The 117940-nt window shown below is 42.3% G+C and overlaps 2 protein-coding genes across 3 annotated transcripts; one reads left to right on the top strand and one right to left on the bottom strand.

The window, feature by feature from the left end:
• Positions 1 to 5149: 5149 nt before the first annotated feature.
• Positions 5150 to 59620, top strand: LOC145347637 (ferric reductase 1-like). 2 transcript variants are annotated; one of them, XM_080195291.1, is made up of 16 exons: positions 5150 to 5246; positions 13621 to 13817; positions 19232 to 19377; positions 21094 to 21188; positions 24274 to 24418; positions 28441 to 28623; positions 30990 to 31088; positions 32367 to 32517; positions 36296 to 36409; positions 40920 to 41035; positions 45480 to 45566; positions 48716 to 48813; positions 48986 to 49044; positions 51029 to 51172; positions 57046 to 57107; positions 57269 to 59620. In XM_080195291.1, exons 2-16 carry the CDS (start codon positions 13622 to 13624, stop codon positions 57359 to 57361), a joined length of 1788 nt encoding a protein of 595 aa, XP_080051417.1. In that variant the 5' UTR covers positions 5150 to 5246; position 13621; the 3' UTR covers positions 57362 to 59620. The 2 variants fall into 2 exon arrangements, with proteins under 2 accessions (XP_080051417.1, XP_080051416.1); XM_080195290.1 differs by having other exon boundaries at positions 5160 to 5246; positions 13618 to 13817.
• Positions 59621 to 59676: 56 nt separating this feature from the next.
• LOC145347636 (uncharacterized) lies at positions 59677 to 111843 on the bottom strand. The gene is made up of 3 exons (XM_080195289.1): positions 111556 to 111843; positions 66440 to 68873; positions 59677 to 61675 (listed from the first exon to the last, which is right to left on the bottom strand). The coding sequence occupies exons 1-3, from the start codon at positions 111841 to 111843 to the stop codon at positions 61608 to 61610; spliced, it is 2790 nt and encodes a 929-aa protein (XP_080051415.1). The 3' UTR covers positions 59677 to 61607.
• Between the last annotated feature and the right edge of the window lie 6097 nt (positions 111844 to 117940).

Raw genomic sequence — 117940 nt, 5'->3', positions numbered from 1 at the left:
GAGTGCAGAATGTAGTGTTAAAATCATAGCTAGGGTATAGAGAAAGATCAGCTTAATGTGTGAGGTAGGTTCATTCAAAAGTTTGGTGGCAGAAGGGAAGATTCTTCTGAGTCAGTTGGTACGTGATTTCAGACTTTCATATCTTTTTCTCAATGGAAGAACAAGAGTGTATGTTCAGGGTGTGTGGACTTCTTAATTATACTGGCTGCTTTTCCGAGACAATAGGAAATGTAGACAGAGTCGATAGATGGGAGGCTGGTTTGCGTGATGGAATGGGCTTCGTTCACAATCCTTTGTAGTTTATTGTGGCCGTGGACAGAGCAGGAGCCATACTAAACTGTGATACATAAGAACATAAGAAATAGGAGCAGGAGTAGGCCATCTAGCCCTTCGAGCCTGCCCCGCCATTCAATAAGATCATGGCTGATCTGTTGTGGCTCAGTTCCACATTCCCGCCCTCTCCCCATAACCCTTAATCCCCTCGCTTATCAAAAACCCATCAACCCGTGTCTTAAAAATATTTAGCGAGGTAGCCTCCACCACTTCAACAGGCAGAGAATTCCAGAGATTCACCACCCTTTGAGTGAAGAAGTTCTTCCTCAACTCCGTTCTAAACCGCCCCCCCCTTTATCTTGAGGCTGTGCCCCCTAGTCCTACTGTCCTTTCTGAGCGGGAAGAATCTCTCCACCTCTATCCTATCCATCCCATTCATCATCTTATATGTCTCAATGAGATCTCCCCTCATTCTTCTAAACTCTAATGAGTACAAGCCTAGTTTATTCAGCCTCTCCTCATAGCTCAACCCCCTCAACTCCGGCATCAGCCTAGTAAACCTCCTCTGCACTCCCTCCAAGGCCAAAATATCCTTGCAAGGATGCTTTCTATTGTGCATCCATAAAAATTAGTGAGCGGACATGCCAAATTTCCTTCGCCTCCTGAGACCATAGAGGCATTGGTGAGCTTTCTTAACTATCTCATCGGCATGGAGGGATCAAGACAGGCTGTTGGTGATCTGGACACCTAAAAACTTATCAACCACTTCATCACCATTGATATAGACAGGGGCATTTCCTCCACTATGCTTTCTGAAGTCGATGACTGTCTTCATTTTATTGGCATTGAGGGAGAGATTATTGTCACTGCACCAGATTCTCTCTCTTTCCTGTACTTCGTCTCATCATATTTGAGATCTGACCCACCACTGTGGTGTCATCAGCAAATTGAAAATTGAGTTGGAGGGGAATTTGGCCATACAGTCACAGCTGTATAAGGAGTATAGTGAAAGGCTGAGGACACGGCCTTGTGGGAAACTGGTGTTCAGGATGATCGTGGAGAAGGTGTTTTTGCCTTCTTTATTGATTGTGGTTTGTGGTTAGAAAGTCTAGGATTCAGCCACAGAGGGAGGAACCTTAAGCCATGGAGTTTGGAGATAAATTTTGTAGGAATGATGGTGTTGAAGGCTGACCTGTAGTTAATAAATAGGAGTGTGACACAAGTGTCTTTGTTATCCAAGTTTCCAGGGTTGAGTGTAGAGCCAGGGAGCTGGCTTCTAATTCATGCAGTAAGCAGCACTGTGTGGAATGACATCTAAAGTCCCAATAGTGCATTCCACAGCCTCAGAACACTATAAGCTGGTGTCTTCATAGAATCCCTACAGTGCAAAAGGAAGCCATCTGGCCCATTGAGTCTGCACTAACTCTTAACCAGGCTTATCCCATAATCCCACATATTTCCTAGCCAGGCCAATATTTTGCCATCAATTTCATGATCTTCCACTTCTGCTAGCAATCTCTAATGTGGGGCTTTATCAAATGCCTCCTTAGAAGACCTTAAAAGTAATCTCTATGGACATTCCCATACCCAGAAATCTAGTCAACTCTTCAATCAGATTCATCAAGCATGACTTACTCCTAAAAAATCAATGTTGACTCTCTGATCAACTGTAAGTTTTCAAGGTGTTCAGTCACACTCTGCTAAGTAAATGCCAGTTTTCAAACAGTAGATGTTGGTCTACAATAACCTTGATTCCTTCTCTAAATCCTCTAAAATAACATGCAATTTTCCAATGTAAAAGAATAATTTTTGAGCCAAGAGAACTTTGGAGGATTATAGTTGGAGCATTTGTAATTTTATTAACTTTTTTCTATTCATTCACAAGATGTGGGTATCGCTGGCTAGGCCAGCATTTGGTGCCCATCCCTAATTGCTTCTGAAAAGGTGGTGGTGAGTCAACGTTTTGAACTGCTGCAGTCCATGTAGTATAGATGATTGTACTTGATAAGATGGTGCCGAGCCACTGTATTGAAATGCAGTCTTGTGTAGACATATCCACAGTGCTGCGAGAAAGGGAGTTCCAGGATTTTGACCTAATGACTGTGAAGGAATAATGATATAGTTCCAAGTCAGGGCAGTATGTGGCTTGGAAGGGAATTTGCAGCTGGTGAATTTCCCAAGCATCTGCTTCCCTTGTCCTTCTAGGTGGTAGAGACCACAGATTTGGAAGATGCTTTTGAAGGAGCTTTGGTGAATTGCTGCAGTGTATCTAATTCCTTTAAAGCAGTGAAATATAAACCATAAGATATAGGAGCAGAATTAGGCCATTCAGCCCATCAAGTCTGATCTGCCATTCAATCATGCCTGATGTTTTTCTCATCCCCATTCTACTGCCTTTTCCCCATAACCCCTGATCCTCTTATTAATCAAGAACCTATCTATCCATCTGGTCCTGGGGATTTATCACATTTTAGAGCCATTATTTTCTTTATTGATGTTTATTTTGGTGAGTCCTGACCCCTGATTCAGTATTAATTTGCTTGAAATGCTGACAAGATTATCATAGCCAGGTAATGTGACAATGAATGGATTGGATCAAAGCACAACAGTCCTGTAACATGTTGCCCCTTGGCAAAATCATTTGAGGACCTAGAGTGCATGACCAGTGCAAAATCTAGTCATAGATTCATCATCTAGAGATATTTCATCCTTGTCCACTTTGAAAAGCAAAGGTTTATTTCAAAAAGCTTTTTGGATAAGACTATGCAGCAATGCTTAGTGTGCACCTTATTTCATTTGCGTGTTTGACTTGAAAATACTACATTTTAGAGAATGGAAAAAATATATATTTTAATGCATAAAGAGCAATTACCAGAGAGCTCACCTCAGGGGCAAGAAGATGTGATTATGTGTCTGAGCAGATCACTCATTGTGGAATCCAATGATGTACATTTGATTTATTCATTCATAGGAGTTGGATGTCACTGGAAATGCCAGCATTTATTACCCATTCCTATTGCAACTGAGTGGCTTGCTAGGCATTTCAGAGGACAGTTAAGGGTCAACCATATCTCTGCAGGTCTAGAGTCACATGTAGACCAGACCAGGTAATGGAAGCAGATTTTCTTCCTTTAAGGACATTAATGAACTAGATGAGACTTTGTGACGATCTAGTAGGTTAGAGGAGACCATTACTGATATGAGCTGTTTATTCCAAATGTATTTATTTAACTGAATTTAAATATCCTAAATACTGTGGCAGGGTTTTATCTTATTTCTGGTATTATTAACATCTCTAACGTGCTCCAAAAGTACAAGATGACCAATTATAGAAAATGAAAATAATCTAGGCAGCCACCTTCTGCTCAAAATCTTAAAAGCCTTTTGATAATTACTACAAAGAAGAGCCAGTTTAATTAAAATCATTAACTGTTCATTTTGAGTCTACAAATTACTTGACAGATGAATGATGAACACATTTGTCCAGTACTTCGAGAGAGGTGTAAATCAATTTAAAATTATTGATTTACTGGCTCCTTTGACATAGATTGTAGAATATTATATCAATAATAGAGATTATTTGAGGCTAAAAGTGTATTTGTAAAATAGAAAGTGAGTATTTTATTCTCTTAATAGATCATCATCATGCAGATAACTCACCTTATAATTTTTGTTTCAGTATATTGGGGTGCATTGCCCCCCATTAAGTATATACTTGTACGTGCAGAGTCAAAAATACTAGAGGATACACCAAACAAAATAGTCAAAAATAACATTTTCTTCAGGAAGTATGTCCCTAGAAAATGAATACCCTAAACAGTTACCAATAAATCCATTTTTGGAATTCTCATTAAACTACTGTTGTTAGTGGGATGTGGATAAGAAATTGATTAAGGATAGAAAACAATGGTAATGACTGGAGGATTAACATTAAAGTGGACAGATGTTCTGGCTGGGATGTCCAGGGTTCAGGTTATTTATTTTGTTAGTGTCACAAGTAGGCTTACATTAACACTGCAATGAGTGTTGGTACCACAGTCCCTTCTGATTGACAGCAATGATTCACAAATTCAGTGCAAACCAGTCAGCTTTGGCGGGGGTGGCGGGGGGAGGAGAGAGAATGGAATTGAAGAAAGCTGATCACTAAAATGAGTTTAGACTAATGACACGAGTAGCTCTCTCCACAGATGCTGCCAGACCTGCTGAGATTATCCAACATTCTTTGCTTTTATATTATGTGAGTAGCTGCCCAAAGCACTTTTAGGGAAAGATTGGAGAAACATGGTATTTTAAACCAGGGGGAGTGATGATTATATAGTTTTATATCAAATAGTTAAAATGAGTAGATACAATTAACCCAGAATAGAATTTTAAATTAAACTTCAGAAACAGCACAATGGGAACGTGGGTTAGAGCTAGTGATAGGTAACTTTATAATTACTATGGGGTTCTTCCGTTGCTTGATAAAATGCTGGAGACAAAATCCCTGGAATCAGTTCAGAAAGGATGAGATACCATAAGGGGAAGTGAAGTCAGAGAGGCCAGAAAGCCTTTCACATCAAAAGCATCATTGATTAATTCATTTATTATTGTCACGTGTATTGTTACACACATAACATACCGTTCATAGAGTAGATAGGGGAGAAGGAAAGGAGAAAGTGCAGAATATATTGCTGCAGTTATCGGTAGGGTGAAGAGAAAGATCAGCTTAATGTATGATAAGATCATTTAAAAGTCTGATGGCAGCAGAGAAGAAGCTTGAGTTGGTTTGTGGGTGTTTTCAGACTTTTAAAGCTATTTGCCGACGGAAGAGGGTGGAAGGCACGATAATTTTGTGAGCCTAACTCACCAGGATGAAGTTTACTTCTCGAGGTTGGATAGTGTTGTTACAAAGCCAGAGAGCCCCGCCTCAATAGTGAAACCTGACTCGAAGTTTCGCTCAGGTGGAAGGCACGGCGGTTCCAACTCCACAGGTAAGTGTGAGTAGAGTAACCTCCTTGTATTTTAAGCCATAATATGCAACTTACTTTAGTTTTGATCAGCGCCTTTCTGTGATCCTTCATGCAGACCCGATGTACGGGGCAAAAGCAAACCAGATAGAGGAAGTGTTTGGCAATGGATCGGAGATCCGCCTTGAGGTAATGCAGAGTGTTCACTAAAAACATGATGTGAACAGAATAAGAGTGATCAATTCCTGCGAGTAGATTATCCAGGAATTATCAGTATGTGGCACGTCAATAGACTATTTGGAGTACAGTTTTTTTAAAAAACGCTTAGCAACTTAAAACAGAATCATTTTGTCGTGGAGGCAAATAGTCTGAAGACTTCTTCGCTTTCATGTGTCAACCCAACCGTAAAAGCTCCAGTATACCTGGCAGGCACTGCATTATTTATGAAAGGTGCAGCAGTGCTCCGATCTGTACCAATCAACCACACTTGTCAGATTCTGTGTCACATAGGAAGATTTTTTAAAATTATGCTAATATCACCCCCGATCAAAGTTTCTATGCTGTTATCATAATCATGCAATCACAAATACAGAATCACGGCTAATCCTTCCACTGGTCAGTTGGTCAGTAACATACCTGAGGGTAATTAATCTTGCAGTGTGTAATAATCTGAAAGCACTAGGAGCTGGGGTCGGCACTGACGCACATGTCAAACAGTTCTCAAGCGGACAAACCGGTTTATAAAAGCACGTAGTATAAATGTTTCAAATATACAATGTTTAAATAATAATAGCCAATGTTTCCCAGATTGTAACCCTGGGATTCAGAGGATAACTATTTCCGTTTTGTAACACTATTTAAGTTTGATCATGACTGTTTGTTTGTCATTGACACTATTATTCTCGATAGTTTTAAAATTCTGCAGTATACATCAGCTTCTGTATAGAAACATAGAAGATAGGAGTAGGAGGAGGCAACTTGGCCCTTCGAGCTTGCAACGCCATTCATTACAATCATGGGTGATCGTCCAATTCAATAGCCTAATCCTGCTTTCTCCCCATAACCTTTTGATCCATTCATCCCAACTGCTATATCTAGCCGCTTTTTGAATGCATTCAATGTTTTGGCATCAACTACTTCCAATGGTAATGAATTCCACAGGCTCACCATTCTCTGGGTGAAGAAATGTCTCCTCATCTCCGACCTAAATGGCCTACCCTGAATCCTCAAGCTGTAACCCCAATGTTTGTGTAAAAATTGTGTAACCATTTGAATGAGGGGATAAATCCATTTAAACCAGACCATATAATTTCAGGAATTTGTGGGACATGGACACCGCTGGCTGTCCAACATTTATTGCCCATCCCTAATTGCCCTTGGAAGGCAGTTGAAAGTCAACCATATTGCTGTGGCTCTGGAGTCACATATAGGCCAGACCAGGTCAGGACGGCAGATTCCCTTCCCTAAAGGACATTAGCGGAGCAGATGGATTTTTCTGACAGTCGACAATGGTTTCATCAGTAGATTCTTAATTCCAGATATTTTTATTGAATTTAAATTCCACCATCTGTCCTGGCAGGATTCGAACACGGGTCTCCAGAATATTAGCTGGGTTTCTGGATTAATAGTTTAGCAATAATACAGCCAGGCCATCACCTCAGCGCTATTGTTTCAAAATTCTAGTAACAATTTCTGCAAGAACAAAATGTCTTCATACTTTTAATGGATTATCAAATAATCTTAAAGTCCCCTTGTAACATGGCAAAACACCATGTTCTTGTTTCTCAGTGGAAAGATGCCGTGATGTTTACTGCACATGTGCTGTATTTGAGTACAGCATCCACACCTCATTAATCCAACTCAATGTTTCATCAATGACTGTCAATGTGATGGTGATAATGCCTCATACACAGGAGAAATCAATACCACCTCATATATAATTTATGCCCAGTATTCAAGCTGGCTACATCCTGTTTCCTGAAACCAGCCTGCCATACTACAGATTAATCCCAAGGACTAGGAATCGCAATAAAATAATTAACTGTGCCTCCTAATGACTACCAACTTCATAAGTGGCACAGTGGTTAGCACTGCTGCCTCACAGTGCCAGGGACCTGGGTTCAATTCCAGGCTTGGGTCACTGTCTATGCCATGCCTGCATGTTCTCTCCATGTCTGTGTGAGTTACCTCCAGCATATTTTTCTTTTTATTCATCCAGAAGATGTCGGTGTCATTGGTGTTTATTTGCCAGCCCTATTCCCTTGTGAGAACCAGCTTTTTGATTTGTTGCAGTCCATGTGGTGCAGGTACTCCCACAGTGGTATAAAGGAGGGAGTTCCTGTATTGTGGTCCAGTGACTGTAAAGGAAAAGAACTATACCTCCAGGTCAGGATGATATGTGATTTGGAGAAGAGTTTGGAGGTGGTAATGTTCACTTGTGTCTGCTGTTTTTGTCCTCCTGGTGATAAAAGTGATTGGTTTGGGAGATGCTATCAAAGAAGCTTTGGCAGGTTGCTGCACTGTACCTTGTAGATGGTTCACTGCAGCCACATTGAGCAGGCGATGTATGCTTAAGATGGTGGGTCAGGTGCCAATCAAACAGGATATTTTTTTCTTGAATGGTGTCAAGCTTCTTGAGTGTTGTTGGAACTGCGGGGGTTGAGGGGTGGGGTGCATACCAAGATAAGTTAGCAGTCTCTGCAAGAGGTGCAAAGGTAAATATGTGACTAATACAAGACATGTCTTTGGTAAAACCTATACGTACTGTTGGATCAAAAATTAAAACTGTGCTGGTGATTTTCCTATCCCACTGCACCAGCAGACTCATGGGATCTGTACTGGGCATCCGGCCCTGAGCATGTCTCCAAGTGCCGGATATCCAGCTCCATCAGTTCCATTGGAAGTAGGTGTGGAGCTGCATTAGGCATGCAAAAATTCATTTTAATATAATTTGTATATGACTAGGTGGCCTGGGACTGAAATCTCCCCCTCCCCCCACCCACAAGGAGTATTTCACTTTGGTGGGAATGACTGTAGCTTCCCATTTGTGGGGATCTGGCGGCCAATCCACTGGAGTGAAGGGAGGGAAATCAGGCCCCCCTCCCCCACCAGTGTGTTGGGTGGTGAGGGGGCATGCCCCTGGGCATTGGCACCTTGGCAGTGCCCAAGGGGCAAAGTGCCAATGCCCAGGGAGCACTTTGGCATAGGGCAGTGCCAAGCTGGCAGGGCCTAATGGGGGCAGAGCCTGATGGGGGAGGGGCCGATCAATGGGGATGTGATGTCCTGCTGAGACTCTGTGCTTCAGGATCACAAGCAGAGACAGGTGAGCGATCAAGCTGGCCAGTGCTGACAGACTGGCGCATGCACAGTGGCTTGTTCAGCACTATGCTGCTGGCCTCTCTGGCAGGAATAGGCCCCTCCTACATAAAAATATTTACACTAGTTCTCAGAGTGTAGGGGATTCTTCTCTGAACTCTTACTGAAAAAAACCAACATGATTTACTCCAGTTTTCAAGCAAATTTGATACTTAGACATCGCCCCCGTCTGTGTACATGCAAGGCATGGTATCAATATGTGCAGGTATCTTGTGAACATCAGAGCCTGTCTCAGATGTATTCCTCTGAGGTAGTGTTCTCTCCCTGCATATGTTTGAATAAAGCGATTGTAACCTGTTCTGATTCTCCCGTGGTTTGTTCATAAGAAATCAGTGATAAAAATCCCTTTAATACTCTTGACTTGTGCATTCTAGATGGTGGAATGGCTTTGGGGTGCAGTCAGGAGGTGAATCAGTTGCTGTAGAATATCCAGCTTCTGACCCTTTCCTGTAATCTCCATATTTATGTAATTAGTCCAGTTAAGTTTCTGGTCAATAGTAACCCTCTCCATTCTACTGACGAAATTGACAATGGAAGTGCTGTTGAGTGTTAAGGGGAGGTGTTTAGACTCCCCCTTGTTAGAGATGGTCATCAACTGGCACTAGTATATTGTGCATGTTATTTTGCATCAATAACATCCTCACTTCATGCCTTTATGATGGAGAAGAGGTCACGGATGAAGTAGCTAAAGATGGTTGGGCCTAGAACACTATCCTGAGGAACTTCTGCAGCGATGTCCTGGGATGAGCTAATTGACATGTAATAACCACCATCATGTTCCATTTTGCTCGGCATGACTCTAATCAGTGACATTTTCCTTCTGATTTCTATTGCCTTTGCTTTTGCTGGACACACACTTGATCAAATGTTTGATGTCAAGGACAATCTCTCCTCTCACCTCACCTCTTGAACTCAACTATTTTGTTCATGTTTGGAGCAAAGATTAATGATGTCTGATAACGTCAGCACAGAGTTACAGAGCTGTGGCGCTTGCTGCAGTACATATCTCCCACATGGAGCAGGCATTGTCAGTCACTACTGCTGTCAATTTTTTTTTGCCTTTGGTTGCTTCCAGAGCACCACAGGCAATATAAATCAACTTGAAGTGTACTGTCAAATGCTTCGTTGAGGAATCTATAGAATCCCTACAGTGCAGAAGAAAGCCATTGGCCCATCAAGTCTGCACCAACCACAATCCCACTGCGTAACCCCATATATTTACCCCGCTGATCCCCTGACACTAGAGTCAATTTTAGCATGGCCAATCAACCTAACCCACATGTTTTTGGACTGTGGGAGGAAACCAGGCCACCGGGAGGTAATGCACGCAGACATGGGAAGAATGTGTAAACTCCACGAAGACTGACCCAAGGCCGAATTGAATCTGGAGGCCCTGGCGCTGTAAAGGAGCAGTGCTAACCACTGTGCCACCGTGCTGTTCAGCAAGGCCAACCTATTGATTGCGCTGCTCAGTGCAGAAAACAATCAAAGTGTAGGAGGATGTTGCCCTCTGAGCCCTTGAAATGATTTCTTTGTGTGCGCATGTGTGCATGTGTATGTGAAAAAGGGCTCCACTCCAATAATGTGTGGCGGCTTAATTGATGATCAACATTTGATCCATTAGGCCAGTGCCGATTGCCTAAGTAGCAACAAAAATGCTTCAATTTTAAGACTGCCACCTATGTGACAGGAAGGGCAATCTATAAGGATGGCTGTTCAGATCCCAAGCAACCCACTTCAGACATGATTAGTTGTCTGCTTATGCCAGTTATAGATGCAAGTGGAGCACAGCTACATTGAGACTAAGGTTTATTAAAGATTATTTATTAGTGTCACAAGTAGGCTTACATTAACACTGCAATGGAGTTACTGTGAAAATCCCCTAGTCACCAAACACTGGCGACTGTTCACGTACAATGAGGGAGAATTTAGTACAGTCAGCGCGTCTAACCAACACACCTTTCAGAGCGTGGGAGGAAACAGCAGCACCCAGAGGAAACCCATGCAGACACAGGGAAAACGTGTAGATGCCCACACAGACAGTGACCAAAGGCTGAAATTAAACCCAGGCCCCTGGCACTATGAGGCAGCTGTGCTAACTACTCTGCCACCATGCTGCCCTATTATCAGGACCATAGGGGAGACTGTGCACAATCTGGAGAGAGATCTCCAATTTCATCTTGCCATGATTCTTCCATGCACTTATTGCTGATTCAGTCCAACATAGAATCAAATGACAACATCTTCTGCTAGTGTAGGTTTGTTCCTACAGTTGTCAGCAAATATGGCAAACAGAAAAGTGTCTGAGATGTGGGTTTGAGGGACACAATGACACCCAAGTGGCATTGCACTGTATTTGTGAGCCAACAGACAAGCATTTTGCGTACATGTTTGTTAAATTTCTTTTATCAATTGTGTGCCAATAGTAAGTATAGTGAGCTGCAACTTTATTTACTAGTCAGAAGTAAGGTTTACATTAACGCTTCAATGAAGTTACTTTGAAATTCCCCTAGTCGCCACAATCTGGCATCTGTTTGGGTAAATGTATCTAACCAGCATGTCTTTAAGACTGTGGGAGGAAACCGGAGCACCAGGAGGAAACCCATGCAGACATGGGGAGAACGTACAAACTCCACACATACCGTGACCCAAGCTGGGAATCAAACCTGGGTTCCTGGTGCTGTGAGGCAGCAGTGCTAACCACTGTGCCGCCCTTGGAGTGCCCTGCAATTGCTTGACCATATCAGATCAGTTATCTGGGTGCCGAGTGAGATTTATTGACCTAGCTATTTCTATTACACCTTTTTGGATCACCTTGTCTTCATAGTATGCACAGATTTTTGTTGCAAAAAAACACCCTGAATCTCTTTTTGCCAGCCTTAGAATTTAGAATTGATGCCTGAAATGTCCTTTGCATCTCCCATTCAGACAAAGGGAAATATCAGAGGGCATATTTCCTCTGTTTGCATTTCATTGTAACACCCTGCCCAAAAAGAGGAGGTAAATTCTTCACTGTTGAACCAACACTGGGAAGTTGTGAGTGCAGGAACTGCCTATGCAGCAGAGCTCATCCCAAACAATTTTCTGTCATTGTGTGCCCTTGCATGGTTGACTGAAATATTGACAAGGAAATTTTAAGCTGCAGTATTAAACTAGCTAAAGATGTGACTAAGAGCAGAAAATACTTGAAATACTCAGCAGACTGGTCAGCATATGTAGAGAGAGAATTAGAGGCAATGGGCCCAATTTTACCATCATGCATGCCTGTTTTCGGGTGTGAAAACTTGGTAAAGTCGGGCGTGTGGCCGTTAACGCGATCTGCGTCCGCCCAAATGTCCACTTTACCAAGGCCCGAAAATGGCCGTGATTCGAACCATGCCCAAAGTGGGCACAACAGCGATTTAAACGCATTAATTGAATTAATAAGCTGCCCGCCCAACTTTACCAGCATTTACCCCTTTACCATCGTGTTCGCCCGTCCAGATTTAGCGCAAAACAGACATGCTCGGCAAAGGCCTGCTTTGGGCGGTCCGGCTTCTGACGAGGTAAGTTCAGAGTTTTGAATGGCTCACTAACTCAGGTTGGTGGTGGAGGGGAGGGATGCGGGTCAGATCATTCTCTGGTGAGGGCGGGGGGGAATAGGAGGGAGGAGGATGCGGGTTAGATGTATTTTTGATGGCGGGGAGGAGGGAGGTCCGTTCATTCTCTGGTGGTGGGGGGGTGCGCAGGGAATGGGAGGCTAGATCATTTTCTGGTGGTGGCAGGAGGAGGAGGCCAGATTGTTCTGAGTGGGGAGGAGGAGGAGAGAGAGATAGAGGAGGAGGGAGGCCAGATCATTGTCAGGTGGGAGGTGGGCCAGATCATTCTCTGGTGAGGCAGGGGCAGGGAGGGGAGAGGGAGGCCAGATAGATCTCTGGTGAGGGTGCAGGAGGGGTCCACTGCCACTCTGTGGGCAATCGGTGGGGGGGAAGGGGGGCTTGGGTTGCGATCAGTCTGGGTAGTGCAGGTGGAGTGGTGGATAAGGGGGACAGCTATGAAATGGGGGTGGGGCAATGTCTGTGGAGACCATCGCTCCTGGGCCGCTTTATCCATTTTTAAGACCCGAGAGTGATGTGACAGGGGCACGTTTTTCAATTTTTTTCTCACTGCGCATGTGCACTTGAAAGCTCCAATCGGACCAGTAGCGTTTCAGGTGCAATAAGCCCTGCCCACAGCGCGATTCAGACCCATGATTTTTTTTCAGGCTAAGTGTGTATGGGGGCCCCTGAGAACAGATTTCCAAGTTGGATCTGAATTATGCCCAGATTCAGCACTTGGAATCAAAAAGGTAAAATTGGGCTCAATGTTTCAGGTTAATGACCATTCATCAAAATTGGAAAATGTTGTCAATATAATAGATTTTAAGCTATGAACAAGACAGGGAAGATGGAAGAGGGGTGTTTCTTTTGGCATTACATTTCTAGATGATGTTTTGAGGGGCAACATGAATCTTTGGAGCCAATAGATGAAAATCTCAGTCGGTCTGGCGGCATCTGGAAGGAGAAAAAAAAGCTGATGTTTCATGTCCAGATGACCCTTTGTCAAAGCCCTTGAATCTTTGAAGGACACCTGAGGTAATAGTGCAGGAATGGGTTATGTAATCAAGTTTCTGGAGAAGGGCGCAAACTCTTCTGACTCAGAGCTGAGAGTGAGCCAACTGAGCCCATTCCAACACCTAAGTAATGAAACCAAAAGAGAAAATGCTGGAAAATCTCAGCAGATCTGGCAGCATCTATAAGGAGAGAAAAGCGCTGACATTACGAGTCCAGATGACCCTTGTCAAAGCTGGCATCTGCAGATTCCAGCATCTGCAGTAATTTGCTTTTAACATACATAATTAATATTTCTTTTTAATCATAACTATGAATTCCTTAATTATCATTTACCACACAAATATTACTTTTTGCTGGATGTTAAATTAACTTCTGGCAAACTAACAGAAATCAGTACCAATTGAAACAATTCTTTTCTGATTCCGCAGTAGAATGGGACTGTGTATTCCTGGTTTGTTTGCTGTACTAAGCATCCTAATAGAACCAGTAGCAGCCTATGCAAATGGTCAGGTGAGCGTTGCCTGTGACACCATGTCTCCGAACCATGGGAGTTTTCCTCAGAAAACATCGAGCCCGGCCATTATCACAGTGGACAAAGAGATTTTCAACTCAAAGGATCAAATAAAAGGTGTGGATATTTTTCAACATCCAAAATGATATTTTCAAATTTGATGTTACAACTGTTAATGCGCTATTATGTTAATTTCATTTCTGCTAATCTGTTTATCAGTGTAAAAACAGAGTGCGTCAAAGTGTAGGTTATTCAATGTAATATTCAGTAATATTTGTAGTTTGATGCAATGGAATAGTTTATTTAGGTGTTAGGGACCAGATCAGAAATATCGAAATATAGTATGAAGTTAGACAAGATCCCAACTATTTTATTAATTTGGCATTAGTGTGAGGGTAAGGTGTTTCACTCTAGATGTGAGACACAATGGGAAGCTCTGATCAAAACAACTTTATTTTAACAACACAGTCTAAAGACATGTGGGTTAGGTTGATTGGCCAAACTAAATTGACCACAGTGTCAGGAGGAGTAGCAGTTTAAATATGTGGGGTATTGGGAATAGGGTCTGGATGGAATTGTGGTCGGTGCAGACTTGATGGGCTGAATGGCCTCCTTTTGCACTGTAGGGATTCTATAACTATTGAATTAGCTTGACTTATACCATTTGAAATCTTTAAGCATGACAAGATACAATTTTTAACTGCTAAACTATCTCCATTGGTTCCAATTTAAGCATTATTCCTCACAGACTTAAAATACTCCTCAAAAGTTAGCAAACAACAGACACTTACATACTGGTACGTGGGCTGCCAGTCCTCAAGTGTTTGAATACTTCTGGTAGATAGAGACAGAGACTCCTGTCTTTTACCTTTTTAGGTAGTGAAATGATCGGCGCAACTTGTGGGCCGAAGGGCCTGTTTGTGCTGTAGTTTTTCTATGTTCTTTGTTCTATGTCATTTCCTTAACTTGACAGCTGGCCTGATGGCAACCAATTAGGTGGCCGCCTCCATGAAGGTTGTATTAGCCTTGCAGAAAAAAACCCAGATACTATCTAAGCTTTCCATCTTGCACTCATCAGGACTGCAAGAAATAACCAAACTGTAATGGGGGAGCAACAATTTATACTCTTGAGAATAGAGTGCTAGTTGATTGGTAAGTGGATTCTGATTGGTGGAGGAATATTGGTTCCCCCGATCAGATCATCAGTTGCTGTTTCACGCAAACTTATGAATGGGCCTGAGGCTGCCACTTTCAGTCCTATAAAATATCTACCTTGGGTTACACTGGAAGGGTAAGGTTGTCAAAATTTTGAGCAAAAGGTGAAGCTAACCATTGAAAACCGTTCCTATGAGGAAATGACGTGAGTGGTATTCTCCGTTTACAGGATTCTGTCCTGAAACAAAAAGATGTTCTGCCTATCATGCAAATAAATAATGTGGTACATGAATTTTAGAGCCAGTGTGATGCCAGGTATATAGGCTGTACAGCCTAATGATTTCAAACAGCAAGTCCCTTTAGCTGTTTGCAACAGGCAAAGTACCGACATCACCCAATAAGCATGTGCTTGCAAAACTCCATGAAGTGTCCAAAATTAGATGTGCTCCCATGATTGGATATCACCTGCTGAACAATCCCAATAATGCTAAAAATTACATGGAAAACCAATTTAAGATTGTCAGTTGAGCCTGCAGAATGGCTCAGTCATGCATGCTAGAAGCTACGTACATTCATGCACTGGGCTATGCCTCCTAGCAGGCAGAAGGAACATGTGCACCATTTGAATCTTTTTCTCCGAAACAAAAGTTTAGGAAGCAGTACATGCTCTGGTTCATACCACAAGGCAATGCCTTAACCCATCAATCTCATTTAGAAATTAACCAAGCTGGGCAGCTTGCTGTTCCATGCTGCATTTTCCATGGCAACACCTCCACCAATCAGGGTCTACTTGCCAACCAATTCTGTTGATTGGTAATTTCTTGTGAGCTATCCTGATGAGTGCAAGTCAAAGTGCTTAGATAATAATACTCCAGTTCCATACTACTGAATGACTAATTGCTGAAGTCCCACTGCCTTTTCAACTTTCATTTGGTCCTGATGCCTGGACTTGTCCTGCTCCCCAAGGAAATCCTGGCTGCAACTTCCCATGTATTTTTTATTTACTTTGCTGCCATCGCCATTCAACAGCTGGTGTTACAGGCATATTTGCAGCCCATAAGGCAAAAAGCATTTGGACCAGCATTCTTATTTTCATTTTATTTGTGCTCCATTTTAAAGTATCTAAGTCCAATAAAGACTAGTATTCTTATTTCCTGTTTTTCCCTTCTGCGAGTGTGTTGTTGATGCTGCTCTTGGTCTATTCTTAAAGAGGAGACCTGTGCAGATGGTTAGCACTGCTGCTTCACAGTGCCAGGGACCTGGGTTTGATTACTGGCTTCGTCACTGTCTGTGTGGAGTCTGCACATTCTCCCCAAGTCAAAGAACAAAGAAAAGTATAGCACAAGAACAGGCCTTTTGGCCCTCTAAGCCTGTACTGGAGGTGATAATGCCCTAAATAAACTTCTGTCCATGCTCGGTCCGTATCCCTCTATTCCCTCCCTATTCATGTATCGATCTAGACACCTCTTAAATGTTACTAATGTGCCTGCTTCCTCCACCTCCAATGGCAATCTGTTCCAGGCACCCGTAACTCTGTGTGAAAAACGTCCCCCGCACATCTCCCTTAAACTTTCCCCTACCACCTTGAACCTGTGCCCCTTGTAATTGACACTTCCATCCTGGGAAAAAGCTTCTGACAATCTGCATTGTCTATGCCTCTCATCATTTTGTAGATCTCTATCAGGTCTCTCCTCAGCCTCCGCCTTTCCAGTGAGAACAATCTTAGTTTATTCAATCTCTTTTCATACTCAACATTTTCAAGACCAGGCAATGTCCTGGTGAACCTTCTTTGCACTGTCTTCAAAGCTTCCACGTCCTTCTAGTAATATGGTAACCAGAACTGCACTAATACTCCAAATGCTGCCTAACCCAATTTTCATATAGCTGCAACATGATTTTGCAACTCTTGTACTCAATGCCCCGTCAGATGAAGCAAGAATGCCAAATGCCTTCTTAATCACTTTGACCACCTGAGTTGCCACTTTTAGGGAACTGCGGATCTGTACGCCCAGATCCCTCTATGTTAATGTTCCTAAGGGTTCTGCCATTTACAGTAATTCACACGTAAATTTGATCCTCCAAAATCTATCCCCTCGTATTTGTCTGGATTAAACTCCATCTGCCATTTCTGTGCCCAAGTCTCCAATCTATCTGTATCCTACTATATCCTCTGACAATCCCTAGCACGATTAGCAACTCCACTAACCTTAGTCTTAACCTCAAATTTACTAATCAGACCACCCACATTTTCCTCCAGATCATTTACAAACAACAGAGGTCCCAGCATTGCTCCTTGTGGAACACCACTAACTACTGATGTCCATTCTGAAAAACACCCTTCCACTGTTACTACAGTCATAAGGTCATAGAGGGTTACAGCATGGAAACAGGCCCTCTGGCCCAAATTGTCCATGCCGCACCTTTTTTAACCACTAAGCAATTCTAATTGCCTGTGTTTGGCCCATATCCCTCTATACCCATTTTACCCATGTAACTGTTTAAATGCTTTTTAAAAACAAAACTGTACCCATTTCTACCACTACCTCTGCCAGCTTGTTCCAGACACTCACTACCCTCTGTGTGAAAAAATTGCCCCTTTTGGATCCTTTCGTATCTCTCCCCTCTTATCTTTTTATGCCCTCTAGTTTTAGACTCCCCTACCTTTTGGGAAAAGATGTTGACTATCTTGTTGATCTATGCCCCTCATTATTTTATAGACCTTTGGCCCAATTGATCAACCCCCTAAGCTCCAGGGGAAAAAAAAAGTCCTGGTCTATCTAGACTCGCCTTATAACTCAAATCACAAGTCCCAGTAGCATCTCAGTAAATCTTTTCTGCACTCTTTCTAGTTTATTAATATCATTTCTATAATAGGGTGACCAGAACTGTACACAATGTTCCAAGTGTGGTCTTACCAATGTCTTGTACAACTTCAACAAGGCATCTCAACTCCTGTATTCAGTGTTCTGACCAATGAAACCAAACATGCCGAATACTTTCTTCACCTCTCTGTCCACCTGTGACTCCACTTTCAAGGAGCTATGAACCTATACCCCTCAATCATTTTGTTCTATAACTCTCCCCAATGCCCTACCATTAACTGAGCAAGTCCTGCCCTAGTTTAATCTACCAAAATCACCTCGCATTTATCTAAATTAAACTCCATCTGCCATTAGTCAGCTCACTGGCCCAATTGATCAAGGTTCCGTTGCAATCCTAGATAACCACCTTCACTGTCCACTATGTCATCAATCTTGGTGTCATCTGCAAACTTACTAATGATGCCTCCTAAATTCTCATCCAAATCATTAATAAAAATGGCAAATAACAGTGGACCCAGCACTGATCCCTGAGGCACACCGCTGGTCACAGGCCTCCAGTTTGAAAAACAACCCTGTACAACTGCCCTCTCCTGTCATCAAGCCAATTTTGTATCCATTTTGCTACCTCACCCTGGATCTTGTAAGATTTAACCTTATGCAACAAATTACTGTGCCATACCTTGTCAAAGGCCTTGCTAAAGTCCATGTGGATAAATCAACTGCACTGCCCTCATCTACCTTCTTGGTTGCCCTTTCAAAAAACTCAATCAAATTTGTGAGACATGATTTTCCACTCACAAAGTCATGCTGACTCTCCCTGATCAGTCCTTGCATTTCTAAATGCCTGTAGAGCCTGTCTCTCAGAATACCTTCCAACAACCTACCCACTGCAGATGTGAGGCTCACTGGCCTGTATTGCTTTGTTTAAAAAGGGCTTTTCCCTGCAGTCTTTTTAAAACAAAGGCACAACATTTGCCACCCACCAATCTTGAGACACTCACCTGTGGCTGTCAATGATTCAAATGTCTCTGCTAGGGGACCCACAATCTCCCCCCTAGCCTCCCACAATGTCCTGGGGTACACTTCTTCAGGTCCCAATTGCTCATGTTTGGCCTATATCTCTGTCTTTTATGACTGACTCAGTTCTGTATTCATGTAGCCATCCCACCCCGAATCTCATGTGATTTTAGTTTTGGTACCAGTCTACCATGTGTCTGCGTGGGTTTCCTCCGGGTGCTCTGGGGTTTCTTCCCACTGTCCAAAAGACACACTGGTTATGTGCATTAGCCATGCTAAATTCTCCCTCAGTGTACCAAAGAGGTGTCGGAATGTGATGACCAGGGGCTTTTCATAGTGATTTCATTGCAATGTTCATGTAAGCCTACTTGTAACACTATTAAACTGGGATGGGTGATTTTCTTCTATTTTTAATAGGGAGATGCCTTCTGTCCTTTGTCAGCACTTCTTTTGGAAAACCCAGCATGCAATGACAGAGGCTGTTTGCATGTTGAATGTTTGTCTCTGTACTCTGACAGTATTTTCTCTTGATTTCAGTTACACTTACTGTGAGGCAATCTGGAACATCATTTCAAGGATTTTTTATACAAGCACGAGATGCTGCTGACCTGAATTCTGGACCCATAGGAACCTTTACTGTTAATGATAAGGCCTCCCAGCTCCTGACATGTGGAAATGTAAAAGTGTGTAACTGCTTTGTTAATTCTAAACTGAATTACAGAATTTCTTGAAAATTTGGAATTTTGCATCATTGGTCAGATAAGCTGAAAATGTCATGATTTTAAATGTATGTGAAAGATGCTCTGTGCATGGGAAGAAGCAAATGACTGGAAGTGATGGCGGAATGTGGATTTCCCAATTTGGATGAATTATAATGGGACTGGAAGCCTTCTTCACCCAAATTTATTCAGTGATCTTGCCCATCTTTTTTTAAAAAAATGTTCTTTCTTGGAATGGGGACATCTCTAGCAAAGCCAGCAGTTGTTATCCACCCCAACTTCCTCTTGAACTATGATGTTTGGTAAGCAGTTAAGAGTCGACCACATTACTGTGGATCTGGAATCACGTGTAGATCAGATCGGATGAGGATGGAATATTTCCTTTCATAAAGAACAAAGAACAATACAGCACAGGAACAGGGTCTTCGGCCCTCCAAGCCTGCACCAATTGAGTGTTCCTAACTAGACCATCCATTTGTATCCCTCTATTCCCAGTCTGTTCATGTGGCTATCTAGATAAGTCTTAAATGATCCTAACGTGTCTGCCTCAATCATCTTGCTTAATAATGCATTCCAGGCCCCCACCATCCTCTGTGTAAAAACAAAACATCCCTCGCATATCTGTATTGAACTTTGCTGTCCTTACCTTGAACCTGTTTGTCATTCCAGACCTGTTAAAAAGCTTCCAACTGTTCACCCTACTTATGCCCTTCATAATTTTATAAACTTCAATTAGGTCGCCCCTCAACCTCCGTCTTTCCAGGGAGAACAAACCTAGTTTACTCAATCTCAACTCATTGCTAAGACCCTCCATAGCAGACAACATCCTGGTAAACCTTTTCTGCACTCTGACCAAAGCCTCCACGTCCTTCTGGTAGTGTGGTGACCAGAACTGGACACAGTATTCCAGATGTGGCCTAACCAACGTTCTATGTAATTGCAACATCATATGCCAACTTTTATACTCTAAAGGACATCAGTGAACCAGAGGGTTATTACGACTATTAATGGTAGTTTCAAGTCATCATTATCGAGATTAGCTTTCAATTCTAGATTTTAATTGAATTTAAATTTCACCAGCTGCCGTGATGGGACTTGAATCTGCGTCCCCCAGAGATTACTGGTCCAGTAATATTAACACTATGCCATCGTAGTGGGCAGCAAAGTGGCACAGTGGTTAGTATGGCTGCCTCACAGCGCAGGACCCAGGTTCAATCCTGGCCGTGAGTGACGGTCAGTGTGGGGTTTGCACATTCTCCCCGTTTCTGTGTGGGTTTCTTCCACGTGCTCCAGTTTCCTCCCACAGTCCAGAGATGTATGGGTTAGGTTGAATGGCCATGTTAAATTTCCCTTTTAGCGTCAGGGAGATTAGCAAGGTAAATACGTGGGGTAATGGGGATAGGACCTGGATGGGATTGTTATTGGTGCAGGCTCGATGAGCCTAATGGCCTCATTCTGCACTATAGGATTTTATGATTTCCCCTTAAGTTTTGCAGTCTGACAATAACTTGTATTTATGTAATGCCTTTAACATAAAAGTCAATAATTTTATGGATTTTGAGCATTAGAAGTTAGTCTAGAAAGCAAGTAAAAATATGATGTGTTTTGATGTATTGAATATGTTTGTTGCATGGAGCCTGCTTGTATTAAGCATTTTGCTCTTGTCTTTTTCTTCAACAGGACTCCGCAGTCAGTCACACAAGCTCATCAGGAAAGCACACTATTGTGGTGCTGTGGAACCCACCTGCAACAAAACCAGGTCATGTCCAATTCCTGTAAGCATTGCAGTACATTTAACAAATAGCATTCACTGGATAAAACAACTCTCTTTATTTCTAATAAAATCAGATTAGTTTAAAATAAGATAACATTTTAACATTGTGCAGTGGTTAATATTTGATATAGGTCTAAAATGGAGATGTCACGTGCAAGTTAGTTTAAGTGCAAATGAAACATCAGTTAATGTGCACAAGGAATTTGTATGTTTCCCAGATTATCACATTTTATTGTGATAAGAATTGTACATTTTTATACCATGAATGACCCTATCCATGAATATCCCTGAATGACCCTAATAAAAAGGGCAGCATTTTGGCACAGTGGTTAGCACTGCTGCCTCATAGCTTGGGTCACTGTCTGTGTGAGTCTGCATGTTCTTGCCGTGTCTGCATAGGTTTCCTCTGGATAATCCTGTTTCCTCTCACACTCTGAAATACTTGCTGGTCAGGTGCATTGGCCGTGCCAAATTCTCCTTCAGGCTTCAGAGTATGAAGACGAGGGGATTTTCACAATAACTTCTTTGCAGTGTTAATGTAAGCACTAATAAATAATCTTTAAACTATACTTCCTTTCCACCTACTGCAAACACACAATTGAATGTCATTGAATCGTGAAATAAAGGAATCAAAAACATCAATAGCAGAACAGATCCTGAAGCTTAATCACTTAGGAACTATTCACTTTATTTTCACTGTACAAGTATAAAATAATAGAATAAAATTTCATTACCTTTTCTACAGTAAATGGAGGCCAAATGTGTAAATATATTGCAACAAGGGTAATTGATGATAGGTGTGTTCACATTCTGCAATGGAATTTGCAGACTTTGAGACAGTTGGCCACACCATCCTCCTGATCTCCAGCTTAGTGTGATTGACTTAGCTTGTTTCTATTGTGTATCTAATCATAGAAAGAAATCCCACAACACCAGTTTAAAGTCCAGACAGGTTTATTTGTCGGAAAAGCCGCAAGCCTTTGGGACAAGCTGTCCTGAAAGCTTGCGGCTTTTGCTACAAATAAACCTGTCTGGACTTTAAACTGGTGTTGTGGGATTTCTTTCTGTTTTACTCCAGTCCAACGCTGGCATCTCCACATCATATCTAATCATAGCCAGTGATCAGATGCAAAATCTTCTGCTTCTCAACTCCCGTAAGGAGTATCCTTGGCCCCCTTCTACTTCTCATATATCACTTGATGATATCATCCAAAAACACATTACCAGATCCCACACTTATGGCAATGATACTCAGCTCCATCTCATCGCCACCTCTTCAGACCCTTCCACTCTTTCTGATTCATCACATTATCCCTGTTTCTGCATGAATTTCCTTTGGGTGTTTTCCTCCCACACTCCAAAGATGTGTGGGTTAGGTTGATCGACTGACTATAGTAAATTGCCCCTTAGTGTTAGGGGGATTAATAGGGTAAATACGTGGGTTTAGGAGATAGGGCCTGGGTAAGATTGTTATCTGTGCAGGCTCGATGGGCCAAAGGACTGCTTTGCACTGTAAGGATTCTATGATTAATCATATTCACATACATAGTACTTTACCCACCATTGGCAGCCGTGCTCTCAATTACATTGCCTGTAAGCTCTGGAATTCCCACCCTAAACTTCACTGCCTCTCAATCTCTTTCTTCTCTTTTATGATGCTCCTTAAACCTACTTCGGTGAACATCTTCCCTAATATCTTCTTCTGAAGCTCAGCATTTGTGGCTCCAAGTTATTTATATTGCCTTTAGGTGTCTTGGGATGATTAACTATGTTAAATGGACTGTATAAATGTAAGTTGCTGCATCTTCTGTTAAAGTCCCACTTGATTTTTTTCCGGTATAATATTGCATCACTTCGGCAAACCAGAGTAAAGAAATGGTAACTGCAATGCAAATACTTTAAGGCAGTATTCTGAGCTACATTGGCTGAGGGTTTCATCTTCCCACTCTTTAGGCAGCAAGCTAGCTGTGAGGATTGTGCCATACATATAAAAACTGCCTGCTTGTTATTTCCAATACTTCCAATGGATTGAAAATCTGTATTTTAAAAAAAATCTTTTACTAGCACAGATTAAAACAGTTTCCACCAACATTGGCAATTAACTCGCAGCTGACTAAACCAGTAAGCATCCTCTAAAGTTTCAGGATAAGGTGTTGGATTTCAAGGGCGAGAGATGGGAAAGGATGTTTAGAAATAATTTTGATCCAGACATTACCAAATTACTACATATCTTAGCCATTGCCTGGCAAAATGCTCAGATATATCTTTATTGTGCTGGAGGCCTTGCATCTTTAACTCTTGGGCTCAATTTCTTTTGGCTGTCATTTGTAGCAATATCAGAAACACTTGTCAAGTTTGGGGCTCTCCTCATTTTCCAAGTGAAGTATTAGAAGAGTTTGCTGCAGAGAGGAAGATGTGGGGGCAGGGTCCTTAATAAGAAAAATTCAAAATCCAGGACGGGAGTCAGAGTTTCAGATCTCTTTTTTTGAGTGAACTCAAATTTGTGAGTGCATATAAAATCAGCAGAAATGGTTTCTTGCCTGTAGAGGGAGGGAATGGGGCTCGAGTCACCAGAATACTGGCTGAGAGCAGCAGAGGACACTATTTGCGCAAGTGCAGGTCTCTAGCAGAGAGGCTGTCACTCAGCCTGCCTAAACAAAGCACACCCTCAACTCCTACCACTGGAGCCCAGGGCTTATCACGACCCCTGCACTCGCCTGAACTGATCCTCATTCCACCCCCCCCCCTCACAGTGAACGGCTGCCCGATCAGCCTTTGGGCAGGTGGGCTGTGCCAGAGTGCCAGGCTGGCACTGATCAAGAGGTATTCCCCCTAACCCCCAACCTCCTGGGGAGGGGCCATTGCAGGGGACCAACTGAAAGAACCCATTGGCCAGTGGGGTGAAATGGTAAAATTGCCCCCATGGTATCCATTGAGATTGGAAGTGGCCAAACAGATTGTTTGTATCTAGAATTTAGCATAGGAGATTGAGCTCCACCATCCACTAGTAAATATTTCCTTTGTTTTTTTGACTGAGAAAGGACATTTCTGTATTTCTCCCTTAATTTCATTTGTTTCCAATTCAGGGTCACAGTGGTTCAGAAGTTCAACATTTACTGGGTGAAGTTACGTGGTCCAGTGATTTCTCAACTAAATGCCCCTCCTCTACCAGTGCAGACTACAACACAATCTCCACCAATTTTACCAATTACCAACCAGTTGACTGAACCAGTAAGTGCCCTCCAAATAGATTCAGGATAAGATGTTGGATTTCAAGGGGGAAAGATGACACAGCATGTTTAGAAATAAGTTTGATTCATGTTTTGAGTAGACATGTGAATGATTTACTGAATTTAAATTTTATTTTATGAAAATTGTTCTTACACCTTTCTGCATTACAAATCTTATTCTAACTGAAATTGAGCTTCACATTTTGGGTGGACACTTGTGGAAACCTATCTTGGGATTTCTCAATAACTGTCGAAAATTCCCATTTAAGCATAATTTCCGAAGAAGTAGCCTGTGGAACTGATGGTTTACTGTCGATGTAATGAGATCAGCATTGTACAGCAGATTCATTCACATAACTTTGGAAATGTTTAACTTATTTTAAGGTGGTACAGTGATTAGCACTACCGTCTCACAGTGCCAGGGATCCAGGTTCGATTGCCAGCTTGGTTCATTGTCTGTGTGGAGTTTAAACATTCTCCCCGTGTCTGCATGGGTTTCCTCTGAGTGTTCTGGTTTCTTCACACAGTCCAAAGATTAGGTTAGGTAGATTGGCCATGCTAAATTGCCCCTTAGTATCAAGAGGGCCAGCAGTGGTAAATGCATGGGAATAGGACCTGGGTGGGATTGTGGTTGGTGCAGATTTGATGGGCCAAATGGCTTCCTTCTGCACTGTAGAATTCTATGATTTTTTCCAAGTCTAATTTTTAATAAAGAGTGCCTGTATTACATAAAGGAAGCACAGGATTAAATTTCTATCATATAAAATGTGATTTCAAGTCAAAACGTTTAGGCGACAATTTCTTCCTTTGATATTTGGGGGAATGATTTTAATCTATATTCATCTTGCAGGAAATATTTAAGATTGGTTGGAGTGTGTGTTTTATACCCACCCAGTATATGGCTGGAATGTTCTGTCCCTGCATGCCCCAGCTATTGCTGCCAGTGAGAATGGAGAATTTGGCGCTCAGCCAAACCTCCGTTCACTGCAGCGGGACTGGAGAATCCCAGATACAGTTGGAGAATTCCAGCCTACCTCTCTAATGACTTCAATGCAGAGTAAAGTCAGCATTGTGTAAAAGCAACTTGCATCTGATGTTCCTGATGGGCAGGTTAGATTAAGATTGTCGCACTACAGGTTATGTTTTGTGCTCTTCTTTACAGTGTAGTGTTCTTTTATTGGATGCAGTGGGGAAGTGGTGTGCGTAGTGGTCACTGGACTAGTAATCCAGAGACCCAGGGTAATACTTTTGGGAACTGGATTTGAATCCCACCATGGCAGATGAAAGATTGAATTCAATAAAAAAAATCTGGAATTAAGATGACCATGAAACTACTATTGATAGTTGTAAAACCGTTTGGATCACTCATGTCTTGACTAATGTCAATATATCGAAGGAGGAAGTATTGGGTATCCTGAATTGCATTAAGGTAGTCCCCTGGGCGGATGGGATGTATCCCAGGTTACTGAAGGAGGCAAAGGGAGAAATATCTGGGGCCTTAACAGATATCTTCACATCTCCTTTGACCACAGGCAAGGTTTCAGAGGACTGCAAAATAGTCAGTGTTGTTTTCGTATTTAAGAAAGGAAGCAGGAATAATCCAGGAAATTATAGGCCAGTAAGCCTGGTGTCATGATGGGAAAACTTTTGGAGAAGATACTGAGGGTCAGGATATATGCACATTTGGAAGGAAATGGTTAGTTAGTGACAGGTAGCATGGTTTTGTATGGAGAAGGTCATATCTCACCGGCTTGATTGAGTTTTTTGAAGCAGTAACAAAGATAATTGATGAGGGACAGGCTGTGGATGTGGTGTATATGGACTTTAATAAGGCATTTGACAAGGTCCCAGATAGCAGACTGGTACAAAGATTAAAATCACATGGGATTTGGGATGGGTAGCTATATGGATACAAAATTGGCTTGGTTATAGAAGACAGACTAACAGAGGAAGGGTGTTTTTCAGAATGGAAATCTGTAGCTAGTGGTTTTTTTGCAGGGATCAGTGTTGGGACCCCTGTTTGTAGTATATATAAAGGATCTGGAGGAAAATATAAGTGGTCTGATTAGAAAGTTTACGGATGACACAAAGATTGGTGGAATTGCTGATAGTGCCGGGGATTTTCAGAGGACGCAACAGGATATAGATAGATTGGAGACTTGGGCACAGAAAGGGCAGATGGAGTTTAATCCAAACAAGTGCGAGGTGATGCATTTAAGAAGATCAAATTTAGGTGTGAATTATACTGTAAGTGGCAGAACCCTAAAGAACATTAACTGTGGGCATGCAGGTCCACAGTTCCCTAAACTGGCAAGATGATTAAGTAGGCATATGGCATGCTTGCCTTCATCAGCTAGGGCATTAAATACAAGAATTGGCAAATCATGTTGCAGCTACATAAAACCTTAGTTGGGCCACATTTGAGGTGTTGCATGCATTCTGGTTGCCACGCTATCAGAAGGACGTGGAAATTTTGGAGAGAGTGCAAAGAAAATTCATCAGGATGTTGCCTGGTCTCGAGGGTGTTGGCTATGAGAAGAGATTGAATAAACTAGGATTGTTTTCACTGGAAAAATGGAGGTTGAGGGGAGACCAGCTATCGATCCACACCATTGACAGGCATAGACAGGGTGGATAGTCAGTGGCGTTTTCCAAGGGTTGAAGTGTCAATTACAAGGGGGCAGAAGTTTAAGGTGAGAGGGAGAAAGTTTAAGGGAGATGTGTGGGGGAAGTTTTTCAGTGTGATGGATGCCTAGAATGTGCTGCCAGAGGAGGTGTTGGAAGCAGACACATTAGCAACATTTAAGAGATATCTGGATTGGGACATAAAATAAAGGGATACAGACCGCGTAAGGGTAGAAGATTTTTTTTAGCTTGGTTAGGGCATCATGACCGGCACCAGCTTGGAGGGCCTGTTCCTGAGCTGTACTTCCCTTCTCTTTGATTGTCTTTTGGGAAGGAAATCTGCCACCCTCACCTGCTCTAGCCTACATGTGACTCCAGATCCACAGAAATGTGGTTGACTCTTCATTGCCCTCTGAAATAGTCTAGCAAGCTACTTAGTTCAACGGCAACCAGCGATGCCCACATCCCATGAACGGAAAAAAAAACTGATGGTTGGCTGCAGTGAGTGATTCTGATTAACCCAGAATCTGTAAATTTCACTGGTTTGATTATATCAAGTTATGATACTTGGCCTGATGAGATGTCATGCTGTGCTAAATCAGTCTTTCCCAAATCCTTTGAGAGAGAATTTCCCTGGGATCTCACCATCTCGTGCTTTTACTTTGGACATTCTGGATAAATGTTTATTTATTAATGTTACATGTAGGCTTACATTAACACTGCAATGAAGTTACTGTGAAAATCCCCTAGTCACCACACTCCAGCACCTGTTTGGATACACTGAGGGAGAATTTAGCATGGCCAATGCACCTAATCAGCATGTCTTTCGGACTGAGGGAGGAAACCCATCCAGACACAGGAAGAATCATAGAATAGAATCAGAGAATCCCTACAGTGCAGAAGGTGGCCATTCAGCATATCGAGTCTGCACCAATCACAATCCCACCCAGGCCCTATTCCCATAACCCCACGTATTTACTCTGACACTAGGCGCAATTTAGCATGGCCAAGTAACCACGCCTGCACATTTTTGGACTGTGGGAGGAAATCAGAGCACCCAGAGGAAACCCACACAGATATGGGGAGAACATGCAGACAGTGACCCAAGCTGGGATTCGAACCCACGTCCCTGGCACCCCATACTACCCTACAGCTGTTTTTAATCATTTACGTGATTTCTTTGGGGATTCTATTGATTCCCCACCCAGCATCACTGATATCTATTTCCAAACATATCATTTGATGAGAGTACCACTTCTTTAACTTGGGTGCATGCATGGAAATAGTTTAAAATTAATTTTGTCATGCTAAGGTGCAGCCTTTAATGCAATGAGAAAAATATCATGCTCATTCACCAACTATATGGAAATGATCCATTTTAGCTTGTTTTGTTGCCAGTTCAATGTGACAGAATGTGGCAATAAAAAATTTTGCCTGCGGAATCCCTCTGGATGTGACCCTGAGCTGGATCGATTATGCTTCTTCCTCTCCTTCACAAAACAAGATTCTTCAGTGCTGTTTGAGTTGAGTGGACCTTCAAATGGTTACATCTCTTTCGCCCTGTCAGATGATAAATGGATGGTCAGTATCATAAGAAATTAAAATTCTCCTTGTGTTGTGTGAAGGCAGTTGCCAATATTAACAATGTTTGTGAGTGTCCTGATATGCCAACAATTCAATCCACTCAATCTCTCTTTCGTAGTCCTGGCTCTTGTTGGAAACCTCTCACAGAGGAGAGAGTTGTCAGCATTCTTGCTCACCAATATCTGCAGAGTTTCATCTTTAATTATTTAACAAAAAAGTTTATTTATTAGGCACAAATAAGGCTTACATTAACACTGCAATTAAGTTACTATGAAATTCACCTAGTTGCCGTAGTCAGGCACCTGTTCCGGTCAATGCGGGAGGAAACTGGAGCACCTGGAGGAAAACCACGCAGAGTTTGTGTAAACTCCACACAAATAGTGAGTGACCTGAGCGGGAATTGAACCTGGGTCCCTAGTGCTGTGAGGCAGCAGTGCTGTGCCATCATGCCGCTTGAGAAGGTGGTTGAGAATGTTTATTGAAACTGACTCCTATTAAGTTTAACAAACGTACACATTCCGTGATTTTTTTTAACCAGATTTGACACTCCAATGTGAGATTTCCATAAATTTCTTGCCGTTCCCCTTTGGAATGAAGTCAAGGCCCAATTCCAGCAACACTCGAGCTTGGCACTATTCAGGACAAAGCTATTCGCTTGACTGACACCTCATCCATAACCTTCAGCATTCACTCCCTCGACCAGCGACACACAGTGGCAGCAGTGTGGACCATCTACAAGACACTTTGAAGCAACTCACTAAAATTCCTTCAACAGTACCTTCCAAACCTGTGACCTCTACCACCAAGAAGGACAAGGGTAGCATTTGTATGAGATCATCTACAAGTTCCTCTCCAAGCCACATGCCATTCTGACCCAGAACTATACCGCCAATACTTCACTGTCACTTGGGGCAAAATCCTGAAACTCCCGTCTGAACAGCAATGCAGATGGACATGCACTGCAGGATGGTGACTCACCACTTCACAAGAGCAATTAGGGATGGGCAATAAATGCTGGCCCAGCCAGTGACGTCCACAACTCATGAAAGAATATTTTTTTTTAAAGATCGCAAAATTATACTGCAGATCTGATGTTACTGTGAGTCAAACACCTTGGCAGCCGCAATGGTTTCAATATTAACATATGCCAAAACTAAATTCTAAGTCTTATTGCATTTAATAGAATGACGGATTCCAAGCAATCTATTTTTTTTAAATGTTAATATTAACATTGAAATATACTGTTTCTATGAGCAAATGGGGTGGGGACATGGGACCAAAGGAATTATTATCCAGTATTCCTCTGAAAAATACATATTCAGATAGGGACAAAACTTAGAATAGAAACAAAGCAAGTGATTTTAAGACCTCTGTGGTTGGAAATGGGATGGTGGTGCCCCCAAAATGGTAGAGTCATTACAGCCCCATTCTTAGTGACACCCAGGTCCTATCTTTCCTCAGACCTACTTCTAGGCAACTGAAATGTACACCTAAGTCCTTTAACATGCACATTGAGGCCTAAAGCTTGGATGGGATCTTGAATTTACATTTTAGGACATTACTGGGTGAGGTGTACATTCTGTACACGTTGCCTCATATCAGTTATTTCTGTAGCCAAAGAGGAGTCCAAGGGTAATTTTTATCTTATTATTGTATTGTTGAAAAAAGCTTAGGGGTTTTCTATGGCTTCCACTTAAGAAATGTGGGCTATTGCCCTGTTCGACCCATCTCACTGTCCAGAATGGAGAGAGGGGGCAGTGATAAGCTTCTATGATTTAGCTGCAATTTTGGGAGTATTCCTGTTCCTCTAGCACCGCCCCATCACCCTACCTCGCACTCTCACATACAGAGCACAATTTACCTTATGACCTCTCTTTGACTGGACTGCCAGCTGATGCTAGGCAAAGCATTTACTGACTTTGCTGGATGAAGCTTGGTTGGCGTTTGCAGTGACTGTAGTGGTATCGGTAACAGGGCAATAGGTTATTCCCCATCATTTTCAGGGAGCTATTGCTTCATTCCTGGTGAGAGAGTCCTCAAACTCCACCCCCACCCTCTCCTCCACTCCACTCGTTCAATCCCATTATACATTGAAAAACTCAGGAACAATAATTTGCAAAAATCCCACTGGAAGTGTGAGATGAACACAGTTCTGCTCGGTCCAGGAATTAATTTTTACAGGGGAATGACTAGGACATGCAAGTCTGTAATGTATCCATTGGCAGTAGGACCTTATGTAATTTTGTTAATGAGAAAGTAAATAGTGCAACAAAAAATAAGTGCAGATAGATGGCATATTGACATAGTGGGGTTTGGTTATTCCAGGTGTGATTTGTATTTACTTAACAATCTTCTTTTATCAGGGTAATGACGACATCTATTTGTGTGTTGTAAATGATCAAAGTGTACAGATCAATCCAGCCCATTCCACTGGCCGTTCACATCCAATTTTGAACTCTCAGGTGGGTGCAAAAATGCCTTCTATTATCTCAATTGATCTATATGCCTGTCTGAATGATGCAGGTCCTTATAAAGTTTCTGTGTAAGTTTTGAAGATGGATAGAGTATTCTCCCACTTTCCCAGCAACCATCCTTCCCTCAACCGACAGCACTAAAACAAGTTAACTAGTCACTGCAGTTTGTGGCATTTTCTAGAAGAAAATTGTAAGTTGCGTTTTCTTATATTGAACAGGGTTTGGGATTGGAGAAACATTTTGTTCCAACCACAGTAAACATGTGGAATGAACTCCCAGAACAAGTAACTGATTCAGGATCAGTTGGTTGGAGCTGGAATGATAATGATTGAAAAGGTGGAGATAAAAAGCAATAAAAGTATTTAAAAACAGAATGTTAGGGAGGATGTAATTCATCTTGGGTGATAGCTTGCTTTATGCTTGGCCTGGTTCCCTTTTTCGTTAAGATTAGTGTTCATAAGATTGGAGTTCAATAGGTCATGTTGGATGGAGGTGTATGGTAAAATAATAGTACCCTTGAGTTGATTTATTATTGTCACATGTATTAATGTACAGCGAAAAGTATTGTTTCTTGTGCACTATACAAAGCGTACCATACATAGAGAAGGAAAGGAGACAGTGCAGAATGTAGTGTTATAGTCATAGCTAGAGTATAGAGAAAGATCGACTTAATGCGAGGTAGACTCATTCATAACTCTATGGTAGCAGGGAAGAAGCTGTTCTTGGTTGGTACATGATCTCAGACCTTTGTATCTTTTTCCTGATGGAAGAGAGTATGTCTGAGATGACTGGGGTTCTTAATTATGCTGGCTACTTTTCCGAGGCAGTGGGAAACGTAGACAGAGTCAATGGATGGGAGGCTGGTTTGAGTGATGGATTGGACTATATTCACGACCTTCTGTAGTTCCTTACGGTTTTGGGCCGAGCAGGAGCCATATCAAGCTGTGATACAGCCTGAAAGAGTGCACTCTATGGTGCATGTGTAAATGTTGGTGAGAGTCATAATGGACATGCCAAATTTCCTTAGTCTTCTGAGAAAGCAGAGGTGTTGGTGGGCTTCCTTTACTGTATCGTCAGCGTGGGGGGACCAGGAGGGACCTGTATTCTGTATAGAGTGAATGTCATTGGAAGGGAACGAGTGGGTATAGACTTCCCTTGCTAAACTTTCTTACATTTGTACGTTCCTTTCTTTTCATGCTCATTAATGGCAATAGATATGAAATTGGGAAAATAATTTGCTGTTCAACAATGATACATTTATTGCAGATTCCTCTTCATGATATGGCATGGAGTTTTGAAGATGGGGTGACTCAGTGTTCATTCAGGAGGAACATTCATCTCCCTGAATACAGCGAACGTTTTGACCTGCTGGATAGACAATATTACATTTTCCTAGCAGAAGGAAGAGCTGAGAATGGTGGGTTTGTCACTTTATAAACAATGTAAATATATCTGCAGAGTGCACAGCAGTGAGTATTGATTACATGGTTAATCAGCTCGGTGGGCTAAGTGGTTTTAGGTGTTTCAATGCAACAGTGCTAATGTAGATAGGAAATCAGGTCAAATATCTGACTTCTCCACTTGCCAAAGCAAAGTCATATGAGACTACTTTGAGATAGCAGGAGCCTGAATAAAGTAACATGCACAAGAAAGAGATACAAAACATAGAAAAAATTATTGACAAAGTTGAAGTGGCATTGTATTTATTCTCATAGGCCTCCTCTGTACTGTAGGGATTCTTTCTTGCCCATCAAGCCGGCATTGATCACAATCCCACTCAGGCCTTATTCCTGTAACCCCACATATTTACCCCTGCTGACAGTAGGGTCAATTTAGTATGGCCAGTCAATCTAATCCGCACATTTTTGGACTGTGGGAGGAAACTGGTGACCTGGAGGAAACAAATGCAGACTCAGAATGTGCAAACTCCACACAGAAAGTGATCCAAGGCGGGAATTAAACGCAGGTCTCTGGCGCTATGTGGCAGCAGTGCTAACCACTGTGCCACCATGCCCCCACCCTCCTTCATCTATCCTTATTCAACAGAATATCCAGATAACCATGTATGGAACATAGTTACAGAAAGAAGTCTCACAACACTAGCTTAAAGTCCAACAAGTTTATTTGTAGCAAACGCCACAAGCTTTCAGAACAGGCTGTCCCTTCATCAGATCGTGGGAGTTCTGATCACAAACAGGGCACGAAGACACAAACTCAATTTACATGTATAATGATTGGAATGAGAGTCTTTACAGCTAGTCAAGTCTTAAATGTACAGACAATATGAGTGAGAGCATTAAGCACAGGTTAAAAGGATGTGTATTGTTTCCAGACAGGAAAGTTAGTGAGATTTTGCATGTCCAGGCAAATTGTGGGGGTTACAGATAGTGTGAAATGAACCCACAATCCCAGTTGAGGCTGTCCTTGTGTGCGGAACTTGGCTATCAGTCTCTGCTCAGTGACTCTCTGTGCTGTCGTGTGTCGTGAAGGCTGCCTTGGAGAATGCTTATCCGAAGATCAGAGACCAAATGCCCGTGACCGCTGAAACGTTCCCCAACAGGAAGAGAACAGTCTTGCCTGGTGATTGTCGAGCGGTGTTCATTCGTCTGATGTCATAGCGTCTGCATGGTCTCCCCAATGTACAAGCCTCGGGACATCCTTTCCTGAAAAGAGTATCAGGTGGACAATGTTGGCTGAGTTGCAAGAGTATGTACCGTGTATCTGGTGGATTGTGTTCTCATGTGAGATGATGCCATTCGTGTCAATGATCCGGCACGTCTTACAGAGGTTGCTGTGGCAGGGTTGTGTGGTGTCGTGGTCACTATTTTCCTGAAGTCTGGGTAGTTTGCTGCGGACAATGGTCTGTTTGAGGTTATGCGATTGTTTTGAAGGCAAGAAGTCGGGGTGTGGGGATGGCCTTGGCAAGATGTTTGTCTTCATCAATGACATGTTGAAGGCTCCGGAGAAGATGTCGTAGCCTCTCCGCTCTGGGGAAGTGCTGGACAACAGAGGATGCTCTGTCCACTGTGTCCTGTGTTTGTCTTCTGAGGGGGTCGGTGCGGTTTTTGGCTGTGGCGCGTCAGAACTATCGATGAGTTGAGTGTCATATCTTGTTGTAATGAGGGCATCTTTCAGCATCTGGAGGTATCTGTTGCAAAACTCCTCATCTGAGCAGATCCTGTGTATACAGAGGGCTTGTCTGTAGGGGATGGCTTCTTTAATGTGTTTAGGGTGGAAGCTGTAGAAGTGGAGCATTGTGAGGTTATCCGTGGGCTTGCGGTACAGTGAGGTGCTGAGGTAACCGTCCTTAATGGAGATGCTTGTGTCCAAGAATGTAATCGATTCGGGAGAGTAGCCCATAGGGAGTCTAATGGTGCAATGGAACTTGTTGGTGTCATCATTATAGTTGTTTCAGTGATTGTTCACCATGAGTTCAAAGGAAGAAAATGTCATTGGGAGACCATGCAGATGCTATGACAACGGATGAATGAAAATCGCTCAACAATCACCAGGTAAGATTGTTCTCTTCCTGTTGGGGAACACTTCAGCAGTCACGGACATTTGGCCTCTGATCTTTGGGTAAGTGTTCTCCGAGGTGGCCTTCACAACACATGACAGCGCAAAGTCGCTGAGCAAAGACTGATAGCCAAGTTCCACACACATGAGGACAGCCTCAACCAGGATCTTGGATTCACGTCACACTATCTGTAACCCCCACAACTTGCCTGGACTTGCAAAATCTCACTAACTTTCCTGTCTGGAAACAATACACATCCTTTTAACCTGCGCTAAATGCTCTCTCCATTCACATTGTCTGTACCTTTTAGACTTGATTAGCTGTAAAGACTCACACTCCATTCATTATTCATGTAAATTGAGTTTGTGTCTTTGTGGCCTGTTTATGATCAGGATTACTATCAAATAAACTGGTTGGACTTTAACCTGGTGTTGTGAGACTTCTTACTGTGTTTACCCCAGACCAGCGTCGGCATCTCTACATTGTGATCAACACTCCCACCCACCTGACTTTCAGCCTGTTCTGAAAGCTTGTAGCGTTTGCTACAAATAAGCCTGTTGGACTTTAAGCTGGTGTTCTGAAACTTTTCTGTTTTTTGCTCCAGTCCAACGAAAGCATCTCCACATCATGGAACAGTAGTTAGCACTGCTGCCTCACAGCACCAGGGACCCAGGTTCAATTCCACTGTACCGCCATACTACCTAGTTTTAATGGTCTAGCATTTGCCCTGTTTAGGATTTAAAATGGTGTAGTTGCTCAGCATCACCTTGTGGAGTAATGATCTCAACTCTCTTTGTAAATTGGCAAAACTCTTACCATATAATGCTCTGATGTGCAGTATGATAGGGCTGTCCTTCTGGAATCATGCTTATAGGGAATTATAGTCCCATTTTTTGTCTTGTTCTGAATTTTTAGTGAAGATGTTTTTTGAGGTGATTGCAGAGGGCTGCCCTGAGGATTGACAGACCACCTTCTAATGGTTTGTCCACCTATTTTCCATTCTCCTCTCTCGAAGGTGCTTGTGTTGGACTGCAATTCCACAGGTTCAAGTGTCTTTTCCACATTCTCCCCATGTCTGAATGGATTTCCTTTGGATGCTCCGGTTTCCTCCCAAAATTCAAAGATGTGCAGGTTAGGTGGATTGGCTGTGCTAAATTGCCCCTTAGTTCAGGGGGATTCATGGGGTAAATATGTAGGGTTACAGGGAGAGGGCTTAGGTGGGATTGTTGTCAGTCCAGGCTTGATGGGCCAAATGGCCTCCTTCTGCACTGTAGGGATTCAATGATTCTACATCCTATAGTTCCCATTAGATGCAATGGCTAAGATCAAAATAAATTGAACCAGCAAACATCCCAGTCTGAATCCATGCAAGACATTTCCCGACTGATCCTTGAAAAAGCTGTTATATAACTACTTAACTGCCATTGTTACTTATGTTCCACTTTAAATAATTACATTTGTTTTCCCTGAATAAACATTTAATTTCCTCTTGTGTTTCGGCACATTTCATTTTCAGGGCTGGTGTTAATTTGACAACTTGCTTTTTATCTTTCTCATCATCATATTATTTGCACAATATGTTTTATGCTGCCATAATGATGCACTAACTAAAATAAGTAATGAGATTTACAAGTGTAATATATTTGATATAACTATTGGTTATTTTGTTTTATTGAAGGAAGAATTCATAAACATCACCGCCAGCCACTGATTACACATGAGAAGGTTCACTTTGGTGGACCCCCTCGTGAGCTCACGGGATCTCGATCGCCCCTATTTATTAAGGCTCATGGTAAGTGAATTGTACTGAAATGATCGGTGTGAATATAAAGGTCAGGTTCTTGTCTCCCAAAAGAGATGTGAATCAGATTGCAGAACTCAATTTTACTTGCTGTAAATGCAATTTTCCTCTGTGTGGCCTTGTTCATGGGCACATACTTCTTTTGAGGTTGGATTTCCCACTGTGAGAAAAGTGGTATTTCCTCTTGCGTGCCATTCACATGTGTTGGTATGGGTTTTTAGAATCTTTAAAATATTCGAGATGTGACCACATCTGCCAGGTCAAAAGCATTGGAAGCATCCTGGTGTTATGGGGCCTTCTTCCAAGGAGACGAGCATCATCGAGCATTGTAATTGGAGATCTCGCCAAGATGTATCAATTGTCTCCTCCTCAATGTTCTCCACTCACTTGTACATTATTTGATTCACCTTGGCTGCTGCACTTTTGAGCACCATGCACCTTGTGTCCACCAGAGGGCCTGGACATGCTGCATACAGCAAAGCCAGGCTGCACAAGTGTTTTTTTTCATTCATGCATGGGACATGTGCATTGCTGGCCAGCCAGCATTTATTGTCCATCCCTGATTGCCTTTGATCAGAAGCAGTTGAGAGTCAACCACATTGCTGTGACTCTGGAGTCACATACAGACCAGACCAGGTAAGGACAGCAGATTTCCTTCCCTAAAGGACATTAGTGAACTAGATGGATTTTCTGACAATCGACAATGGTCGATTCTTAATTTCAGATTTTTTAAATTGAATTCAAATGCTACCATCTGCTGTGGTGGGATTTGAACCGGGTCCCCAGCTGAGTTTCAGGGTTAATAGTCTAGCAATAATACCACCAGGCCATCACCTCCCCATGTAATAGCAGCATCTCAATTCATCCTACTATAGTGCAGAGGATTATTGAAGACAATGGATATATATATATATATATATGTTCTCTGGTGCTGGCCCAAGGCATTGCCAACCTCAAGTCTCTTTGGCCAGGCTGCCTTTGTAGTCCTGGAAGGAAACTTGGGCTTTGGGGGGAACCAGGATGTTCCTATGATCTTCCAGCAGGATCTCCAGATCATGTTCGAGAGGAACCAGGGTGCTGCTCCTTCCTAGGGCTCCTGGGAATGGGCCATTCTGGAAAGGGAAGAGAAGAGGCATGTCTTTCCTTGTCATGAACTTCATGGGAGTCAATGATCACAAGTGGAAGGTGTGGCATGGGAGGGAAGGGTTTGCCTTGCACAGGCTTGGTGGCCTAAGCATTGCGTCACAGCAGCAGGGTAGCAAGCCATGTTCCAGCTCACAAATGGAGTGAGGGCTTGAGGGCTTTGTGACCTGTTTTTGTGGCATTTCTGGAGTTGGGTTGGGAGTGGTCAGTTTGCTGCATTCTCTGAAAGGGCACACCTTGAGTTGGCTGTGAGAGGGTTTGAGTTGGAGTGAGGGTGTAGCAGATGAATTGTGCCACTGTGGTGACTTGCAGAACTATGTGAGCACAATGTCCCTTTAAGACTCAGACTTTCAGGGGTGAGAAACAAAAGATTGGCACAGCAAGTAAAAGTACAGTAACAAGTGAGCAAGGGATAGAGTCAATGGGTTGCACAGAAAAATAACGTTTCATCCAACATGTAAGTACACAGTACTTATAGTAAAAGGGTTACAAATAACCTTCAGTGTCATGGCAAGGTTTCTCCAGGCATATTTTTAATGTTGAGCCTTTTACTACACTTTCATTTGGCAGAGGATGGGACGTACCCGTCTCCATTCCCTTCTAGCAATTTCTCTTCCACAAATACGAGCCCAAATTCAGTCATTGCTCACAAATCACACAATGTGCTCAACCCTTCATTGAAAACACAAAATTTCCAGGGAAAATAAGCAATCAGTGGGACTGCAAGGCATGAAGTTGCATGCCCTGTACTACCAAAAACCCAGATGAAAATCCAGGCCCATGTTTGTACCTGAATCTATGCTAATTGAGCACAATCTGGTGTATGTGCTAAGGTGCAGCTGCCTTTAACAGCATGTCCTATTGTAGGCTCCCTCTGAAATGGCTTAGTAAGTAAGCCACTCAGTTCAAGGGTAATTAGAGATGGGCAACAAATGTTGGCCCACTAGTGACACCCACATCGTCTGAACCAATGAACAATGGCTGGCCCAGTAGCATCCTTGCCAGACAAGTTATGAATGGAGCTGAACGCAATAGGCAACAATTTCACTCCTGATCTTATGACAGAGGTAGGCTCATTGAAGAAGCAACTGAAGATGGCTGTGCTGGGATGCTATTCAGAGTTGCTGTTGCAACAATGGTTGACCTCAGCCACACTATAGGTATCTTCCTTTGCAGCCTGTGAGAAAGTATGTAACTGGTAATTCTGACTTAGAATTGATGAGCGGATTATTTCCTACCAGTAAAATAGTAACTACATTTTTAAAGTAGTCACAGGCTTTAGGATTGTGATAGCTGCTTTTTCAGCGCATGTTATTTTGCTCATTGTTAGAAATGTGAGCTTTTTGTAAGATGGTTATGTTTTAAACTAGGACTTTTCATTCAAGGTAAAAAGGGAGCATTTGACTTCCTGCTCATTCTTCCAAGGCAATAAACTGGTGTGACCTGGGGACCAGGTTAATTGCTATTGAAATCCATGTGGCAAGTTTAACAGCTTAGAACAAAGGACAGAGCAGGTGGCTTTGCCATAGTTAGAGTTACAGATTGCCAGGCAGTCTGATTAAAAGAAATCTGAACAGAGAGAGGACGGGAAGGGAGATGAGGGAGAAACAGCAGCTGCTGCATTCAGCAGAAGGAAAGAAGCTCATTTTGTTAGCTACCAGAAGGAATGCAAGTATGGAGATGTTCTGCAGTCGGAGAGATGGAACCCATGGAAATCTCATGACATGGAAAGGCTCATCCTCGCTAGAGGAACAGATCACCAGTGTGAGTCTAGCTGCTAGCAGTCAGTGTGGAAGACTAAGGAAAATAATCTTCAATAGTTTCTAGATGTTGCAACTCAGTGAAATGGGAAGAAGTGAGGCTTTGGAAAACTGGGAATGGATTTGGACTGGTTTGTGTAAAGATGATAATTCTGTGGAGTATGTGGTGTAAAAAATGAATGTAGCAAGGGGTTTTTAAGTGTGTTAAAACAACAATAAGCCTTTTTCTGCAGCTAAGAGTATTACTTGCCTATTAATTAATGTTTGGTCAATATTGATTTTAGTTTGTTGCAGTAAAAGTCTTAAAACTTGAAATTTTGTCATGCAATTCATTTAAAGTCAACACTAGGAATTCAAACCTTTGTAAATAAAAGTTATCCCACTCGACAGGATTTTAACATTATTTATTTATGAATATTATTGATGACTCCTCTCATCTGGCTGGAAGGAGACTAGAAGTATGATGATTAGATCTGACTTGCTTTGTGTGGACAGGTCATGATTGAGAAATTGTTCACATTGTCAGATAGGTGCGAGTGTTATACTTGCACTGGGGGGAAAGTTTGATGTGGATGGTTGGAGTGTGGCTAGTTTTGGTGTGCAGAAGTGCATCCAGATATTATCATGTACTATAGCCCATTCTGTGTACAGTGTATACAGCTGCTTTTTCATACCACATAGTGAACAAAACTGGCTGGACATTAGCAACTTTGTTGCTGAGGACCTTAGGAGAAGGTGGAGTAATATCATCCATGTGGCATTTGATAAAAGATGCTGACAAATATTTAAATCAGTTCTGCTTCTCCCACCTGCTGGGTTCCACTGTGATTCAGGATGGGATATTCAGAATTCACCTTCTCCTGATGTCCACCACCATCTGGTGCCTTGCTCTGATCTCCAGGTTGTGAAGCCACTAAGCTTTCTCTATTATCTGCTGCTTTTGGTATTCTTGCTGCAGATAGCCCAGTCCTGTTGTTTCAATGTTCACTGATGCCTTAATGTCACAGGGCTTGAACCAAATTGGCTGGACATTGGTATCGATGGTAATATTTATTCTTGTATGAATTAAAAATAACCCACACAATTGTTTGTATACAGAGATTTAAAGTATTCAATCATTAAATTATGATCTGCTTGGCTAACCACTGTGGTTAGCACTGCTGCCTCACAGCAGCAGGGACCCAGGTTCAATTCCTAGTTTGGGTTACTCTCTACATGGAGTTTGCACATTCTTCCTGTGTCTGTGTGGGTTTGCTCCCACAGTGCAAAGGTGTGCAGGTTAGGTGGATTGGCCATGTTAAATTTCCCCTTAGTATCGGGGGGGCTAGCTAGGATAAATGCAAGGGGTTTTGGGGATAGGACTTGAGTTGAATTGTGGTTGGTGTAGACGCGATGGGTCAAAAGCCCTCCTTCTGCACTGTAGGGATTCTATGATTCGAACTGAGCAAGCACTTGTGATTATGTCCTCACGTATCAGTGAGCGTGCCTAGACAAAGGTATAAGAAACTTTAGACTTTTGCTAATTTGATTCAGAGGACCTTTTCAGGTTATGCTTTAGTATGCTATGATAAGTAACAGCTTTTGTCTTTTCCCTTTAGGTGCATTAATGTTTATAGCTTGGGTGACTACAGCCAACATCGGTGTCATTGTAGCTCGATTCTTTAAACCCGTCTGGCCAACCAGCACACTATTTGGCAAAAAGGTCTGGTTTCAGGTAAGTGTCAGTGCTGCATCAATAATAGTGGCTAGTGTAGGTTCAAATTCCAAACTCCCAGATATAACCTAACCTAACCCAACCCATCCATAAAGAACAGGTGGGGTGGCATTGCTGCCTCATTGTGCCAGGGACCTGGGTTTGATTCCCTCTGGGTGCACATTCTCTCCGTGTCTGTGTGGATTCCCTCTGGGTGCTCTGGTTTCCCACAGTCTGAAAGACGTGCTGATCAGGTGCATTGGCCATACTAAATTCTCCCTCAGTGTACCCAAGCAGGTACTGGAGTGTGGCGACTAGGGGATTCTCACAGTAAGTTCATTGCAGTGTTAATGTAAGCCTATTTGTGACTAATAAATAAACTTTAACACTTTAAATTTAGCAGCAGCAGATTATAAAGATTGTGATCTGATAAATACTGCGCATAAATCCTTTTCTTACTATAGAGATTTTAGTCTTTCCCTGGGTGATCTGCTCAAATCACATAAGCAGAATGCAGATGCGGATGCCTTCTAAGGAGAACCACCATCCATTATAGTATTCACTGGCCTTTTCTTCCATTAGTTTGAATGCATGAAAATCAAATGGCATTAGCTGCTGCAGTTCCACTTCCAGAATCTCCTCTCTAAAGCTCACACAGGCACTGTTTGACCCAATGGTGATGAATGATAAAAATATATGTTCATTACATTTAAATAAGTGGACCTTCAATAGGAATCATGGGCAATAAATTTAGCTTTCTTTCAGGTCCAACTGACCTACCCAAGCCCCCAGTATGGTAGGCAAGAGGTGCAGCCCATTTCCATCCATGAAAGCTTTGAAGTGAGTGAGAGTTCAGGTGCTTATCCCCGGCACAAGTCCAATTCATTTTAGTAGCAGGAATAGGTAATCTGGCCATCAAGCTTGGTCTACCATTCAATGAGATCATGATTGATCAGATTGTTGATTTGATTTATTATTGTCACATGTATTAGTATACAGTGAAAAGTATTGTTTCTTGTGCACTATACAGTCAAAGCATACCACACATAGAGAAGAAAGGGAGTGTAGAATGTAGTGTTACAGTCATAGCTAGGGTGTGGAGAAAGATTACCTTGAAGCAAGGCAGATCCATTCAGAAGTCTGATGGCAGCAGGGAAGAAGCTGTTCTTGAGTTAGTTGGTACCTGACCTCAGACTTTTGTATCTTTTTCCTGATGAAAGAATGTGGAAGAGAGTATGTCCGGGGTACGTGTGGTCCTTAATTATACAGGCTGCTTTTTCGAGGCAATGGGAACTGTAGACAGAGTTAATGGATGGGAGGCTGGTTTGTGTGATGAACTGGGCTATGTTCACAACCCTTTCTTGCAGTAGTTTCTTGCTGTCTTGGACAGAGCAGGTGCCATACCAAGCTGTGATACATCTGGAAAGGATGCTTGTGGTCTTGGTTCCACATTCTGCTAACCCACAATAACCTATGCCTCTCTCTTGTTAGTCAAGAATGTATCTACTTCTGCCTTATATTCAATGATCCTGCCTCCCCTGCTCTCCAGAAAAGAGAACTCCAAAGACTCATTTGAGGATTTGTATCATGCAGCCAGTCTCTTCACCCTGAAGTTGCTGACCAATTGGCCTATCAGTAATGGTGTGTAATGTTAACGTGCTGTTATCTTTTTGAGCAAGATTCAGTCCACTATTTATCAATGATACCACAGCATCTCACTGAAATGGTTTTATGATGGATCGGCCTCACTTAATTTGCAAAACTCTGCACTTGACCTTGGATTTTTATTTGCTCCTTGCATTGACGTAAACACTAAAGCTATGGGTGATGAGTAGCATTACTGTACAAGTGAACTTGTACCGCACTTGAGTGGTAAGGGTTTGATGCGCTGGCTGAATACAGCAGATTTGTACTGCCATTGCTTTTTTTTGGTTCTAAACCTCAGGATATGTGCATGTCATAGAGACAAGCATGATAGTACACACAGCAGGTAAACTAGACTGGAAATTTGTATAAATAAAAAGTGGTTCCTCTTTAGGACAAAGTCAGTGTGAGTAACCAAACTGTACATTGCCCTTGTACTCCCAATGGCAATTCACAGATCTGACCTACACTGGGCTTCAAGCAGTCAGTGTTTAATCGCTAGCTGTACAATGACAAACTCCTAGTTCTCCATCATTGCATTTCAGATTCAAATTGCTGAAATGCCTGCCGCATCAAACTGCCACTGGCCTGTTGTTGCATTTCCTATCAACCGTTTCTTGTCACGTGATGAAATAGTAGAACAATGCTGCCCTAGGATGACAGTTTTATAGTTTTCAAATGTTCACATAGAGGCAAAAGATATTTAGTTTTAAAAGGTGCCATGTGTCAGCGCGGGCTTGGTGAGCCAAAGAGCCTGTTCCTGGGCGGTGCTGGTCTTTGCTATTTATACAGGGGCAGAGTGAAGGACCCTGTGATGTGGGTGGAGAACCAGTTCAGCCTTAAATTGAGACTCTCAAAATCTCCTTTGTATGGCAAAGTTTAGCCCTTCAAAACCATCGATAGACATCACCTAACCATTGTTTTTCATGCACATGATCATGCTTTTTTCAAACTTGTCTCAATATGGTGCTGGAGCAAGGCAACTTCTTGCAAGCTGTGCCTAGTATACCTTCTAATTCTACCTTTTACTAATGAGATAGAGAATCTAGTGAATTGGTGCGGCAACAATAATCTCTCCCTCAATGTCAACGAAACGAAGGAGATTGTCATCGACGTCAGGAAGCGTAAGGGAGAACATGCCCCTGTCTACATCAATGGGAACGAAGTAGAAAAGGTTGAGACCTTCAAGTTTTTAGGTGTCCAGATCATCAACAACCAGTCTTGGTCCCCCATGCTGACACTATAGTTAAGAAAGCCCTCCAGCACCTCTATTTTCTCAGAAGACAAAGGAAATTTGGCGCGTCAGCTACAACTCTCCCCAACTTTTACAGATGCACCATAGAAAGCATTATTTCTGGTTGTGTCACAGTTTGGTCGGTTTCCTGCTCTGCCTAAGACCGCAAGGATCTACAAAAAGTCGTGAATGTAGCACAATCCATCATGCAAACCAGCCTCCCATCCATTGACTTTGTCTACACTTCCCATTGCCTCAGCAAAGCAGCCAGCATACTTAAGGACCCTGGACATTCTCTTCCACCTTCTTCTGTCGGGAAAAAGATACAAAAGTCTGAAGTCATGTACCAACCGACTCAAGAACAGCTTCTTCTCTGCTGCTGTCAGAGTTTTGAATGGACTTACCGTGCATTAAGCCGATCTTTCTCTACACCCTAGCTTTGACTGTAATGCTACATTCTGCACCCTCTCCTTTCCTTCTTTATGAATGGTATACTTTGTATAGCGCACAAGAAGCAATACTTTTCACTGCGTTAATGCATGTGATAGTAATAAATCAAATCAAATGATGCTCTTTTGTACAACAGACCTTTGTCTATCAGCTCAAGCTTTTCAACATTGTCATATAAGTATTGACCAGAATGAAAGGTTTGAAGGTCTGATGCATCATCAATAAATCAATGTTAATATTAAATGCAGTTGAATGTTGGAAACAAAAAAAGCGTAGAATCCCTACAGTGCAGAAAGAGATCATTTGACCTATTGAGTCTGCACCGACAACACTCCCACCTTATCCCCATAACCCTATGTATTTACCTTGCTAACCTATTTGACACTAAGGGGCAATTTAGCATGGCCAATCAACCTAATCTACTCATCATTGGACTGTGGGAGGAAACCAGAGCATCCAAAGGAAGCCCACGCAGACACAGGGAGAATGTACAAATTCAGATAGGCACCTGAGGCCCGAGTTGAACGTGGGTCCTTGATACTGTGAGGTAGCAGTGCTAACCAATGTGCCACCATCCCTTCCCCTCCCCAAATATACATTCTAAACATAGTATTCTAAGACGTTTTGACTGTGTACGGAATTTGACAATTCAGTAAGCGGCACGGTGGCACAGTGGTTAGCACTGCTGCCTCACTGTGTCAGGGACCCGGGTTCAATTCCAGCTTCGGATCACTGCCTGTGTGGAGTTTGTACATTCTCCCCGTGTCTGTGTGGGTTTCCTCCGGGTGCTCCAGTTTCCTCCCACACTCCAAAGATGTACATGTTAGGTGGATTGGTCATGCTAAATTGCCCCTTAGTGTCCCAAGATGTGTAGATTAGGGAGATTAGTGGATTAAAAACTTGGGGTCATGGGGTGGGTGGGATTGCCCCTTAATGTCATGGGGATTACATGGAGTACAAGGATAGGGCCTTGGTGGAATTTTTGTCAGTGCAGGCTCGAAGAGCCAAATGGCCTCCTTCTGCACTTTAGGGATTCTAAGTGGTATATGGTTGCTGTTCAAGTATTAATCTTAACTAACCGTTGGGAAAATGCAAGCAGCTCGTTGCAACATTTGACTTCTGTTATTTCTCTTTCAGGTGCACAGGATTCTGATGGTAACCACAGTGTTGCTAACGTGCCTTGCCTTTATTCTACCTTTCCTTTACAGAGGAGCCTGGAGTCATGTAAGTTAGAAATGGGAAATAATTCAGTTTTAAATAGAAACCTGAAAATGTTACAGCTGGAAGTGAGCTAAACGTGAAATCTCACTTGTTAGCTTCTATACAATTGGGAAGGATACATTTTTATTTCATGAACAAAATAAGCACAATGTCTTGGAGAATCTAATTTAGTGAGCTGTAATTAAACTGGAAACTGAGTAGGATGCCAAGCCGATGAGCACGTTGCACTTCCCAGAGGCGGCCTTTAGAGGGAGTGCTTTCACAAAATCTTAGAAGCTATACGTTGCCTGCTATACAACAACTTGCGTTCATGTAGCACCTTCCACTATGGTGAACTCCCCCCAAGACACTCCAATTTGATGCTGAACCACGTAAGGGCCGGGATTTTCCAGCCATTCACTACTGCTGCCAGCGAGGATGGAGAATTTGGCGCTCAATCAAATCTCCATTCACTGCAGCGGGACTGGAAAATCCCACCAGCATTAACAGCTGGAAAATTTTGCCCTCCATATTAGGATGGCAACCAAAAATTTGGTCAAAGAAATAGGATTTTTTTAAAAGTGTCTCAAATATTGAGAGAAAAGTAGGGAGGGAATTCCAGAGATTTTAAGGAGGGAATTGTGTGGTTTCTTCCCACACATCTTTAATTGAGTCAGTCCACCTTCTCTTTACCGTTACTGTATCATTGAAAGTTTCTGCTTCAATTCTCATCTGCAGTCTCCAGATGCAATTCTTCTTAACAGTTGGGCACTTTCCCTTTTCGCTGTAACTCCTGCTGCTGACTGGAAAGCCATCAGGAACAGTTAATTGCATGTGCCCACACAGCCTGCACTGAAGCTGCTGGAGCACCCACAGATTTTCCCACCCGGATGGTGGGTGGGTGATTGTCATTTTGCTCCCAGGCTAGACTAACAGCACACAAAGACCTGTCCAACTGCAACTTTGACTACTATGATATCTTTGTAAATCATTAAATATTTGCACAAATAATAAAGCTGGAAAGGGTTGTGCAGGCAATTCCCATAAAACCTGACACACTTTGTGGATAATAGGCTCACTCAAGCCGGGGTCATGTCTTTGAACCCCACTTGGGCTATGAAGTTTTTTCCTTTTTAAATATTTATTTTATTTATTAGTTAAACCAATCGTTAATTAATCCACAGTTTAAGAGCCACAATTGGTCACTGAAGATAACAACCCATCTGTTATTCCCAGGCATTTTGTACTCAATGGTAGCACAGTGGTTTGCACTGCTGCCTCACAGTGCTGGAGACCTGGGTTCGATTCCCTGCTTGGGTCACTGTCTGTGTGGAATCTGCACATTTTCCCCGTGTCTACATGAGGTTTCCTCTGGGTGCTCCGGTTTCTTCCCACGGTCTGCAAGATGTGCTGGTTAGGTGTATTGAGGAAGAATTTAGCATGGCCAATGTACCCAAACAGGCATCGGAGTGTGACGACTAGGAGATTTTCACAGTAACTTCATTGCAGTGTTAATGGAAGTCTATTTGTCACATTAACAAATAGACCTTAAACTTCACTGCTCTAATAACTATTTGAAAAAGATTAAATGAATATCAAGATGGTTGCTTTCCGATAGTTGTAATTTTTTTCCGCTAATTGATTTAGTCGATGAACTGACAATTTAAGACACCACCTTGCAAAGAAATGCACAATTCAGAATGCAGAGCTTAAAGGCTTCTCTCTCTTCACAGTCAGAGAGATTCTGAGACGGACACAAATATCTGAATATGTGAACAGGAGCTCCTCCTAGTGTAATGCACAAATAATGGAACTTTTCTCCTTCCTTCCTTTCAAAGCACTGATTCCTTGCAGTGGTCTATTTCAGTAGGTGCCAGCCAGCTGTTATCTCTCTCTAAAGCAGACGCTACTAATGTCAGTTATTGTTGACAGGCAATCCAGCTGTCAGTAAATCACAGAATTGCATAACCCCTGTCTTAATCCGAATGGGGCTTTCACAGACAGAGTGCGAGAGGATGGTGGAGGTCTTGACTCTTGGGTGGGAAAAGAGGTCAGAGGTTGGATGCCTGAGAGTGGGAGCGGGATTGGGAAATCTCAGGGTTGGCATGGGAAGATCCAGGATCATGACTGACAGAGATTGGGAATATGCCGCAGATCGAAGTGACCTGTTTTTCTTTTGGTAAGTGATCTTAGGGTTGGCTTTGTTGAGTGTTCACAGTGATAGCTGCCTCAGGGAGAACTCACATTACAGTGGGGGCAGGTGCCAGGCTCCTTGTAAGTACAGGACCTGATATCTGAAATGGGCCTAGGGAAGGGAGACGTCTTGTTTGCAAGTTGCACATTTTGGACAGAAGTGTGCGTCTCTTTCCTGCCTACCATTTTGCAGACTGCATTTACCATTTACAATTTACCATTCTGCAGCACCTGAAAATTCTGACTGATTTTGCAGCACTTCTGTATTTAATTCTGTATTGATTAAGCAATGACATTTTTCGGCATAATTGCCTTATTTAATGTGTCTTATTTAATATAATGAGCCACGTCAAATAAACAAAAGTTCCATGTTTTATCACTGATAAATTTCAATGAGGACAGGGCTGAATGGTCTCCTTCTAGTAATTCTGATTTTGTGATTATAATTGGAAGGCAATGTTAGGAGGGGAGTGTTTCAGATTTTTTTTTGGGCAGGCTTAAGTCGACTATCTTACGCGCTCAGTGTATGAAGAAAACAGCAGAAACGGTTCCTCATCTGTCGAGGGAGGGGCCAGAGCTCAAGGCACCTGAATGCTGGCTGAGAGCAGCAGAAGGCGTCATTGTGCATGTGCAGGTCTCTAGCTGTAGACAGCTGTCACTCAGCCTCTGTTACTCTCAGCTCACTCCACGACCTCCCCAAAGCCGAATGAATAAAAACGAAAGTTGCTGCCTGGCCTGCTGAGTAATTTCTGTTTTTATTTGACAAAGAGTCATCTGGATTCAGCTGTTTTCTTACAGATGCTGCCAGACCTGCTGAGATTTTTCAGCATTTTCTCTTTTAGTTTCAGATTCCAGTACCCACAGTAATTTGTTCTTCTGATTTTATTCCTTTGCTTCTTACTCTAAGTTCAGAAGAGAGTTCTGACTGAGTAATGCTTGAAGGATGCATTATCAATGTATTAACCACACACTTGTCTCAGTCTGCAGGTGCCCATCCATACTTTGGCTGTCTGATTCTTATACTGGTAATTCTTCAGCCAATTATGGCCATCTTCAGACCCAATCCACAAACACCCAGGTAGGTCCAACAATAAAAATGTTAGTATATTTTCTTATTGTTAGTATATTTTCTTATTGTGTGTCATCACAAAGAAAACCAAAGCAATTCTAAAGCGTCTTCAAAGACAAATGAAAAGCACAACCTTAAAAACAAGCCCAAGTTTCCTAACATTTTCTTTCACATTCTGCAGACGGTATATTTTTAACTGGCTGCACTGGGCTACGGGCACCTTGGCTAGAACAATAGCAAGTAAGTATGGACATTTATTAAAAACAAACACTGTTTCTTCTGTTGATTGGAATTTAAACCAAATTTTTTTTTACTGAATTGGTAAAGGTGTTTGATAAATTTTTATATTAGCTTTTAGGTAGGTTGTCTTTGTATAAATCAGTTAATCAGAGATTGATATGTCAATGTGTTGTTTCATGGAGTATTTGTGAAACTATGCTCTCAACTTGGCTTCTGGAAGAAACATAGAATAAGTGTTGCATCTTCTAATCAGGGACTAACAGAAGATTGGCAATTACATTAATTAGTGCCTCCTTCAAGCAGCTTTGAATAGTTAGATCAAGAATAGGTTTCCTACCCAGTATATTGATTACTAAGTCATGTCAGTGAAATTTGCACAGTGCTCTTCACATTTGCACAGATCTTACAAAGAGCAATCCAGTTAGTCACACTCTTCTGCTCTTTCCCCATATCAAAGAACAAAGAACAAAATCAGCCCGGGAAATAGGCCCTTCGGCCCAACGAGCCTGCGCCGCCATCTCAACACCACCAGTCCCCCTCTCCACCCCACCGCTACGACTTCTTTTCTCCTTCAGGTCTTTCTGAGGAATATTGTTGAATCTGTATGCACCATATAAAGCTGTGCATGCCAAATCCTAACCACTTGACAGATTAAATGGTATTCCCTCATTTTTCACCCTTCAGTTGTTGGAAACAGTTTCTCTTTCTTTTCTCTATCTAAACCATTTGTGATTAATGGTGAACAAAGAGACATTGAGAGGTACGAAGCTATTCCTTTAAAGAACTAATTGTTCAAAAGCATTTGGCAATACTTTGCCAAAAGCTTGATTTAATTTTGCAAGGCATTGTGTCACAAAGTACCTCTCTGTCACTTATAGATTACAGTGAACATGATACATGGTTATCTTTTTCTTTGGTGATAAATCTGCTCCTTCAAGCCAGGTATTTTGCAAATGAATCGATAATGGTGACAATGAACCATGAGTAGTTTGTGCTATCCTCTGACACCAAGCATCAGCAAAAATAATATTACCTCCTGTATTTAATGGATTATAAATCAGAATGGTTACAGAACAAAGGGAAGTCATTCAATTAATTGAATTGTTCCTGCAGTGAGCCAAAGTAGACTCAATGGGCAGTATGTTCCCGTCCCACTTACCACAGGAATCATAGATGGCGGGACACGGACCATACAAAGGTCTGTTTACCTCGGGTGGAATTTTCTAACCTTGGGGCAAGCACAGCTGGAAAATCCCATCTGATGAGTCTCGCTTACTCATCTTTTTCTCTTAACTCTGCAATTTTATTTGCTTCAGGTACTTATTCAATTTTCTTTTGGAAGCCATGATTGAATCTGCCTCCACCATACTTTCAGACAGACTTCCAGATGTTTTCCTCATGTCTGCTTTGGTGTTTTGGCCAGTTATGTGAATCTTTGTCTTCTGGCTCTTGACCCTTCATCCAATGGAAAAATCCTCAATCTATTCTGTCTAGAGCCCTCATAATATTGAGCGCTGTTAGAATGTAACTGGTGACAACTTTGTATTGGATAGAATGTGACCAATGGTAACAAGCTGTAAGGGTCAGCTGACCCAGTAAACCATGGAATCAATTGCAGAATGATGTGGTGATTGTTAGCTGACTCACTATAAATAAGAACCTGTTGGGAATTGTGGGGTGCTTGGAGTGGCCCAGGGCAAAGTCCCAAGTTTGGAGTAATGAAGTTTCTTTATTTTTAAGTTGGAGTAAGTTTTGTTATATTTTTATTGTCTCCATTTGAAGGGTTCCTTCCGAAGAAACAAGCACCTCTGTCAAATCCCCTCCCAGCCTTCCATGCATTTCTGTTTGTACAATATGATTGGAGTTGTGAAGAGTAGTATTATTATATTCCTCACATTCGATTTCTGAGCATTTCCATAAAAGATCTTGCAGTAAAAATTGCTGATCAGAAAAAGAATCATTTGCTTCTTTGACTTTCACATAGTTGCATCAATCTTTCTTGGAATGGATCTGCCAGCCTTGGACCTCTACAATCCATGGGATACATTAATCATGGTTGGATTCATAATTTGGCATGTTGCAACTGAACTAATTCTAGAGGCACATAATTTCATAATCACTTGTAAAGGTCAGTATTTCTATTTATCAATTTCAATTAGTTTTATAATTTCTTAATTTACTTTCTGATCTAGAAGATAACTGCAATTTAAATTGCCTGAGTTTTTACAGCAGTGTTGGGGAATTTTGAAAACCACTGAATCATATTGAAAATTTGGAGCATTTGCAGGCACGTAGCCTGGGTAAGTCTAAAATCGTGTTAATAACTATCTCACAAAGAACTTCCTGACATCAGAAACTTGATGTAGGATATTCCTTTTGAACCAGTGTCCCGTTATTTGCTTCCAATATTTATTTTCTTTTGGTTTGCTCATAGGATGTGAGTGTCATTGGCAAGACTAGTATTTATTCCCCATCCCTAATTGCCCCTGAGAAGATGGTAGTGAACTGTCACCTTGAAATGTTTTAGTAGCTTGCACTGCTGCCTCACAATTCCAGGGTCCCAGGTTCGATTTCTAGTTTGGGTCACTGTGCAGAGTCTGCATGTTCTCCCCACCTCTGCATGAGTTTCCTTCGGGTGCTCTGGTTTCTTCCCACAGTCCGAAAGATGAGCTGGTTAGGTGGATTAACTCGGCTAAATTCTCCCTCAGTGTAGCTGAACAGGCACTGGAGTGTGGCAACTGGAGAATTTTCACAGTTATGTCATTGCCTCCTTAATGTAAGCCTACTTGTGACCAATAAATAATAAATAAACATTAATTATCCACCACTGTTCACAACTGGTTGTGGCAGAGCCTTGTTCGGATATGTTGACTGTGGGAGCAGTTTATCGCTTGTGCTTCCCCTTTTTTATTTTGTACATAGTCCTGCACTGTGGCTTCATCATTTACTATCTGATATACTCAGAGGTCACTTCTTAGACACTGCCACACCAGGGTGACAAGATCAAGTCATCCCATAATTTCCAGACAAGATATTCTGCTCTTAAAAACACATTAGCTGCCTTTTGGGTTATCAAATGATAGAGAAATCACATAATACCCTAGCAGAATGGATGGTCAGTGGATTACCACTTGTGGGAGAGTTTAGAACTAGCAGGCAAAGTTTAAAAACAAAAATTAGCGGTGTTCCATTTAAGACTGAGATGAGGAGTAATTTGTCTTTGAGTAGTGTTAGTTTGTGGAATTCTCTTCCCCAGTAAGCCACGCAGGCTGTTGTGTCAATGAATATATCTAAGGCTGCGTTAGGTAGATTTTTGATCGGCAGAGCAATCGACGGTTATGGGGGGGGAAACAGAAAAGTGGAATTAAGACCAATCAGATCAGCCATGATCTTATCGAATAGAGGAGAAGGCTCAAGGGGCTGAATGGTCTACTCCTGCTTCTAAATCCTGTGTTCTTGTGCTTTGCAGAAATGGAAGTTCACTCAGAACGAAACTGAGCTTTAAATATAAAATTTACGTTGCTGTAATTTCCATACAACATTTAACTTTGCAACATTAGGTTAGTTAACCAGCACAAGGCCAATGTTATTTTCAGACACAGTTTTATGTATCATGAACATATAATGCAGAACATTATTACAGGTAGCAGAGTGGTTAGCACTAGTGCCTCACAGCGCCAGGTACCCGGGTTCAATTCCCAGCTTAGTCACTGTCTGTGTGGAGTTTGCACATTACATAGAACACTACAACGCAAACAGGCCCTTCAGCCCAAAATTTGCGCCGATCACATCTATACCTACCAAGCCATAGAACTATCTGTAACTTCCAATGCCATTAGATCCCATATACTCATCCAGAAGTCTTTTAAAAGACCCCAGCGAGTTCGCCTCTACCACCACCGACAGCAGCCAATTCCATTCACTCACCACCCTCTGAGTGAAAAACTTACCCCTAACATCTCCTCTGTACTTGCTTCCCAGCACCTTAAACCTGTGTCCTCTCGTAGCGACCATTTCAGCCCCGGGAACTAGCCTCCGAGAATCCACCCTGTCTATTCCTCTCAACATTTTATAAACCTCTATCAGGTCGCCTCTCAACGTTTGTCTCTCCAGGGAGGAGACCTAGCTCCCTCAACCTATCTTCATAAGGCATGCCTCCCAATCCAGGCAACATCCTTGTAAATCTCCTCTGCACCCCCTCAATAGCTTCCACATCCTTCCTATAGTGAAGCGACCAGAACTGCGCACAGTACTCCAAATGGGGTCTGACAAAGGTCCTATAAAGTTGCAGCATTACCTCCCAACTCCTAAACTCAATCCCTCGATTAATGAAGGCCAGTACACCATATGCCTTCTTGACCACTTCCTCCATCTGCGAGGCCGATTTAAGAGTCCTATGGACCCGGACCCCAAGATCCTTCTGCTCTTCAACCCAGCTAAGACTCCTACCCTTGATATTGTACTCCTGCATCCCATTGGTCCTGCCAAAATGGACCACTACACATTTATCTGCGTTGAAGTCCATCTGCCACATCTCCGCCCAGTCTTGCATCCTATCTGTGTCACGCTGCAACTTCTGACATCCCTCCAGACTATCCACAGTACCACCAACCTTCGTATCGTCTGCGAACTTACTAACCCATCCCTCCACTTCCTCATCTAGGTCATTTATGAAAATGACAAACAGCAAAAGTTCTCCCCATGTCTGCGTAGGTTTACTCTGGGTGCTCTGGTTTCCTCCCATGTTCTGAAAGACGTGCTGGTTAGGTGCATTGACCTGAACAGGCGCTGGACTGTGGCAACTAGGAAAATTTCACAGTAACTTCCATGCAGTGTTAATGTAAGCCTTACTTGTGACTAATAAATAAAACTTTAACATGAATGGGAATTTAGACACAGAATATTAACAGGAGTGTTAATTGTTCATAATCCAGTCCCAGCAGGTAAAACCTTGCACTAGCAGTGATGAAGATTGAAATGTACTCATATTGTTACCAGCAACATTTAATGCGAGTATTCGCAATAAAGTGGATGAACTTGCAGCGTGGATCAGTACCTGGGACTTTGATGTTGTGGCCATTTCAGAGACATGGATAGAGCAGGGTCAGGAATGATTGTTGCAGGTTCCGGGGTTCAAATGCTTCAGTCGGAGTAGAGAAGGAGGTAGAAGGGGGGGAGGGGTAGCATTATTAGTCAAGGATTGTATCACAGTGTCAGAGAGGAAGTTTGATGAGAACTTGTCTGTTGAGGTAGTATGGGCGGAGATTAGAAATAGGAGAGGAGAGGTCACCCTGTTGGGAGTCTTTTATAGACCTCCTAAAAGTTCTAGAGAGGTTGAGGAAAGGATTGTGGAGACGATCCTGGACAGGAGTGAAAGTAATAGGGTAATTGTTATGGGGGACTTTAACTTTACTAATATTGATTGGAATTGCTATAGCTCTAGCTCGTTAGAGGGGTCAGTTTTTGTACAAAGCGTGCAGGAAGGTTTTTTGACTCAGTATGTAGATAGGCCAACGAGAGGTGAGGCTATATTGGATTTGGTGCTGGGAAATGAGCCAGACCAGGTGCTAGACTTGGAAGTTGGTGTGCATTTTGGTGATAGTGACCACAATTCGGTTACGTTCACCTTAGTGATGGAAAGGGATAGGTATGAACCTCGGGTCAGTAGTTTTAGCTAGGGGAAGGGTAATTGAGGCTATTAGGAGAGAATTAGGAAGCATAGGTTGGACTACGAGACTACAGGGACTGGGAACGTCTGAAATGTGGAGTTTTTTCAAGGAGCAGCTACTGCGAGTCCTTGATAGGTATGTCCCTGTCAGGCAAGGAGGAATTGGTCGAGCTAGGGAACCGTGGTGCACTAAAAAAGTTGATTCGCTGGTTAAAAAGAAAAAGGAGGCTTATGTTCGGATGAGACTTGAGGGCTCAGGTAGTGCAGTAGAAAGCTGTAGATTGGCTAGGAGGGAGTTGAAGAGTGAGTTAAGAAGGGCTAAAAGAGGACATGAGAAGACTTTGGCTGATAGGATTAAGGAGAATCCTAAGGCGTTCTATAGATATGTTAAGAACAGAAGGTTTGTTAGGGCAAGATTAGGGCCAGTTACAGACAGCAGAGGGAAGTTGTGTGTGGAACCGGAAGAGATTGGAGAGGCATTGAACCAATATTTCTCTTCGGTGTTCATGCAGGGGGACATAAATGTAGCTGAGGAGAACACTGGGTTACAGGGGTGTAAACTAGACAGTATTGCAGTTGATAAGGGGGATGTGCTGGATATTCTTGAGGGTTTGAAAATAGATAAGTCCCCTGGGCCGGACGGGATTTACCCTAGGATTCCCTGGGAGGCAAGACAGGCGATTGCAGAGCCTCTGGCTCTGATCTTCAGGTCGTCGTTGCTCTCAGGTATAGTGCCGGAAGATTGGAGGATAGCGAATGTTGTCCCATTGTTTAAGAAGGGGAACAGAGACTTCCCCGGGAATTATAGACCGGTGAGTCTTACTTCTGTTGTGGGCAAGGTTTTAGAAAAAATTATTAGGGATAGGATTTATAGTTATTTGGAGAGTAATGAATTGATTGGAGATAGTCAGCATGGTTTTGTAGCGGGTAGGTTGTGCCTTACTAACCTTATTGAGTTTTTTGAGAAAGTGACCAAAGAGGTGGATGGGGGTAAGGCAGTTGACGTGGTATATATGGATTTTAGTAAGGCGTTTGATAAGGTTCACCATGGAAGGCTTCTGCAGAAAATGCAGATGTATGGGATTGGGGGTAATCTAGGTAATTGGATCAAGAATTGGCTAGCAGATAGGAGACAGAGGGTGGTGGTTGATGGTAAGTATTCGTCATGGAGTTCAGTTACGAGTGGTGTGCCTCAGGGATCTGTTTTGGGGCCACAGCTGTTTGTAATTTTTATTAATGATCTGGATGAGGGTATAGTTGGGTGGATTAGTAAATTTGCTGATGACACCAAAGTCGGAGGTGTGGTAGATAGTGAGGAAGAGTGTCATAGTTTGCAGGGAGACTTGGACAGGTTGCAGAGCTGGGCCGAGAGGTGGCGGATGGAGTTTAAAGCGGAGAAGTGTGAGGTAATTCACTTTGGCAGGAATAACAGATGTGTCGAGTATAGGGCTAACGGGAGGACTCTGAATAGTGTGGATGAACAGAGGGATCTAGGTGTATGTGTACATAGATCCCTGAAAGTTGGGAATCAAGTAGATAAGGTTGTTAAGAAGGCATATGGTGTCTTGGCATTTATTGGTAGGGGGATTGAATTTAGGAGTTGTAGCGTCATGTTGCAACTGTACAAAATTCTGGTGCGGCCGCACTTGGAGTATTGTGTGCAGTTCTGGTCCCCACATTATAGGAAGGATGTGGAGGCTTTGGAGAGGGTGCAGAGGAGGTTTACCAGGATGTTGCCTGGTATGGAGGGGAGGTCCTATGAGGAGAGACTGAGGGATTTGGGGTTGTTTTCGTTAGAAAGAAGGCGGCTAAGAGGGGATCTTATTGAAACATATAAGATGATTAGAGGTTTAGATAGGGTGGACAGTGATAGCCTTTTTCCTCGGATGGAGAAAGCTAGCACGAGGGGGCATGGCTTTAAATTAAGGGGGGGGTAGTTATAGGACGGATGTCAGGGGTAGGTTCTTTACCCAGAAGGTGGTGAGGGATTGGAATGCCCTGCCTGCTGCAGTTGTAAATGCGCCTAGTTTGGGGGCGTTTAAGAGATCCGTGGATAGGTTTATGGATGGAAAGGGATTGGTTTAGGTTAGAGGGTCATTGTTTTTTAACTGGTCAGCGCAACATCGTGGGCCGAAGGGCCTGTTCTGCGCTGTAATGTTCTATGTTCTAACTGTCCATGCAAAAGCTATAGGTTAACTGTGTTATGTCACTTTGCTTATGGGTATGAAATCTTTTGCGACATATTCGTGCATGTTTAGTATACACTTTCAGAATTTGAAGCAAAAACATTTCTCAATTACTCCAAATAATGAATTTAATCCAACCTTCCACAGCACAGAAAAGAGAAGAGGATAAAATGGAGATAATGGATTCAAGTGAATTGATTGATCCACAGGTACACAATTTTGGCTTTAGGTTTTTATTTTTTTTTAACTGATAGTATCAGAAGTTTAGAAAGCTCAATTATTTTTGTGTAAATTACAAAGGCAGACATTCTGTAAAACAGCAGAAACATTAACTCAATTTACATTAAATTGTTCAATTCTACAATTACAGGGTCATAGGTTTAAAATGATGGTATTGACACTCTACATCGGTGGAAACCTAACTTTTCTGATAACATTGCTGGTTGCAATTAGTCTTGTCTGATGGTAATCTTGGTTTACCTCCATCGATTCTGATCTTGAAGGTGTTTTGTATCTGCCCTTTTCTGATGAGCGGCTTGATCTTACCTATTGCTGTGCACTGAAGATTTCTGAGGCAGAGAATCCAAATACTCCACAATCAACAGAATGTGAGATTCTTCATGTACCCATTATACTTTTTACTCCAGAAACTCTCATTGCAACAAGTCAACAAACTAGAAAGGCAATGATTTTGTGAGAAGAGCAAGCAGCATGCATCAACTTTACATAGTTTGGATGTTTTAAAATGTGGTTTTATTTTGTGCTTTTTTTTTGGATTATTTTTATCTCTCTAAATGAAGTAAGTTTGCTTTAACCTAGCCTGTAAAAATATTTATGAGCTAACATAAAAATGAAAAGTGTTTTTAAAATGCAAGTTAAATTATTTTTAATAATTTCTCAGTATGTTCAATATGTTCTCAGATTAACAAGTGTCCCTTTTATATATCATGTGAATCTTTCCCCATTAAATCTCAGCTTTACTAGACCAAATGGGATTACCTCCTTTATCATTTGAATGGATGAATTCATGGCTAGCTTCTGCAAATATGGATGTGCATATTTTGTTGACTTAATTAAAATGTGAGCATGACACATTTCTAAACAAAGGGGTTGAACTCTGTTCATTTGTAAATTATGATAATTCTGTTGAGTCAATGAGTATAGACGTTACAGCACAGAAAGGGGCGCTTCAGCCCATCATGTCTATGCTGTCCATTGGGCACCTATCTATTCTAATCCCATTTTCAGCATTTGGTCTGCAGTCTATTTTGGTTTGATCACAGATAATGGCTTGAAGGTTATGTTGATGGTTGGAATTGCAAATAATTCAATAAAAGATTAGCTTAAGACAGTTTTGACTAGAGAGCTTTCAATCAAATTTTGCAGCATTAATTCTTTTCTCCACAGATGCTGCTTGACCTGTGAATTTGCAGAATTGTTTTGCTTTTATTTCAGATTTCCAGCATCTGCAGTATTTTGCTTTTGTCTGAGATTACTATGTTGTTGAAAAAGTCTTTCATAAACCATAATGGCCAGCATTTTTGGGACTATGGCTGCCATAATGGGTCCAACATTGCATCAGTGCTGTGCGTGCATGCTTTTGGTTTGGACCATGCTGGATACTATTTAGGGTACATTGTTAGCATGGACACTGGATGCGTGCACCAGGAGTGTGCAGAGTAGACAGAATGGCTTGTAACACTTACTTAGACTATAGAGGTGCCAATTCCAACCTCCAATACTCCAGCTATTACCATTCCTTAGCCTCACACAGTTGAACACAGATAGGATCCTCACCAGTGCTATTTACACATATCAAATACTATTTTGGGTTAATTATTGATTGATTTCTACTGGCTGGGTGGAGTTAACTGGAGTGTTTTGCTGTTCATAGAGTACTATTGCGTAAAGTTGGGGAATAATATGGCACATAACTGCAGCAGGCGACGGTGCAGAGGGACCTCGGGGTCCTTGTGCATGAGTCGCAAAAACCCAGCTTGCAGGTGCAGCAGGTGGTCAGGAAGGTGAATGGGATGCTGGCCTTCATAGCGAGGGGGATTGAATATAAAAGTAGGGAGGTCTTGCTGCGGCTATATAGGGCATTGGTGAGGCCACAGCTGGAGTACTGTGTGCAGTTTTGGGCGCCGTACTTACGCAAGGATATTTTGGCCTTGGAGGGAGTGCAGAGGAGGTTTACTAGGCTGATGCCGGAGTTGAGGAGGTTGAGCTATGAGGAGAGGCTGAATAAACTAGGCTTGTACTCGTTAGCGTTTGGAAGAATGAGGGGAGATCTCATTGAGACATATAAGATGATGAATGGGATGGATAGGATAGAGGTGGGGAGACTCTTCCCGCTCAGAAAGGACAGTAGGACTAGGGGGCACAGCCTCAAGATAAAGGGGGGATGGTTTAGAACGGAGTTGAGGAAGAACTTCTTCACTCAAAGGGTGGTGAATCTCTGGAATTCTCTGCCCGTTGAAGTGGTGGAGGCTACCTCGCTAAATATTTTTAAGGCGCGGGTTGATGGGTTTTTGATAAGAGAGGGGATTAAGGGTTATGGGGAGAGGGCGGGAATGTGGAACTGAGCCACGACAGATCAGCCATGATCTTATTGAATGGCAGGGCAGGCTCGAAGGGCTAGATGGCCTACTCCTGCTCCTATTTCTTATGTTCTTATAACGAAGATCCTTGATTCTCACTTCAAGGGTTCTGTTCACACCATTTGCCCCATTACGGGTACTGTAATTTATTCCCTCTCCGCTCCACCCCCACCCCCCCCCACCCCGCTCACCTGCAAGATAACAGGGAGAAAGAGTAGAGACTGTTCAAACAGGACAGCTATTTGCAAGAGTCCATAACTACACAGGATCTTCAATCTAAGTCAGGAACAGTATGCGCAATGCCTCCACTTCACAAAGAAATTGCTCACTAAAATCTGCCACCTCTTGCAAGCAGATCTGTGGCCTCAAAACCAGGTGAGGCCAGCATTGTCAGTGTGAAGGCGACTGTGGGTATGTTGTTCCTTGTTGGTCTCCCAGGCTAGAGCAAGGGAGATCATCAGCATCTTGATGTTCATTGTGTCAGGGAGGTAACTTACACACTGTAGGTGAAGTGAGGGGGAATACATTTCCAGAGAAAAGCAGGCAGAGCATGATTACAGGCTTCCTCATGGTGCAAGGTTCCTTTGACTCCATGTTGCTTTGCAGACTGCGTATCTAGAAGGCTGCTGATTTTCAATGGGAAGGCTGCAGATGGATTTGCAGCATGGCATTATGCAGCTCCTGACCTGGAAGGCCCTACTTTGCATCGCCCATTCTCCGCATGAGCAGCTCCATTCCTTATTGACTGGCTGGCAACAGCAAAGACGTTGGGCGGGTGGCAGTGGTGGAAGCACAAATACTGTCATCCTGAGGCAGGACAGTAGGTTGATGCTCTACAATGTCATTGCCACTCACCCATGACAGGGCCTCATGGGACAGGAGTGTGGCAGAGAATTAAAATAATAGGGAATCAGAAACTAGGATCACACTTGTGGATTCAATGGGGATGCTCTGAAAAGTGGCCATCCAATTTGCTTTTGGTCTCCCTCATAGCAGGAGACTGCAAGTTGAGCTGTGAATTCAGTGTACTAAATGAAATGAAGTAAGTCACCTTTTGTACCTGTTTCAGCTCTGGAAGATGGGGAGGAGATAAAAGTGAAGGTGTTGCATCTCCTGTGGTTGCATAGAAAGGTGCAAGGGAAAGGGAGAGAAAGTTAGGGGTGATTGAGGAGTGAATAAGGGATCACAGAGACTGATGACTTTGGTTATGGTATAAAGCTGAATAGGTTGCAGACAAGTAATAGTTGGTTAGTAATGTTGGTCCTAGCAACACCTGTGTTTTCATGGAATATGTGGGACATTCTTCATTGCAGTTCTACACTCGGGTTCCCTCCCTCCCCTCTCTTTTCAGAACATGGATGACTACATCAGTGCTGTTTCCTACTTTTGCTTCAGATTCACAAATGGCATCAATTTTGCTTCCAATGCTAAGTATTTTCAGCATTTTACATTTATATTTTTAAACTTGGGCCCATTCATTGCAAAATAAATTATACTGCATGTTTTATAATACTGAGTGTATCACATGTATTAATTTCTATCTGGTGTCAATCCACTTTTGTAGGGATTCCTGAAAATTTGGCTTTTGCCTTAATTAGAAGCATCTTTTTAAAAAATAACACATCTTGCAATGAAATACATTGGGTGAAACTACAGGAACTATTAATTTCACATTAACCTGTTCCAGTAAGCACTTCTACAAATAAAAAAAATAGAGTTATTAGTTTCACATGTTTATCCATTTGCTACCATGTTTATCAAATTAAACTTTGGGCCAGTTGTATGGATAGTAACACAGCTCACTCAACTACATTCACATACATCAGCCACTCATGTAAGTTGAAATTTTTAACCCTGGGAGGGTAAAGAAAAGGATTCAAATTAGACACAAACAATTATATTATGTTCACCACTAGAGATGTGAAGGAATGTTTCAAATGGTTGAACAGGTCTATTAACCATGTAATAACCCAAAGCACATGGAAGTGCAGAACAGTGACAGCCTTTGGGTTTGCACATAGGTGAACCAGTTTCAGGATGGCTTAATTGCTGCACTATTCATTTGAATTCATTGTATTCTTGTAGGAGTGCTATTCAAACCTGTAGTTGCTAGCACGTATACGAGCTTCCCAGTGCAGGGCCAGAGCAGTCTTGTGACATGTTTTCGTTGCTTGCACCTAGTGTAGAAAAACGGCATTTTGTTAGTTTGTCCATGGAGGCATATTCTTAACACATTACTATTAGGGGAACCCAACTGGAAGTTCCAAGGTCACTGTGTCAGACACCACAAAGAATCACAGGAAGGAAAGATGATTGGTAGGGGAGGTTAACACTTTCATATGGAAGTCCAGGTAAAGAACAAGTTAAAATAGGAGCTTATGTGTTTGGTGTTGATTTCAACGTAAAAGAGGAGGATGCATGCATATGAATGCTCATTTTAAGTTGAGGCCAAACAAAAGATTATAGATCTGGACAGTCTAAGACTAAGACATAGCACAATGGTTAGCACTACTATCTCACAGTAGCAGGGACCCAGATTTAATTCCCGGCCTGGGTCACCAACTGTATGGAGTCTGCACGTTCTCTTCATGTCTGCGTGGGTTTTCTCTGGGTGCTCCGGTTTCTTCCCACACTTCAAAGATGTGCAGGTTCGGCGAATTCGCCATGGTAAATTGTCCCTCAGTGTCAGAGATTAGCAGGGCAAATACGTGGGGTTACGGGAATAAGGCCTGGTTGGGATTGTAATTGGTGCAGGCCTCTTTCTGACCTGTAAGGAATTCTATGACTGTGATTCTATGGTTATTGATTAAACATGAGAAGCAACAATGGGGAAAAAAGGCAATACCCCTCAAAATTGCTCAAGAATTCGTAACTACAAAGTCAACATCCCTCAGTAAACTGATAAAGAATATTAATACTGACTAGTATTTCATCATTGGTAGAAAATGATTAAATATTTGGGGGATACTAAAATATATAAATTTGCACCATTTTACATGAATTTCAGAATTGTCTGCTAAAATCCCCTAAACCTCCCTGATATATGAGCAAATTCCTTCAGTGATTTAATAGCCAAAGGCTGGGGGGAGAAACACATGCACCAAGTCTTTGCTGGGTTCCCTACCCAACCTCTTTGCCAGCCCTGCTCTTGTGATAATGATGTGGAGATCCCAGTGTTGGACTGGGGTGGGCAAGATGAAAGGTTACACGATACCAGGTTGTAGTCCAATAGGTTTATTTGAAATTACAAGCTTTCAGAGAGCTGCTCCTTTTGTGCTGGGGAGGCTGGCGAGCGGGGGTGGGGGGGGGGGGGGGAAGGTGGAAATGGGCAGCGTTGGTCAGGGAAGACATTGGGAGACTTGCAGCCCTGTTGTGAGGTGGGGGTGGGGAGCTATTGGGAGGCGAGCGATCGGGAGGCGAGCAGAGGAGGTTCACTAGGCTGATACCGGAGTTGAGGGGGTTGAGCTATGAAGAGAGGCTGAATAGACTGGGCTTGTACTCGTTAGAGTTTAGAAGGATGAGGGGGGATCTTATTGAGACGTATAAGATGATGAAAGGGATGGATAGGGTAGAGGTGGAGAGGTTCTTCCCGCTCAGAAAGGACAGCAGGACTAGACGGCACAGCCTCAAAGGGGGGGCAGTTTAGAACGGAGTTGAGGAGGAACTTCTTCACTCAAAGGGTGGTGAATCTCTGGAATTCTCTGCCCGTTGAAGTGGTGGAGGCTGCCTCGCTAAATACATTTAAGACGTGGGTAGATAGGTTTTTGGTAGGCAAGGGGATTAAGGGTTATGGGGAGAAAGCGGGAAAGTGGAACTGAGCCACTTCAGATCAGCCATGATCTTATTGAATGGCGGGGCAGGCTCGAAGGGCTAAATGGCCTACTCCTGCTCCTATTTCTTATGTTCTTATGATCCCGAGGCTGGTGATTGTGGGGAGTGGGGGTCCAGTGCGTGTGCGCCATCTTTAATTACATTGTGGATTTTCGATCCATTTGTGAAGTATATTCCTACTGTGCTCTCTTTCTGCAACACCAAAAACTTCGCTGTTGTATTCGGTGATAGAGTGTAGTACTGAAGTTTGCAGCACCAATTACAATATTTATAGTCGACTATAATTGTTGCATATCATTGTATATGCATAATTACAAATTATGCTTGTGTAAAAAATAAGTTTCCATAAAAGAACTACTAGAAAGAATTAAGTGCCCATGCCAATTAACGTATTCATCTACTAAAGATAGAGTTGTACTGTTACAAGTTTACATGTTTATACATGTATTGTTTATTTGCTGAAATGAACTGAATCTAGTTCTGAACTGGTAGAATGAGTACTTGAACTCTGTGTACTGTTACTTTAACATGATGCTTTTCTCCTATGCTGTGAAATGTATATAAATAATATCTTCATGTTGTCAGACAAGAATCCAGTAAAACTGGTGGAGGAGTAATCTTGGGGAAAATACTGATCAATGTCAACAAGCTGTAGACTGAGTTGAAGAAACGTGAAGGCAGAATAACGAGGACAAATGGATCTGGACTGTTTGGTTTGGTTAAGTTGTGCCTCATTGTTGGAGCTGTGATGATGAGGTTTGAAATATCTCGAAGGAACAAAATTTAAGTGCAAGTGGATTATAAAAAGCTTGAAGAAAATATCTGCTGTATGAAACTGCTATCGTTGGGAAAGAGAAGCTAGTAGCAGGTGAGGATTGTTAACATGGGTTAAACAGTTTTTGTTCTGTAACCATACAGAGGATCAAATAATCCACTAAGCAGAGGAGCTACGTTTTCAGAAGAGAGAAACATTTATACAACTTTTATTAAATTTACTAAACTGATTAACAGTAAGCTTAGAAAGTACATGAATATTTGTTTTAATCTCCCTTTGTTCCCAAGAACTCCAAATGCATGCTAACACATTTTGTCTTCTAATTCTAATGCCTTTACAAATAGATAGGACTGATAATAACACTCCTTTTTCAATCAAAAATCTGTCTGAGGCAGATTATATGAACATATCCAATGACCCAGTGTCTACTGCTTTCTCGGGTAGAGAATTACAAAGAGTAAAGACCTTTGAAGAAAGGAAATTCTTCTTCAGCTCCTTCTTAATTGGTTGACCCCTTATTCTGAGAATGCCCCTTGAGGGGTAACATCCTCTCAACATCTGTTCAGTCAAGCCTCCTCAGAATCTTACAGATTTTAATAAGATCATCTCTCATTTGTAAACTCCAATGAGTACAGGTCCAACATGGTCAGTCTATCCTCATCAGACAACACATGCAAACTCTTCACCTTAGGAACTGACATGGTGAACCTTCTCTAATCTGCTTCCAAGGCAAATATATCTCCCCTTAAGTAAAGAGATAAAAAAATGCACGCAGTACCATTGGTGCAATTTCATCAGGTCCAAGAGGCTTGTCAGCATTTAGTCCCATTAGTTTTTTTGAATACAATTTCTCTAGTGATACTTATTGGTTAAGTTCCTCCCTCCATTCACCTCCTTTAATTCCTGTTAGTGGGATGCTTTTAGTGTCAACGATTTTAAAAAAAAATTTTTTTAAATCTTCAAAATTGCTACCATATCTAAGTTTCTCATTATATCAGGAGCTGACTTTGACTTTTTTGGGTTGTTTGATTGAAGGCAGAAGGGAAGCATGAACATTAACAAGGAAGTTATGTCAAAGCTTTGTAAATCATTGGCTAGGTTCCAACTAGGTTATTACAGTACATCTCTGCCATGAACACTTTAGTAAGGGCATCAAGGCCTTGGAGAGGGTAAAATGGAGAAACTGTGGTTTCTTAAAAGTTGGGATTACAAACAAATTTGATTAAAGTGTCAAAATTATTAATAGGTTTTCTAAAGCAAATAAGGAAGAACAATCTCCAGTGACAGAAGGATCTATAACTGGAGGGTACAGATTTAAGGTGATTGGTTAAAGAACCAGAGGTTATAGCACTGTAGCTTGTGTATTTTGGGATGTCGTTCATCCATCATTGCCATCAGATAGCCACCAGTTCTTGGCAATGTGGCTCTTTGGGCATATCATGGCACCACACGCCATCTTGCCTCCAAAAGGCAGTCAGGATCCTATCAGCATTTCCTTCCATCCCATTTCCCTCATCTCTTTATCACAATCCCCTTAAATACATCTATTTGCCTTTGTGATTCCTTGGGGTATCATAATCCACATTCTTACCCGTATTTGTGTGAAGAAGCTTTTCTTGAATTCCCTGTTGGAATCAGCCAGATAAGTCTCTGATATAACAATTACTCTGACCTGGGTAAGCTCAAGCCATAGAACAAGTGAAAAAAGAGGTCATTCAGCCCATCCAGTCTACACCGACTGTCCGAAAGAGTATCCCTCCCAGACCCTCCCCCCTCTGCCCCATCCCCATAACTGTACTCAAATCTACTTAATCTACATACCTTTGGGCATTAAGGGGCAATTTAGCATGGCCAATCCATCTAACCTGCAGAATCTTGGACAATAGGGGGCAATGTAGTGTGGCCAATCCATCCAGCCTACACATCCTTGGACACTAAGTGGAAATTTAGTGTGGCCAATCCATCCAACCTGAACATCTTTGTACTGTGGGAAGAAACTGGAGCACCTGGAGGAAACCCAAGCAGAAATGGGGAGCCTTCTGCCAAAGTTGGAGTTTCCCCCAACATGGGCTCATGAAGGCGGGAATGGTGTTTGCATTAATCTGAAGCATGCTAACAGAGTGTCTTCCCACTGCTCCCAGGAGCATGAGTCCTATCTGACAGCACCCAGCAACAGGGGTGCCAGTAACACCTCTGGTGATTGTGACACAGGCAATCCTAAGGGTCAATTTTGACAACCAGAGTTCGGTCGTAGAAACAGGAAGATCAAGAATTTCTGGAAACTTGGGTAAAACAATTTTTTTCTACGGACGGCACCCAAATAAAGAATTTTTACCTGGTGGCAAATGATCAGCTGCAGTGGAAGATGGCAGGAAGCTTTCAGAGGCAGTTGCTGCTCCGTGAAGGTAGCACCGCTGTTGACGCAGCTCTTCCTCCCGCTGTAGGACCTCCCGGATCTCCTGACTGAGAATGGACTGGGATCCGTTCGAGCGCAGCTTGAAGAAGGGGTTACTCTGCAACGTCTCCTCTGTCTGCGGCGGCTGCAGGGGCACAACGTCTGCCGAGTGCCGGAGGACCACGTCTGGTGTTTCCAGGATGACAACATTGGCACTTTCCACAGCCGGGCACCTGAGCTTCAGCCCAGCATCCGTCTTGCCTTCCTCTGAAGAAGCCGAGGTGCCATTCTCCAGTCTCAAGTGACCCAGGGTCATGTCATGGCTGGGGGGCTGTCTTCTCAGCGGAGGGTGGGACCCCGGCAGAGTGGCAGGGGCAGGGATATGGGGGATGAACAGCTTACTGTTGGCTGGGAGTGGGAAAGGATAATGTTGCTCGAAGATCTTCCTTCTCTCCTCAATCTCTGGGATCAGACCCTTGTCATAGGTCCCCTTCACCTTCCCCTGCTGGACCAGGTCCTCTTCTCGCTGGCGTTCAAGTAAGATTTCTCTCTGCATCTGCATCTCTGCAAACTGGTTGCTTTTAACTTTGGCCGCGGGGTTGGGGGCAGGCTGGAGGATAAGCGGGCGGGTTCTGATCTCCACGTATTCCTCTGAACAAGCGTGCTTTTTAATGCCCCTGGCCTTCCTCAGACTCTCCTCGCGTTTGACACCCAGGCGGATCTCCCTCTCGATCGGAGTCTCGGATTTCCCATTCGCCAGGGAGGCAGAGCTGCAGGTTTCGCTCTGGAACAGGATGTCGGTCAGGTTGTCCGCTTCTGAGCGGCAGGTCGAGTCATCCAGGCCGGAGTCGCTGCCCTCTGAGCAGGCACTGAAGTCTGCGACGTTCAAGAGCTCCAGATCCCTCAGTGCGCCGCTGTCCCCCGGCTCTTGCTTACCATTCAAACCCCTCCAGCCTTCCAGCTCATCGCCGCTCTGCGCTCTGTCCGGGGGTGGGTGGACCTTTCTCAGGCTGTCCTCGGCGCTCCCCTTCACCGGCGGCCGTTTGGCCGGGCTCTCGTGTTTCCTGTGTCTGACCGAGGGTCTCTTGCTGTGAGCCCTGCTGATCTCCTCCAGCAGCAGCCACTGCCTGCGGGCAGCCGCGAAGTCCACATGCTCCGTGTTCACATTCTCATTCCCCGCCGCTTTGGACGGTCCCGGGAGCTGCCCCGCAGGCTGGAGCTCGGCGTGACTCTGCACCTTCTGGTTGGGGTGACTTCTCAGTGACAAGTGCTGCTCCAGCATTTCCAATATCGGCTTCTGGCTGGGGGAAGCCACGCGGCCGTTTGACCAACTTCCATGCACTGGGTCGTTTGAATGTTTCTTGAATGTGTCTGCCTGGGCAGGCTCTAGCCCGTCCACATGTGGCAGCAGGGGGGCACTGGGTGAGAAATCATTCCCATTGGCAACTGGAATGCTTTCCGACTCTCTGTGCTGCATCACACTCTCTTCGGATATTTGATTGCCATTGTTGGCCAAGCAAGGCTTCATCTGTCCATTTGGACCAGTGGCTGACACATCCATCAAGCCTTCTTCATCATCCTCATCATGTGAGGTGGTTAAGGGAGTCAAACTTTCCTCGGACAGTTTACTTAAACCGATGGCTGAGAGATTTCCAACACTCCCTCCCTCTTGACTGCCTTCAGACAAGCTTTCCAATATTGCCTCGTTTAGTTCGATGAAGGAGGAGATCTCTGATGGGTGTTCTTTTGAACTTGCCACTGCCGGAGTGAGGGCTTCACTTGCAGCTCCCTGGGTGATTTGGAAGATCCTCAGCATCTCTTCCCCCTGGTCGATTTGGGCTGAGAAAGGGGTTCTGGTAATGTCCTGCCCTACCTCGAAATCTTCCACGGTCAGGGATTTGGCAGCTGCTGCGCCCAGCACTGCAGTCGAAGGGTCTTTATGAATAATGGCATAAATGGCCTCTGGTATTTCATAGGTTGAAGAAGACAGCCTTTCAGAAGCTAGAGGTGCCGGTGCTGTGTGATCCAAGCCCTCAGTTGTGGAAGGAAGCTTCATGCCATTCTGATTCCCATCACTGGCTTCTTTCGTATTATCCACCAGACTCGGATCCGCTGTTAAACTGGAAGTGTGCTGCTGCTCGTTTAACCTCGAGTCTTCCCTTTCAGTAATCCCATTGACCTTTCCTTCATGAACGGTGCCACTTTCTGTTACTTCCGTTTCCATGGCGATAGATTTGGGCACACCAGTGCCTTTCGATCCCGAAATGGCCTCACCGGTTTCTATGGTTACATTTGGTTTACGAGTATCTCCCAGGTCAACATTTTCTTTCAGTTCCTCTCCAGTCTTTCTCCACTTGGCCAGGAAGCCGGCTGGCTATAAAGATAAGCATACGTGTAAAATTACTAAAACGCTGACAAAAGTTAGCTTGACCAAACCTAACCTCTCAGGAAAGAACACCAGATAGTCATTGCAGAAATTGTACAGAATTTTGGTTGGATAAATTAAACCATCCACCCTTTAAGCTGGCAAAAAAAAAGTTACACAGGACTATTCAGACAAGAACAAGGGGATTCTCTTGGTTTCCTGGACAACTATTCTTCAAGCTACCTAGAGTAGATTATCCCGTAATTAACTTCTTTGTTGATTGTGGCAGCTTGCTGTGTGCATTTTGAGGGAGGGGTTTCTATATTACAACAGGAAGCACACTTCTAAAGTATTTCATTGGCCATAAAATGCTCTGGGACCACCCAAGGTCATGAAAATGGTTATACATTATAAATATATATACTGCAAGTTCTTTCCTTAACACTTTAGAATATCATCATTATATATTCACACAACAATTATACCATTAACCTTAGCAATTCAGTTACTCGGCAATGTTTTCAGATCATCGCAATCATAGAACTACACTGGATGCCAGATTGACATAGGTTATTTTCCCTCAAGGTCATAAAAAAAACTTGCTAAGAAGAGATTTTAAAATTATGAGAGGACTTCTCCTTTGCAATTCGCTTTGTTCTCCAAAAAAGTCACATATTTTACACCTTCCAGCTTAGATTATGAGGGGCATGGACAGAGTGGATAGTCCGAAGCCTTTTTCCTAGGGTGGATGAGTCAATTACTAGGGGGCATAGGTCTAAGGTGCAAGGGGTAAGGAGATGTGCGAGGCAAGTTCTTTTACACAGAGAGTGGTGGGTGCCTGGAACTCACTACCTGGGGAGGTGGTGGAAGCAAATATGATAGTGACTTTTAAGTGGTGTAAGGACAAGTACATAAATAGGATGGGAATAGAGGGATATGATCCCGAGAAAGGTAGGGTGTTTTAGTTCACATGGGCAGCATGGTCGGTGCAGGCTTAGAGGGCCGAAGGGTCTGTTCCTGTGTTGTAATTTTTTTTTGTTCTTAGATGTGTGAGTAAGCAAAGTGTGCTTGGTTTGCCATATAGCTATATTTTGAAGTCCCAAGATAGTGGCTAAATATGTGGCCCCCTTCTTGTTACCCCTTTGTGGAATGGGTAGCTGGATTTCTCTCAACGATTATCTCAGCAGGACTCATTCAGTAGCCTCCCTAAGACATTGCAGTGCTTGGGAAATATATCATTACCCAGGTAAACATAACATAAGAAATAGGAGCAGGAGTAGGCCATCTGGCCCTTCGAGCCTGCCCCGCCATTCAATAAGATCATGGCTGATCTGTCGTGGCTCAGTTCCACTTTCCGGCCCTCTCCCCATAACCCTTAATCCCCTCTCTTATCAAAAACCCATCAACCCGCTTCTTGAAAATATTTAGCGAGGCAGCCTCCACCACTTCAACGGGTAGAGAATTCCAGAGATTCACCACCCTTTGAGTGAAGAAGTTCCTCCTCAACTCCGTTCTAAAACACCCCCCCTTTATCTTGAGGCTGTGCCCCCTAGTCCTACTGTCTTTTTTGAGCGGGAAGAGTCTCTCCACCTCTATCCTATCCATCCCATTCATCATCTTATACGTCTCAATGAGATCTCCCCTCATTCTTCTAAACTCCAACGAGTACAAGCCTAGTTCATTCAGCCTCTCCTCATAGCTCAACCCCCTCAACTCCGGTATCAGCCTAGTAAACCTCCTCTGCACTCCCTCCAAGGCCAAAATATCTTTGCGCAGGTGCGGCGCCCAAAACTGCACACAGTACTCCAGCTGCGGCCTCACCAATGCCCTATACAGCTGCAGCAAGACCTCCCTACTTTTATATTCAATCCCCTTCGCTATGAACGCCAGCATCCCATTCGCCTTCCTGACCACATGCTGCACCTGCAGGCTGGGTTTTTGAGACTCATGCACAAGGACCCTGAGGTCCCTCTGCACCGTCGCCTGCTGCAGTTTTTCGCCACGTAAGTAATAGTCCTTCCTACCATTCTTCCTTCCAAAGTGGACCACCTCACACTTACCAACATTAAATTCCATTTGCCATTTCCTGGCCCATTCGCCCAGCCTATCTAGATCCTTCTGCAGACTCTCCACACCCTCCGCACAATTTGCCGTTCCCCCAATCTTGGTGTCATCCGCAAATTTCGACACCCTACACTCGGTTCCCTCCTCCAGATCATCTATATAAATGGTAAAAAGCTGAGGCCCCAGCACCGACCCCTGGGGCACTCCACTAGTCACCATCCGCCAATCCGAATAGCACCCGTTGACCCCCACTCTCTGCCTCCTATTTGACAACCAATCCTCTATCCACGCTAACACCCTACCCCCAACTCCAAGTCCCCTGACCTTCTGCAATAACCTCTTATGAGGTACTTTGTCAAACGCCTTCTGAAAATCCAGAAAGACCACATCCACCCGCTCTCCTCTATCCTCCGCCCTAGACACATCCTCATAGAACTCCAGTAAATTTGTCAGACACGACTTCCCTTTAATGAAACCGTGCTGCGTCTGCTCTATCAAGCAATTCCCTTCAAGATGCCTCGCAATTTCCTCCTTAATGACGGATTCTAACATTTTACCTACCACAGACGTTAAACTAACCGGCCTATAATTCCCTGCCTTTTGCCTGGCACCCTTCTTAAACAACGGCGTAACATTAGCCGTTTTCCAATCTTCCGGCACTTCCCCGGAATCCAGCGATGTCTGGAAAATAACCACCAATGCATCCACTATAACCTCCGCCATTTCTTTCAGAACCCTCGGATGCATTTTCTTGTACAAAAATAACAATTAATAAACATTATCAAGAAATAAACATATTATTCAGTTATGTAATTTGATGAAATATGGTGCACACTAAAGATTTTATTAGCCATAATTAAATATTAGCAGGCTATCATACAGCCAATATTGGACAATACTTTTTCATAATGTTTGCTGAATCTCAATGTAGTTTTTAAATACAGATGCTCTTCTGATCCTGGCACCCCCTCTGCTCCAACTTCAGTAGTAAAGCTTCCTACTATATTTGCAATTGCACTCTAGAACTCTCCATAAACCCACCTCACTATCTTTTTCCCTATCACCAAAAGCCTCCTCAAAAGCAATTTCTTCAAAAAGGTGCCTCTGTTCATCTCTTTGAATACTTCCTCTACAACAGCTCAGCATACATTGTTCTCTGTTATGTTTGGAATGTTTACAACATTAACAGCACAAATGCGTTTTACTGCTATTGACACCAAATTTACACTTTACATGGCATGTTTACAAATTTTTACCAAAGTTCCTCTAACAGCATAATTTCTAGACTCTGTAAAAATCAATTAAAACTGCTTTTTCCAAGTTTGCATTCTTTTAAAAATTAGACGTGAACATTGTGGCTGGCTACCAGACAATTACCATTCGACTAGCCTGGGGCAAAGAAGGTGCCCCTTAATTATTGCTTCATACATTACCCTGGTTTTCAAAATACTTTTAAACACAGTATTCTCTCCAAAGTTCACTATTAACCCAATTGCAGGTAAGTTTTACTGAACTATTTGAAACACCTATTTTGGAATACTTGATTCAACATCCACAAATTCTAACAGTACAAAATTTGAGGTCAGCCTCAATTGAAACAAAGTACTAGTTTTAGACCCACATTTCTCACTCCTAAACTGAATGGAAAATTCTATCATGATCACTCTTGCCTACAGATCCCTTACTATGAAGTCATTTATTAATCCTGTCTCATTACATCGTACCAAGTCTAATATAAACTGATCCTTCATTGTTTTCAGAATTAACTGTTCTACAGAGCTGCCCTGAATACACATTACATTATTCTCTGAACACATTCTCCAAGCTACATTTGCCAATTTGATTTGTTCAATCTATATGAAAATTAAAATCACCCACGAGTATCTTAATACCCTTCTTACAACTGTCCATTATTTCTTTATTTATACTCAGTCTGACACTTTTGCTACCGTTTGGGAGCCTTCAATTATTCCTATCAGTAACCCCCTTCGCTTGCTATTTCTTATTTCCACCCAAACTGGTTTTATAGCTGGGATTTCTGGTTCTTCTGTGACATGACCTTTTATTTTTATTCATTCATCACTGGCAGACCAGCATTTATTGCCTACGCTGAATTGCCCTCAAGAAGATGGTGGTGAGCTGCCTTTTTGAACTACTGCAGTCCATGTGGTATAGGTACATCCACTGTGCTGTTAGGGAGATTTTTGCAGGGTTTTACAGTGATATATTTCCAAGTCAGGTGATGGTGTTCCTATGTGTCTGCTGCTCTTGTCCATCCAGCTAGTGGCAGTCAGGCTGTCTAAGGAGCCTTGGTGAGATCCTACGGTGCATCTTGTAGATGGTGCATGCCACTACCACTGTTTGTTGATGGTGGAGGGAGTGAATGTTTGTGGAAGGGATGTCAATCAAGTGGGTTTTGTTCTATATGGTCATAGAGTCAAACAGCACAGAAAAGGCCTTCAGCCCATTGAGTCGGCACTGACAATAACTACCATTGCAGTCACTCTATTCCCATTTTCCAGCACTTGCGCCATATCCTTGAATGTTATAATTTTTCAAGCGCTTGTTCAAATAATTTTTAAAGGTTGTAAGGTTTCCAGCCTTCACTACCTTCCCAGGTAGTGCATTCCAGATCCCATCACCCTGAGTGAAAAAATGCTTCCTGCAATCCCCTTTGACTGTCTTGCCCCTTACCCTAAAACTATGCTCCTTCGAGATTGATCCCTCAACCAGAGGAAACAGCAGGTTCCTATTCACCGTGTCCATACCCCTCATAATGTTATACGCTTGAATCATGTCCCCCCTCAGCCTTCTCTGCTCCAAAGAAAACAATCCAAGCCTATCCAATCTCTCCTTACAGCTCAAATGCTCCATCTCAGGCAACATTCTGGTGAATTTCCTCTGTACCCCTTCCTAGGAAGGATGCAATCACATCCTTCCTATAGTGAGGTGACCAGAACTGCATACCATACTTCAACTGTGGCCTAACCAACGTTCTGTACAATTTCAACATTACCTCCTTGCCAAATACCATAAACTGATAAAAATAAGTGTCCCACATATCTTCTAAACTATTCTATTCATCTGTTCTGCTGCCTTAAAGGGTCTGTAAATAAGTAACCCAAGATCCATCTGTTCCTCTGAGCTTCCTAGTGTCTTGACATTCATTAAATATTCCCTTGTCCTGTTACTTCTTCCAAAGTGCATCACCTTCCACTTACCAGGATTAAATTTGATTTGATTTTGATCTGATTTATTATTGTCACATGTATTGGGATACAGTGAAAAGTATTGGTTCTTGCGCTCTACAAAGCCAAAACATATCGTTCGTAGAGTACATAGGGAGAAGGAGAGAGAGTGCAGAATATGTTACAGTCATAGCTACGGTATAGAGAAAGGTCAGCTTAATGTAGGTCCACTCAAAAGTCTGATGACACAGGGAAGAAGCTATTCTTGAGTTGGATGGTATGTGATCTCAGATTTTTGTATCTTTTTCCCGATGGAAGAACAAAGAACAAAGAAAATTACAGCGCAGGAACAGGCTCTTCAGCCCTCCAAGCTGCACAGACCATGCTGCCCAAGTTAACTAAAATCCCCTACCTTTCCGGGGACTATATCCCTCTATTCCCATCCCATTCATGTATTTGTCGAGATGCCCCTTAAAAGTCACTACCATATCCGCTTCCACTACCTCCCCCGGCAACGAGTTCCAGGCACCCACTACTGTCTGTGTAAAAAATCTGCCTCGTACATCTCCTTTAAACCTTGGAAGACAGAAGAAAGTATCTCTGGAGCATATGGAGTCCTCAATTATGCTGGCTGCTTTTCTGAGGCAGAGGGAAGAGTAAACACAATGAATGGATGGGAGGTTGGTCAGGAAGGCGAATGGGATGCTGGCCTTCATAGCGAGGGGGATTGAATATAAAAGTAGGGAGGTCTTGCTGCAGCTGTATAGGGCATTGGTGAGGCCGCAGCTGGAGTAGTGTGTGCAGTTTTGGGCGCCGCACCTGCGCAAGGATATTTTGGCCCTGGAGGGAGTGCAGAGGAGGTTTACTAGGCTGATACCGGAGTTGAGGGGATTGAGCTATGAGGAGAGGCTGAATAAACTAGGCTTGTACTCGTTAGAGTTTAGAAGAATGAGGGGAGATCTCATTGAGACGTATAAGATGATGAATGGGATGGATAGGATAGAGGTGGAGAGACTCTTCCCGCTCAAAAAAGACAGTAGGACTAGGGGGCACAGCCTCAAGATAAAGGGGAGGCGGTTTAGAACGGAGTTGAGGAGGAACTTCTTCACTCAAAGGGTGGTGAATCTCTGGAATTCTCTGCCCGTTGAAGTGGTGGAGGCTGCCTCGCTAAATATTTTTAAGAAGCGGGTTGATGGGTTTTTGATAAGAGAAGGGATTAAGGGTTATGGGGAGAGGGCGGGAAAGTGGAACTGAGCCACGACAGATCAGCCATGATCTTATTGAATGGCGGGGCAGGCTCGAAGGGCTAGATGGCCTACTCCTACTCCTATTTCTTATGTTCTTATGTTCTTATGATGCCCTGGGCTACGTTCACAACCCTTTGTAGTTTCTTGCGGTCTTGGTCAGAGCCGGAGCCATACCAAACTGTGATACATCCAGAAAGGATAAATACCATCTGCCACTGCCCTGCACATCTGCTCATCCCATCTATATCTTCCAGTAACCTACAACCTTCTTCACTATTAATAACCTGACAAATCTTGGTGACATCTGTAAACTTGCTTATCACTCCCCCCACATTATCATCTATATCATATATAACAGACAATAAGGGTCCCACCATTGAACCTTGTGGAATGCCACTGGACACTGACCTCCAGTCAGTCAAACGGCCTTAATCCACCATCCTTTGTGTCCAATTACAGTCCAACATGGCATCTCCACATCCAATTACTAAGCCAGTTTCAAATCCAACTCAACAAGTTTCCCTGAATTCTATGTGCTTCAACCTTCTCAAATAGTTTCCCATTTGGGACCTTGTCAAAGGCTTTGTTAAAATCCATATAAACTACATCAACTGCACTTCCCTCATCCACACACACAATCACATTTTCAAAAAATTCTATCAAATTTGTTAGGCATGACCCCTGACAAAGCCACACTGACGATCTCTAATGTACCCATGCCTTTCCAAGTGGAGATTAATTCTCTCCTTCAGAATTTTCTCCAATAGTTTCTGTACCACTGGTGTGAGACTTTTGGTGTCAAACTTCTTGGGTGTTGCTGGAGTTACACTCATCCAGGCAAATGGGAAAGTATTCCTGACTTGTTGACTGTACAAAGGCTTTGGGGATTCAGGTGGTGAATTACTCACTGCAGGCCTCCTAGCCTCTGATCTGCCATAGTATTTATGTATGACTTGTCCTGTTCAGTTTCTGGTCAATGGTCACCCCCAGCATATTGGTAGTGGGGGAATCAGCGATAATAATGCCATTGAATGTAAAGGGGCAATGGTTAGATTCTCTCTTATTGGCATTGATTGGCACTTATGTGGCATGAATGTTACTTTCAGTCCAAGTCTGGATATCCTCCAGGTCTTACTGTATTTGAAAATAAGTCTGCCTTAGTATCTCAGGAGTCACAAGTGGTGCTGAACACTCACTGACGGTTGTGCATCACCTTTTCTGCCTTATAATGGAAGGAAGATCATTGCTGAAGCAGCTGAAGATGTTTGGACCCAGGACACTACCCAGAGGAATTCCTGCAGTGATGTTCTGGAGCTGAGGTGATTAACCCCCAGCCATCTTCTTTTATGCCAGATATGACTACAACTAGTGGAGTGGTTTCCCTTATTCTTACTGAGTCAATTTTTGCTAGGATTCTTTGATACCACACTTGATTAAATGCTGCTTTGATGTCAATATTACTCCATTGCTGGAGTTTAGTTCTTTTGCCCCTGTTTGATCCAAAATAGTCATGAGGTCAGGAGCTGAATGACCCTTGGGATGTGGGGCAGCATGGTGGTACAGTAGTTAGCACTGCTACCTCACAGCTCCAGGGACCTGGGTTCGATTCCTGACTTGGTTCACTGTCTGTGTGGAGTTTGCATATTCTCCCCATGTCTGCATAGATTTTCTCAGGGTGCTCCGGTTTCCTCCCACAGTTCAAAGATGTGCAGATTCGGCAATGCTAAATTGCTCCTCAGTGTCCCGGGATGTGCAGGTTAGAGGGATTAGCAGGGTAAATATGTGCGGTTGAGGATAGGACCTGGGTGGGATTGTGGTCAATGCAGACTTGATAGGCCGAATGGCCGCCTTCTGCATTGGAGACACTCTATGATATTCTACTCTGAGAACCCAAGCATTAGTGAGCGGGTTATTTTTGATTAAGTGCCACTTATTGTACTGTTGATGACCCTTTCCATTATTTTACTGAAGAGTAAACTGATGGGGCCATAATTACTTTGATTTCACTTGTTTTTTGTGTACAGGATATAATCAGGTCAGGTAGATGTCAATGTCGTAACTGTACTGAAACAGCTTGGCTAGGAGTGCACAAGTTCTGGAGCACAAGTCTTCAGGAGTATTGCTGGAATATTGTCAGGGCCCATAGCCTTTTCAATATCCACTGCCTTCAGCCATTTCCTGATATCACATGGAATGAACCAAATTGGCTGGTTCATTCCATGTGATATCAAGAAATGGCTGAAGGCATCTGTGATGCTGGGACCCTACGGAAGAGGCCAAGATGGACCATCCACTCAGTACCTCTGGCTGAAGATTGTTGCAAATGCTACAGCCTCATTTCTCTCCCCACCCACCACAGTAAGTGTATGGGCCAGCCAAAAGCCTCTGGGGAGTGCTTGGGGAGTTTCTGAACCAAGATCATTTCTCACTCTTGTACTAATCCCATTTCCTTTTCCTTTCTTTCTATCCTTCCAAAGTGTCAAATACCCTTGAATATTCAGGTACCTCTATTGGTTATCTTGTAAACATGTCTCTATAACAGTGATCATATGATACTCAATTCAGTCATCTTTACAGATTCTGAACAAGATTCTTTAATTCTCTCGGCTTCTTTTATCTGACCTTATTTGTTGGTGCTTTCTTACTTGTAAGCTTTATGTCTTCCTGCCACACTAGTTGTCATTAGCCATATTGTTACTCTGCATTATCATCTTGTCCTTTCTCTTTAACTTTCCAAATCTCCCATCACTGGAACCCACCCCTCCACTACTTTGTTCATGGTCCTCTCTACAATCCTAAGTTATATGGCGCGTGACAATACTTGTCCCAGCGTGATTCAGGTGAAGACCATCCCAATCGTTTTGATTTGATTTGTTATTGTCACATGTATTAGTATACAATGAAAAGTATTGTTTCCTGCATGCTATACAAAGCATACCATTTATACAGGGGGAAAGGAGAGAGTGGAGAAAGAAGTGTTACAGTCAGAGCTAGGGTGTAGAGAAAGATCAACTTAATGCAAGATAGGTCCATTCAAAAGTCTGATGGCAGCAGGGAAGAAGCTATTCTTGAGTCGGTTGGTACCCGACTTCAGACTTTTGTATCTTTTTCCCAATGGAAGAAGGTGGAAGAGAGTATATCCGAGGTACGTGGGGCCCTTGATTATGCTGGCCACTTTTCTGAGGCAGCAGGACATAAGTCAATTTACAGCTCCCAAATTCCCCAGCATAGTGCCAACACAGCAGTTTGTTTGGCAATAATTTGTGATGGCAATTAAGTTGGTGACTTCATTAGTAATTATTTTAAATATGGGTTTCAGTGTAGAAAACAAACTGTTTTAAATAATAGGTAATTTATGGATGATCAACTTCCAACCAATGTTTATTGAGCATTTGGATCAATATCATCGTTCCTTACTCCTAAAGGTGGCACAGTTATGGTTTCAGAAAACAGCTGTGAACATCTATTACTTTTTTTTTATAGCCCTTGCTAAATAAATGAATCAAACCCATTGAATTATCAATCAGAGCAACTGTTACGGGCTGGAAGCTAAAGAGGTTGAAGGATGTTTAGGATGATAGACATTGCTTTACACAAATATTAAATTGTTTCTAATACTCAGAAGCAAAATCAGAAGCCAGCACCTTCAGCATCATTTGATACAAGTTACAGCACAGAGTAAAAAGTTTCTAACTGTAACTCAAGGAGCAGAAACACCTACTGATAACTATGGATATTAACAAGGTCACATCCTGTGATTTCATGTTAAGCCAGTTAGTATAAAGGAAAATAGATTGCTCTTGCAATAAAAATCAAGGATTCTGGCAACTCGATATATTAGTTCAGGTCTACAGCTGAATATTCCTATAATCACCTTCCAAACTAACAGCCATTGTGCCAGAGTGTTTGGCAAGAGAAGAGATGCAGCTTCACTGATGCTAGGCTTGTGCAGATTTCAGTACCTACAACTTACCGAGACAAGCATCTGAATGGTTCCAGCATGAACACTCCTCCCTGGCGAATGAGTGTAATAAAGGCTGAAAAACCTGAACAGTGTTTAGTCAGGTCAATCTCTTCAGGGAGATTCAAACATTCAGGTACACATTGCTAGTTTTTGCAGCAAAGTTTAATGTTAAGTCTAAATGTTACATTTTTAATGTTATGTATGGGAATAAAAGATAGAGAAAACATACTGGAAACATTACTGAAAGTTGCTAAATAATCTGGTCCAGATGGAATGCACTGTACAGTGTTTTAAGAAGCAAAAGGTAGGCACATTGGCTACAACTTGCCTTATTGGAATCAGAAGTGGTGCCAGACTAGACGGTTGCCATTATACTGACGTTCAACAGGATATGGATAAACCAAGCCAGTCAGCCTAGGCTGAAAGTGATTCTATCAATAATTTTAAAAACAGGGGGTAGAAAGGGGCTTCAGGATGAGGAAGTTAGTGTTCTGGGGGAAAAAAAAGCAAGTATGAAGGAATAAATAACTGTACTTCCCAAGAGCCAAGAAGGCATGAAGGAACAAATGGCCTCTTTCTCCTATGATTTTTACATTTAGTAATATCAATTACAATTACCAGGATTAACCCACAATATCTCTTATTTTTATGTGCATGTTGGAAAGTGAATGATGCTATTTTATTTCCAATTGGCAGAGAATAACAGTCATTAAATCACTTAAAAAGGCCCCTTTAAAAAGTCTTCTCTCTGTCCTTGACAACAGCTGAAGAAAGCTCCAAATATTTTCCCCTGATCTCTGCTATAGTTGCTGATAATTTCACTAAAAGCATATCAAAATGCCTTCGGATTCTTAAAAACCTGATCGGAACTGGACTGTTGCATTTCAATTCCACTGTCTTGGGCAAGGGCATGACATGCAATGCCAATGAGAATTGAGATGGTGGGAAGTCAGCATAGTCATGGTATTGGGCTGCCATAATCTTAACCCTCCAATATACACTCTGACAATGTAAAACTGGTTTTCAAATATTTGAATACCTTGAAGAGTTTGAAAGTTCCAAAGAACAATGTATCCATGTAGGTCAGTATGAGTGGAATCTCCTGCTCTCACTGGCAGCAAGCTTGGAGGTGGGAGTTAGATGGGATGATGCCGTATGTTAAACTTGCTGCTTTCCCTTCCAGTGGAATTAAGTTGTAGGCAGAAAGGCCCATTGTCAGCCTTTCTGTCCCATTGACAATTGAAAGTATTCAATTAATGACATCTTAAGAGTTTCATTCCATTGTCACTAGGCCCTAACCTAGTGCTGCCTTTCACCTCAAAAGGGTGGGGGTGTGGTGTCTCTTGATCAAAGTCAATTACTGCCTCAATAAGATTCCCCCTATCAGGTCTTATCGCTTCTTTATAAATTTATTCATGTTTGAAAAGTACCATTATAGTTTTAGTTTGAACTTTGGTATGTGTTCAAATGGCAATTTCTTTTGCGTATTGAAGAAATCAGTAGAATATCATGTATTACTTTTGGTTCATAAGCTTGTGTAACAAGCTAAATTATTAATTCTTCAAAATACATTTCAACACAGAGAAAATCTCAATTTGCGCAGAAAACAAGGAAAGTCTAAAGGGGCGGGGGGGATCACAAACATAAATGGTCAATGGTTAACTTCCTGTCGACAGCAATGCACAATGAACTTTGTTAAGCTTCGACAGGTCTGACAATGCCTATGGAGCTTTTCTTAGGCCATTATTTGTCAAGGACACCCCACTCAGAAGCAGATGCCATAGCATCCTAATCTGAACATTGTAATCATCTCAACTATACAGGAACTGGGGTATTGGTATCAGGAACCCCAATGAATAATCAGTATGAATTTCCAAGAACAGATTTGCTGCTGGGGGAGACAGCAAGGACCATCATTGAAGCATTTAGTCTCCAAAATACATATTCAACATCAGTAATGCTCATGGTTATCTTGCCCCAATGATTTCTTCAGAAAATCTGAATGAAGATAACTCATCTGTAAAGTCAAGAAGTATATTAACTTGGAATAAAAACAATGAGCGTGATATGAATTAGAAATGCATAAAGGACTACTGCAGATCCTGCCTGATGATTGAACTGAATAAACGAGACAATCTCAATATAAGAATAAACAGCTAATAAAGTACAACTGGCAAATGGATTAAAAACATCTCAATGGTACTTTTAAAACTACATGAGATGTAGAGAGCTTAACTAAATCTCTGTTGCCATGGAGAGCAGGCATCAGCAATTGATGGATTACAGAAAGTAAGCAGAGTGTTGGTGGATGTACAATTCTTGCATCCTACAAGCATGGCAAGTTACATTAGCCATGCTACCAATTTGCTGTGACCCACTTCTATCCCAGCGGGTGTTCAGTTTACAACACAAATCGTGCTACCTTAATTTTGAGCAAAAATATTAGTTAGGTTCTTTTGTCAGTTATAAACTTACCGTGGTATTCCATGTCGCATACAACTGCGAAAGATGGCAACTTGACATTGCTAGTACCAAGGTACATATCACTTGACTGTAGTGCTAATCTTTAACACTGGCAGGAATGGGTCACTAATAAATGCAAGTCAAAAGGGAAAACCAGAGGAACAAATAATTGGAAGAAAATAAACAGGAGCAAGAATTAGGTAAGGACAGAATTGTGGGGAAATGAATATAGTAACTGTAGAAGCTTTAATAAAATTGATATGGAGAAGGACTGGGGTGGCCACAGTACCATTAGATATATTTAATCCATTTGCCACCTGATAACGAGCAGCACTGTGAAAGCTCGTGTTACCAAATAAACCTGTTGGACTTTAATCTGGGTGTTGTGAGACCTCTAATAAAATTGAATGAGATAGAAAATGGCTAAAAAAAATGAATAGAAAGGGTTGAAACACATGTTAGTTTTTACTGCAGAGATTACTTCAGCAAAAAAGTGTTGAGACTGGTAAATCTCAGATAAGAATAAGATATGGCCTTCGATTCATCGATCAAAAGTTCCAGTGCACCACAGCGAAAAGACAAACATCTCACCAGGCCAACCCCACACCCCCACTACATCAAATAACCATGCAACCTCAAATAGGCCATTGTCTGCAGCAAACTACCCAGCCTTCAGGAGAACAGTGACCACAACACCACTCAACACTGCCACATCAACTTCTGCAAGATGGGCCGGATCATGAAGCATGGATGTCATCATCTCACATGAGAATACCGTCCACCAGATACACAGTACATACTCTTGCGACTCAGCCAACGTTGTCTACCTGATAGGCTGCAGAGAAAGGATGTCCCGCGGCATGATACATTGGCGAGAAAATGCAGACGCGATGACAATGGATGAATGGACACCATTCGACAATCATCAGTCAGGAATGGTCCCTTCTGATCAGGAAACACTTCAGCAGTCAAGGGCATTCAGCCTCTGATCTGTGGTAAGTGTTCTCCAAGGTGGCCTTCAAGACGCAGGACAATGCAGAATTGCCAAGTAGAAACTGATAGCCAAGTTCCACACACGAGGACAGCCTCAACTGGGATCTTGGTTTCATGTCTCACTATCTGTACCCCCCATGTCTTGCCTGGGCTTGCAAAATCTCACAAATATCCTGGCTTGGGGCAGTTCACAACTCTTTAACCTGTACTTAACCGTCTCTCCACTTGCATTGTCTACCCCTGTAAAGAGTTGATTACTTGTTAAGACTCACATTCCAAACATTATTTTGCAAATTGAGTCTGTGTCTGTATATGCCCTGTTTGTGAACCCAATCCTCCACTCACCTGATGAAGGGGCAGTGCTGCAAAAATTCATGCTACCAAATAAACCTGTTGGACTTCAATCTGGTGTTGTGAGATTTCTTACGGTAAATCTCAGAACAATTCAGCCCACCTGATTTCCAAATCACTGAATAAGATCTATCCTCCACAGTGGGCTATCATAGATTCAGAATATTTTTCAACATCCTCTTGACTACGTCCACCACAAAGAAGGTGAAAGGGTACAAAGCTTTAACAATATTTTCAAAAATGGTCAACTGTTAATTCAAAGCTCTTAATAATTCCAGTTATTTTAAGCACAAAGCTCTTAAATTGCAACATTTGAGCCAAGTAATTCAAATTGTTAATATTTTGTTTTTTATGCAAGAATTCTTTAGAATCTTTGGGAGTATGGAATATAATTGGAACATGAGCAATAGAATTTGTATCGAATTGAACCTTAAATGATAAGACACGTTTAAGTGTTACTTTGAGAAGTCATGGGAGCTTGCTGAGGACAAACAACCTTTCATAACCAAATAGATAATGCCAATGAAAAGGTCACTGTACCACAGGTTGATAAATAAGCAGAATAGTCCTTCAGAGTTCATAGTAATGAGTTTACATCATTTCACTAGTTTGTAGGTTGCAAATTTAAGCAGTTGAAGCATTATACTGAAGCTCATAAAATCATGTTAGATTGGAGCTAAACTCATTCAAATCCAGGAGACAGTAACAAGACTACTCAGATGCTTATTTTTTCCCTCTACAGGAGGTCTATAAACATACCATCGCTATTCATGTAACATTGTAATCAACTGGGTAAAACGTTAGAGGTAAAAAACACCAAGCATACAAAAGGATAAAGTAGTTCTCTTGATTAGATTAAATACAAATAATTTACCTAAACAGCCTACAACTCTGCTGGGAATAAGGAATGTCAAAATTGTTACAAGAACAAATTCTTGGAAGTTTATTGGGGAAGTCAGATAAGTTCCATAATGCTTGCAATTTACCAGAATTAAATACTGACTGAAAAAAAAGCCTTTCATTTGTATAGAGTAATGCCTTTCACATCCACTGGTCATCTCAAATTGCTTTACAGCCGATGAAGTACTGTGACATATAAATTTACATTTGATGTAATCCTCCAAAAACAGGAATCAACTTATGTGGCGAGTAGGAGGTGTGAACCGCTGATGCTGACATAGATAGTTGCCATTTTGAAATGCACGTATGTCCTAAACTCTTCCATATCATCTGGGCAACACCTGCTTGATTTCATGTGCTGACTTACGAGGCAAGTGAAATTCTACACATATATTCCTGAGCTGAAAAATTGAGGCAGACTCCTAATGAGAGTATAGCACTAAACATGCATTTAGCTGGTTAAAAAAAAGGTGGCATACATATATGTCATCTGAAGCACTTTTGGAAGTGTAGTCACTGTTTTGTAGGAAACACGCAACAGCCCATTTTCACACAGCAAGTTCCAATCAACAACAAATGTGCGAATCATTGGATAATCTGTTTTTGTGAATTTGATGGAGGATTAACTATGAGGCAGGGCCTGGAGAGTGGCGGCGAGGGGGCAACTCTGCTGTCCTTCGAAATAATGCCTTGGATCTCTTACAATCACCCGAGTTGGCAGACAGGGGGCGGGATTTTATGGCCCCACTCGAGCGACACAGTAATTTCCTGGCCCGGAGGTCAATGGACATTTCTGTTGTCCACTCCTCATCTGCTCCAATTCCATGGCGGTAGAATTCCGGCGAAGGTTTCTGATACATCTCATTCAAAAGTGAACACCTTCAACAGTGCAACACTCCCTCAGCACTGCACCAGAGCGTCAGCCCTGATTTTTGTACTCCAGTCTTGAAATCCTCTGACTCAGAGGCATCAGTTCCTAGCCATAAGACAATAAAGGTATAGGAGTGGAATTAGGCCATTCGGCCCATTGAGTCTGCTCCACCATTCACTCACAGCTGCTATGTTTCTCAACCCCATTCTCTCACCTTTTCCTCATAACCTTTGATCCCCTTACCAGTCAAAAACCTGGTGAATATCTTTAATAACTTGTTGCTGCAAAATGTGCTCAATTTGTTTGGATTATATAAGGTTTTGTAGTGTTGTGTGGAAGTTCAAAGTTTCCTTCCTTGATTTAAGTCAATAAAGAATTTCCAAGTTGTAGTATATTGGGCCAGAATATTTTCAACAATGGTGATATTTGCAATGAATGCTACAAGTTAGATTGCTGGTTATCTGATCCTTTACTGACAAAATTACTCCAAAACTGATTTTTGTAATTTTCATATACCATAACGATCTTAACAGGAGGGGTACAGCTATGATAACCAACTTCCGACCCTTCTGGCAACAATAATGGCAAATTGGCACAGAAGTGTCACTAAATTATGGTGCGGTGTAGATTTTGTAAGCCACACCATAATTTCCTGACACTTTGTGCCATAGAAACAGGCCCTACGAAGTGTGATGCACCATCATAATGGTGGTAGTCTCCAGAAAATTCTGGATCATTGTGTATGTATGTTTTACAAACTTCTACCCTGGATATGCAAAGCAGCGGGTGGCACTAACACCAATGTAAAAGTATTAAGCAGTTGTTTTTCCATTCCCCACTCATACGAAAGACATTGATCTAATGCAGTATGTCACCAATAAAACTCCTGAAGCCCAACTATGTTTGATTTTTACACCATGCACAATGTCACCTTCTCAAGGACAAGTAGGGTTGGGCGACAAATAGTATCCTTGTCAGCACTGCCCACATCCCATTAACGTAATGAGTTTTCTTTTTGACAGCCTTATAAGGGTACTTAGGCGACGCTGCATTCTTCGGTCTTAATTGTCATCTATTATATAACTACAACTGGTGAGAAGGCTATCTTCTAAACCTTAAAAAAAAATCACATTCACAATGAATCAGCCAATTTAAAATGAAATGTTAAAATTCTTCACTTGCATCATCTTTGGAAGCCATTGGCTCACTGTTGTGGTACAATTCCAAGGGAACAATGGTTAAATGGACAGGAACTAAATAAAGTGCTAAGATAACTGATGACACAGCCCTAAAGGTCAGGCAACTTGCAATAAACCAATTTGGATGATATGCCAACTTGCAGAACTGCATGCGTTTCAGCCAGTTTCAGAAGAATAAATATTGAAGTTTTGAAGAACAGAATCAGAGAAAGGAACAGAAAAAGAAAAAGAGGAATTTAAAGCTTTAGATTTGATGAAGTCTGATTCCTCTCTATGCCTCCATTTATTAATTAAAATTCATGTCTGTAAAATTATAGTAGATTATAGGGGAAGAGAAACATTGAATTGTGATACAGTTCAAGAGGATCAGTCTTGTAGCAGTCATAACTATTTAAAGTTTTTCTACATTTTCTTTTGATTTAAAGGTAACATTTTTATGTCTGTCAATTAATTGGAGCAAGTGTCTCGATTAATAGCATCGTCATGTATTGCAGGCCTCTCACTACTAGATGGGGCAAGCTACCCAGCTTTGCAGTTATTTAAACTAGTTATAACTTTGTCTTTCCAGTGCACTTACATGCACCAATTCTGGGCCTCAGCCTACCCATATCCATCCTCAGTTGGAAATCCTTCATCGTAAGAGTGACTGACTGGTCTCAAGCTAGGCATGCACATTTCTTCAATTAATCCATATATCAGTTTCACATCATAGGTTAGGACTGTGGCAGTCTCAAGCCTAACATCTTGAATGTCAAACTCAACTCCTACCCTTCCTGAATACCTCATATCCCATGATTCCCAAATACCTCATGTCCTCTGACTCTCAGAGAGTTATACTCCATGTTCCACTTACCTACATCCGATCTATAAGCCACTACTGAATTGTTTGAACAGCAAGAATTCTTTATGAACACTTGAGCCAAGCCCAGTATTACCCAAATAGGCTTGGCTTAATAAACCACAAACTTGTTTTCCATAAGTGCAAATGTTAAGAAAGATTATTAAAAACAACTTACATTTTGTATCTGTTTAGATTACATAATGAAATTGATTGTGGGCACAGTTGATTGGCAAAATTCTACACTAAAAAGTGATATAAAATTCAGTATTTATTCATGGCCCTTCTATTTTGGTTCAGTAATATATTAAAGAAACTTTCAAACTTTTTAATTACCTTTCTCATCAGTGCTATAGCACTATGGAAGGAATAATTATGCAATCATAAGGACAGAAAAAACAATATATCTTGTAATTACCCTTAGGGCAGCATGGTGGCATAGTGGTTAGCTCTGCTGTCTCAGTGCCAGGGAGCTGGGTTCGATTTTGGCTTTGGGTGATTGTCTGCCTATGTGGTGTTTGTACATTCCCCCCAAGGCTGCTCTGATTTCCTCCCACAGTCCAAAGATGTGCAGGGTAGTTTAATCGGCCATAGTAAAATGGCCCCTTATTATTCCAGGATGTGTGGGTTAGGGGGATTAACATGTAGGATTGAAGGGATGGAGCTTGGGTAAGATGCTCTATTGAAGAGTCAGTGCAGACTCAAATGGGCCGAATGACTCCCTTCCTGGCTATAGGGATTGTATTAAAAAAATGCCATAGGAGATCAGCTAGCATATTTTTAAAATTGCAGGTAGTTTACATGAAGTTAACAGTATGGGCATATAAGATTAGTAAACCATAAATTTCAATCTTCCCACAAGAATGTCTAACTTAAGAAACAGCTGCTAGATTGTTTCAAACTGTTTCGCTAATATAATACCCTTTAAAGCAAAGGGATCTTCTACCTGATTGTGTCCTTGATTCTGAAGTGGCTTAGTAAGCCAAAAATCAATGGCACAAACTTACTCAAAAAGGAATTTCACCAGTACTTGCTCAGAGCAACCACAGATAACCTTGCTAGTGTTAGCCAAAACCCAAGAACAAATTTTAAAACACTCATATAACTTAAATGTTCTGATTTTAGGATGGTCATCTATCACAACAGTTTGCTATTGATCAAGGGGCCAGATAGTTGATATGCTTCCTCTCCCATGTTAGCAAGGTGTTAAAAAGTAACTGCACTGAAATAGCCATCAATTCTCTCTTCAAATTTAAAACATCTCACAACACCAGGTTAAAGTCCAACAAGTTTATTTGGAATCATGAGCTTTCAGCACACTGCTCCTTCATCAGGGGAGTGGAGAAGTGAGTTCACAAACACGACATATATAGACAGAGACACAATTGCAAGATAATAGTTATGATGATGACAATGCGAGTCTTTACTGGTAATCAAGCCTTTGTAGGTACAGACAGTGCGAGTGGAAAGGGGGATAATCACAGGTTAAAGGGGTGTGAATTATCTCAAGCCAGGACAGTTAGTAGGATTTTGCACGCTGGCAGCTCTACATCAATTTAAAGCAGAATTGAGAAGAAACCATTTCTCCCAAAGGGTTGTGAATCTGTGGAATTCGCTATCCCAAAGTGTGGTGGATGCTGGAACAGTGAGTAAATTTAAGGAGGAGTTAGATTTTTAATTGGTAATGGGTTGAAGGGTTACGGGGAGGAGGCAAGAAAATGAGGATGAGAAGCATATTAGCCATGATCGAATGGCAGAGCAGACTTGATGGGCCAAATGGCTTAATTATGTTCCTATATCTTAAGAACTCTTTCTGCAGCAGAGTATATGCTTTCTTGGTACTTGCTTGCAATGGTGAAGTTAAGAGCTGTGTAGCAAAAGAAACAATAAAAAGAAACAACCTGTATCTTCAGGGAAATTAAATCGAATGAGTGGATTGCTTAGGCGTTACATCAGATCCTCATTTAACTTCTTAAATTTAGCTATGTCCTTTGTTTATTTGCTTTTTCAATTATCTTTAGCAATCTGAAATTCAGAAAACAACCGTCATCTACTAGGAAACCAAACATTTGGAGTGAATATTTTGCAGATCATTTATGTAACAAAGTAACAGCAAAAAGGTCCTTGTATAGAGCCTTTAGTGAAATGGATATCAAACTGTGTCAAACAATGAGTTACAGTTCCTGCTTGCTGCAGTACTTATTCATATCCAACATCAAAAGGTAGTTTCCATAAGTAAGCCCTCCCAAAGATGAACTAATAAAGGGGTTTATGTACAAGGGAGTTGGGATTAACTGCTCAGGGAAACACAGAGCTCTTATTTACTTTGATTACAAAGTACATAGAAGCTGCCTGGCTTTGCATGTTTTCTTAAATGGATATCAGCATGATATAAAGTGTTACCAAACTATGAATGGAGCTATTTACAGAAGCAATACAAGCAAGATTTAGAATGAATTCAAATACTGTTGTTACAATCCCAGCTAATGTTATTACTGGGCAGTCAGGTCCCAGGGCAGAACTCTGATCACGTTTATTCTTTGCTTAGAGATGTGAATGAACAGAATCGTAGGAAGAATAAAAATATAATACTCTCTCGCCCCATAATGTTCATGTAAGCCTGTGACTAATAAATAAAACTTTAAAACTTTATATTAACACTGCAATGAAGTTACTGTGAAAATTCCCTAGTTGCCACACTCTGGCACCTATTCGGGTAGACTGAGGGAGAATTTAGCACAGTCAATGCGTCTAACTAGCACGTGTTTCAGACTATGGGAGGAAATCAGACCACCCAGAGGAAACCCCTGCAGACACAAGGAGAACATGCAGACTCCGCACAGACATTGACCCAAGCTGGGAATCCAACCTGGGTCTCTGGCACTGTGATGTACAAATGTGAACCACTGTGTCACCCAGGTATATACAGATTTATAAGGACAACACAAGTTGCAGAATATATCTTACACACCATGTTTTCAGTATGTACACAGCCCATGTAAGCCAATAGGTGAAATGTGGTCCGACACACCACACTCAAAACCAAGTGGCAGGAGCTGCCGAATACAACTTCTGTGTATTTCTCATCAAATCCCACCCAGATGCTTGTCACACTGTGAACCAACTGGTCTTACTGGAACTCCAGCTTCCATACAAGCATTTCTAATCACCATTCTCAAAGAACACACTTTGAAATCTTATCTCATTCAAGGCTCTCAGTTGGCTTCACAAAAGGACCGACATCCAGGATTTCAACCTTTCCTTTCAGTGTTCCTCTGACTGATACACAGCATGTGTATCCAATCTTCCAATCTCTCAGGTACCCAGCAATACCAATAGAACACCACTGCTTCACAGGCTGTATTAAGATGTCGCCAACCTTATGATTACTTCATATGTCTAGCTTCTTTTCTGGCTAGCATACTTCAGCAGGTCTGCACCTTGAAGTTCTATCTTTAACTGAGAGTCTCTCACTGCTCCTTTAACTTCAGCCAATAGTACCTTGTTCAGATTTCAGCTCTTTGTCCCTTAGTCTTGTGTGGCTCATTCCCTGGTTTTTGGAGTGGTTGGTTTTTTAGCTTCTAGAACTTTCCTGCCTCTTGTCCTGTCTGTGCTGTCAGTTCCAATGAGAGCTGTTTTCTTCTCAATTAACTGGTTCCAGTTGAAAATAAGTACTTTTACTTTCAAATTGGACCTCTGGTTGCTATGCAACAGCTTAGTAACCTTCAATAGAGCAGACGCAGCACGGTTTCATTAAAGGGAAGTCGTGTCTGACAAATTTACTGGAGTTCTATGAGGATGTGTCTAGGGCGGTGGATAGAGGAGAGCCGGTGGATGTGGTCTTTCTGGATTTTCAGAAGGCGTTTGATAAAGTACCTCACAAGAGGTTATTGCAGAAGGTCGAGGGACATGGAGTTGGGGGTAGGGTGTTAGCGTGGATAGAGGATTGGTTGTCAAATAGGAGGCAGAGAGTGGGGGTCAATGGGTGCTACTCGGATTGGCGGATGGTGACTAGTGGAGTGCCCCAGGGGTCGGTGCTGGGGCCTCAGCTTTTTACCATTTATATAGATGATCTGGAGGAGGGAACCGAGTGTAGGGTGTCGAAATTTGCTGATGACACCAAGATTGGGGGAACGGCAAATTGTGCGGAGGGTGTGGAGAGTCTGCAGAAGGATCTAGGTAGGCTGGGCGAATGGGCCAGGAAATGGCAAATGGAATTTAATGTTGGCAAGTGTGAGGTGGTCCACTTTGGTAGGAAGAATGGTAGGAAGGACTATTACTTACGTGGCGAAAAACTGCAGCAGGCGACGGTGCAGAGGGACCTCGGGGTCCTTGTGCATGAGTCGCAAAAACCCAGCTTGCAGGTGCAGCATGTGGTCAGGAAGGCGAATGGGATGCTGGCCTTCATAGCGAGGGGGATTGAATATAAAAGTAGGGAGGTCTTGCTGCAGCTGTATAGGGCATTGGTGAGGCCGCAGCTGGAGTACTGTGTGCAGTTTTTGGCGCCGCACCTGTGCAAAGATATTTTGGCCTTGGAGGGAGTGCAGAGGAGGTTTACTAGGCTGATACCGGAGTTGAGGGGGTTGAGCTATGAGGAGAGGCTGAATAAACTAGGCTTGTACTGGTTAGAGTTTAGAAGAATGAGGGGAGATCTCATTGAGACGTATAAGATGATGAATGGGATGGATAGGATAGAGGTGGAGAGACTCTTCCCGCTCAAAAAAGACAGTAGGACTAGGGGGCACAGCCTCAAGATAAAGGGGGGGCGGTTTAGAACAGATTTGAGGAGGAACTTCTTCACTCAAAGGGTGGTGAATCTCTGGAATTCTCTGCCCGTTGAAGTGGTGGAGGCTGCCTCGCTAAATATTTTTAAGACGCGGGTTGATGGGTTTTTGATAAGAGAGGGGATTAAGGGTTATGGGGAGAGGGCGGGAAAGTGGAACTGAGCCCCGACAGATCAGCCATGATCTTATTGAATGGCGGGGCAGGCTCGAAGGGCTAGATGGCCTACTCCTGCTCCTATTTCTTATGTTCTTATGTTAACTACTTTTACATTGTAAGCCTCTAACTACTTTATGTTATAAACCTTTAATTGAAAGGCAGGCATTGTTTAAAATGAAACCAAAATCCAGACACCCAGGCATCTTTGTTTAACATGAAACTAACTAAAGTTTGAACATTTTCTTAGCAGACAAGTACAGAAACACAAATTAAGCTTAAATTTGAACCTTATTTCTAAAACACTGTAGCCTTGAGTCAGTTTGCTAAGGGCATGCAACAAAATTATTTCATAATAAAACATCAATTTTAGAAGGTCACATGAGCGTATTAGCTTATGAAGTCACATTCACATGACAAGACAATAAAACAAACCAAGTACTTTTGCAGGTAAAAGTTATATACCATTTACATCCAAAAAGTTATATACTTTAACAGGACCTTCCCTCTCTTAGATCATCTTGAAAGTTACCAAACAAGCGACATTACAAACTATGCTTTTAGTTTCTTTCACCCATCAACCCTATGCTGCCCTTCCCAGACTTATCTCAGCCACAAGATCAACCCTATTTCTACTAAATTCATCAATAAAAACATTACCAACCCCTACATTTTGATCAATATTGTAAAATGGCTGCCTTTCCTGAATTCCCCTGCCCTTGATCCTGTCTTCAACTTCCTTTTCTCCTGAAAGTCCTTGAACATGTTGTCACCTCCCACATTACCATTTATCACAGTTCAAGTTCACCCACAACACAGAATTTTGCTCGTTACTTTGATTAGCGCAGAAACATTCTGAACCAAACGTTTTGTGTTTCAATCCTCTTCTTTTTGAAAAAATACGTTTTCATGGCGATGTGAGCATTGGTGCCAAGACCAGCATTTGTTGCCCACATCTAATTGTTCTGGACAAGGTGATGGTGAGAGGTCTTTTTGAACATTTGCAGACCATTTGGTATAGGTACACACACACACACAATTCTGTTAGGAAGGCAGTATCAGGTCTTTGACTGAGCAATTGTGCAGTAACATCAGGATATGTAGCTTGCAGTTGGTGATATTCCCAAGCATCTACAGACCTTGTCTGTTGGGTGGAGGGATTGTAGGTTGCTGTTGAAAGAGTCTTGACAAGGAACTGCAACGTATCTTATATGTACCATTGGTGAAGGGAATGCATGTTTAGGGCAAGGGGGTGCAAATCAAAGAGGATTCTTTGACCTAGATGATGTTGAGCTTCGATTGTTGTAAAAACTGCACTCAACCAGGCAAGTAGAGGGTATTGTGTCACATCTTGACAAGCTTGGGGAGTCAGATGAGTTGCTCATCGCACAATTCCCTATTTCTGATCTGCCCCTGTAGCCACAGTATTTATGTGAGTCTTTGAGTTAAACAAATTTATGAAGTAGCAATCATCTGTACTTCTGACCTAATATGGAGAGAAATTCATTGGCGAAACAGCTGAAGATGGTTGGACCTAGGACCCATGAAGGACTCCTGCACTGAGAAGATTGGCCTCCAACAACCACAACCATCTTGTTTTGTGCGAAGTATGACTACACCCAGTGCAAAATTCCCCCCTGATTCTCATGGCCTCCAAGTTTTGCTAGAACACTTTATGCATTACTCAGCTAAATGTTGCCTCACTAGCAAGGGCAGTAATTCTCACCTCACCTTCTTGTCCTCTCCATTGCCATCAATGATCATTTCATTCTTCAATTTGGTGGGACTGTCCTCACACAGATTGTAACCAGAACATCTCTAGGCATGGCTTCTCATCCCACTCCTCCATGGTTAGGGTGGGAGGCATTTGGTGGACATGTTGGGATGATTGATGGCCAGATGGCAGGGAGAATAAGTTCTGGACTATGTTCTATTAGCATAGAGCCAGGAAAAGGACTCCTCTTCCCAGCTCAATGTTCAGGAAAATGCGGGGGTTTTCCTGATGGTTAACATCACATTACATTGCGCAGGTAGAATACTGGGGTATCTGAATCTAAAAATGTTTTTTCGTAAGATGTACAGGATTCAAATAAATTATCCTACACTAATAATTTTTTAACGTATTCTAACCACCAACATTCGCCCATACGGTGAATGACAAGCTTTCGGTCAGAAATGTACACATGCCTTTTGACCACCATTTTGGGAGCATACTAAGCAACATAAACCCTGAATTAACAAACGCTAAATAACTAAATGTCTAGGGCACTTACGTCTACTGCAGACAAGCAACTCCGCGCATTCATTACCTTTCTTGATATCTCTGCCATTTTTCCTGTCTTAGATAAGCTGCAGCTGCCTCCAACTAAACATTTTAAAGACCAAGTACATTATTATGAGCCACATTCACGAATTCCACATCTTTGAAAAATACGTCATTGCATCTCCCAGCCATCATCTCAGGCAGAATCAAATCATTTGCAAATCTGGCATCTTAGTTAACTATAAATGATGCTTAAAAACACATCTTCTCCCTTGCCTCTAATAGTACATTCCTCCGACCATCATGCTAAGCCTTTAGACTTGATCATGAAACTGGGCTAGGTAATGTCAAATTTTCGGGTGGTTCACAGCCTGAGGCTCCAAAAGGACACAGCTGAGACAGATGTTTCTTTTTCTAAAATGATTGTGAATGTGTACACTGCTGGCAAGGTCATTATTTATTACATATTCCCTCATTTCCCTTAACATGCTACTTAATTTAAGAGTCAATCACGTTATCCTGGGGCTAGAGTCATATATGGAACAGTTTAGAAAACATTACCATCCTAAAAGACTTTAGTGAACCTGGTAGGTTTAAATGATAATCTGGTAATAATGTAGACACCACAACTAACATTGGTTTTATTCCAGATAAATTAATTGAATTTAAATTCTTCAGTTACCGTGGGACTTAACTGAATGCATGTCTCGGAATCAGTTCAACTCTCGAGATTACTAGTCTGCTAACATAACCATTATCCTACCATTCCCATCTTTGCATGTGCAAGGAAGTAAGTAATGCCTACCTGTGGTCTGAGCTCCAGTGGTTTGCCCCAAGTCAGCCATCAGCTCATGGACTGCACTCCCAGCAAACAGCCCCACAAAACAAAATCAGAGAATCTACACCGCAGAGTGAGACCATTTGGCTCATCGAACCTGCACTGACAACAATCCCACCCAGGTCCTATCCCTGCAGTCCTACATATTTACCCTCCTAATCCCCCTGGCACCAAGGGCAGTTTATCATGGCCAATCAACCTAACCCGCACATCTTTGGAGCATGGAGCATGGGAGGAAACTGGAACATCCGGAGGAAGCCCATGCAGACACAAGGCAAATGTGCAAACTCCACACTGACAGTGGCCACAGGCCGGAATCAAACTTGGATCCTTGGCGCTGTGATGCAACAGTGCTAACCACTGTGCCACTGAATGGGCAATATATGCCCATATGTAACTTGGAGGCATGAGAGTGCTCCTCCTATCCCAAATTAAATCATCCTCTCGATCACTACTGCTCTCAATATCCCTTCCCCCAAGTTAGCTCTCCTCTGCTTTTATCACTCCATACACAGCCCATACCCCTAGTTCTCCCCCCACCACAAATCCAGTCTCTTTTCTTCCACAGACTTTCAGCTTATTTCAGAATTCAACCAAAGTTCCCTTGCAGGCATCCACATGCGTTAAGTTAAAAAAAATACACTAATTATACTTCTGCTTACAAAAATGTCCTCCTCACCATTCCTTTTACTGTTTTAATCAGGATTTTAAAAATATCACCTAGTTACCAGCTCACTGATTTGTCTTATAGCTTAATCTATATTTAGATTTGATTAGCAGTACAGATTTGTCTAGATATATCTTAGCACAAACACATCATGTTCAACACATCAGATCTCTTAATCCTCCATTTTAATAAGACCCCAATTATTATAATCATTCATAAATAAAAGCATTTCTTCCATGATGTCATCTCAGTAAAACGGATTCAATATGCTCTACCTGGCTTAACATTCTTCCTAAAATTGGTTAGTCAAATCTTCAAAAAAAGTATTCTACTGTAACCTACAAATGATTTGATTTGATATATTATTGTGACATGTATTGGGATACAGCGAAAAGGATTGTTTCTTGCACGCTACACATACAACATACCATTCATAGAAAAACAAAGGAGAAAGTGCAAAATGTAGCTACAGTGTGGGGAAAAAAAATCTGCTTAATATATGATAGGCCCATTCAAATATCTGATAGCAGCAGAGAAGAAGCTGTTCTTGAGTCAGTTGCTACATGCTCTCAGACTTCTGTATTTTTTTTCCCCTCGATGAAAAAAGGTGGAAGACAGTATATCCTGGGTGCGTGATTATGCTGACTGCTTTTCCAAGGCAGCGGGAACTGTAGACGGATGGGATATAGAATGGATGGGAGGCTAGTTTGTGTGATGGGCTGGGCATAAGTGATTTACATTACTTTTGAATTACTTTTAATTATAAAACCGACGACTGCTCATATATCTATGTCAGGAATGTAACAGAATACTCCCTATCTTTCTGGATGAGTGCAGCTCCATCAACCCTCAAGAAGCTCCGCACCATCCAGTTCAAAGTAACCCATCCACCACCTGCACACAATGGCAGCAGCGTGTACCATCTGGATGGTACATTGCAGCAACTTGCTCCTATAATAGCACCTTCTAAACCCATGAGCTCTGCCTCCAAGCAGAATAAGGGCAGCAGGTGCATGAGAACACTGCCACATCCAAGTTCTCCAAGTCATACATCACCCTGACTTGATACTATACTGTATTCACTGTCGCTGCATCAAAATCCTGGCACTTCTTTTCTAACAGTATCTCAAGAACTGCAGTGATGCCAGAAGACAGGTTACCACCACATTTTCAAGGGCAATTAGAAATGGGCAATCACTGCTAAGCTTGCATTATATTTACGTAGTCATTAAGTATACTTATGTAGTCATGAGAAGTCGGTATATAATACTGACATCCCATGACTACACAAGTATGAATTTTTTTTAAAGTTTCAGTTTCCCTCCAGATGGATTCTAAATCTTCCTGCTGTTCTACCTGAAGTACTTAGAGAAGATGACTCATTTTTCAATATAACTAGTCAACAATAACTTCAACAACATTGCAAAGGCGACAATGTTGCAAATGACAATTGAACTCTTAAATGGAAATGCAACAATTCCCCCCCCCCCCCCCAAGAAATATATCCATATAAAAGGCACAAAAATAGCTCAAAACTTGTATCCATTATTTACAAACGGATTCATGTTTAAATTGCATGCATCTGATAATGACACAACCTGCAAAACACAAAACAGTTCACAAATAAATCTGATTATTTCCATCTCACATTATCAGAGGGTTATCACTAGTTTGCTTACCAGTCACAAATGCAATAGTACTTACCAGAAACTTGGCACAAATTAACCAAACTGAAATCATGTCAAACAGGATAAAAACTGTTCTGGAATTGTCATCTGTGATTAGAAAACATCTCAGCAAGAGACCACACTGTTTTTTTTATTTACTGAGCTATTGATCTGATCAATTTGTAGATAAAAAGAGACGAGATGCTAACTGACATACTGTCAGGTTTTGTTCATACCAATAATAGGCTACACTGTAAACCCTGTCCTCGAGCATTGTTTTGTACTCAGGAAATGATTTAGAGCAATGTATTGGAAAAATGCGCATTCGACAAACAGTTTCAAATCTATTTTGTATTCTTCTTGCCATAAAATTATCAAAAAGTTAGGTATAAACTGCAGTTTCATAGTTCTCAGAGTCACTGTTCTATGTTACTTGTGTAAGTTTATTTATTAGTGTCACATATAGGCTTACATTGACACAGCAATGAAGTTGCTGTGAAAATCCCCTAATTGCCACACACCGGTGCCACTAATGAGATTTTATGCTGACACTCTGGATGTAGGTATGGAAATAGATTACTTTCAACTCAACAGAATAAAGTTACTGAATGACTTATAGCATCATACAGTGTAGAAGGAGGCCATTTGGCCCATCAAGTCTGCATCGACCACAATCCCATCCAGGCCCTATTCCCATACATTTACCCTAGCTAGTCCCGCTGACACTAATGGATAATTTAGCATGGCCAATTCACCTAACCCACACATGTTTGGTCTGTGGGTGGAAACTGGAGCACCCGGAGGAAACCTACACAGACATAGGGCAAATGTGCAAACCCACACATACACTGACCCAAGCTGGGAATCGAACCCAGATCTCTGGCGCTGTGAGGCAGCCGTGCTAACCACTGTGCCACCATGTCATCCATAATTCAATTAAATGATGAGACTTCAGGCTTTTATCATGTCTGATATTATTTCTGTTTGTTAATGCGTTCCAAGTTTCTGATAGGTGCTGTCACAATTGCAACTTGGATCTATCAATTGTAAGCAATTGTTAATTCTCTTGATAATATTAGACAGAAATAATCAAATTCATTTGTGGATAGCTTTGTGTGTTTTGCAGGTTTGCCATCGTTAGATATAATTTACACATAGAAATTGGTTATAAACTATGGACACAGGTTTTGTGCTATTTATATTTGTGGATATATTTCTTGGGGGAAACTGACTGCTGCACTTTCCTCATTTGTTGGAGATATTTATTGTTGTTTGTAGTACAGATAGGAAAATGCCTTAAATGTAATTCAGTCCAAGATCTTGTGGAAGTTACAATAATGGAGGGATGCTCATTCAGAATGTTGTGATACTTTGTTAAGTTTAAGGCCGTGTTTTATCACACTGCAAAAATACGGGGAGTATTTCCTGCACATGAGAAGTGTCAGTGTAAGCTGCTGCATTAAAAGAAACAAGTTGGCTTGACACAGATTAACAATACTGTCCAGTCCTTAACCAATTGCAAATTTGTGTATCCATTTTACCTATCATCTATCAACTGTTTACTCTGTAAAACAGTTTCTGATGATTCAGTGAATGATTAAGATATTTAATTAAGAAATTTCAGTAACTGAGATTCATAATATTAGTTTAAAAAAATCAAGTATATTGAACAAAATATTTAAGAAATGTATTCTTATGTGGGGTTCAAAACAATGCTCTGGGATTAAGAGTCAGGTTATTATCTAACTGAGCTACTTGGGCTGAGAGAGAAAACTTGATATTGAAATCAACCTTTTTTCTCCTTTATTCTTTCATGGAATGTGGGCACCACTGGCAAAGCCAATATTTGTTACCCAACTTTTAGTTGTTCTCTGAAAGTTCAAAAGCAATCATATCATTGCATGTCTGCAGTTACAAGTAGGCCAGATCAGAGCTGGAAGGCAGATTTCCTTCCCTAAAATGGTATTAATAAATTGGGATTTTATAACAATTGGTGAGAATTTCTAGGTCACTATTAGTGACTAATTTTCAATTCCAGATTTAATGATTGAATTTAAATTCCACCAGCTGCTATGGTGGGATTTGAACCTGTGTCTCCAGAGCATTAAACATCAGCATCTAGATTACTAGTCCAGTCACATTACCACTAGGCCACCATCTCCCCTTTTGTCAAATGAGGCCAATGAGATATTAGTTATGACCTGATGTTCAAGAAGTTTTCACAAGGTGACATCTCTTGAGAAATCCCAGTATTCATTACCTGGATCTACCAGTTAATTTAATTCTTACCTGCCTTCTCACTATATTTTGAGATTTAAATGGTTCTGGTTTTGACATTTTAAAAAATCTAACCATCTCCTTCCCTACATTGATTGACGGGCCCCCTGTCTGAAATAAAAATGAACACTTGTTCTTTTCCGGAATAAAAGCTCAATATTGAGGATGCTGGAAATCTGATTTTTAAAATGTGCTGTAAATACTCAGGTTTGATAGCATCTGTGGAGAGAGAGAAACATAATTAACAGTTCAAAAATGTTAACAGATGCTGCCAGACCTGCTGAGTTTTTCCAGCACTTAGTCATTATTACCTGCTCTTTCTTGTTGCTCAGCTGTGGCCAATATCAATGCTTGACTAAGTTTCAAGTGCTAATGGCTTTCAGGACAATCGGTATTCCATTCGTCTGAGAACAAATGCCAGTTTCAAGAAGTTGCAAAGCCAGATTGTGCCTTGATGTGGTTTCCAGTTTGTTGACACCAACTACAGGGTTAAAAGGTTTTTTTTTAAATTAGATGGCAGATTGCATTTTCTTCCCTCAGAATGAATTATATGAAGGTTTTTTTCCTCCTCTCCCCTACGCTGTGAACCCATCCCAGTGTGAAAAAATAGCATGTGAAGCCATACATAGTAAAAAGTCTGACAACACCAGGTTTTAGTCCAACCTATTTATTTGATAATATTATCAAATAAATAGGTTGGACTAAAACCTGGTGTTGTCAGACTTTTTACTGTGTTTACGCCAGTCCAACGCCGGCATACCCACATCAAGCCATACATAGGTCAGGCGTGTAGTTTACGAGCTGCACAAGTGTGCAAGTTGGGTGTTGCCAAACCCAGAGGAAGGGTTGGCTCTTCATCCTTGTGCGTGAAGGCATAGAGACAAATATTCTCTATTCAAGAGATCATATCTGAATAACAGTGGAATGACTGCCAGAACATGCCCACAGTACTTCATTTATATGGCTCCCTTAGCAAAGAAATGATGCATAGAGAAAGTAGAGACTTTCAAAATTGAATGTTCCATTCTCAAGGGTTCCAAGGTCTTATATGAAAGTCCTTGAACAATATTGTTCTTGCATGCCCATAGCATGGCATCAGCTACATCAACTTACCCAACTAAGATCCAAGTTCTAATGGAGAATGCTTCCCCTCCAAAATTGGACGTTAAACCTCTGCAAAGTAGTCCACAGCATCCTCCAAAACTAAATCATACCTTGTCTTCTAATACTTGCAGCCACTTGGCAGAACCCAGAAAGGGCCAAGAAATGTGAATGTACCCACATACAGTAGGGAACCCGACTTGCACCCATCATGACCAATCCAGTGAAGAGCTTTCAGCAGCAGCATGACATGCAATAATCATACCATGTCACACATCACAAAACAGTGTCCTGAAAGGGGTTCCACAAGATCTCATATCACTTAAAACAAAGATGGAGATAGTTTGGCAGCGGTTGTAATGTGTTACCAATTTAAGAACAGTAGTTGCAATATTAATCCTCAGTGGGCAACAGAGTCACACTGTAGCCATGGAAAAGCTCTGTTGGTAGTCTATATTAACAATCAAAGCTTCACACATAGCTTTTTAAGTACAATGACAGAATAAACAGGAAAACATTAAAAACACTGCTTACATTTAATAAAGAAAATCTAATTGACGGCTCCTCATCCCTGCCTCCTCCAGTGAATTTGTATATATTAAGCCTGGTTAGACAACTCTAGTGATATTTCATTCAGTGCAAAACCTCCCTGAAAGACTGCAGAGGGATCTAGATAGGCTGAGCGAGTGGGCGAGGACCTGGCAATGGAGTGCAATGTTAGCAAGTGTGAGGTTATCCACTTTGGCAGGAATAATAGTAGGAGGGATTACTATTTAAAGGGCAAAAAGCTGCAGCATGCTACGGTGCAGAGGGGCCTGGGGGTCCTTGTGCATGAGTCGCAAAAACCCAGTCTGCAGGTGATCAAGAAGATGAATGGGATGTTGGCCTTTATAGCGAGGGGGATAGAATATAAAAGCAGGGAGGTCTTGCTGCAACTGTACAGAGCATTGGTGAGGCCGCAGTTGGAGTACTGTGTGCAGTTTTGGTCGCCACACTTGTGCAAGGATATTTTGGCCTTGGAGGGAGTGCAAAGGAGGTTCACTAGGCTGATACCAGAGATGAGAGGGTTGGACTATGAAGAGAGACTAAATAGACTGGGTCTGTACTCGGAGTTTAGAAGGATGAGGGGGGATCTTATAGAGACGTATAAGATAATGAAAGGGATGGATAGGATAGAAGTAGAGAGATTCTTCCCGCTCAAAGGACAGCAGGACTAGAGGGCACAGCCTCAAGATAAGGGGGGGTGCAGTTTAGAACAGAGTTGAGGAGGAACTTCTTCACTCAAAGGGTGGTGAATCTCTGCCCGTTGAAGTGGTGGAGGCTACCTCGCTAAATATATTTAAGACGTGGGTAGATAGGTTTTTGGTAGGCAAGGGAATTAAGGGTTATGGGGAGAAAGTGGAACTGAGCCACTTCAGATCAGCCATGATCTTATTGAATGGCGGGGCAGGCTCGAAGGGCTAGATGGCCTACTCCTGCTCCTATTTCTTATGTTCTTATGTTCTTAAATGGTATCACAATGCTGCATTCCAAAGGACTTGACCCAACTATGTTGCTGTGATGAATAACTGGCAAGATATTGTAACTTTCACTTAACAATAAACAACAAGTTATTTATTGATTGCAAGTTAAATTGTACTTGAACATGACACCCATGGATCTAAAACATCTTTTATGAGATAACAATTCAAGATTTTTTAAAATTACTAATAAACCTCCGACGGCATTGCTCAGCAAGTCCTGCTCATGTCATCATCACTGTGTCACCCTAAGTGTGCTTGCTCACTCCTTTTCTCTGTCACTTTCTTGCTCCTCTGCATCTCCAATCATTTTTTGCACCCTCCACAGATTTTGAGTCTCTCTAGTTCTCCAATCTTATTCTTGGTTTTCTTCCTCTTCCCCCAACATTTGTTGCTGTGGATCTGTGCCACTGCAATAGCTTGCTCTCTAGTGTAACTGAGACCAGAGCTGAACAGCACATTTGGTGAGGCTGCCATAAAGGGTGGAAGGGGTCTCCTACGTTGGCAGTCACTGGTGATGAAAAGGTTCTGTAGACAGGTGCAGGTTTATCTGGTTTGGGAGAGTCAGGGCAGGAGCTTGAATACTAAAAGGTCCGAAACAGATTAGTAAAAATTGTGGACAATGGCAAATAGTGATGGATTGGTGGTGAAGGAGGAAAGTCCAGATTGATTGTCAGGGGATAAAAGAATATATTTTTTAAAGATTTAAACTTCCCTATTTCAATGTGGCTGACAAAGACTCAAGAGACTTTGAATACTGCACAGCTAGCCAGAGCATGCATCTTAAAAAAAAAACTAACTCCCAGTACACAACAACAGCTATTGTTATATGCCATTTAATACATCATAACATCCTTATAGACAAATCAGATATGAAGTAAATCGATATGCTTTCCCAATCACAAAACTTAACACGGGAGTTTAAAATGTAATTAGAGATGGAATGTTACAACAAGGGATGATAATTAATGAAGAATGCTGCAATTCGGATGCTATGTCAAATCATAGAAATAGATACTTTTGGGGGACTGTTAATCTAGAAACTCAGCTAAGGTTCTGGGGACCTGGGCTCAAATCCTGACATAGCAGGTGGTGGAATCTGAATTCAATAAAAATATTTGGAATTAAGAATCGAAAGATGACCATGAACCCACTGTTGATTATCGGAAAATCCCAGCTGGTTACTAATGTCCTTCAAGGAAGGAAATCTGATGTCCTTACCTTGTCTGGCCTACAAGGGACTCCAGAATCACAAACACTGGGGTTTACTCTCAACTGCCCTCTGAAATGACCTTGCAAGTCAATCAATTCAAGGGATGGACAATAAATGCTGGCTAGTCATCAACACCCATGTCTTATGAATGAATAAAGAAAAATCTGCCAAATACTACTTCTGCAATTCTTCTTGGCTGATCCAGTTACTCACACTGACATTACTGCATACACACATGCATACACATACACAGCCAGTTACTCACACTGATTATTGTATACACAAACACACACACTCACGACCAGTTACTCACACTGACACTAGTGTATACAACTCACACAGTATGCACCCACACAAAATAATAATTTGCATGTGTAGTTTGCGAGTAGAAAGTAATCCAAAAAAGTCCAGTGTAAAGCAAATCAGTATTTTATGATGGTCAATTATACATTTAATACCCTGTGCTATACAATTGTGGATGAGGACCACTGTACACCTTAGGGTTCCTCACCACCATCAGGGTGTGGATAAGATCATGGAAGATAGGCTGACAGCCAGAACAACTTTGTCCTCAAGTTCTACACTTCCAGGACTTGGGAAAATTTGTTATGGCCACAGGAGAAGGCGCACAAGAAAGCTCTCAAATTTGCCAATGTCCTCTTGGAATGAGAATGAGTCAAAAGTTGGGAACAGCCCGGTCAAAGAGGATGAAAGTTTGCAGCTTCTCTGTTCATGCAGAGAATAATATCTTTTAAGACCACTAAAATTGCATGTGGCATGATTATCAATAGGTTGATGCTGTTACTGTGCAACAGTCTTCAACCTAAATCTCCAATGGTACAAGGAAGGAAGCCTGAGGACAGAAATTTCCACTGGGTGCCTTTGACTTCAGTGGTCAGCCAGGCTAAGATTTATCTGGATGGAAATCAAGAGGCAGAATATGTAAAAATGGACTCGAGCAATCTGTACCAAAAGTCCCCTGAGGATGGAACAGCACAAGGGGAATTTCCTGAAGATAGTTCAAGTTTTACTTTTGTTTCTTCTCTGTGCACCCCGCCCCACCCCCCCATATCTTTCCCCAACCTAAACCATCTCCACTACCTTGCTTTCTTCAGTTTGACCTTCCATTTACCACTTCTGCCAAAAGAGTCAGGAAGTGATAGAAAATCCTGCTTATACACAGGTATGTTTTTAATTGAAATCCAGCATTTGCAAATACTTGTTTTTAATCTCAAGTTGACTGATGCGATCAGGCACAGTGCTTATGTTGGGGGGTGGGGGGTTGAGGGGAGGGGTGCATGGGGATGGGCTGTAACATTTGTCTGTCAGCATCTTATCAGTGCAGTTATTGCAATTTCTATTTTTAAAAGAAGATATTTCCACTGACCCAATCCATGAAACAAGCAAAAACAAAAAGCTGACTCATGGTTTCAATAAATCTGATACAGGACTTTCAGCCTTTGGCAACTGTATATAATAAACACACAAAACACTGAAACAAGTAGTTACATCAATTTGTAACTATAGCTGTATCTAACGTTGTATTAGAGCAAAACACTAAGAATGCAAAATGATTGCACTTTTCCAAAAGGTTGAAGAAGTTTCCCAGGAAATTATAGAATTTCTACATTAATAATGGTGCATTCTGGTTCATAATTGACAAGACTTTTGATCAGAGAATTGGATTTTCAAAGTGAAGGACCATCAGCTGCCCAAAAGTATCACTCAATCCTCCTTAACCCTTCATTTGAAAGAGTCATTGATGCGTTGTCTGCTTGTTTGCACAAATGTCCTTTAGGGAAGGAAATTTGCTGTTCTTACCTGGTCTGGCCTACTTATGACTCCAGAGCTACAGCTATGTGGTTGACTCTCAATTGTCCTCTGAAAAAGGGCAACTAGTGATGGACAATAAATGCTGGCCAGCCAGTGACGCCCATGCCCCACAAATTAGAGCCTACAACTCAACTAATCCAACTCCTTGCCACTTCACATAAGAACATAATAAATAAGAGTGTACAGATGCACTTTGTTCCTTCAATCCTGCTAGTATATTGTGACATCCTTCTTCTTCACCCACCCAAGTTAGATCAGGATGGAACCTGTTCTCCACTTCCCTACTTCTGGCAGGTACCCATTCTTTTCATGGCATTCTCCCCAAACTGACATCTCTGACCACAGCGGGAGCCATTTCCTGACGAGGGGCAGTTGAAGGAGCAAGCAAGCTGGTGCAGCTTCTAGTGAGAAGGAAAAGCTGGGAATCACATTTCTAAAAATCCAAGATGGGGCTGAAGTGTGGCGACTTCTTGCAAGCTGTGCCCAGCATATCTTCTAATTCTATGCTTCTAAAATTTTATTCTAATGCTTTTAAACTCTCAAATAATACTTTAATTCAATCTCTTACAGATTTGGTAATCCTTAGGACCCTGGAGACAACCAACCTGAAGTTGACTGAGACCAGCTGATCACATGGGACTTGCAGCCAGCACTGCAGAGTCGGACCTTTCCCTACACCAGCTTCCAATGCACAGCAATGATCAAGATGAATGATGGAGCAGACTCGAAGGGCTGAATGGCCTACTCTTGCTTCTAGTTTTTATGAAAAATAGGGTGGGAAAAGCCAAAGCAAATGGTGTTATCTGGTTGACAAAACATTATCAGCTGGTCTCACTGTAAACAAATACCAGAAAGACAAATATAGAACCGTGCATGGAGGCATCGTAGATCAAAACATTAGCACCCTGGATTATGTTATTCGTTATCTCAAAGATCTAACTGATATCTGTATCTTTTGATCTAATGCTGCTGGACAGATCATAGACCCATTCAATTGGTAATGAGCACCTATCTAGCACCAAGTCATCTCAAGGCCCAAAAGTCAAAGAAGATGATCAATGTATCAGCTTTAAGGCAGCCTGACCAAGAAAAAGCATTCAAAGTGAAGCTCACAAGCAAATCTTCATAAAACTCAATTCCAGAACACTGGGAATAAATAAAGGTCAGCAGTACTCGACTCCTGTACCCAGGCCATTGGATTCAAGCATCATCGTTACCAGGACTGATCCGATAAAAAGATGCTGAACCCTGTGATAACCTAGTACACAGGCTGACTTCATTTCCTGGCAGAACAACCCACGATCACAGAAGAAGAAGGCAGCATTTCAATAACACATAGCTGATGCTGCCTAAGATAACTCCGTAGGAAGAAAAAGCTCAAGACAGCCAACAACATACTAACTATCAAGACATGCAAAGCTTTTTTGAGACCACCAGGACCATCTATGAACCAAGGTCAAATGGAAAAATTTTCTTTTATTCACAGCATAGTGTTTTTCTTCTTTAAATGACAATGTCATCCATCAATGCTGGAAAGAACATTTCAACAATGCTTTAACCATGAATCCACAGTGACAGCTGGCACTCTCAAGTTATCCAATGAGGGGAACCAGCATCAATGGGAGAGCTGCAACCATCAATGAAAAACAGCAAAACCTATGATCACAATGGTATTCCAATTGAGGTCCTCAAAGCTGGTGGCATTTGATACACATGAAGAATCCATGCCATTGAATTCCTGAGCTGAAGTCTGCCTGACATTTAATCTGTCTAGTCTAATGGTTAGAGAGCAAAAGGAGGCTTAGATTGTTTTATGGAGAAAAAAGTGCAAGGGCAGCAGTCTCTAGGTTTTCAATGTGTTGATTCAAGGCCTGAATTTACCATTTTGATTCCAAGTGCTGAATCTGGGCATAGTTCAATTGCAACTTGTAAACCTGTTCTCAGGTGCCCCCATATGCACTCTGCCTGAAAAAAAAAGTCCCAAGTCTGAATCGTGCTGTGAATGGGGCTTATCACACCCAAAGTTTTGCTGCTCTGTTTGGAGCTTTCAATTGCGCATGCACGGTAAAAAATATTTGAAAAACAATCCGCTGCCACATTGCTCCTGGGTCGCAAAAAGTGGATAAAGTGACCCAGGAGTGATGACCTCTGCAGACATTGCCTCACCCCCATAACATAACTATCGTCCTTATCTACCCACCTCCTTGTTACCCAGACCGATCACAACCCCTGCCCCACTTCCCCCCATCAATCACCCGCAGAGTGGCAGCGGTCTCCCCCCTGCCCCCACCAGAGATCCATCTGGCCTACCTCCCTCCTCCCCATCAGAGAACGATCTGACCTCCCTCCTCCTCCTTTCTCCCCAATTCCCTTTAGCAGAGAACAATCTGGCCCTCCTCCCCCCCCCACACAACAAAGATCCATCTGGCCTTTCTCCCCCCACCCGCGAATGATCTGCCCTTCTCCTCCCTCTCCCATCAGAGAATGATGTGGTCTCCCTTCCACCCCCCAGAGAACAATCTGGTCTCCCTTCCCCCTCCCACCACCAGAGAACGATCTGGCCTCCCTCCTTCTCCCCCCACTCCAAAGAATGATTTGGCCCGCCCTCCTCCCCCCAATCTGATTTAGCGAGCCGCAGGAAGCTCTGAATGTACCTTTTCAGAAGCTGGAGCAAACGAAACAAACCTTTGCTGAGCATATCTGTTTTGCACTGAATCTGGATGGACGAACACGATGGTAAGGGGGAAATGCGGGTAAATTTGAATGTCCAGCTCATTAAGTCAACTTAAATGCATGCAAATGCATTTAAATTGACGTCGCACCCGTTTTGGGCACAGCACCAATCGCAGCCATTTTCGTGCCTTGGTAAAGGGGGAAATCGGAGTGGACACGAGCAAGGATCACGCTATTCACCTCAGATCCAACTTTACCGAGTTTTTGCACCTGAAAACAGGCGCAACACAATGGTAACATCAGACCCTCTTTCTTTGAAAAATCACAGAGGTTTGAAGTACAGGTTTGTTACGCCGTAAGCTTCTGTTTACTCCAAAGATGAAAGGTAGTTGGGATCAAGTATAGCTAATCAGCATGTCTACCAAGAAGTAAGATTAATGTGCTTCATGATGCTAAAGGGCAAAATAATTTATTTTTGAGATCAGGTTACAGTCTTCCCTACAAATCAATGAATGTTAGAGAGAGTAGTTCTATGCTGTCAACAAAGAGAAAAGGCTAACTGGCTTTGTGAGCTACAATCAACAAATGCAAGAGGAAGACAATCTCCAGTTGAAGAGATGCATCCTACAGCCACATAAGGATTCTGGAAGATTCATCCCAACATGGCCAGGAGCAGAAGAATCACCGGAACAGGAGAAAGTACTTGGAGCTGTCACTTGAAATTATTACTCAGTGAAGAGGTTAGGGAAACTCATCAGAAACAACTGTGAACTGTTTACTACAAGAAGGTTGTTTTACAAAAAGTATGATAGTATAAAAGTGCAATCTTCCTCCGTGTAGTTTAAAGTACAAGTGGGCAGCAGTGCTATTTTTAGTCATTTGTTACAGTAAAAAATTAAAAATGTAAAATTATGATGGCATCCTTTCAGTAATTAGAAATGCAGATCTCTTTTAAAAGTGATCTATCACCACGGATATGGCAACACAAGCCACTCTCCTCGATCACTGAAATTCTATACACACGAATCTTGGCCTGTTCTTGAAAGTCACCAAAAGAAAACTCATATCAACCTATCAGCTAAATATTCCACGTTCCATATATGCTGAGGGAGAGATTCTGGAATATGTGGGACACTTCCCATACCTTGGTAGGCACCTTTCTCAAAAGAGATGATGGAATCCAACACCAGATCAACTGCGCCAACTCAACCATACGATACTATGGCAGCGAGCATTTGACATCAAAGACATTGATAAGTCAATAATATCCTGATGCACAAAGCAACTATCATCAGCACAGTCCTACATTGCAGTAAGACATGGATGGTAGACACTTGGATCAGTGACACTTAAAAGCACCAAAGAAACTCCATCAGCAGTGTCTCTGCTGCAACGTTCAGATTCAATGGGAAACCATCAAAGAAGTGTTAGTGGCCTTTTTGAAGCCTGCGCCACAAGCATTCAGGCAAAATCTCCTGAAAAATCAACTTGGATGGATGGCCAAAAAGCATCTTGCCCACCAGTTCTACATTTCTCAACAACTCTCAAAATGCAAATGTCCCAAGGGTGAACAAAGGAAACCATATGACCAAAAGATATAGGAGCAATTAGGCTATTCAGCCCATCATGTCTGTTTTGCCATTTGATCATGGCTGATACGTTTCTCAACCCCATTCTCCCACCTTTTCTCCATAATCTTTGGTCCCCTCACCAATCAAGGACCCATTTATCTCTGTCTTAAATACACTCAATGACCTGGCCTCCACAGCCTTCTGTGGCAATGAATTCCACAGATTCACCATCTTCTAACTGAAGAAATTCCTCCATTAACAGAAATGATTGCTACCAATTGTTCAAAATGGTGACAACTTGTCCATCAAGCTGCATCATGCTTAGAATCACAATGTCTTAATAAGACAGAGCATCAGGAGAGGAGGAAAGAAAAAATGAAGTAAATTCTGCATTCTGGACCCCACTATCTTGTGGGACACCCTTTCCATCTGCCCAGAGTTTTCCAGGTCAAGAATCAACCTGTTCAGTCACGTGAATACCCATGGCAGAAACTCACGATCCTTGAGTCGAGAGACCATCGACAATGGCACCTATACCATGGTAGCTACTGATTCACTATTTGTGAGGCAGCTATGCAAAGCTGGTGATGTAAAACTGCTTCCAAAAGCATAAATGTCCTAATTGCGCTAAGAGCCATTTGAACAACTTTAAATCAGGAAATACTTCCATTCTGTCGCTGAAAGATTCAATGCTTTTGCACTTTATTAACAAGACTAAACATCAATTTGGGAGGTTTTCATTTTGAATCAGCATTTGTTTTGTCCCTTGGTACCAACACCTTCGATGGTTACCAGTTTGGCTGAGGCTTTCAGGGTGGATGATGTCCTCTCACTGATCACTTGATCAAAACGGGCAAAAGATGCAATGAGCTTATTGGGGAGGAGTGCGTTGTTGCCAGCGATTCTACATAACTTCACCTGTTATCATGTAAACCTTGCATAATCAGTGGATGTTCATGTGGCTAGCCTAGGACTCTAGCTTGGTCCAGTACTGTCTCTTGGCATCTTTGATGGTTCTCTGTAGATCATATCTGGATTTCATGTATCAATCAGCATCACCTGACTTGAACTCCTCAGGCCTGGACTTCTGGAAGCATTGAATGTCCCTGATCATCCATAGTTTCCGGCTGTGAAACACATGGATTTGCTTCTTTGGTGCACAGTCTTCCACACGCTTACTAATGAAAAACTAAAGTTTATGTATTAGTCACAAGTAAGACTTTCATTAACACTGAAATGAAGTCATTATGAAAACCCCCTAGTTGCCACATTCTGGCACCTGTTCAGGCCAATATAGTAACAGACTTTGTTAGGTGTAAGCAAACTCATTCAGGTTGGTCACTGAGTACTTAAGTATTGACCAGTCCACTGATTCGAAGCTGTCCTGTAGGAGATCATCCGATTCCTCAGACCAACTTTGCATGGTTTTCTTTATTGAATTATTAAAGTGATCTTTCTCTACATCCTTGCTATGACTGTAACACTATATTCTGCACCCTCTCTTTTCCTTTTCCCCTACATACTCTATGAACGATATACTTTGTCTGCAACAAATAATACTTTTCACTGTATCCCAAAAGATGTGACACTAATAAAGCAAATTCTAAAAAAGCACCCCATTGACTGGGGGTGGGTGGAGAATTCCTCTGGTTGCTAGGCAGAGCGCTGGCTGGGTTAATCTTTACTGGTGATTGCTCCTTGATCCGAGAACACAAACACAACTTCAAACAATGTGCAAGAAACCTGGAAGAAAATGAAAGTATAAGAATCCTAACCAACAAGTTACTTACACAAAAAAATTATCAAAAATAAACCATCTCCTTAGAGCTACTAATCATTTCTCAAAACATCCGGCAGAATTTAAAAATCGCAACAATATTTAATTTATACTCGATTTGATGTAAAAAGACACTACTTTTCTTCAGAAAAACCCCTCAAGAGATGAAAGTTGGAGATATTCGATTTGATGTTAAAAAAAATTACTTTTCTTCAGAAAGTGACAGAAGCCCTCAAGAGATGAAAGTTGGAGTGAAATTTTAGACAGGAACTTACCCTTTCCTTCAGCCTCACACCCCTCCTGGGATAGTGCCGTCTACAAGTAACCACCGACCCTTTATAGTCTGGATAGGTCAGGAGTTCCTTGGCGAAGGGAAGTTGGGGGGAGAGGCGTGTCGTGGTTTTGTCCTCACTTCCCAGCTTCCACGGGATAGCGCCTGTCCGGTGCCACCGTCCTGGACTGCAGAAGTGAGGCACCGCCCCGCCAGCCACAGGGAAAGACGGCGGCCGTCTCGCCCTGAAGCCAGCGCCGCCAGCGTGAAAGCCTGGTCCCGCTGCTTTCATCCGGCCGCCTCCCAGTGGTTGCATTTCCACTCACGCCTCCTCCTCCTCCTCTTAACAGAGTCCACACGCACACAGCCAACACAAAATTAACCAGTCTCCATGGAAACTAGCTTATTTTTACTTTCTTAATTATTGCTCAGTCAGCATCAGTTTTCACACAGGCTCCCCCACCCTCCCAACTGTTGATCCATGCAGAAATCCCAATTTGGGGTTAGCACTTCTGCTTCACAGCGCCAGGGACCCAGGTTTGATTGCTGTCTTGGGTCACTGTATGTGCGGAGTTTGCACATTCTCCCCGTATCTGCGTGGGTTTTCTCCGGGTGCGCCGGTGCCCTCCCACAGTCCAAAAGACTTGCTGGTTAGGTGCATTGGCCATGCTAAATTCTCCCTCAGTGTACTTGAACAGGCACTGGGTGTGGCGACTAGGGGATTTTCACAGTAACTTCATTGCAAAGTTAATGTGAGCCTGCTTGTGACACTAAAACAAAACCTTAAACTTAACATTGTTCATCGGCGATGCATGGGAGTGGGGTCACTTCCATCAGCTGAGATGTGGAGGACTTGATAAGTTTGTGCATTAAGTTTATTTAAATCTGGTCTGACAAAGTGTCATCCAGACTTGAAATGTTGGTTCTATTCTCTCTCCATGGACGCTGTGAGAACTGCTGAGATTTTATAGCATTTTCTGTTTTTGTGTAGGGAGTGACCTACTCCTGGTCCTAATTTGAATGTTCTGTAAGCATTTAAGAGAAGGCTAGGAGAGTGTACGAGGGAGAAAGGAACGGATGGTATATTGGTGGAATTAGGTGAGTGAAGATGGGAGGAGGCGCCAATGGAGCATAAAGGCTGGCATAGAATGTATGGGCCGAATGGACTGTTTCTGTATTGTACATCCTATGGAATTCCAAATGAAGTGATTGAAACTAAGGAGATCAGGCAAGGTTGAAACATGCAATAAATTAGGATATGTCCCAAACAGGTACATTGTTGGTTGGCATGTCAAATTTAACTACACCTGGTTTTTGGTAAACCTGTTGGCATCAGGAAAGTGAAAAGGTAGGTTGATATTTCAGGTGAAGGTCCACAGTCACAAATGTCCATCTGTATTTTATGTTTATAGATACTGGTGGTCCTATGTGTAGGATGGAAGAATGTTATAGTTCATGTGGGGACACATGACATAGGGAGATTAAGGGAAGGGGATATTAAGCAAAGATTTATGGAGTTGGGGTGGAAACTCAAGGCGAAGTCAGAAAGAGTAGTTATATCTGGACTCTTGCCTGTGCCACGGGATAGTTTAGAGAGGAATAGGGAGAGGGAAAGTTTGAACTCGTGGCTGAGGGGATGGTGCAGGAGGGAGGGGTTCAGGTACTTGAGCAATTGGGGCTCATTCTGGGGAAGGTGGGACCTCTATAAGAGGGATGGTCTACACCTGAACCAGAGGGGAATCAATATCCTGGGGGGTAAATTTGCAAAAGCGATGCAGGAAGGTTTAAACTGATTCGGAGGGGGGGAGGGATAGTGAGGAAAGGGGGTGAAAGTGAGGGGGGCATAGTTGGGGAATGCAAGGCACGGCATAGTGGGGGTGGGGCGGAGCAGGGTTTGAAATGCGTGTACTTTAATGCGAGGAGTATTCGCAATAAAGTGGATGAACTTGCAGCGTGGATCAGTACCTGGGACTTTGATGTTGTGGCCATTTCTGAGACTTGGATAGAGCAGGGTCAGGAATGGATGTTGCAGGTTCCGGGGTACAAATGCTTTAGTCGGAGTAGAGAAGAAGGTAGAAGGGGGGGTGGGGTAGCATTGCTAGTCAAGGACTGTATCACAGTGTCGGAGAGAAAGTTTGATGAGGACTTGTCAGTTGAGGTAGTATGGGCGGAGATTAGAAATAGGAGAGGAGAGGTCACCCTGTTGGGAGTCTTTTATAGACCTCCTAAAAGTTCTAGAGAGGTTGAGGAAAGGATTGCGGAGACAATCCTGGTTAGGAGTGAAAGTAATAGGGTAATTGTTATGGGGGACTTTAACTTTACGAATATTGATTGGAGTTGCTATAGTTCTAGCTCGCTAGAGGGGTCAGTGTTTGTACAGAGCGTGCAGGAAGGTTTTTTGTCTCAGTATGTAGACAGGCCAACTAGAGGTGAGGCTATATTGGATTTGGTGCTGGGAAATGAGCCAGACCAGGTGCTAGACTTGGAAGTTGGTGTGCATTTTGGTGATAGTGACCACAATTCGGTTACGTTCACCTTAGTGATGGGAAGAGATAGGCATGAACCTCGGGTCAGCAATTTTAGCTGGGGTAAGGGCGATTATGAGGCTATCAGGAGTGAGTTAGGAAGCATGGATTGGATTAGGGGATTACAGGGACTGGGAACGTCTGAAATGTGGAGTTTTTTCAAGGAGCAGCTACTGCGAGTCCTTGATAGGTATGTCCCTGTCAGGCATGGTGGATTTGGTAGATCTAGGGAACCGTGGTGCACTAAAAGAGTTGAGTCGATGGTTAAAAAGAAAAAGGAGGCTTATGTTCGGATGAGATTGGAGGGCTCAGATAGTGCACTAGAAAGCTTTAGATTGGCTAGGAGGGAGTTGAAGAGTGAGTTGAGAAGGGCTAAAAGAGGACATGAGAAGACTTTGGCTGATAGGATTAAGGAGAATCCTAAGGCGTTCTATAGGTATGTCAAGAACAGAAGGTTGGTCAGGGCAAGATTAGGGCCAGTTACAGACAGCAGGGGGAAGTTGTGTGTGGAACCGGAGGAGATTGGAGAAGTATTGAACCAATATTTCTCTTCGGTGTTCACGCAGGGGGACATGAATATAGCTGAGGAGGACATTGGGTTGCAGGGGTGTAAAATAGACAGTATTACGGTTGATAAAGGGGATGTGCTGGAAATTCTTGAGGGGCTGAAAATAGATAAGTCCCCTGGTCCGGATGGGATCTACCCTAGGATTCTCTGGGAGGCTAGAGAGGTGATTGCAGAGCCTCTGGCTCAGATCTTCAGGTCGTCATTGGTCTCTGGTGTAGTCCCGGAGGATTGGAGGATAGCGAATGTTGTCCCATTGTTTAAGAAGGGGAACAGAGACTTTGCCGGGAATTATAGACCAGTGAGTCTTACTTCTGTTGTGGGCAAGGTTTTAGAAAAAATTATTAGGGATAGGATTTATAGTTATTTGGAGTGTAATGAATTGATTAGAAATAGTCAGCATGGTTTTGTAGCGGGTAGGTCGTGCCTTACTAACCTTATTGAGTTTTTTGAGAAGGTGACCAAAGAGGTGGATGGGGGCAAGGCAGTTGACGTGGTATACATGGATTTTAGTAAGGCGTTCGATAAGGTTCACCATGGTAGGCTTCTGCAGAAAATGCAGATGTATGGGATTGTGGGTAATCTAGGAAGTTGGATCAGGAATTGGCTATCAGATAGGAGACAGAGGGTGGTGGTGGATGGTAAATATTCATCATGGAGTACAGTTACGAGTGGTGTGCCTCAGGGATCTGTTTTGGGGCCACTGTTGTTTGTAATTTTTATTAATGATCTGGATGAGGGTATAGTTGGGTGGATTAGTAAATTTGCTGATGACACCAAAATTGGAGGTGTGGTAGATTGTGAGGAAGGGTGTCATAGTCTGCAGGGAGACTTAGATAGGTTGCAGAGCTGGGCCGAGAGGTGGCGGATGGAATTTAATGCGGAGAAGTGTGAGGTAATTCACTTTGGTAGGAGCAACAGATGTGTCGAGTATAGGGCTAACGGGAGGACTTTGAATAGTGTGGATGAACAGAGGGATCTAGGTGTGTGTGTACATAGATCCCTGAAAGTTGGGAATCAAGTAGATAAGGTTGTTAAGAAGGCGTACGGTGTCTTGGCGTTTATTGGTAGGGGGATTGAATTTAGGAGTCGCAGTGTAATGTTGCAACTGTACACTACTCTAGTGCGGCCGCACTTGGAGTACTGTGTGCAGTTCTGGTCCCCGCATTACAAGAAGGATGTGGAGGCGTTGGAGAGGGTGCAGAGGAGGTTTACTAGGATGGTGCCTGGTATGGTGGGGAGGTCCTATGAGGAGAGACTGAGGGATTTAGGGTTGTTTTCGTTGGAAAGAAGGCGGCTAAGAGGGGATCTTATTGAAACATATAAGATGATTAGAGGTTTAGATAGGGTGGATAGTGATAGCCTTTTTCCTCGGATGGAGAAAGCTAGCACAAGGGGGCATGGCTTTAAATTAAGGGGGGGTAGCTACAGGACGGATGTCAGGGGTAGGTTCTTTACCCAGCGGGTGGTGAGGGATTGGAATGCCCTGCCTGCTGCAGTTGTAAATGCGTCTAGTTTGGGGGCGTTTAAGAGATCTCTGGATAGGTTTATGGACGAAAAGGGATTGGTATAGGCTAGTGGGTCATTGTTTTTGTAACTGGTCGGCGCAACATCGTGGGCCGAAGGGCCTGTTCTGCGCTGTAATGTTCTATGTTCTATGTTCTATGTTCTATGTAATGGGGAAAATGATAAAATATGAATCTAATGAGTTAGTTCTTCTTGTTGGAGGCCTGGTGGCACAGGGGTAGTGCCCCTACCACTGAACCAGAAACTCTGGGTTTTCATCCAACACCAGGAATTGTTGGCCATGGAAGGAACATTCAACATGGTTCAATGGGCTGATAATCAATTTGGAAATCCTTCCACCACTTCCCCCACTATTCCTCAGAGGGTAAAAAACAGTGAGGGTGTGAAGGTTTGCTAGCAGCAACAGCTTCTATCGGTGTTCATTCACCACTTTATTAGAGAATATTTAAAATAGTTGGGTTCATGGGCACACAACCTGTTCTGCCATGTCATAGGCAAGTGGGTGAGGGATGTTAATTTTTCTGAGCAAGAAGTCCTGTGACCACTTGTAAATCAGGTGTGGCTCAAAAAGGCATATACAGGTTAACAGTTACATGCAAAGTGGTCTTAGAGTTTGTATCAGTGGAATGCATTGCAAAGAGTGCATGTAGTTGGGAATTTGGTGCGGAAGGGGAAAGGAAGTTTTGCCTTTTACCTCCAATATGGGACAGAGGTGGGCACATGGAGTTAGCTCACAGATTAATCATGCTAAGATTGAATGGGTGGAAAAGGCTTCTTTTTGTTCCGAGGTGCTATCGCTTTATATTCCAAAATCAAACTAGCTCAGATAGTCTCCTTAGTCTGGTTGACTACCAAAACATGTTTTGGTAGTCAACCAGACTAACATTAGACTACCAAAACATGTTTTGGTAGGGTTAATCTTGATCCCAGTGTTTGTGGAATATATCAAAATACTGCCTGCAACAATTCACATTAAATTGGCCATCTCACTCACATCAGGACAGTTAGTGGGTAAAAAGAAAAACAGTGGTACAAGATGATCAAAATGAATGGCGGAGCAAGCTCGAAGGGCCAGATTGCCTGCTTCTAGTTTCCATGTTTCTACGGGATGGTATTCTGAAGGTACAATTGTGCCATATGCATGGGTGAAGTAGCAAGCATTTTGCTTTGATGTGCTTATCCAAGAACTTTTGATGTTGACAGTTTAGGTTAAAAATGAAGTAAGTGTTTTATTTCCAGTTATCTTTCACCTTACTACGCAGAACATAGGGTAGACAGTGATGAATGGTGCAGAAGCGTGAAATGGATATTTGTGTTACTTTACCAGTACATTTGTGACATGTTCATTCTGTAACTGGATGAAACTGTATTTCAAAATAAATTTCTCATGCTAGAGCATGCAGTCTTTATTGCAATGCCTGAAGATTCTATTTCTCCATTTCTGACTGTTAGCTCACCAACTGATTAGAACAAGATCAGGGTACCTCCTGGTGGTTTGCTTTTGGGCCTAACAGAATCCACTGTGCATAACATCACCTGGGAGGGTTTCTGAAAGTAGACTTAAGTTTTTGGGTACTCAAATGGGTACAACCATGCAGTATCCATCAAATTGCTAGAAAAGTTCTCAGTGATTGGTAGGTGCCACAGGACCCTGATTAGTTTCATTGATTTAGACTAAATTATTTTTAATTACAGATTTTAAGGTCATGCTTTACATTGTTTGGGGAGCCTATCATTCGTCTTACTAGTACACCCTATTATTAACACTGGAT

Source organism: Carcharhinus amblyrhynchos, chromosome 9, assembly GCF_965287045.1.
Source record: "Carcharhinus amblyrhynchos chromosome 9, sCarAmb.v2.hapA, whole genome shotgun sequence".
Taxonomy (NCBI): Eukaryota; Metazoa; Chordata; class Chondrichthyes; order Carcharhiniformes; family Carcharhinidae; genus Carcharhinus; species Carcharhinus amblyrhynchos.
Note: the sequence above shows the minus strand (reverse complement) of the source record. Positions and strands in the feature narration are given on the sequence as shown.

Bases quoted from the DNA above. Each gene is read 5' to 3' on its own strand.
- LOC145347637 (XM_080195291.1), top strand. From the start codon at position 13,622: ATGGGACTGTGTATTCCTGGTTTGTTTGCTGTACTAAGCATCCTAATA. The intron at 19,378-21,093 runs GTGTGTAACTGC...TTTCTTCAACAG, and splicing joins TGACATGTGGAAATGTAAAA to GACTCCGCAGTCAGTCACAC. The intron at 51,173-57,045 runs GTCAGTATTTCT...AACCTTCCACAG, and splicing joins TTTCATAATCACTTGTAAAG to CACAGAAAAGAGAAGAGGAT.
- LOC145347636 (XM_080195289.1), bottom strand. From the start codon at position 111,843: ATGAAAGCAGCGGGACCAGGCTTTCACGCTGGCGGCGCTGGCTTCAGG. The intron at 68,874-111,555 runs GTAAGTTCCTGT...TTATCTTTATAG, and splicing joins GTGTGAGGCTGAAGGAAAGG to CCAGCCGGCTTCCTGGCCAA. The intron at 61,676-66,439 runs GTAAAAATTCTT...TTTCTACACTAG, and splicing joins AGCTGATCATTTGCCACCAG to GTGCAAGCAACGAAAACATG.